We start from the raw sequence: 113030 nt of genomic DNA, 5'->3' as shown, positions 1-113030 counted from the left end.
ATATACTTCAATAAGTGCTTTGTCTCTTACATCAGGGACTGCAGTGCCACGTCCCCTCTTACTGTAAATACCATTTGAGCATGTTATTTTCTCTCTAAACTTACATGAAGGTGGCTTTCATCTTCCACAAATCTGCCAAAGATTCTGTAAGAGAAAATGGTGCACAGAGAAGCTGAGTCTGGAAACTCTGAGAGGGACAGACTCCCTTTCATGTCACGTTACTTCATGGCCAAATGGCATGAAAGCAGCCTTTTCCATGTCAGTGCAGGACTGCCTGCCACAGGGGCGAACAGTGCAACACCTGCAAAAACTTCTTCCCCTCACATAGGTAACAGCATGAAACAACTCCTCGAGGATCGAGATTGTGTCTCCCTCAGCCTCAGAGGGTTAAATACGGGCTTAAACCACTTCTGCTTCTATCATGTGAAGTTTGTAAGCAGCTTCACACCGTATCACTTCTTGTGGAAGCGTGACAAGGGTTAAAGAAGACATCACACCATGCTTTTCCCATCATATAAAAAGGAGCACGTCAGCTGGTTTTCAAGACGACTAACTGCTGGGGTACTGTCCAAACAGGCATCACATTCAGGTGAGCAGGGAAGAGCTTTAACATCATAAATGAAAAGGAAGCTATTGCATGAGGCATAAAAATCTCCAAAATGAATAGGAAGTTCTACTCAGTCATGGAGTAGGTTAAATACATGCAAAGGGCCAAGTATTCCTCAAACTTTAAAAAAAAGCTGCGACTTAAGGCTGGGAGTAGCAGCAAAATACATTAAAAGGTGTTTCATATTTCTGCTCTTCTATTTATCTTTTCAGTAACGAAATTTCTCCGAAATGTTGAAACTCAAATCTGTTCACTGCCTCTTCTGAAATGCAGAAGTATGTTTCCAATATTACATAAATCACTGTCATTTCAGACTGGGCTGTTAGGAGATTTCAAAGCAAAGCAAAAAATAAGAAGGAAACAGTCCCACAGTGCAAAAAATTTTGACAGCCCTTGATGTAACAAGCCTGCTGTGTCTGTCTTATACCCTTGTCAAAGAGGACATAAGAAATAACTAGTAGCCAAAACAATGTGCTAAAAGCAAAGATATGCCTTTCTGACCCATCGTAGTACAAAGTGGTTGGTGTTTATGTTATAAAGTACATTGCATTTATCAGATGGAATGGAGTTAGACAGTAATCCTTAGGAGTGACATCTCCTGGAAGAAATTCGTAACCCAGTGAGAATATCTATATATCTGCTCCCATTCCTTATTTACACTGGATAATTCCCATGAGTAAATGATTTAACTGCCTTAACTTATCTTAATTCACAGTGCCTATTTGCTCGTAAACCCAGTTGCCCTGAGTAACCAAAAGCAGAGGGAGTTGAGAGACAACTTCGGCATAGTCAGACAAACAGTTGAATGTTGAGTTCTTTTGAGGTTGCGTTAACTTGCTTGGCTTTGCGCTGAAATGCATTGGGGGCTTTCATACAACTGGGCAGTAAGATCTTGCTACAGGAGAATCCCAAAGGCCTGGATCCACGTAGGGAGCTTGGTAGCTCAGATGCAATCACGGATGTCGTACATAAGCTCGGTGAACTCGATTTCGTACTCATCTCCTGGCTTCAAAGCCTTGGTTTTATGCCTAACTTTAGGTGTGGTCAGCCACCGCCAAGGAACAGTAATGTCTTAACATTAATTACGCTTGGCTGGCAGTGGAGGTTGCAGTTAAGCAGACTGCGGAGCCTCCAAGGTGGTTTTGCAGGACCTCCCTCCGGTCCAGCAGCACTTCGCTGCTCCCTCCCGAGATGAGGGGCAGGGACTCCCCACGCATGGTCCTTGAGGACCTGTTTGGACATACCCCCTCCGCTCACTGCTAGATAGGAGAAGTCCGCTCTCAGTCATCAACAGTCGCTGAAATTGGCTTTGCTTTCCTCTGTTTTCCTGATTTTTATGGATTAGAAACATTTCATGTTGTCAGCATTTCTGTTGCTTCTCGGGTTATCCCTCTGTCCTTTCTTATTTTTCCAAATACTGCACCTTTATTTTGGATTAGTTGAAGCTGATTAGAAACACATTTATGCTAACCCCAAATAAGCCATCATTAAAGTGAAATAGCCTTGTTTGCAAAGAGATTTACACAAGTTTATCTTTATTGACTTAAATAAACAAGCGTAATTTGTGAGTACGCCTGGGGGACAATAGCTTTGTTTCTGAATTAATGGTAGGCCCTGGTCCAGCAAGGATTTGTGTATGTGTTTAAATCTATGCGGCGAATAAGCCAGCTGAAGGCAGTGGGATCAGCCGTAAGAACAAAATTCAGCATAAATGCAAACCTTGGTATGATTAATTTTTCTGTCATCCTTATTTCCTTTTTCTGTTTGCTTTTTCTGTTTGCTTTTTCCAGCAAGCTGAAATGAATTCATTACAGTGAAATCTGCAAAAGAAAAAAAAATATAGTTGGTGCCTCCCTAGGAAGGATCAAAATAAACCAATTTAGGCTGCGATCAGTTATTGCAATACAGTCTGTTTCTGTTTTACACTGTGTAAGATGCACTATGCTAATTAAGCATATGTTTGTATAGATTAGTCTCAATGAGATTTACCCCAGTTTTCTACACCATCTGTGCAAGATTGGTAGCCGAGTTGGAAGTGATCTCTGTATATATTGTCTCTATTAGTTGATGAAGCGTTTAGAATCCTCTGAGATAAAAGTTTTCTTTATGTTATTATTGGTCTTGCAAAGCTTTAGTTACAGATTTTGAACATTCTCTTTGTGCTTTCAAAAACTAGCGATTTATGACAATACAATTTTAAAAGTTATTGTTATTCTGATGGACAAAATAGATCAAGCAAGAATTCAAAGAACCTGAAAAATCCTTTCTTGCTTAGTTTTATTTAGAGATATAAAACACATATTACTGTTATGCAGGTGAAGCTATTGCCAAATAAAAATGTTGCCACAATAAAAAATTAGGCCTTAAATATACTGCGACTTTATCACTACAAAACTGTCATGTTGTTTATTTCAGCTCTTGGCACTTATCAAGATGAATAACTGATGCAAAAAACCTTCTATCCTTCTGACAACGCTTGAAGCCAACTGATAGCTTTTTCTGTGTAATCCAGAGGGAAGTCTGTGTTAGAGCCTCCATCCCCGGCACTCCGCATTACCAGGGAGGCAGACCAATTTCTTTGACTGGGGTGACAGAAGAAGGAGCTCTTTGCTCTGGACAGCCATGGTGTGACACTGTGACAGCCATCGTATTTACAGAGGATGTTGGGGAGAACTCAAGGAGTTATCCCTGTAAGAACTGGTTTCGTCCTCCCCCAACCTGGGATCAAGCTGGTGCAAGAAGCTGGTGCTTGGCACACGTCGTGTCTCAGCGCAGCAAAATCTACTCTCTGCAAAAGTCAGTTTTGCCCTGTTGTACTTAGGAAGCGCCTTTCTGGCAATACCAACCAGCTTCTCACCAATACATGGGAGCGTTTTGTCCTGATGCTGTGTTCTGGCTGCAGGATTTAAGGCACTGAGAAGTTAAAAATCAACATTTTACCAGAGCCTTTGAATTTGTGACTAAGACAGACCATTACAACCATCTACTCTGTTATTCATTTCAAAGGCAAAATAATTTCCCCCACGGAATCCTTTTTTGCGCCTGTAACCTTTGCAGCTCTGAGCTATTGCATATCAGCCATGGAAAAGGCAGCTCGATTCACATTACAAACCTGCAGTGGGAGGGATGCACCAACTGCCTGGTAAGTCAGTGTGGTGAAAATGAGAGCCTTTCTCTGTAAGGGATCTGTTTAGCTTCAACTTCATGCCGTTAGATCTCATTATACCTTTTTGTTGGTTTTGTTTTGCTAGATTGATGTCGTTACATGGAAATCTTTATTGCATGTAAGTATTTGGTGACTGGGAGCGAGTTGCACCTTGGTGTTTTTCTTAAATAAATGAACTAAAATGAGTTTCTTTAGTCTTTCATTGCAAGGAGGGTTTCCAAACTTCAGCACTTAGCCCAAATCCTCTTTACAACTTTGTTGTTGAAGTATGGGTACTGAAACCATGAACAGTCCTTTAATACATTTACAGTGTTATAACACTTCTCTGCCTTTATTCCGTCGCCTTCTGCTTATGGATTCAAAGGAGGGCGATCAAGCTGGTGAAGGGTCTGGAGGGTCTGACCTACGAGGAACGGCTGAGGGAGCTGGGCTTGTTTAGCCTGGAGAAGAGGAGGCTCAGAGGTGACCTTAGTGCAGTCTACAGCTACCTGAAGGGAGGTTGTAGCGGAGTGGGAGTTGGCCTCTTCTCCCAGGCAAGTAGCAATAGGACAAGAGGACACAGCCTCAAGCTTCGCCAGGGGAGGTTCAGGTTGGACATTAGGAAGCATTTCTTCTCAGAAAGGGTCATTAGACATTGGAATGGGCTGCTGAGGGAGGTGGTGGAGTCACCATCTCTGGAGGTGTTTATGAAAAGCCTGGACATGGCACTTAGTGCCATGGTCTAGTTGCCATGGTGGTGTCAGGGCAACGGTTGGACTCGATGATCTCAGAGGTCTCTTCCAACCTGGTTGATTCTGTGATTCTGTGAAAGGTCCCATTTCCTCTACTACGTAAAACCAGGAATATATGCTCACAGTGTTTTCAACAGTGACCTGTAAATCCTTTTTAAAGTCACTGCTTTCCAAAATGCAGCCCCCGCTCTTAAAGTTGAGATGTGCAGCCTTGATTCCTTGAGACAGCTGTCTTAAAACCACCAATCTGAGTGACTACATTTACTGCACTGTGCAGATCACTCTATAAAAGTAATTTGTCAATATTTATGAAACATGGCAGTAGGAAAAGACTCCCAGCTTACAGCCAAAGGCGAGGACAGCTTCTGATTTTTCAGACCTTAGCATTTACAGGTGAAGAGAGGTCAGACAATAGTGAGATCTTAAATGCTTTGGAGTAGTATTGCTAGTGAAAATGGAAATGGAGGTATGTCTTCTGAGAGACACTACCAAACAATACCTGAAACTACAGCCTAGCTGGGTTAGCTTCTTTGTGCAAGTTTGACACAAATGCAAGCAAACATATTACAGATCATATAGTTTTAAGCACCAGAGATAAGGAAAGCAGAGCACATAAGCTGCAAAAGTCAGATTCAGGACTTAATCAGCCTGTTGATACATGTCACAGCAAGGAACAGAGCAAGAAAGAGCTACAAAAGATGAAAGCCTTAGACAACGTGGAAGATGCATGCCATGCACAAATAAATAGAAGCAGCAACTGGAATAGAAGCAGTGGGCTGTAAAGAGCAAGAAACAACTGAAAGAGGCTAATGTCCAATAATAGTGTTGTATGTGCTCATTCCAAGATAAATCACTTTCCAAGTCTATACAAACAGTAATCTGCAGCAATTTGTAATCTACAGCCACTGAAAAGAAACAGTAACATCCCTCAGAAGCAGCGTATTGTTCCCCATCCACTGGCATGAAGATTAAAGCAAAAAAAAAAGTAGCTTGCACCCCAAGCTCTGAGAAAACGTGATCTTAGAGATGTTCCAAGGACGTTGTGTCTTCCTTTGCAGAATGAATGCAAGTGTCTTGCACAAGCTTAAAAGCTAAAACTGATGGTAAGGATTTAAGGCACGTTTTGGCAGCTGTTTTTGGAGTCAAAGGACACGTCGTGTGTAGCTTTGACCTTAACTGTGTTGAGTGTAACCATAGGCTTCTCCTTAGCTAACACAGGTGACAGATGTTTGTGCTTTTGCAGGACAGAGACTGATAATCTTGGCCCTGTGAAGTCCCAAGTGGTCCTGATGGGTGACTTTAGCATAACACAAAGCCTTGAAGGACTTTGAATTGAGTGCAATTATTACTGTTAAATTTTGTGTATGAAGCTCAGCTTGCTTCTGGCCCACCAGTGAGAAGAAAGCCCTGTTGAAGTTAAAGGAAACAGAAGAATCATCTGGAAAGCCCTTTCCAGGATGTGTCTGTAATTTAATCAGAGTTGAAAACCTCTTGATTGAGCTCGACAGCTCAGGGTTTGCAAGCGCTGTAACCAAAGCAACACGGAGTTCAGGGCTGGCTGCTTACCCAGGTCCTGGGTGGATTTTGCAATGCGCCAAACTTGGTGTTACAGGTGACTACACTGTCTGGGGAGGAAGAGAGTCGGGGAATGTCAGTCTGAACTCTGTCCACCCTTAAGAAACACAGCAGAAACGTGCCTCGAGTGGACATTGAGTCCTGGAGTCATTCTGCCCAAGAAAAGTGCCCAGCACAAATCCTAAGGACTGCTGATGGGCACTGGCAGCTACAACGCTCCATGTGTGAATAGTTGTCTCCTAGAAATGCTTGGAGAAATGACAGCCAGCGTGCTTGGGCTTCTTTCTGATTATCCATTCCTGGCTGCTATCTTCTCATCCTTCAGCTGATGTTCCTGTTATTTCTCCTCTAGTTGATCTGGAGGAGAAGCGTACGGAGTGTCTCACCTACCATGTGTCAGTGCCAGACAGCTGATTGTCAGCCTACCCGTGAAACTGTCTAGACGCAGTGATGTGCTGTCAAACGCACGAAGTTAACAAAATGAGAGGGGAGAATATTTTCCCTGTGAATCCTCTTTCAATCTTCATCTCGGAGGTTATTTGTGTCAGTGGCAGGTACAACATTTTCAGATGAAGACATGATTTGATTAATCAACTCTGCCTCTTTGAGATGTTCTAGGGTTTTTTCCAGAGTCCATCCCTCATATCAGTTCAGGCTTACATAAATTCCCCAGGCACATGCAATCGTGCAGTTACAAGTAGTTTGCACTTATTTAACAGGTAATGTCAGTAGATAATGGTCTCCTGCTGCTAGATAAACCCAGAAGAAAAGCCAGGACGTGTTACACTTGGCATAAATCTAAAAATGAAGGCTAGTGGCTTAGAAAAAAACATCTATTTTGAAAAAGATCATCAGTTTCTCTTCTTAGGTTGCTTCTCAGCAAAAGGGTGAGGAGTGGAGAGGAGCAAGAGAATCATCCCAGCACCATTTACAGCTCCAGACAGATAAGATTGTTGCCATGATGGGATCCTGCCATTCCCCTCTCCTGACTTTTTGCCCTTTTTTTGAGCGTGGTGACTTAACAGTGGCTGATATGACTCAAATCTGTGACATGGCCCGATTACAGTCTCAGCTGGAAACGTTGGCAAGGCCATCAGCTCACTCATAAAAGGTGTTACCTGAAAGATCTCCATGCTCTGAGCCAGGAGCTGCATCGCATGAGCGCTATCTGGGGCAAGAACAAAGCCTAGAGAATGGACATCAGGGAAACAGGGCCAACCTCTCTGGCCATGCTGGTATACTTACAGTCCCAGAAAATAATATTTGGACCGTGGTTTTGCTTATAATGTATACAAGAAAATGGATGTGTGGGATTTACAGGCTAGATCTGTAGTGTCTTTTGAGGGGTGCCTTGAGGCTACCTCCAACACCAGCCCCTTATCCCCGCAGACAGATGGTTGGATGCACTTCACCAACATTAGAAGTTAGATGTCAAAGTGAGTCACCCTAAACTTTCTACAGTCATCAGGAAAAGAGGCCTCTCTAGAGAACAGTGCATCTGGCCTATTTTAGAGCTTGTTTTAGGGTGGGATGAATAACCCCCTGGAGTTCCTATTACTCTGCACTGACTATAAAGGGAGCCTCTTAATTATTAGATACCTTAGGATGCTCTGCAAGCCTGGCCCCAGGCACCCAGCAAAGCATGTGGGGTCTAAACCTAGAACCTGGTCTAAACCTGACCATCACAGTATCGTTTTCTCTTTCATACAGCATCATGAGCACATCTGATATACCAGTGTGGAGCAGTGCACAGTGTACACACCACAGCAACTGGTGTGGAATGAGCAACGCCCAGAATACTAGACTTTCAGCTTTCAAAACAGGGCGGGCACATGAAAAAGTGCTGTTGCAAATGGTCCCTGGCCTGACCTAAATCCAAAACCATGCCCAAGACTTGTCTGGAAGAGTGCAACTGGCGCAGGGCCGAGCCTTTGCCAGGGACTGTGGCAGCTGAAGGGCATGGACAAGGGAGCTGCGTGCCTTGGGCTTTACCTGGGACTTCCCATCTATATCTATATGGTCCTGGGATCAGACTGAGCTGCCCCTGAGCTTTGGAATCCTGTCCTCCTGCTTCTGAGCAGACCTGACATCCTTCTTAGAGCAACTTGGAACTACCCTTCAGTAGGTTAATGCATACAGGCAACAGGCTGGGGCACAGAGTTCTATTTTTATCTTACAAATTGGGAAAAACCCTTGCTGTTACAAACATCCTCAGCACAATCACAGCGTCAAACCTCAGTTCTCCAAAGGCAGAGAGATACACTGGCATGATAGACTGAAGACTTATAATACAAATCTGTTGACTACCAGGATGTTTATCTGGCATATAAATCTCTGGTGTAACACCATAGTGACCAGCTGAGCTGGGAAAACTCTATGGCATGCTCAGGACAGGGTTTGGTCCAGGTGCTCTGGAATTCCCTTCCCTGCTGCTCTTGCACAACATTGCTACTAACCAGTTGTTGCTTTTGTCTCCTGCTCTTCATCCTACAAGTCCCAACTTTTTAAACTACTGTACAGTTCTATTACAGCTTGTTCAGGAAAAGAGAAGACTAAGAAACACTGGCTAAATTTTTTCACCCTATGATATTTTATTTGTTTATATTTATGCAGCTTGATATCTAGACGTCAGCTATGCGCCTATAGGACTGCGTAGGGGTCCTGCGAGGGGATTTCAGATTTGCTTCTGCTTATATCCAAGGTAAGCCCTATTTTGCTGCCATTTGTGCTAGCAGACAGCGAGCCGTATCTGCCAGCTTTGTCACTGACAGCAGCTTCATCCTGCACGAGATGGAGGAGCCGGTGTGCAGTTGCAGCTTGTGTATACCCCCCTTCACAAAGAGCCAGTAATTGTTAATAAATTATATGCTCTAGTGTCCGCATGTTAATAACTCTAATCCTACCTCCAACTACCAGGTTCAGAAATGTGATTAGGGAGGATTATACCTCACCTAATCACTTGTCTGTTCCTTGCTGGCCTTTTATTTCCACACATGCAGCATAAGGGATCTAACCAAACATCTCGCACGCACAGAAAACACCAAGTGAGTTAAAAATCAGTTGAGTGAGAGCAGGTAACAGCTAGAAACCAGACGTGACTGAGCACTGAAACATTAACCAGTGTGGTTATGTCTCTGGGCAGCACCCAACCACTCCCTTTGCATCCCAACCGTTCAAACAGATGAAAAACCAAAAGGGCTGGAGTTAAATCTCCACTGGACTGGGTTGTTTTTGTTGTTTTGTTTTTTTTTTCAGATGAAATGTGGTGTTTTTTTCCATACAATTCTTGATTTTGTTTTACTTTACATAAGAAAAGATGGATGCCTTTTCCAGCAATACTAATGGGCAGGTTGGTAGGCGCCACAGTTCAAGAGGTGCCTAAAAACTGTCCCCCACAGCTGGTCCCTGAGCACAAGACTTTGTTAACTCCTTGCTCCCTGTCTTGATGTGAGCTTCAGTCGCTAGGATGTGGCCATGAACAAGAAGTTACATCCTGCTATCCCGAAGTAGTCTATGGGTTGAACATCAGTGAGCAGAATGAGGTGACATGATGCTTTTCCCTTGGCTGTGCAAACTGAAATCACCAGCTACTGCATCTTCTTTAGTGCTCACCCAGAGATAATTCACCTCTTCCCCTAATGATGATGACGACAGACAGGCAGTACCTTGTGGGGTTCCCCAAGTACCTAATACCACCAAGGGAAATGGGTTTATATGAGAGCCAGTAGGAACAGAGTCTGGAAATCTTCTTCCAAAAAACGAAGGACCAATTCCTTCCCTACCATAAGTTGGTATAACTCTGCTGACCCTGTCAAGGCCACTCCAGTTGACCAGATGAGGCTTAGCTCCTATTTCTTGGAGCACCAGGTCCATCTGCTTCCTCCTTCCTTTGCCACATCCACACACCCAGCAACAGCTCTCAGCCAGGCAGGGTCCAGGGACCAAGAAATAGGGCACAGGGGTTAGATTTCATTTCTGGTATCAGCAGCCCAAACAAGGAGGGTCATCAAGTCTGTATACAAGTTTATTAAAGTTAAAAAAAAAAATAAAATTTAAAAATCCTCTTTTTCAAGTGGTTTCATGTTGTTGGCATCTTTTGTTTCAATAAAATTAATTATCATTTGCTTTGAAGTTTGTAATTACAGCACACTGCTGAGGTATAAAGTGTTGTGAGCCTTGGGGAACCTGGGAGGAGTTGGTGCTGTTGGTTTGTCTACAGTGTTTGCTGTCAGGAAAACAGGGGACTATGTTTAGCAGACAAGAAAGGAACAAATATTTGGCAGAGAACTGAAATGACATCCTGAACATGAGCATAGATGCAAATCAAAGCACAATAATGGATAAATACTCAAGGATTTAGCAATTCTGGATTAGAAAGAGGATTTCAGCCATGTACCTCTAATCTCGAGTGAGCAAGTAATCTAAATCCACCTAATAACAGTGAATGAAATTATAATTTAGCTAAGTAATTACTCCCTTTTTTTTTTTCCTTTGTGTCATTCAGAATAGGTTTATCTTTCATTAACTTTCATTGGAGCGTTACTTTAAATTGCAAAGATTTGAATTACTGAATTTTAAACATCTGTTCTCTTGGTTGATCAAAAACAAACTTGGTCTCTATTTTTAATTTTCAGTGTTGAAAAAAAAAACCCCACTGAGTAGCCTGGTGCTCATGTAACCCCAACTGCTTCCTTACCAGACCTTGGTTTGTGAATTTAGCATCTTGACTACTTCAGAGAGTTCCAGGTGGGGACTAAGTATGGAAGCAGAGGGACACAGATGGGTTGTGGTAGAGGATGTAACCAGCCACTTTTCTGATGGACACCCCAAAGTGTGTTCTAATACTTAGTCCAGAGATGCTGTTAAAGCAGTTCCAATGAGGCAGCAAATGGGAAATCCAGCTGAGGACTGATGCAACACAATAAAAGGTAGAAGATGCTATGCTAGCCATTAAGCATGAGGCCAAGCTTGCTTATGCTTGGGTGCAAACTTAGACTAAGTTCTCGAGTCACCAGGAGGAGAGGAATCAGAGCATGACTTAAGATGGACCCAAAGTTCCTGTGACCTGGCTGAACATGGACCATTTTTTTGGGGCCCAAGTCCAAGCTGTGTAAAGTGGCTGGACCAAAACTACGCACTTGGCTGTGAATGAACATGAAATTCCTGTTGCCAATCAACATAATTGTAACTCCAGACTTTTTTTTCCTCAGTTCCTGCAATAACTTCAGGGTTTTGTTGCAGCCCACCAGACAACACGACATGCTGTATGATATGGCCACCTTGTTGGCCATTGGTGGCAGAGGCTACAGTTCAGTCCTACAGCACAGATGGGCTCGGCCCTCACCCTCTCCCCTACATGAGCTTGAAGAGTCTTGGATGGATGCGAGCAAGTGGGAGCCTTTGTAGACCTACTCCATAGCTGAGCGGGCAGAGAGAGGCAGCGAAGGAGAAACAGGTCTAAGCTTCGCTAAGGAGCACATGAGCCTGAGTCAGCTTATACCAGAATGGGGCAAATGTAATGATTTGCCTTGTAAATTATTTCAGGCTTGGGGAAGAAGAAAAAGAAATCATAACCCCAAGGAGTGGTGACTCAAGGGGTGTGCCTGTGGCATGATGCCTCCTATGGCCAACGCCTGCTGGAGAATGTCCTCCCTACACCAAAATCTAACCCTGCTAGCCTGAAGCCTCTGTGTAAACCATAGTCTGCTGAGACAAGTTAAACAGAGTTGGGGTTTTTTTGCCCTTTTACCTGTAATGATCCATGCCTCCCCATGCCCTCCAACCTGATCCCTCCTCAGCTGCAGGCAGGGTGTAGACATGCTCCCGTACGGGAGCATCATGATGTCAAACACTGCCAAGACCTTCCTCCAGTTTCCACATCTCCCAGCTGGCTCAAAAATGTGTCACCTACATTTTTTCTAACCAACATAACCTAGTCTTGGCTGTTCTTGTAGCCAAGGAGGGGATAATTGTTGGGTTTGAAGACTAGAGGGAGTTAAATGGGAGTTAAAACACTGAAGGAAAAACTGAGGCAGGGAAGGAGAAGGGAAAGCGAACAGCATGGATGAGGTTAGCATGTTTGGGAGATACCTAGTTAAGATTTTGGTGTGCATGCCCTGACACACACTAAATTTTTGCCTCAGAGCTGCTTCACCAGGACATCAGCATGTCCTCCTGGAGGAGCCAGTGCCCAGACGTTTAACTCTTCCCATCCACAGAAGATGAGTTTCAGGGCCACGTCCAGGAAGACAAGAGAAGCTGAGGGCTAACACATTTCAGCAGCTGATGAATTACCTCTCGTGTCCCAGAAGTTTCCAGCACAAGCTAGAGACCATCTCACCGTCTGACAACCCTCAACACTGAGCAACGGAAAATGCCGCCTACTGTTTGGTCACTTCTGCTGGTGAAAATTACTCACCCAGCAGCCTCCACCTCTGGCTGGCTGGTTGTGAATGATCCACAGGTGGCTTTTTAGTTATCAGACTGTTCTTTCCCCCTCCTCTCTGCCTCTGTGACAGCTGAAAATTCAACTGCTGGATGAATGCTGACCTGCAAATTGGAGGCAGGGCTCAGTAAGGATGGCGGGGGGGGGGGCAGGCTTGTGCCTTCCTTGCTCTTCCAAGGAAGGAAAGCAAGACCTGCAAGCTTGTACAAAAAAAAATATTAGAAGACAGTGAGATCCTTTTTTCCCTCCACCATTATTTATATTTTGCCTCAGCTGTATCTTACATGTGAAGATGGGTATTAGAAGCAGGGACCTTTGAGGGCTTCAGGACGTAGTTCAAGCTTGACCAGAGCAAGGGCAACATGCACCAACAGACACAAGGACATGAGTTACTGAGCTGGCATTACAGTGGCCACCCTTAGAGCAACTAGGGCAGCTCTTGTTGAATCCCTGGCAAATCAGGAAGCTGAATGCGATTCTAAGTGTCCACATCCAAAATCCAAGCCCTGAATATTTGTTGTCAGCCACTCTTTATGTTTGTCATCATCTGTCGGACTCTGACCAAACCACCCAAGTCACTGCAGTAGCATCATTTCCCCCCTCCATGTTCAGTTATCAAGCCTGAGTTTCATCTGCCATCCTGTGGCCTGCTCACTCTACACCATGAGCCCTCTGATGCTTTTTGCATTCAGTTCCTCTGAAAAAAAACATATATATTCCCTGCAAAAGCCTCTCCACCTATTTTTCATGCTCTGAAGGGACTTCTGCATCTGTTGAATGGTACAAGGTCCATCTGAGACCTGCTGGTGACCTCCCTTCAAACTGGGAAACCTGGACAACCATTCTGCGACTGGGATTTTTTAGACCAACATTAGCTTCTGTGGAGGCAGGATTAGGCCACAGAAATTTCCTCCCCTCCCAGCTCCCCTTTTTAACCTGAGTTTGATACCCGAGTGCTCTCCTCTGCAGAGGTGGTAACTCCGGTGTCTCATGTAAAGGATCCAACCATCATTGCTCTGTCAGGGCCTCTCCAAGGCAGAAGGATTTATAGACCTATTTCTCAGTTGATTAAAATAAACGGATATTTTTTTCTCCCAAGACATAATAGTTTCCACTGAGAATGCCACTGTCCCCCACAACTATCCTTTATTTGATTAGAAGAGAGCTACAAAAGGACATTGCTGTTCAGTCTAACCATGTGTTTTACCTTCTCGCTAATTGAAAACATCCCTGTTTTTCCTTTCATAAGCTGGCATGGGCTCCCATCCCAGCTTGTCTTTGAAGTTACAGTTTCTGACTTTCACTATCTTTCCTTCCCACCCTTCTCATTTTGAAGTAAGAGATCATCCAGGGACACCAATGTGTGCACGCTCGAGAGCCCTTCAGCTCTGCTCCAGAGCACAAGCAGGCAGGACTGATAAACCAACATTTGCCCTCCATCTCCAAGGCAAAGGCTTACAAAACCATCTGATTTCCAGCCCAGGAAGCAGGGCACGTGCCATCTGCACAGCGGTGCAGGCTCTCAGGGAGGTGGGCAGGTAGTGGTGCCCACCCCAGGGGCAGAATAAGTCGCGTCAACAGATCTGTCCTCTTAGAAAAATAGATATTGCAGATAGTGGGGTTTTCCTGGGACAAAAATCCTAATATTCATCAGGAGCCTACAGCCTGGGGGAAAGTCACTTTGGGAAAGAAACTGACACTTTCTAGGACTAAAAACCTCCCAAATGTTACATGTTCTTCAGGGTGTCTTTCTAAAACCATCTCTTCCAGCTCAACTAGAAGTTATGCGTTTGACACGTAACCCCCCATCTTGGCAGATGAGAAATTAGCCATCAAAGCTCTTTGTTACAGCACCCTCTGTAGCCAGTTGTATGTTTTATTCTGTCTTAGACACTTGTCATAGGACAAGATGGGTTATTCCTTGGATATGCCTCTCACCACTGCACACAAGAGTAGGCTGGATACCAACCTTATAGGTAGCCCAGGCCACCCTACATTGGGAAATTCTATGTTTTGTGTTACAAAAGAGTTGAGCAGATGATCACAGTGATGGGAAAGTCATAAAACATCAGTCACACACAAGGGTTAAGGATCAATCTCATGGAAGGAAGCAAAATCAGTCCTTCAAACTTCAAGGTTCTGGTGAATTTACGACATAAATTATTCATTGCCCTAAACAAAGACATTCCCTTATCTACCTCATCTCTACTTGCCTGAGCAATAAATATGGCTGCAATTAATTCTGGTGCAGAAGAGCCAATAAAATGAATTATCTCCCATAAACCTTTCCTTCTCTATCCTATTTTAAGGGCAGTAACAAAAACACATTGCCGGAGGCTTATTTCAGACATACCACGATGAATTATGAAGACGCTGGAGGACAACATGCACATGCAGATCCTCTTAGGCTTTGGTCCTGCACCAGCAGAGACAACTGCAGCTCTGTCTTGTTCCCTTGACTGAGCTCAAGACTTGCATGGCTGGATTTTTGTCTCTCACATGGGCAGGGCTGGTGTTTACACATTCACGGTGCTGCAGGGACTCTGCTTCCCTCCATGCCCGTGCGTGCAAGGCAAAACTGCCCAGCTGTATCCCTTAATTTACAGGAGGTGAGCTCCAAAATGAAAGCCGCCCCAGCTGCCTGGCTCCCATGGCATCCCCTTGGGCATGCAACCCAGGGCAAGCATTTGTACCCCTTCACAGGGGTCCGGAGCTGAAGCAGAGGACAGGGTTGGGGTCAAACTAAAGTTCTTTTAGAATCACAGAATGGTTTGGGTTGAAATGGACCTTAAAGACCATCTAGTTCCAACCCCCCTGCCACGGGCAGGGACACCTTCCACTAGACCAGGCTGCTCCAAGCCCCATCCAACCTGCCCTTGAACACTGCCAGGGAGGGGGCAGCCACAGCTTCTCTGGGCAACCTGGGCCACTGTCTCACCACCCTCACAGCAAAGAATGTCTTCCTAGTATCTCATCTAAATCTCCCCTCTTTTAGTTTAAAACCGTTCCCCCTCATCCTTTCACTCCATGCCCTTGTCAAAAGTCCCTCTCCAGCTTTCCTGTAGCCCCTTCAGGTACTGGAAGGTGCTAGAAGGTCTCCCTGGAGCCTTCTCTTCTCCAGGCTGAACAGCCCCAACTCTCTCAGCCTGTCTCCACAGCAGAGGGGCTCCAGCCCTCTGAGCATCTCCATGGCCTCCTCTGGACTCACTCCAACAGCTCCATGTCCTTCTTCTGTTGGGGGCCCCAGAGCTGGATGCAGCACTGCAGGGGGGGTCTCATGAGAGCAGAGCAGAGGGGCAGAATCCCCTCCCTCGCCCTGCTGGCCACGCTGCTGGGGATGCAGCCCAGGACACGGCCAGCGCACGCTGCCAGCTCATGGTGAGCTTCTCGTCACCCATCACCCCCAAGTCCTTCTTCTCAGGGCTGCTCTCAATCCATTCTCCACCCAGCCTGTGTTTGTGCTTGGGATTGCCCTGACCCACGTGCAGGACCTTGCACTTGGCCTTTACTAAGGACTGTTTGTTTTGACATTGCACCTAGATGCACTACCTGAAATTGGGGTTAGTTTTGGTGTTCTACAGAGCATGGGATTCATCTCCCTTAGCTTTAAGTATCTTGGTAAGGAGACCTACACTTGAGTTAAAGACTCTGGGCTTCCTTTGGAGTCAGTGGAGGACTACAGGCACTTTGGGGCATGATCCATTTGTGACATCTAAAGGAAAATAAGAGGAACCATACCCTAAAAAAGCATATTTATCTGCAGTGACTACCTGGGGAGGCCACAGCAATGAACTCAGCTGGTCCAGCCCCATTGTCAATCCAACCCAACACTGCATGGCCAGATAGCAGAGTCCTTATTTGCCATAGGTGGACACAGGACAGCTCATGCTGAAAGTCTAGGCAGGGCAGAGAACTGAGCAGAGAACTACCAGAAAAAAACACCTTCTCCTTTCTGACCAGGTTTCCAAACCTGAAGCAAACCACAAAAATTCCAGTATGGGGGGCTTCACTTAGTGGTACACAAGGGCCTTGGTGGGATTTTAAATGTCTTCTGGCAATTAACAATCCTGAAGCAGGCCAAGCTTTTTCTCTTGGATGCCACAGCAGTAGAAGCAAGGGAAGAAAAATGCTAAATAGCTGATGGTGGCTTTAAACACTGAAAAGTCTTTGGTCAGTGGTGTTGGGCACCTAGGCTGGTTGCCTTCAGGGTATTATCAACCGTGTTACCCATGGCAACCGCGTTGGGAAAGAAATCAAGTTTTGTGCTTAATTATTTACTTGGAAATTTTGTCAGTAATAGGAAGAAAAGACTGGATGTCAGGTCAGTCTGGCATGTTCAGTGGTATTTGTCCCCCCGCATCAGGCCCTCATGCCTGCAAGCCCCTGACCTGCACTCATCCCATCTCACTTCATCTTCCCGTGCTAGTGCTGTACTTGCTCTGTCTGGTGGGGAGAGATGAGCAACTCCCAGAGGGGTTTCTGCTCACCCAGAATTCAACACCTGTCCAGGACGTGCCCCTGGGGCTTCTCCAGGATCTCAGGAGACAAGATGGTGTCCTGACTTAGGCATTAAACTTGGGCACGTACAGTGAAGTAGGTTGAATGTATGGGTTTGCCTACACTACTAGGTTAAATTGCAGCTCAACCCCCTTCCAAGACCAAAGCACATCCCTGTCCACATAAACTCTCTGCCCAAGGGGAGAAAGCCCCTCAAAAAAGCTTGGCAGAGAGGACTCTAGACACCATAGCTTATGCTTTATAGATGGATCTGGGACACTTTAATCCTTGTCCCATCCACCAACAGAAAAACCTGCAGCTCACTGGTGGTTGCTCTCAAAACCACACTCTGCCCCCCAGGGCAGGTAGTGAGGACCTGGGACAGCAATGTTTATTATTAAATGTAATAGAATCATAGAATGGTTTGGGTTGGAAGGGACCTTAAAGTCATCTAGTTCCACGGGCAGGGACACCTTCCACTAGACCAGGTTGTTCAAATACCTCTTAGGAGGCCTCTAAACCTGGCTTAGGTCCCCTGCTTCGCTTGAGGCCAAAACTCTAGTTTATCCAGATAAATAAACAGCTTTTCCAAGCCAAAAAGTGGCTTTTCAAACATTTTAACTAACCTTTTGCACGATGCAGGTATCCTCTGCCACCTGTATCTGGCTGAGCTACCAAGGATGCAGGAGAAATCCCATTCACCCCACAGTGAGGGCTGAAGGAGTTGCAGATCCCACCACCCCCTTCCCTGGTGATCAAGGATTAACTCAGCACAGCCTAACTCCCCTTTTCAGTGCTGTGGGCTGACCCTGTGGAACTTCAGCTGGTGGTGGCCCTCGTTAGCCCTTCATCTGGCACGTAACGAGCTGTGGGCACACCCAGAGCCTCCTGCCTCTCTGCTCTGCTGATCCATACAGGGAATTTTGCTTTTAGTACCACGCTATATCTCAGCCTGGGCATTTAAATGCATCAGACTCTTCAGTGGTGATGAGTGAAAGCGTTGAACGGAGTTTATAGCAGTGCTGGGTCTCCATGCAAAGGACCAGGTGGAGAGTGCGTGGCAGAAGGCTGATAACCAAAGGGATGGTGCATGAGAGGGGACACTCGGGACGTACGTCCTTTCCCCACAACTGAAGAGCAACAGGCACTTCAGAAGTGTGGTTTATTTGACCCATTTCAGATGTTTTGCTCAAGAGGGATTGCTCTCCCCTTGACTACAAGAGAAAAGTCAACAGCAAGCTGAGATAGATAGTGGCATCTCTGCTGTGGGTGTCTGACCTAGACAAGCTGTATCCCTTTCCTTCAGCCACCCCATTGCTGCCACCCAGGCAGGTGATGCTCCCAATGTGCAGAAACACCCATCACCTTCAGATTTCCACAGTGATACTTTTCGAAGCTTTTCCCAGAATCCCAGACTGATTGGGGTTGGAAGGATGCTCGTTGGGTGCGAGAGCCTATATGGGAAGACACAGGGCGAGCGGCTCCGTGCCCAGCGGCAGCAATGGGCCCCTGATGTGAAGCAGCTAAAAAAGGAGCTGGAAGATGTTGAGGGGGTGTTGGAAGGCACCACTGACCCTTTGCAAGGTATTTCTCTAACACTGGTTGGCAGGACATTGCCCGTACAAAATCTATTATGAAAAGAGATTTTCAAGACACCAGACTCTTCTCAGTGGTGCCCAGTGACAGGACAAGGGGCAACAGGCACAAACTGAAACATGGGAAGTTCCACCTGAATATGAGGAAAAACTTCTCTGAAGGTGCCAGAGCCCTGGCACAGGCTGCCCAGGGAGGGTGGGGAGTCTCCTTCTCTGGAGATATTCAAACCCACCTGGACACAAACCTGTGCAACGTGCTGTGGGTGACCCTGCTTTGGCAGGGGGTTGAACTGGATGATCTCCAGAGGTGCCTTCCAACCTCAACCAGTCTGTGATTCTGTGACCACATCCTGCGCTTTGGATATCCCTGCCTGATTAGGGGGGTTGGTGGCAGTGGCTGCATCGCCTCCCCACTGCTGGAGTTTACTCTGATGCTGCTTGTAGGGACATCAGGAAGGGGGTTTCCTTCCTCATCAGCATTCGGAGTCATCCCCATGTTTCATTCTCCCTTATTCTTGCCGGGTTGCTTCAGAGCATCACCAGGTGGGACATGGACATCTAGATCTGATGTTGCTCACTGTTATTTGGGTGGGGGGAGGGGTGGACCAGCCTTCCACCCTTAGAAACAAACCTTTACCATAAACGCCTACTAATGTAGAGCATGGTCCCTTGAACCAGCCATGGCCAGGCAGGTCCCTGATGTCTCCTGCCGCTCTCACTAGCTCATCTTAGCATGGTCTCCTTCAAAAATGTCCTCCATCTTAGCATGGTCTTCAAAAAAGTCCTCTCTTGGTTACTTTCCTGTTCCCTCTTGCTCCAAATTTCTTTCTCACTGGCTGGACAGTGATTTGCGCAGTGGCCTGCTGTATCAGACAGGGTTGCTGGGGACAAGGAGACAGGGCTGCATGGGGATGCTCCCTCCTACCATTAAACTTAACAGACTGATGAAGCCATTGCCAAGGTTGACCACTCCCCAGTGATTTGCACCCGTGCAAGGACCATGTGTGAAGGGTGGGCTGGCAGTGCACACTCAGACACACCTGTGTGCTGCAAGGGAAGCACGAATAAATCTCTGTGCCTCCCCGTGCCTCAGTTTCCCCCCAAAAAAGGAGAAATAATATTGTCTTCTATCTGAGATCATAGAATCATAGAATCACAGAATGGTCTGGGTTGGAAGGGAGCTTAAAGATCATCTACTTCCAACCCCCTGCCATGGGCAGGGAACCTTCCACTAGACCTAGTGAGGAAAACACATAAACACATATTTTATGTGTGTAGGTCTCCATATGTATTTATATATACATTAGGATTGTTGAATCTATCTTAAAGCAGATACATATATTATACAGCTATTTCTGTTCCAGGGAAAAAGCATCCCTGGTGCTTGGAGCTACAATAACCTTTGTCATCGGCCGAGCTGATCAAACACAAAAGAGCAAGACACCAGCCAGCTGGATGAGGAGCACATCTACGCATGGGCTGCTGCTCCAGCAGATGTTGCCCTCAGTTCCAGCATTTCAGCATGGGAGATCATCTTCCACCTCCTGTGGAGCCTCTGCTCGCTCTTCACTTTCCTTGTCCAGCTCTTGGCTTCAAATTTCGGGGTGTCACAGCCCGGTTCCTTCATCCCTGCAGCAGCGCTCGGAGCAAGTCACTGCTTACCTTTGCTGAAGATCCAAGGACCACGTCTCAGAGAGGTTGTGAATGCTGGTGGGTTGCAAAGTACCTGGGGAGAGCTTTGTATTTCCAACTGATTTTTCAGCGATTATCATCAATAATGGAGCACCTCTCCTATGAAGACAGGCTGAGAGAGTTGGGGCTGTTCAGCATGGAGAAGAGAAGGCTCCGGGGAGACCTTCTAGCAGCCTTCCAGTACCTGAAGGGGCTACAGGAAAGCTGGAGAGGGACTTTTGACAAGGGCAAGTAGTGACAGGATGAGGGGGAATGGTTTTAAACTGAAAGAGGGGAGATTTAGATGAGATATGAGGAAGAAATTCTTTGCTGTGAGGGTGGTGAGACACTGGCCCAGGGTTGCCCAGAGAAGCTGTGGCTGCCCCCTCCCTGGCAGTGTTCAAGGCCAGGCTGGATGGGGCTTGGAGCAACCTGGTCTAGTGGAAGGTGTCCCTGCCTGTGACAGGGGGGTTGGAACTAGATGATCTTTAAGGTCCCTTCCAACCCAAACCAGTCTGTGATTCTATGATCAAAACCTTCTGGCAACAGCGAAGGCCAGAAACATTTCATAAAAGCTGCTTAAATGAGAACCCAGGTTCCGAGAACTCACGGGCGAAGCCTTAAATATTTCCCAAACGATGCAAAACTCCAGCTAATGTTGCAGAAGTTGGTCCCTCCGAGAAAAGGCTGTCCTGTTTGCCATGGAAACCGAGTTAACCTTAAAGGCAGGGAGGTTTACCGCCATCGGTACGAGGATTTGCCGGAGGTTACCCAAGAGCAGAAGAGGGTTTTAGCTGACAGACGGGGTCTGTCCTTCAAAACCTCAGTCCCTGCCTGGTCTGAGCAAGCCAGGCCTTGCGTGCTTTGCATCGCCTGCCTGCAAATTGGCTGCCTGAATTTCAGATGACCCCTGAGGCTCGAGGCGCTGCGTGAACTATTCGGAAGCCTGATCAGCTTTGTGACATCTCAGTCGGTGTCTTCACCGCAGGAAGAAAGAAAGAAAGAAAATAAAACTTCCAATTAGAAAAGGGGGGTTGTAGCTTGGCGCTGCTGTTTGGCTGCTTCCTTGGTATTTGCATTTCTTTTAGCCTCAGTTCCTAAGGAAATGGGCTTTATACTATTGCAGAAGATTTTTATTTGTCCCCTCTACTCACCTGAACTGGGCAATATTATTAGTGATACCAAGAGGGGAAGAGGGAAATATCACCTGGGGCCGTGTTGGGCATCAGAGGGTCCAGTCCTGGCTCACCCTTGGGCTGCAGGGAACAACCTTCTAAAAATTAGGGTCCCCGTGAGGTTCGTCGACAGTTGTGGGTGGGATGTCCCCAACCTTACGGGCCTAATTATTTGCTTGTGGTTAATTCGGGTGCAGAAAAGTCTTACAATCACAGAGTTGTTTAGGTTGGAAAAGACCCTTAAGTCATCGAGTCATAGAATGGTTTGGGTTGGAAGGGACCTTAAAGATCATCTAGTTCCAACCCCCTGCCATGGGCAGGGACACCTTCCACTAGACCAGGTTGCTCCAAGCCCCATCCAACCTGGCCTTGAACACTGCCAGGGAGGGGGCAGCCACAGCTTCTCTGGGCAACCTGGGCCACTGTCTCACCACCCTCACAGCAAAGAATTTCTTCCTAAGATCTCATCTAAATCTCCCCTCTGTCAGTTTTAAAATGGTCCCCCTCATCCTGTCACCCCATGCCCTTGTCAAAAGTCCCTCTCCAGCTTTCCTGTAGCCCCTTCAGGTACTGGAAGATTGCTAGAAAGTCTCCCCGGAGCCTTCTCTTCTCCAGGCTGAACAACCGGAGAGTCCAGCCATTAAACTCCATCTTGATGTGGTTGAGCTTTGTATTTCCTCTGCCTGGCAGGTAGGTATGGCTGGGCACGACGGTAGGTGATCGTGCCTGTCCTGGTGCAACCGAGACCCCCCCAAAACACCTCCAGATATGGGTACCGGACCACTGATGTCCCCAGCATCATTCTGGTGGCAGAGCTGTCACCAGGCCACCACCACACGAGGGCAGTGCGAGTTTGAGCGTGCCAGGGAGCTGCAGAAAGCAGCTGAGCAGAAATGGGAAGAAAAGCCCCAAAATGTGTTTACGGTTTTTATTTCTGCAGACAAATTCCATGCTGGGGTATCAGACATCGCCAGGGGTTGCTCCTCAGCCCAAGCACCCTCACGGTGACAGCACAGATGCCACACGACCCTGAAGGGCCACCACGAGGTGGTCCATCACCCATCTCACCATCGTTTGATGCCGCAACTTGTCCAGCCCCCAGCCCCACGGCAGCGTTAAGGATACACGAGCCACTCACCGCTTCAGGTAATAGCTTTATTTTCTCCAGGGGTGTAAAATGTGCAGAGGTACGTGTATAGGACTGCCGTTTTCTCAGCCAACAGGAGTCGCAACCAAACAAGAGACCGAAACAAAGAAACCTAACAGCATCCTGCCCTACAGCAATTAGTGCAAGTCATGTAAAACATTGGTTTAACACAGGAAAACAAGGTGGGGCGGGGGGGGGAGGAGAAAAAGGCATTTCCAAGCCACAGGTATTTTCTCTCCTGCTGTCGGGGTGATGGGGATCCCGGAGGTGGGGCTGGGAGGTGGGATGGGGCTGCATTCGCTTGGGCTACGCAGGGAGAATAGGTGTATCTTCTACAAGAAGGGTTTTTTTTTCTCATTTCTTCCCTTTTTTTTTTTTTTTTGGTTTGGAAAGAAACGGGACCAAGAACCTCAGGCTGTCAGAGGTGCCAAAAGGCGACGGCAGACCCTAAAAACCCACCCGTGGGCGACCTGCTGCGAAACACAGCGTTTTCTTCAAATGAGATGGTTGGGGTCTCGCATCATTTTCTCCCTTATCTTAAAACTTTCCTCTGCAACCACTCGATCTTCCAGCTTCAGGGCACCTAGACTGTAAATAAAGCACTAATCCCTTTCAAAATGAGTGTGAAAAAGCCCAGCATGGGGGGGATATGGCAGGTCCCACAGGGCTGCGGGCAGGGCAGGAGTGGAGCAGAGATGGGGCAGCGTTTGCAGCCCCACTGGTGTCACTGGGAATCCTGCTGAGGACCACGCACTTGGGTCTAAAGCATTTTAAGGGAGTATTTTAAGAAATTGTTCACTTTTTTTCTTTTCCCCCTGGCAAATGGAAAAGCCTCTCGCTTCCCAAAGTGCAAGCTCTTTCTTCCCCTTTTTTTTTTTGAATTTTTTTTTTTGGTATTGCATTTCTCCTGCACAACTGGAAGAAGAGCCTCTTGCGCCACTCACCAAAGGGTTTCGAGCCAAGGGCAGGGAGTTGTCCATGCTAGTGATACACAGGAGATGCTCTTTTGCAAGCAAATGGTGCGTGCTCAGCATCACCCTGTTTTTTCCCCCTCATTGTGGTCTGGATGATCCAGCAGCTGTTCAGGAGCAAGAGTGCAGCCATATGTTGCTGCTAACAAGCATTTACTGAAGCTGGTTTCTTCCTGTGATTCCCATGTGTCCGATTAGCGCACAGGTCCTCCGAGCAATTTGCAGGTTTTTCACCCTCCCCTTGCAAATCTGGCGTCATGAGCAAACCAGAATATGAGCATAAAATGGGGTTAAAAGCCACAAGATTTTAAAAAAAAAAACCCCACAACCTAAAAATGTATTCAAATAGCTAAAAAGCAATTAATTTAATTTTCATTTTGTATTTTTTGTGCTCAGAAACACACTATGTGGCATACACTGGCCCTGCCGTGGTACTGCAGGCTCTGAGCACAGATGAGATGCTCAACGACCAACCGCCTGCCCTGGGAGCGGGGGATTGATCTTTCCATCTTCTCGAGTCACATTTTTGGACTGTGCCCACAGGTCCAGACCCCTGCCCGAGCACTTGGTGCTGTGGAGCGCTTCTCGGGAGCATGAGGGAAGGAAAATAACCGGTGGCTGTGACAGCCTGGGGTGATTTGCTGGGATTGCAATGACCACCCAAGTCCCTGGTCCTCGGGCTTGGGAGGATGGACTTGGACCCTTGTTTCCCACTGCATTCAAATGCTTACAAATACCTTAGGGGTGGGTGTCAAGGGGATGGGGCCAGACTCTTCTCAGTGGTGCCCGGTGACAGGACAAGGGGCAACGGGCACAAACTGAAACACGGGAAGTTCCATGTGAATATGAGGAAAAACTTCTTTACTTTGAGGGTGCCAGAGCCCTGGCACAGGCTGCCCAGGGAGGGTGGGGAGTCTCCTTCTCTGGAGATATTCAAAACCCACCTGGACACGACCCTGTGCAACGTGCTGTGGGTGACCCTGCTTTGGCAGGGGGTTGGACTAGATGATCTCCAGAGGTCCCTTCCAACCCCAACCAGTCTGGGATTCTGTGATTCCCAGTGCTTGTGGCACACAGTCAAAATAGACTGGGAAGAAGTCAAGCCAACCAAGCTGGGAATGGTCCCTTGGGCTGTGCCAGCATCCCATCCTCCTGGGAAAGCCTTTGGTAGGGACTGTCCCATCAGCTGAGCAGAGAAGAAGGAGTTGCAGTACTGGGAACATCTCTCCTTGTGGTTAACCTTATCTCGCTGTAGCTATGGGAAAGGAAAGCAGTTTAGTCCAAGCTAATTTTTCCCAACCACGCTGGTAGGTTGTAGATAGACAGGTGCCATTGAAGGTGATTCATCCCACCCTTGGGAGGTCCAGCGTAGGTGGGGTGAATCACCCTCAAGCAGTTCCTGCCTCCCTCCAGAGCCAGGATGGCTTCAGAAGAAAGCTGGAAATCACGTGGCAGGTTAGGACATCCCAAGTTGAAGTGTCAACATGCAGGTGTCTCAATCTGCACGGGGTGTCTGTTACTTCACTTCCAAATGGCTGAACAATGTGGGATGAGTCCCACCATTCATACCTAGAACCTGTTTTCCAGGGTTTTGCACCTCTTTCAAAAATAACAAGGAAATTCTGCAACTCCTTAGCGGCAACATGAATTACAAGGCTCGCGTTCGTGTCAGCTGTGTTCTTGGAATCATAGAATCACCAAATGGTTTGGGGTGGAAGGGACCTTTAGAGGTCATCTAGTCCTACCCCCCTTGCCATGGGCAGGGACATCTTTAACTAGATCAGGTTGCTCAAAGCCCCGTCCAACCTGACCTGGAATGTTTCCAGGGATGGGGCATCTACCACCTCTCTGGGCAACCTGTGCCAGTGTCTCACCACCCTCAGTGTAAAACGTTTCTTCCTTATATCTAGTCTGAATCTCCCCTCGTTTAGTTTAAAACCATCACCCCTTGTCCTATCATTACAGGCCCTGCTAAAAAATCTGTCCCCATCTTTCTTATAAGCCCCTTTCAGGTACTGGAAGGCTGCTAGAAGGTCTCCCTGGAGCCTTCTCTTCTCCAGGCTGAACAGCCCCAACTCTCTCAGCCTGTCTCCAGAGCAGAGGTGCTCCAGCCCTCTGAGCATCTTCGTGGCCTCCTCTGGACTCACTCCAACAGCTCCATGTCCTTCTTCTGTTGGGGGCCCCAGAGCTGGACGCAGCACTGCAGGGGGGGTCTCACGAGAGTGGAGCAGAGGGGCAGAATCCCCTCCCTCGCCCTGCTGGCCACGCTGCTGGGGATGCAGCCCAGTGCTCATCGGTACCCGCTACAGCCAGGCCCGAGGAGCCGTGGTGAGAAGATGGACAAGAAGCCACCGCACCATGAGCTGGGAGAGAGCCCTGTGCCCTTCCAGCCCGAGGCTTGGTGCTCATCACGCCCGTCCCAGTTGAAGAAGGGGAGCAGCGCCCCGGGAAGACACCTCCATGCTTAGCTGGGTTCCCACGTGGATACCTGTGGCCTGGAGTCACTGCACAACATCGAAATGGGAAGAAATAGGGTTTGCTCTATTCCTCCCTCCCCACCCCAAAACGTGATCGCCACCAGCACCCACCTCCATGCAACCCAACCCAGCGCAACGCGGGAAAATCAACCTTAACTCGTTAATCATCATCAGCATCACAACAACAACGGCTCCCTCGGGCCGCAGCCCCTACCAGCTAGATGCTTAATTAATGCACGATTATTTTGGTTTTCCAAAAGGTGCCTTTGGAAAGTACTGAATTTGTGTGTCCGGCAAACGTATGTAGACCTGAGGCCACGGGGATGGCCACGCCGGCCCGAGGAAGGAGGCAGCTCAGCATCTGCAGCAGCTTAGCCTTCTCAGCGTGGCCACAGGCAAGAGAACCAAGTCCTGCCAATAATTTAAGAGCATCAATTAACACAATTTAATAAATAGATAAAAGGATCTCATCTCTTTTTTTTCCATCCACCTTCTAGCGTCAATGAAAGTTAAGGGTGATTGTCCCGTGAGTAACTAAGGCAAATTTGTTTGTGTGTCTGTATTTCTCCTTTTTTGCTTCGATTTTTTTTTTCCATTGTTTTGTACATAAAGCAATCACATAAAAATAGTTATAAATAGAAAAATTGCAAAGGTTTTTTTTTCCCCCCTAGACAAATAGGAAAAAAAAAAACCCAACCAACCCAACAAACAAATTGAGACAGAAAAACCACCTTGCTTCAAGTCCTTGTAGATTATACAGTACTCAGCATCTTTGGATACTTTACAATGACTCCAAATCGTAGACAAAAAAACCCACCTGAAGTAACCGGTCATCTGCAAAACGTCGCTTGTATAAGAAGTTGATATGGATTAAAAAAAAAAAAAGTTCAGTTTTAAGAAGTTTTCTCTTTTTTTTTTCTTTTTTTTTTTTTTTTTTTTTCCCCTCCATTGACTTGCTGCACGCAGAGTCTTTGTGGATTTCTTCTTTGGAGGAGGAAGCAAGTGTTGGGCTGTTCCTTGGGATTCTTCTGCTATGGATGGTCTCAGAGCAGAAGTCTTTCATGCCCTCATGAAGGGGTTGTGAATCGTGGACCCCTTTTATCCCCTCAATACTCCAGTGGGGTGACCCTCATCCAGCCACCACTTCAGAGAGGCACCATCGATGGGCAAACCAAAAAATCAATAAACCCATTGTCCTCTCGTTCACTTTGATTCTGCTTATGTTGAAAGGTATCAGTAAAAAGAGAAAGGAAAAGCCTTAATTTATAACATTTACATTTTTGAGAGCTGGTTTTGTGTAAAACCAGCTTCCCGGGGCAGGTGCCACAAGCCATCTCAGCCAGTGGTGAAACTGGGGTCCCACCACGTCTAAGAGGAGCCGTCGGAGGCAGATGTCCACCAAAAGCCTTTATCCTCAGAGCAGCTCATGTTTTTAGGGGCTGAAGGAGGCTGACGGGGTGATTCCAGCCAATCTGCCACTTTTTTTTTGGCCTCAAAAGAAATATTAGATAGGGGTGGCCAGGCCTGGGTCTGCAGGAATGCTGGGGAGGACACCAGACCTGGTGGCCACCGTGGTCGATCTTCAGCTTGGAGCACCCCATCATATGTTACTGCCTCATCTTTTGAACCAACAAAAGGTGAAGAAATAGTATTTCTACTTGCTTGCAAGTAGACAATCTCATCTGCAAGACATCTTTGGTGGACTTCTCTTCCACAAAGATCCCTTGAGACAAGCAGGAGGGATATCTGCACACCCAATTTTTTCCCGTCGACATTGCAGATACAGGGACATTCAAGTGTTTTGTAAATTTTTGCCATCAAAATATATATAGGAATTTGGGGGAATTAAGGACAAAACCCCCAGACATTTCAGAATGGTCAGAAGTGGTGAATTCTGACTCTTTGGTTTGAAACGATTTTTTAATTTCAAAATCCCCACGTGGTTTATTTTTGCAAAGCAAGGGTTTAAAAAAACCCTCAGGATCGAAACTTTTGTGATCCTTCCAAAAATTTTCCTTCACCTTTTCAAGCAACTGAAGTTAAAAATACTCAAAATAGGCTTTGGTTCTCCTTTGGAAATTTGGAAATGGCCAAAGAACCAAAATAAAATAAGTAAAAACTCTCTTTTCCACCCTGCTTCTGGGCGATTTTCAATCTCTTTTTTTTTTATTTTTTTAGAGCCCCAACTCATCCTGCACAGCAGGGCTTTCACCAGCCCTGCAAATCTGACATACCACTAAGAAAGGCAATGGCTGGGATCCTCCCCCTCCCAATGTGGCTGTTTGACCCTCCCCTTTATCCCCTGTAGAATAATCCCATTTGTTGCCAGAAATGGGAATGAATTTTTTTAAAAAAAATGAAAAAGTCCCTTTGACCAAAAGGGCCAAGGAACGTAACATATCAAAACCAAGTCTGGACAGTTTGTTGGTGTCCAGCAGGCCCCACGGGTGGAAAAAGGGGAACATCTCCCCCAGAAGAGCCATCTCATGGTGATGGCTGTGCCCTGGGCTAAGGCAAGTGACATTTTCGGGAGTGTTAAAGAGAGCAGCAGTCCTGGCCTGGCCTTCCCAGATGGAGCCGTTGAGTGGTGGGTGGCTGGAAGGGGCAGTGAGTGCCCCACGGCCCCAAAGCCAAGTGCATCACAGAGTCTAAAGTGCCGGTGGCCATGGGGTGCAGCGCCCACCCACCCATCTGCTCGCCCTGGGAATGGCCCCATGCCCCAAGCCCCACACAGGGGGCAGGGGGACGGAGAGCTTCTTGGGAGCCAGGTGATGCAAAAGGGCAGGTGGGGACCCTAAGAGAGCCGGTTGCCCTGTTGGGAAAGGAGGTCCCCACCATGGTGAGACCAGGTGCAGGTTTAGTTACTCGCCTCTGAGATGGGAGCCACGTGGCCGAGCCCCGCCAAGCCGCTGAAGCCCGTGCTCCAAGGATCGGGAAGGGGGAAGAAGGGTTGGGCAGCGAGGTTTTCATTATGGCCCAGAGCAAAGGCGAAGATGCCCGCATTCCTCTCCATGTCCAGCTGGGCTCGCCTGAAGAGCTTCATCTGGGTTTCTTCAAACTGGCTCTCCAGCTCTTGCAGGCTGAAGGCAGTCTTGGCCCCGCTCAAGAAGTGCTTGGGGCTGGGGCCAGGAAGGCACATGGCCGCACCGCCGAGGTGGCCGCTCATCTCCTCCAATGTTGGCGGCATCATGAAGCTCTTCTCCACCGGCGGACCACCGGGAGCGAAGAGCAAGCCGGCCGCCCTCCACGCCGCCGGCTTGCGTCCTCGCCGAGGTCGCGCAATCCGGCAGCTCTGGCGCTTGATGTGGCGGTGGAGGTGGTCGGAGCGGGTGAAGCTCTTGTAGCAGAACTCGCACTGGTAGGGCCGGATGCCCGTATGGATGCGCATGTGGTTCTTCAGGTCGTAGTTGTGCACGAATTTCGCGTTGCAGTGGATGCACAGGTACGGCCGCTCCCCCGTGTGCTTCCGCATGTGGATTTTGAGCTTGTCCTGCCTGCAAAAGAAAAGGTGCTCGGTCAGGTGACATGTGCTGGAAGGGATGCTGTTGGGATTGCTCCTTGGATCAGGAGAGGGAAGGTGGGGAGCTCATCCCAGGGCTTCCAGTCACGGCACTGCCCCACCGTATGGATGCTCTTGCAGGCTGGCGTTTGCATCCGCCTCCTCCTTCCCTGAGTGACAGCGCCTAAACGTCGCACAGACCCAGCCCTCCACGTCAGAAGTTGGCAGCCCATCCCAAAAAGTCCAAACCAGCCTAAACTGGAGGAAAAAATCCCCTGGAATAAAGCCGAAACACATATAGGACTATCTAAATGAGTACAGCTATATTCCTGCCTGCAGATAAGGAAATTAGTTGAGCTTGTGGGGCGATGTTGCTTAAACAAAATCCCTCTTGGAGCTGATTTTCCCTTCCTTTTATCCTTGCACTGACCACTGGGTGTCTCAGGAGCTTTAATTTGAAGTGGGAGCATTGCACAGGGCGAGGCAGGCAGAGGTGCAGGCAGCGCCCGGCAGCTCTGCACCCGCCGTCCTTCCCAGCCATCTTCTCCAAGGCCAAAACATGCGCCAAGACATGCAAAAGACTTTTAAAGACAGCCATGGAACAGCATAATGCCCATCCCAATAGCACTGGATGAGGGGAAACGGCCTCAACTTGCGCCAGGGGAGGTTTAGATTGGATATCAGGAACAATTTCTTCACCAAAAGGGTTGTCAAGCATTGGAACAGGCTGCCCAGGGAAGTGGTGGAGTCCCCATCCCTGGAGGGATTTAAAAGCTGTGTAGATGTGGTGCTGAGAGACATGGTTTAGTGGTGGGCTTGGCAGTGCTGGGTTAAGGGTTGGACTTGGTGATCTTAAAGGTCCTTTCCAACCAGAACGATTCTGTGATTCTATGATTTACAAATATAGTTGGTCTTCTTTTTAAGGGGAACACCTAAAAGCAGCACAAATATTTTCCCAAGCTGGCAGCCCAATCACTATTTTTGTTTTCCAGTAAATAAATGTTTCCTTCTGCAGTCTACCAAAATCACAGCTAAGGCATACGATGATAAAAAGCGAAGCTGATTGTAGCTGAACTGAGCCAAGTGTGCTGCCGAGGTTGCACCAGCGCAGTTCAAGTAATTAAAGAGCAAAGTGGGAGAATTCATATTCTTTTCCAAAATGCGTTCAGTCTGATCCCTCCGAGACATTAGTAATGTGGCTAAGAATAGGGAGAATATCACAGAATCAATCAGGTTGGAAGAGCCCTCTGGGATCATCGAGTCCAACCATTGCCCTGACACCACCATGGCAACTAGACCAGGGCACTAAGTGCCATGTCCAGTCTTTTCTTAAACACCTCCAGAGATGGTGACTCCACCACCTCCCTGGGCAGCCCCTTCCAATGCCTAATGACCCTTGCTGAGAAGAAATGCTTCCTAATGTCCAATCTGACCCTCCCCTGGCGAAGCTTGAGGCTGTGCCCTCTTGTCCTATCGCTAGTTGCCTGGGAGAAGAGGCCGACTCCCACCCCACTACAACCTCCCTTCAGGTAGTTGTAGAATGCACTAAGGTCACCTCTGAGCCTCCTATTCTCCAGGCTAAACACCCCCAGCTCCCTCAGCCATTCCTCATAGGTCAGACCCGCCAGACCCTTCACCAGCTTGGTCCCCCTCCTCTGCACTCACTCCAACACCTCAACATCTTTCTTGAAGTGCGGGCCCCACAACTGGACACAGGATTCAAGGTGCGGCCTCACCAGTGCCGAGTACAGAGGGACGATCGCTCCCCTAGACCGGCTGGCTACACTATTCCTAATACAGGCCAGGATGCCAGGAATATATGGAGTTATGTCCTTATTATATATAAAATATGTAAGCATGTAAAAAATAAGCAAAAACCACACCAAAAATCTATTTATGCTGGCAGGACAAGCCCTCAAATCTTGCACAGTGCTGCCTTTGCACTGATTTCTACCACCTGCCCGTGTGTATCTCAAAATAGTTTTTGGTGACATGACTGGCAGCACCCCGGTGTTGGCCATACCCATGGCCAGATCCCAACTTCTCACTTTGAACTCCTCAAAGAGGCCATTAGGCCCAGATTTTTCACGAGGGCACGTTTCCCCTTGCAAGGATGAAGCGGCGTGGAAAATCGCATCCCGAATGGATAACGCACAGCGTAGTCGTCAGCAGGCGGACGCAGGGGCTGGTCACACGTAACGTTGGGAAATGTTAATAAAAAGCAGAACTACCAGCCCCACCTATAATATAATTTAAACGTATATATGTAATGCTTAACCGAGCGGGATCGCTTCTCCTAATAAACATGAGGCCTGCCAGGAGTGTATAATGTAAACCCAGGCAAAGCTTTTTTTGCAGGCTATTACCCATCTCTGGCAGCAGACGGGGAGAAACTCAATCCTCCCTGCGCCGACAGCATCTCCGTGGGATGGAAGAGAGGTTTTTATGGCTCTCTACCTGGAGAAGCTCAGAGGTTGTGGGGCGGACGAGATGCTCCCCAGGCTTTGCGGGATGGGAGCTCGGCTCGCGGGCTCTCCGAAGGAGAACCATGCTCCGTGTGTGTGTGTGAATAACCTTAATGTGATTGCATTAGGAGAGCGATTAGGGCTCTGCGAGCTGTCACAACACAAATAATAGGAACAAATAATGTTAACCTTTCTGGCTGGAACAGTTTCTCCTTGAGCGCTCCGGGGTTGTCCTGGTGGAAAAGCTGAAATATTTGCAGTTTTCTCCAGTGTTTTAGCAGGCTCAGACTAGAAGCTGAGCAGCCTTTGTTTAAGGTAAAAAAAAAAATTAATGAGCTATTAAATGAAGTCCTGCTTCCTGTGATTAGATGTCCCTGGGAGTCTGGGAGTGGTAGATCCAGGTGCATGTGGGGTCCTTGCTGTGGGATGCAGGACCCACTGATGTGAAGGGGAAGGGATCTGATGGAGAAGCTGGGGGGGGATCCTCACACAGGAAAATGCATTATTTTCTCTATTTCCCCCAGTAAATTTGCTCCTCCACTGTTCCTTGAGCATAAAAATAATGGAAAGGACTGATTTATCCCAAAATACCATTTGGGAACCTCTGCTCCCCTGCACCCTCATGCCCAGGGGATCCAGTCTACAACTGCCTGAAGGGAGGTTGTAGCAGAGTGGGGGTTGGCCTCTTCTCCCAGGCAACTAGCGACAGGACAAGAGGACACAGCCTCAAGCTGTGCCAGGGGAGGTTCAGGTTGGACATTAGGAAGAATTTCTTCTCAGAAAGGGTCGTTAGACATTGGAACGGGGTGCCCAGGGAGGTGGTGGAGTCACCATCCCTGGAGGTGTTCAAAAAACGTCTAGATGTGGCGCTTCAGGACTTGGTTTAGCGGGCATGGTGGCATTGGGTTGATGGTTGGACTTGATGATCTTTTAGGTCTTTCCAACCCTAACAATTCTATGATTCTATGATCTCTGCTTTTAACCTCTGAGATGCTGATTGAACCTGTCTGGATTCCCACCTGAACCCTCCTACTAACCTTCGCAGTGATTGTGAGTCAGTACCAACATCTGTCCGTGCCTCAGTTTCCCCAAACGAAGCTGTCCTTGCTCGTAAAGGACTTTGGGAGCCCTCAAATATTATCGTGGGGACGGGAGAAGAAAAGACAGGCTGAATGAAGGAGCACCCCAGGTGTCCGGCCATTGTCAGGAGCTCGCCTTTGCCTACCGTGCATATTATTTTCCTCTGGTTTGCTCGCCCCCAGCCTAATGACGTTCTGTCTCTCTCACACACAGCCAGGAGCTGAAATACCATGCTCTTGTCGGAAAGCTTTATTATTATGGTAAAGACTGTACTCATTAGATATTAATTATACCCAGCAAGAGCAGGTCCAGGAAATCTATTTGTCTCTGCTCACTGATTAAAATTGCCCAGTTTTTCAGAGAAAGGCTGCAAGCTGTAGCATTAGATTTGCGTAGCCCACTCTAATTTCTCACTGTTAAGGGCTTGGCCAGGGTGCAGAGAGGTGCAAAGGCTGGGAATAGAAGAATACTGGTACCAGGGGTGGATCTGGTCAGTCACACCTGCCGTGCAACAGCCCATGTTGGGGCTGGTCTCACCTAACTTGAGATGCTAAGCCCTGCAAGTTGTCTTTGTGATCAGGGATGACACCTTCACTCATCCCCTCTCCTCGTCTACCTCTCTGGGGGTGCTGATCTCTTTCCACTGACCATGGAGGAAGTCGAGGTGCCAGGCTCCTGGGTGGCCAACGTTCGGGGTGATGAATCACAGAATCATTTTGGTTGGAAAGGACCTTTAAGATCATCAAGTCCGACCATTAACCCAGCACTGCCAAGCCCACCACTAACCCATGTCTCTCAGCACCACATCTACATGGCTTTTAAATCCCTCCAGGGATGGGGACTCCACCACTGCCCTGGGCAGCCTGTTCCAATGCTTGACAACCCTTTTGGTGAAGAAATTGTTCCTGATATCCAATCTAAACCTCCCGTGGTGCAACTTGAGGCCGTTTCCTCTTGTCCTATCACTTGCTACCTGGGAGAAGAGACCCACCCCCACCTCGCTACTAACATGTAATAATTAGGTCCGCTCCAGTCTCAGAAAGCCCAGACACTGCCATGTCTAAACACGTGCAACTTGGTTGTGGTCTACGCTGATGCCAAAATGCGCAAACCCAAACTAATTACATCCCGCAGCTAAACGGCCCTCCCAACTCAACGCATCTCCCAGCACATCAGAGATGAAGCCTCCTTGTCTCTTTGACCATCTGTTTTCCAGCTCCCTCTGCTCCAACTGTGGTGAACTATGGCGAGGGTTGAAAATATCCTGTTACTTATTTAAGCTTTTGTCCAGCGAGGGGATGGATCCCAGTGAGTTGTGGATGTGATCCACGACCCACTAAAATCAGTAGGTTTGTTTTCTTCCTCTGCCCTCCCACCCTTTTTTTCCAAAGCGATAGAGATTATGCCCTGCTTTCTTTGCTACTTTTTTTGGGGAAAAAACAGATGTGTAGCTTAGGAATCAGCCATGGGTCATGATGTGGCCCCTTCAACCACCACCACCGCCCACCCCGCACATGGCAGAAGTAACCAACACCCACCTGGTAAAGCGGACTTCACAGATATTGCACATATACGGCTTCTCTCCCGTGTGGGTCCTCATGTGCCTGGGCAGCTTTCCGGCCCCCATGATGACTTTGTTACAGATGGGACATTGCTGGGACGCCTTGGGCTTTATCTTCCTCTCTTCCTCCAGGGGCCATGGGGGAAAAACTCCTCCAAACTGGGTAGCGCTTAGGAAATTGAGATAAGCACTATAGTCAGTCTCTGCCTTAATATGCCCTAAGGGAGCTGCTGGGGTGTTGGTAAACATGTCCTTGAAGAAGTCATTAGGAAAAGGAGGCGGAGGCAGTTCTTCCTTCTCCTCTTCCTTGATCTTCCTCTTTTTGATCACCAGATCCAAGGGGCCATTGTCTACTTGTGGCTCCTCGAGCTGGGGGAAGGAGCTAAAATCACTGTTCCACAGATGGGGGAAGAAGCTAGGGGCGAAAGGAGAGAGAGCTGGCCTCCTTTCTGGGATGTTCGCCTTAGGATACAAGTTTTCCCTTAGCAAGGACTCGATGGAGAAGTCTCGTATCACACCCAAGTGTCCAGAGGAGTTGTTGGCTGGGTAGTGATTTGGAAAGTCTTTAGGTGCTTCTGTATACACTTCTTCGGTAAGATCAGACTTAGAAGGGCTTTGGTGACAGCTTACTTCTTGGACATCGTTTAAGTTCTCCTGATTGACAAAATCTTCCACTTCTTCCTCCTCCTCCTCTTCCTCTTCCTCCTCATCTTCATCTTCGTCTTCGTCATCATCTTCATCCTCTTTGTCATCTTCCTCTTCCGCCTCTCTGTCGGGCTCCATGATTTCAAGGCATACATTGATAATGCACTGGATCTCCAGCATCTTGGCAGCGCTGAGGATGTGCTTGACGTTTGAGGTGGTGATGGTGAGGGTTGAGGTGTAGGCAAACTCGAGGATGGCAGAAAGTGCTTCAGGCTTGACAAAGTCAATCTCGTAAACATAGGGCTGGTCTGTTAAAGTGCCAGTAGTGAAGAGTTTTTTGAAGTACTTGCTGCAGGCAGCAAGGACGGACCGATGGGTCCGGTACTCCTGGTCCTGTACAATGAGGATGACATCGCAGAGGAGACCGTCATGCCGCTGCTCATTTAAACCACATAAAACTTCACTGCTGTGGTTCGGGAATGGGATCCCGATAAGATCTTCAATGCCATTGGCCATATTCTCATTTAGTGCCCTAGGACAAAACACAGACAGTAGAGCATTAGCAGGGAATTCCCAATCAAGAATGCCAAAATGACCCTGCCTTCTCTCAGTGTCCTCCTCTCCCTTGCCTCACTTGGACCTCTGTCATCACCTCCTGCTTGCACTGCCCCAGTGCATCTCCATCTCACCCTTAACTCCTGCCAGGTCCTCTGTTATTTAACCTCTGCTTCCCTCCATGTCTCTTCATCTCCCTCTTTGTCTTCATCCTTCTCTGCTCGGTTCCCACCTTGTTCACCTTTTCATAACCACCACAAGCTCCCTCTTCTCTTTCACATCCCTCCCCCAGGAACCTTGTGCAACGATTCCCTCCCCATCATGTTTCTTCCACATCCTCCCAGAGCCAACATCTTTCCAGGCACATGTTGGATTTGCCCTGCCAGGAGCTATATGGAGAAAGGGTGATGCTGTATTGCTTCACACTGCCAAGTGCCAGCACCTACACCACTTAAACAAGACGAGCCAGGGAGTGCCCATCTCATCTACGCAATTGTTTTTGGAACTGGTACAACTGGACGTCCCAGACTGGAGGGACTGCTGGTCATGGCTGTTTCCTGCAACAGGACAGTGGTCCTTATGGGACAGCAGGTCTCCAGTTCTGTGTCCTCCTGCTACTTCATGCCTGGAAGCTATCCCATGTCACCTCAGCATGTGGACAACCCACACAAGGATGTCTTCATGAGGGATCTGGGAATGGCAGAGGCAAGTGAGGAGCTGTGTGTCACAGCGTACTTAAACGCTCAGAGAAAGACAACCAGGAACCCAACCAGGGAGCAAGGGCTTGGCCAGAGGCAGATGGCTCCCTGCTATCTTCACTCATGAGCTGAGCTTGCTCCGTTCCCAAGCCTGTTTGGACTTGTTAGCATGGTATCAAATGCCCTGTGCATCTGGCAGACACCTTCCCCTGCCAGAGCAGCTCGACCTTCAAAGGGAAATTCGGAAGCAAAAAGCCCACACCCAAAAGGAAAACCTGATTTTTTTTTTCCTTTTTTTTTTTTTTTATCTGTCAGATGTTTCCTCTTTCACATGGCTCCAGCAGCCCTTCCACAGGAGAAATCCCAGGAAAGGAGAGTGACTTCCTTCAGCAGGCGACGAATACATTAATCCCATCACACAGGGAATACATCAAACTGCCAGAATAACTTTGAATACACTAACCCTTCGGGAACCCCCAGGACACAGAGCATGTGTTCATGCAGTGTCACCTCTACGAGCTCTGCCACCTCCACATCTCTCTGGGATCCATCTCCGCATCTTGGGTGTCCTTCCCTGCTCTTGTGGCCACGCTGACTCCAAACCTCCTTCCCACCAGCTGTGGGGACCTAGTCTGCCACACGGTGTGGGGCTGGCTCCCACCCTACCACCTGCCTCCAGTCCGTGGGGATGGAAAGAGCCCGGTCTGATGGAGGTTGGCCAGGGAAATCCTTCCTTCACCTTGGACAGCAAGCCAGTGACCCCTGGGGGAGGCTGGGGAGCCGCAGAGAGCATCAGACTCTGCAGCAAACATTCCCGTGGGAAGAGGAATGCCACCTCCCTTCTCCTCCCTCCGCAGGGTCAATCTCCAGCCGAGACCTTGCAGATCTCTCCCCTACACCTAATCAGTGCCACCGAACACTCACCGTGTGGGAGGCGGCGAGCAAAGGCCTTGGGAAGACGGTGCAACCTAGACGGAGCACGCCCCAGGGAAGGGTTACGGACCACCAGCCTGGTGGGAACAACTCTGGGATGGGGGATAAGCAGCCCCTGACCTAGTGAAGCCTCTCAGGGGGCTGGAGGGCACCCCCACCATGGGAAGCCCTCTCCAGCCACCTCCCCATGCCCAGAGATGGGGAGAGGCACCAGGAATTACACCCTTCCGAGCCCCCCTCAAGCTCCAGCCACTGAAATTTTCGGCCGAGGGACGATGCTCCAGTCCCTCATCTCCCGGTGCGCCCATTAGCTCCACACTAATTAGGTCCGTTGTCTGAAACAAATTGATTCATTACAGTGTGCTGCGCTTAACCATATTAACTAGCTACGCTCCTCCACCAGCCCGACCGGCTCCGTATCAAATCTTCCTGGAAAATCGCTGGTAAATGACAGTAAATCCGATGCGTTCTCCAAGTGGAGTGTGAGATAATAGATACCCCCTGAGCCGCGGAGGAAAAGACAATTTCCTTTTATAGGGCTTTGTATCTTTAATAATGAGCGTGAGCAATTAAATTTCTATTGCTGTATTTATCTCCTCCGCGTTTATTTTTGTTTGGAAGGAGCGTGAGTGTTAAAGGAGCTCTTTGCGTGAAAGAACGTGTCTTCCTATGAATCTATTTTGCGCTTTTATTGCCGAGTGCAAAAGATCAGAAAAGCAGAACACTGGACTCCCCAGATAACTGTTTTTATAGAGTTTTTTCCCAGATGCTCAACTGTGTCCTCCCCAATTTGTGGATTATACACTTGGCAGCAAGAAAGCAAGAAAAAAAATGGAATTTGGAGAAGGGCATGGAGTGATAGAGCAAGGGGGAACATTTTTAAAGTGAAAGAGGGGAGATTTAGATGAGATATTAGGAAGAAATTCTTTGCTGTGAGGGTGGTGAGACCCTGGCCCAGGCTGCCCAGAGAAGCTGTGGCTGCCCCCTCCCTGGCAGTGTTCAAGGCCAGGTTGGATGGGGTTTGGAGCAACCTGGTCTGGTGGAAGGTGTCCCTGCCCGTGGCAGGGGGGTTGGAACTAGATGGTCTTTAAGGTCCCTTCCAACCCAAACCATTCTATGATTCTGTGATCAGGGGGTATGTGATTACAAACTAAAATTTTCTTTTGGTGGAAATAAAATCCTTTTCCTTTCTCTTTTTCCCCTCCTGATCCTCTTGAGATGCAGTTCTGTTAACCGAAGCACTTAGGCAAGCCGATAACTTTACACTGGCAAAATTGAAGGTGATTCATGTCATTTAAACGAAAGGGGGGGGGGGGAGAGGAAGAGAAACAGCCCATTCATTTGCACACATTTGCATATTTTTAACTCGCAGCGTGGTTTGACAGCTCCAGAGCTCAGTGAGTCTGAGAAATGACCTTATGGTTCCCATGCCCCCCGGGGAGGTTGATGGCCACAGGCTGGAAGTGTGCTGAGGCTGACGTTTTCCTTCCTCCCCCTCCCTCCTTTCCCTCCTCCTGCGCTCTCCCCTTTCCCCTCCCCAAGCCACGGGTGGGGTCCTCAAGAATAACAAGCATAAAAATAGCATTGGATGGGGACAGATGTCACCAGCGCACGCACACACACGGGCAAATGCTGTGTGGACAACGTGGAGTTAAACAGAAAAAAATCCCATTTTATAACAGAAAATTACAGCATTGTTAAAATAAACCGGGGGTTGTGGGGGGGAAAGGGTGGAGGGCACCTAAAAATCTATGTATTCTGCAGATGGCGTCTTGAAACATCGCATTTATGGGCACGCTTAAAACTCATTCATGACTTTCTTGCCCTGAAAATCTCCATTTATACACGAATGATGTTGGGAGATGCTGTTTGGATACAGAACCGCTGCCCACGGGCACCTGCCAGCTTATTTAGGATGCAACACGACAAAAGGAGGACTGGGGGGCAGCTGAGATTTGTCCCCTTTTTGGGTGAAAATCCTTCAATTTTTGGGGAGGATGGTGCGTTGCCGGCTCGGGGTAGCGACGGCCGCAGCAGGGCGATGGAGATGTGGAGGCAGATGCAGGCAGGAGTCTCGGCTGTGATGCCGAGGTTGAACCTCACCACCTGCCTGAACGTGGGTGATGCAACCCCGACACAAGCCAGGGACCGCAGCAATATTATAAACCGCCTGCGATCAGCACTCCCTGCGTGACCCAAAGCTCGTCCAGGGCACTCTGCTGATCAAAAGCCACTTCTATTTTTCATTTTTGGGGTTTTTTTTTTGGTTGCTTTATTTGCACATCTCCTTTGAACGTCGGTATAATACAGCCTCTGAAAACCAATAATATAAAACTGAAATACCAGACAGAGAGGCGACATGCTCATGTAGTGTTGTGAGAAGTGAAAAATACGAGTATACTCACTGAATCACAGAATGGTTTGGGTTGGAAGGGACCTTAAAGACCATCTAGTTCCAACTCCCCTGCCACGGGCAGGGACACCTTCCACTAGACCAGGTTGCTCCAAGCCCCATCCAACCTGGCCTTGAACACTGCCAGGGAGGGGGCAGCCACAGCTTCTCTGGGCAACCTGGGTCAGGGTCTCACCACCCTCACAGCAAAGAATTTCTTCCCAATATCTCATCTCAATCTCCCCTCTTTCAGTTTAAAACTGTCCCCCCTCATCCTGTCACTCCATGCCCTTGTAAAAAGCCCCTCTCCAGCTTTCCTGTAGCCCCTTCAGGTACTGGAAGGTGCTAGAAAGTCTCCCCGGAGCCTTCTGTTCTCCAGGCTGAACAGCCCCAACTCTCTCAGCCTGTCTCCAGAGCAGAGGTGCTCCAGCCCTCTGAGCATCTTCATGGCCTCCTCTGGACTCGCTCCAACAGCTCCACGTCCTTCTGCTGTTGGGGGCCCCAGAGCTGGACGCAGCACTGCAGGGGAGGTCTCAGGAGAGCGGAGCAGAGGGGCAGAATCCCCTCCCTTGCCCTGCTGGCCACGCTGCTGGGGATGCAGCCCAGGACACCGTTGGCTTTCTGGGCTGCAAGCGCACGTTGCCGGCTCATGGTGAGCTTCTCGTCACCCATCACCCCCAAGTCCTTCTCCTCAGGGCTGCTCTCCATCCATTCTCCGCCCAGCCTGTATTTGTGCTTGGGATTGCCCCGACCCACGTGCAGGAATACTCAATAGATATATGTACAGAAAACAGAGAAAGTAAACGAGTATGGCCTACATTCATTTGTATGAGTGGAAATGGAGGACTGCCACAGCTTGGAGGAGCCCTGGGTGGGACAGGATCCTGCCCCTGGCTCTCAGTATTGCTCAAAGCCAAGAACAGGAGACCTGTGACCTGTGAGGGCTCTTCATCAGCACCTCTCTCTCCCATCTCCTTCCTCATCTCCAGCGACAACGCCCTGCGAAGCCGGGCCCTTGGAGGAGATAAAAGCTGCCAGGAAGAGCCCAGGCTTGTGCAACGCGCGGCTCCTGGGCCAGTGCTACGGCAGGGCTGGGGACGTCCCCTTCGCATCCACTCCAGCCATGGGGACAACACCTCACAACCTTAGCCTTAGCTGGGAGATGGCGATTTTGGCCTTTAATTGCATGTAACATCATTGCCATAACATGCAGCATTTTAATATTTTAATATTTCATTATTTTAATATTTGTATATGTGTATATTTTATATATGTTTATATATTTTATATTCATTTTTTATATTTTTATATTTTATATTTAGATTTTTATATTTTATATTTCCATATGTTTATATTTCTATATTTTTACATTTCTATATTTCAATATTTTTATATTTTGATATTTGTATAGAGATTCTTGTAGCATTTCCTCTTACATGTGCATTTCTTGGCCTTCTCTTTGCTATGATTACCCCCATGGGAAGGTGCTGGCTCCTGACTACATTTCTTTTTGGTATCCCTATATTCACTCTCCCCAGAAAGGTCACGCTGATGATATGGGGGTACCCCAGGGAAAGCTGGGGAACACAAAGCTGCTGCCCAGCCGCCCCCCCGCCATGCTCATTCTGCATTCAGTGTGACGGAGGAAGGAGCCTGAGGCTCTGGCTGATCTTGGTGTCAAAATGACATTTTTTTCCAGGCAGAACAAATGGTGTCTCCAATTCTTCCCTTCACCCAGCCGGCACACGGAGCGGGGTTTGGGGTGAAAGCCCAGGAACGAGGCTTGGGGTTGAGCATCCTCCCACAGCCGAGTCACAGAATCACAGAGTCACAGAATGGTTGGGGTTGGAAGGGACCTCTGGACATCATCTAGTCCAATCCCCTGCCAAAGCAGGGTCACCCAGAGCACGTTGCACAGGGTCATGTCCAGGTGAGTTTTGAATATCTCCAGAGAAGGAGACTCCCCCCCTCCCTGGGCAGCCTGTGCCAGGGCTCTGGCACCCTCAAAGGAAAGAAGTTTTTCCTCATATTCAGATGGAACTTCCCATGTTTCAGTTTGTGCCCGTTGCCCCTTGTCCTGTCACTGGGCACCACTGAGAAGAGTCTGGCCCCATCCCCTTGACACCCGCCCCTAAGGTATTTGTAAGCGTTGATAAGATCCCCCCTCAGTCTGCTCTTCTCCAGGCTGAACAGCCCCAGCTCCCTCAGCCTCTCCTCATAAGAGATGCTCCAGTCTTACCACCCCAATACATCATCCCTCACGCTCAGTCCCTGCAGGTACAGAACTCCAGCAGGGATTCCAGCTCTACATCTGAAGGATGAGGACATCCAGCAAAGCATCCCCAAGGTGGTTGGACCTAGATTCGGGGTGCTGATCATCTCCCTCTGCATCTACCCATGGTCCCATGCCACACGGCCACTATGTAGACCTGCCTGCTACATCCATCAGCCCATAAATATATGTGGGTTGTTTTTTTCCCCCAGGTTTATTTGTGCCTTGTCTTAATGAGGCAATTAAAATGTGCATGTGAGATTACCCTAATCTGTCAAAATATTACAGCTGCCTTCTGTGGGATACGCTGGCCAGTGATTGATAGCTCCTGCTCCTTGTTGTTATCTTGGGGGAATAGGGATGCTGGGGCTCTGTTCCCGCACCTGCCAATTGCTCCGTGATCTTCAGCAAGTCCCTTGTGCAAGTGTCCCTGAGCAAAGCCACCCACATTCACACCCCACCTGAAGGGGACAACACCATTGCCTTGCCCATGCGCTCAGCTCCCATCTGGAAGAAGCCTCTTCTTTCCTACCAAGAAGGACTTGGGATACCTAAAAGCCTGTTTGAGAGTGGTGAGGTTTTTTTTCTTCTTTCATTAAAAAATAAAAAAAAGAAGGTGTAAAACGCAAAAAAAGACAAATACTTCCTTCAGCACACCTCCCCTCTGAACATCTTGTCTCCAGAAGAACATGTTATTAAACCACCCACCCCAGTTCCTTCCCTCCGGCGGGAAGGTGGGGCAGAGAGCGCTCCTCCCCTTTCAATCCCTTCCCTGTGAGATGCCTGAAACGATGAGGAAAACGCGGTGACACCAACCGCTGCGTCCCTTGCAAGGAAATCATCGGGTCTTTAAAGGAGATGAGACACTTTGTAGACCCAAAGATGATGTTGTGGGAGGGAACTGGCTCGCTAGCAATAGCACCGGGGCAACCCACCCCAGCCTTTTATCACTGAGACCAGCCTTTCCCTTGGAACTAGTTGATGTTGACACAGATGGTGACCTTCCACTGATGCTGGGAGGAGAGGGATGGCTAAGGAGCCCCAGGGGGACAGCCCAACCCTTTTTGGCCAGCCTCCACAGAGCCAAGGATGCATGAGATAGCTCCTACCTGAAGGACAAGGCCCTGAAGTCGAGCATGGCTTGATCACATAATTAAAGTAGTTACACTTCAGGGATGGAGGTCACATGGGTGACCTTCAGCCTGGTATTCCTCCATTCCGTCCTGGACTTTTCAATATTAATACTAATCTCTGAACAAAATCCTTGGGCATACAAGGATTCACCCTTGTCAACATCTGGCTGGCAAGTTGAGCCCGTGAACCACATATATTTACACATACCATATAAAACTATTTTTTTTTGGGCTAGGACTCTTAGTTTCCTATAAGCAGGCCATCAGAAAGCCATCTTCACCTTAAGTCCCCTCAGGGAATCCAAACTAAAAGGTGTTGGAGAACCACCTCCAGAGTGCCCAACGATCCCGACGACGACATATTTAACCTCTTCTTCATTTTAGTGACAGCTACTCTTCCCAGTTTCCAAAATTCATACACAAGGTTAGCCATCCAAGCAGACCTGGGGCAGGTCAATAGTGGAGATCTGCTGTATTTCTCTGGTACAACATCACTTGGGAAGTACCACAAGGACTATTTGCTTAAGAAGATAAAGAGTGATTACAGGTGCCACTCATTCGCTCGCCAAGGTGTGGAGGCACCAGCGTCTCCTGTGCCCTTTGTGAATCCATCCTCAGGAATTTTTAAAGACTCGTTATCCATTGCAGCAAATATTTTGCATCTCCCAAAAAATCTATCCCTGCAGGTTAGCTCCAGCTCCCGTGAGCCTACACCGGGCACCTTGTTCTTCACCAGCTTTGTTTACATACAGATACAATCTGGCTAAATTGCAAATGATGAATCAAAACCTCCCCCAGTGAGCTGAATGGTCGGGTGCTACTTGTCATAATGGGAATTTGCCGCTGCTCCGTGACCACCAGGACCCGACCCCAGCCCATGGGGTATTTTAAGTTAAGGCCATTTTTCCTGGCCTCAGCTCCTCTATGGGCTTGTGGCTCAATTTGGCCCCTTCATTGGCACATGATGATGAACAAGTTGAGCTCCTCTCCTTTCTCCCTCGTTGATCATCATGGCAGGCACCAGGTATCCCAAAAAGCCTCAGCATCCCCTTAGATCTACTCCAAGGTCTCCCACCCTGGCCTGACCTGAACATCATTTTACAACGAGCTCACAGACTCTGGTATGAAGTTTGGTGGACCAACACCTTGCCTCTGGATGAGCCTGCAGGGACTTGCCACCCAGTAGCTCTGCACACTGCAGGACTAAGGCTAGGAAGATGCCATCACACCACCAGAACCAAGTCCCGTGGCGCTCTTATTTCCTTGGAACCAGTTCTTGGGCCTCAGATAAATGCAAACAGGAGCTCTGGCATGGCCAGAGTAGAGTTCAATGCCTCCTATAATTGAAGTGCCATGTTGTCACTTTGGTTTCTTCTTTCTGGCTTCTTTAAACTACCCAGCACACTTCCCAATTTCAGAGTTTTTTATAGAAATCTCCAACACCAGGAGCTTTGGGTCAATTCTGGGTGGCAGCTTGATTAAGTCCAAATGCCACATGACAAGTCCCATCTGAGGTGCTGAGCAGGTTTTGGCAAAGGGGGATCCCAGTGATAAATGGTCAAATAAACAGAAACAATTAGTGGAGCTACATGGAAGGCACAGCCTGGCTCCAGATGGTGTTTTGAGGGCTACAACTACGCACAAATTAGGGGCAAATTAATTAACCACAGTGGCTAGGCAGGTACAGTAGGAGGGGGCTTTATAGGGTGGTCACATCTAACCCACCCAAGCAGCTCCTTGGAGGTCTGGAGCTCAAGGGGATGGTGCTCTGAGCATCAGGTCCTTTCTGCTCCTCTCTGCTGTGGTTTCTGCAAGGCTGGAGATGCTCAATATCCAGTTAGTTACGGGTTTTTTTTCTTGGAAACCCTCTCTACATGGCTCTGCATTAGCCTGGAGGCTCTCCTGGCCATGCTCCAGCATTTAGGGGACTTCTAGATGCGGTGTCACTGGTACAGGAAATGATCCTGGCTGAACATCTCCCCTCCCTATGTATCTATATGCACACACGTACACATACATTATACATGTGTGTTGGTGTGTACGTAGAAATCCTGTGGGAGAGGGAGTATGTCAAGCGAAATGGAAGAGTTTCCACTCATCCTGTGCAACCACCCCACTCTCACGGAAACTCCCTCGTGCTTCAAGTGACATGTCCCACCCTTCCCACGCCGTGCTCTGCAAAAAAATGAAAACCAACCCAAAAAGAGGGGAAAAAAAGAGAGTGAGAGGAAAATCCCCACCAGAGATGCACCCACAGTGGAGCTGGCCTGGCTGAACGTCAGGTTGCTGGTCCCTCCAGCATCTCTGACATGACCTGGATGAGGGTCCATGAGGTATGTGACATTGTTGGTGGCATTCCTACCCACGTATTTGCAGCTGCTCTCCTCCAACACCACCTTCCCCTTTGTGCAAGCTGCCCAGCCCCTGCTATAGGGGTCTAATAGGATATATATATGTATATATAGGATACATCCCTACTGGTGCACAACATTACAACGCTATGAGCCCATCGGTGGTGGGCACCTCCTTCCAGCACAGCCTTAAAAATAGCACAAAAAAAGTTATTTCCTCCCATTCTGAGCTCTCCTGGGAGAACAGGCAGGCCCCTTCGCTCCCTCTCGCTCGACTTTTCTCCGGAGCTCGAAAAAGGAAAAGAAATTTAACAAAAAAAAAAAGGTTCCTGTTGAACGGCGCGCACACAGTGGGTGGGTTTGCTTCCTGACACAAAAAAAAACCCCAGCAACCACGGCGGAAAAATGTGCCCAGCTTAACCATGGAAAACTGGTTTGGCTGGCAGCCCTCCGGAGTGGACAGGATTGCGAGGGACTTGGACGTGGACCCGGGCAAGGCTGCCACCGGCCTGCGCGAAAACACAGCTCCAAAATAAAATAAAATATTAAATTTTTAGGTCCTCCAAAAAAAAAAAAAAAAAAAGAGCAGGGGGCAAAGGATGAGGATCCAGCTCCCCCTTTTCTTCTCTCCCCTCGCCCCCAGAGAGAAAGCCACCAAAGGGAGGGCTTTGGGAGTAAAAATAAAAGGGTCAGAGCGCTAGCAGGGTAAATCAGAAGCAGATGTGTGCCTGCTCGCCAGCCTGAGTCACCGCGGGAGGGTGGGGAAAGGGGGGGGTTATCGCTATTTTGGTGCTGGGTGTGGGGTACAGAAAACAATGCGAGGAGAAGGCGGTGCAGTGTTTGAGCAGGCTTAATATCAGCTTGGGAGCAGGTACAGGCAGGCTCCAGAAGCGGCAGGGTGGGAGGCTCAGCTCGGTGGTGGTGTTGGAAGAGGCCGTGCTCCACGCCCGTGCCCGGGCAGGGCTGCTCCTCTGGACCCTCCCCAGACATCCCCAGTCATGCACATCCCTGTTTGGGGGAGTTCCTTGCTGGCCCCCACCAATCTCCAAATGTCATCTCTCCAGGAGCAACCTCCATCCCCATGCATTGGCTAAGACGTGCCCACCACCAGACCCACCACGTGGCCAAGGCATCTGCAGCCTCACACCAAGGCAGTGGCAGAAGCCTTATCCTACCTCTCACAAGGACAACCTCAGGATCTAGCACGTCTCTAAAACCCAGCTTGCTTTGGGCCAAGCCCCATAACACAAGCTCAGCCTTACCTTTCGCCTCCCACCCTGCCCTCTGCAGCTCACATCGAGTTGGTGTTAGGCTCGCAGTCCCATGGGTATTTACAAGAGCAGTACCTCAGATTGGTCTGTTTTCCTCCAGCATCACCTAAAATGTTATTTTCTGCTTGGGTCTCATGGGACCCTTTGCAGCCTCATTCATTTTTAATTGCCATTTAAGTCCTGGAGCTCTAAGCACACGAACTCCCTTGCTACAGCCGGGCCAGAATAGCTCCCACGTGGACATAAAGTGGCTTTTGGAGATATATGTTCATGGAAGATGCCTCTGCAGAGCATCTTGCCCTGTGACAGCAATCCAGCCTGCAAAGACATGGTCCCTCCAGCACCACCACCCCGTCATCTGTACCATGGGCAGTAGTCCTGGGCTTGGACTGTGCTGCTGCAGGCAACCCCAACACAAGATGGAAAATCAAGTCCCTGCCTTCAGAGAGGGGACCCAATCCACCCAGTTTTTACCCCTATGAGTGTCTCCTCAGAGTCACCTACAGCCCCAGCTCCATCGCAGAGGGGCGTCAGAATGGGTGAATATTGCGTCTCTCCATCCTTTGCTGACCCGAGGAGGAGCATTGTGGATGCCCCATCCCTGGAAACATTCCAGGTCAGGTTGGACGGGGCTCTGAGCAACCTGACCTAGTTGAAGATGTCCCTGCTCATTGCAGGGAGTTGGACTAGACGACCTTTAAAGGTCCCTTCTAACCCAAACCATTCCATGATTCTGTGATCATTATTCTTCCAGCCAACACTTCTCTGAACCACATGTTCCCACCACGCTGAAACCCTAGTGAGGTGCATCACGTCTCTCACCCCTGAGCTGGGCATTTCTAGAGGAAATACCACCGGGCTTCGGCAGAGGACACTCAGGGAAGGGGGATGAGACTTTTATCCAGACTTCTTGTACATAAACCAACTAACTAATGAGCTCTCTGAAGACCACAGGTAATATATGAGCATAACCTTACAGTGTGGCCCAAGCACCGAACATCCAGAGGCAACTCCCTATCTTCAGGGGACGTTTTAATCCAGCTCTCAAGGTTACAGAGCAATTTAACTGAAGATCAGGGTCAGATTCAGATCTCATTTGTATCTCAACTCCTTCTGCGAGCAAAGCCCCTGGTTTCTCTGCCAACCTGCTATAAAGCTAAACAGCAGCTGAGTCGGCAGCTCAACCCTGATCCTGCAAGCCTCACCCGCCTGAGCAATCTGTGACATTCAGTGGGGTCCACCCATGCCCAGCTTGGTAAATATAGTCAAAGCTGGTGGAGGACCAACAGAAAAAGAACACATCTGAACTCTCCCCAAGATATAATAACCTGGAAGCAGGAAAAGAAAAAAATCTACTGCTTAGATGGTTCAGCTCAAACGCACAAAAAAAATTGGAAATTAATAGGATTAATTTTTCAGCCAATGCTTCTGCAAGCAAGGAGGGGGTTTGTGGGATCAGGCCCCTGAGCAAGGCAAGTCCTACAGCCCAGCTGACTACAGACACCCGCCAACCCCCAGTCTGATCCGATTTAAAACAGCTGAGTTGTCAATGAGGCTTATAATGGAATTGGCAAATGACCCCTCAATACAGCACCGCAACCACCAGCATTCAAAAATAACCGGGGCTTGAGCCCGGATTCGGCTCTCGGCTGGCTGGGAGCGCAGGATCAGGGGAGCATCACGCCACCGGCTACGAAAACAGCCCGAGCAAGCAGGGAGAAACCCCAGGCTCTCCCCTTTTAAGGATTTTAGAGGGGTGACCCTTCAAAAAGGAAAAAAAAATAGGGAAAAAGAGGAGAAAATGCAGCCCTGCCATGTAAAGAGAGACAGTCTCGCCTGTTTGTTTTGGCCTATCCTGAACTCCAGGCAGTTTCCATCTGGAACCCAGAAATGCTGATGGTGTTCGGAGTCTGTCTGCATCTCTCCCATGATGTGAAGAGGCATTCGGGATGATGGGCTGGGATATGTTTTTTCTTTTTTTTTTCCCTAACAACTATATTTACTGTTACATTTTGAACACCCCATGCTGTCATTACGATGTCAGATGAAATTACATGTGCGATAGCTGTAACATCAAGGCAGGCACAAGTTCACAAAGGCTTTACAAGGAAACATTTTCAAGGGAAGCTTTGAGTCCACATGTCCTGGACTCAAAGGAGATGTCCAAAGGAGTCTTTGAATTACAGGGTGCTGGCTACAGCCAGAACTTGGCTTTGCTGAAGCTGAACAGATGGATTTTACGCTTTGTTTTTGGGGCTTTGCTGTGTAAACATATTCTTATTTATTCTGGTGTAACTATGGATTGACTCCAGGGATTAAACTGATGCTATTTGGAATTTCCACCACTGCAAAGAGGATGAGGATGTTGCTGGTGCCACCATGAAGATGTTGGCATGGGATCTGCAGCTAGTTCGTGACTTACAGGAAGAGCTGCATGGGCCCAAGAGCTAGAACAGGGACAGCTATACCTTTACAAAAGCAGCTTCTATCAAGGTGCCTTATTCCCTTTCACATGAAGGATGACATATGCCCCTATACAGCACGTGTAGACTGAGGACAGATGCTCTCTCCTGGTCCAAGATGCACCAGAGGCATAAGAAATGATCCCCCAGCTTCTCATCCACTATCAGGCCAGAGGTAACTACTCCTCATAGCTCCACCTTCGAGGCTGGTTTTACGAAAATCCCTATTTCTGCTGGGAAAAAATATAGCAACCGAGCTTATTCCAGCTGCTGTGGGCAGCTGGGGGAAGGGAACTTGGCTGGTGCTCCTGCAGGACAGTTCCAGCAGCACAGTGATAGAGGCTGGAACCTCCAAGAGAGAGGCATCATCTTCCGTTGGCACAGCTGGATGCGTAAGGCAACATCTGTACAGCTCTGATTGCACCTGCTGAGGGGGAAAGGGTACAAGTATAACTGAGGGAGTCTAGTTCAAGTGCTACAACTTCCAAGCAAACCTACGGGATGTTACAGATCAAGCTGGTGGTGCAGGGTGATGTAGCCATACTGAGCGAGGATTTGGCCCTCAGCTCCTAGACAGAGTATTTTATGGAGCAGCTGCTTTGCTCTTGCTGTTTTACACAAGAAAAAAAAAAACGCAGACATCAACCACAACAGCAAGAAGGATCTGTGTGTTGGAGAAGGGCATTGCACATGCCTGGGGAGGACACGGCGGCTTCTGTGTACTCTCACCACGGTGCAGGTTTGATACACCTCGAGAGCAAAGGACTGGAGGATGCTCTGGGGGTGCGAGTTTAGGAAATGTCCTGAAGAGCACCAGCAGAAATGCAGAAATGCTCACACTATTTCAGGCCATAGTTTTTGTCCTGGGTGGGAAAACATCAGCGTTTTACCCCCCTTCCCCCATCGTTTCATAGAATCATGGAATGGTTTGGGTTGGAAGGGACCTTAAAGATCATCTGGCTCCAACTCCCCTGACATGGGTAGGGACACTTTCCTCTAGAGCAGGTTGTTCCAAGCCCCATCCAACCTGGCCTTGAACACTGCCAGGGAGGGGGCAGCCACAGCTTCTCTGGGCAACCTGGGCCAGAGTCTCACCACCCTCACAGCAAAGAATTTCTCCCTAATATCTCACCTAAATCTCCCCTCTTTCAGTTCAAAACCGTTCTCCCTCATCCTATCACTCCATGCCCTTGTAAAATGTCCCTCTCCAGCTTTCCTGTAGCCCCTTCAGGTACTGGAAGGTGCTAGAAAGTCTCCCCGGAGCCTTCTGTTCTCCAGGCTGAACAGCCCCAGCTCTCTCAGCCTGTCTCCATAGCAGAGGTGCTCCAGCCCTCTGGGCACCTTCGTGGCCTCCTCTGGACTCGCTCCAACAGTTCCATGTGCTTCTTCTGTTGGGGGCCCCAGAGCTGGACGCAGCACTGCAGGGGGGGTCTCACGAGAGCGGAGCAGAGGGGCAGAATCCCCTTCCTTGCCCTGCTGGCCACGCTGCTGGGGATGCAGCCCAGGACACGGGTGGCTTTCTGGGCTGCCAGCGCACATTGCTGCCTCATGGTGAGCTTCTCGTCACCCATCACCCCCAAGTCCTTCTCCTAAACTGAAAGAGGGGAGATTTAGATGAGGTATTAGGAAGAAATTCTTTGCTGTGAGGGTGGTGAGACAGTGGCCCAGGTTGCCCAGAGAAGCTGTGGCTGCCCCCTCCCTGGCAGTGTTCAAGGCCAAGTTGGATGGAGCTTGGAGGAACCTGGTCTAGTGGAAGGTGTCCCTGCCCGTGGCAGGGGGGTTGGAACTAGATGGTCTTTAAGGTCCCTTCCAACCCAAACCATTCTGTGATTGTATATAAATCCATTCAGCCCTTCCTAGGAATGGGCAGGAACCCAGTCACTTGCCAACGCTGCACTTCAAAGCCGCACACCACCGCTCGATGAAACACCAGCGCCGCGGTACGCCGGGGACTTTCCTTTTCCAAGTCAGTACTTCAAAATATTTATAAATGCACTTAAACCCCATTGTGACCACTGCCTCTATTTGCAAACCCTGCCCTGAGATTCACGTCAGGTCACGGGGAGTTCCGCTCACATTGTTGGCATACCTGAGGACAGGCAGAGGGACTCGCTCCCTGCACACAGAACAAAGCCCGGAGTTATTGCAGCTCTTTGCCCTCTGCCGAAGCTCAATTATGGTTAGAGAAAAACCCTTGTTTATAGCAGAGTCTTTCCAGTTGAGGGGGGGGAAAAAGAGATTTAATTATAAGGTAATGGTGCCGTGGGCGTGTGCGCGAGTGGAGAGCAGATGTGGGTGCAGGAGGCTATGAGCAGGGCTGTGCCCCTTGCCCAGGTGGATGCTGGCGGCTCCAGCCTTTGTGGATGGTGAAAATGGGGATTTGAATTCTTCTTCGGGTGCTTGTGCAGGGGATGCAAAGCACGGAGCAGAAAAAGCTGGGAGGGATGGCTTTAAGGAGGGGTTTTAAGGAGAGATGGGTGGCCAAAATACCCAAACCTTTCCCCTTTCCCTTTCCCTGAGTCACAGTCTTGGAGCCAGGCTCGCTTAGGTAGATCACAATCTAGGTTTGGTTTCCACTCCCTCTTCCAAATGGTATTGCAGAGTCAGAGCTCGATGTGAGCTGCCGGCATTTTACATGCAGAGATGGGCTACGGGACTTTGCAAGCCCAAAAGCTCAACCAGACCCTTATAAAAAGCACTTTATAGAGGAAAAGATGCTATGCAGTTAAACATCCAGAGCTCTTCGATGCTGTGTATGCCAAGGTACATGCTCATGGAGCGCGTGCATCAGAGAATATTTTTCTAGCCCTGTCTTTTCTTCCATTCATTTTAAGGAACAGAGTGCGGTTTCCTCTCCTGCATTTCTCATATTTTGCTTAAAAATAAAATTTGAACCTATCTCAAACCAAACAGCTTCTTGCCCAAGGAGGTAAAAAAAAACCAAACCAACAAACCAGCCTCTTCTACAGTGAGCCCATCAGGAAAGGGGAATGTAAGTCCCTCTGTGTCTGTATTCCCCAGCAGCATTCAGTCCCCCAAAGCCAGTGCAAAATTTGCAGTGGATCCCTTCTGCCATCACACGTGACTTCTTGGAAATGTAGAAGGCATCTCATAGAGCACTGTCTGATTTATACTTGGAGCAGGGCAACGTTAACAGGAGCAGGAGCGCGGGTGTAAATCTCCAGGCACAGAAAAAGCAGCCACATAGCCCTGGTCGTCTGAATTAGCTCTGTTCTGAATGCCACTGAATAAGAACGAAGCTTTATGGTAGAAAAGGAGGACATGTTCTTCTGTCAGAGAGGAGGGATTTCTAAGGGCGCAGCACTATAAATAATCATCATTCAAGGCACTTTGCACGTAACCCGTGATAAGCCACAGAACAGGTATCCAGCAGGCCACAGAAGATGCTCAGAGGGCTGGAGCACCTCTGCTATGGAGACAGGCTGAGAGAGCTGGGGCTGTTCAGCCTGGAGAAGAGAAGGCTCCGGGGAGACCTTCTAGCACCTTCCAGTACTTCAAGGGGGCTTAGAAGAAAGATGGGGACAGATTTTTTAGCAGGGCCTGTAGCAATAGGACAAGGGGTGATGGTTTTACACTAAAAGAGGGGAGATTCAGACTAGATATAAGGAAGAAATGTTTTACGCTGAGGGTGGTGAGACACTGGCACAGGTTGCCCAGAGAGGTGGTAGATGCCCCATCCCTGGAAACATTCCAAGTCAGGTTGGACGGGGCTCTGAGCAACCTGATCTAGTTGAAGATGTCCCTGCCCATGGCAGGGGGGTTGGACTAGATGGCCTTTAAAGGTCCCTTCCAACCCAAAGCATTCGATGATTCTATGAAGACCCAGTGGGTTGAATTAGAAGTGGAGGCTGTCGGGCACTCTCATTCATCACAGCTTTCCCAAAGGTATAAGCCTTCCCCATTCACACGCACAGCCAGAGATGGCATAGGTCCCCTTGGATATACACACACCCACCCCGTCATCAGACCCTGCACACCGAGGGACCATGCACGCGAATGCATCCTCTTCTCCATGCCCTTTGCACGGGTGAGTCGTGGGGACAGTTGCTGTATGGCAGCGGACGATGCCACAGTCACTCCTGCTCCGTGCAGATAACCTATCCCTAAGATCTCATACCCATCCCGAATCCAGACCAACACCAAACCAACCCAAATATCCTTGGAGACATGTAGGGATGGATGGCAGTGAAGCACATGGGTGCCTCCACAATCCAGCTTATTAATTTCTCATTATTGCCAACACTTGCTATCTAGACAGTGCCTGTCCTCTCCACAGAGCAGAAACTCATCTCTAGCAACCCTGCTGAAGTCCTAAATGACCTACATCTCTCTTTGACCATCATCAAGGGCAGGTTGCACCTCTGCTCTTTAGGCGTATTTGAGTTTGAAGGCATTGGAGAAAGCCCCGCGCGAGAACAAAGAGGAGGCTGCTTGTGAAAATGCTCGCTGAAATGAGAAAATGAAATGAATGGCCAGTCCTAAAAGAGAAAATTCCTGCCATAAAGCAGATTTTGATAAAAAAAAAAAAAAAGAAACGGTTGTGCACTGCCCTGCTTTGCTAAACAGGCAGATAGGACCTGTATTTCTCTTCTGAAACTTTAATGGGAAGAATACGATTCTGCTGCAAGTGTATTTTATACGCCTGGTGATTAGAGGAAGGGAAAGGCATAATTTATAGAATTGTGAAACACAGAGGATAGCTTTCTGGCTGCAACGTTTCTTTATTGTCTTGTTATTCCTTTTATTCTTCCTTTTGCTTCTAGGCTTGTGAAAGGTGATGGATGGGCAGCGGTGGAGACAGAAATGTTCCTTTTATATTCACAGGGCAGTTACTGCATCAGGAACTGCAGCGGCTACACAAGCTGCACCTCCTCTGAACAAGAACAATCCTGAGACCAAAAAAAAGTGCTTCACTGCATCTTCAGGCTTTCTACGGGTGCTTTCCTGCTCCTACAGCCGTCTCACCTCTCAGTCATTAACGGGCTTCATGCTTTCAAACCGGAAGGTTGAGCCAAGTCTTGCTGTAGCCAGCAACACACAACACGGCCAAGCTCATACCCTGTCTGATCCTCCAGACCCTGCATCTCCAGGGACAGTCTGCTCCTCACCCTTTGAGCTCTGACAAGTCCAAGGCACTTGCCAGCCATACCACCTCGGTGGGAAGCAAAAGTCATAGAATCGTAGAATCATAGAATCATGGAATGGTTTGAGTTGGAAGGGACCTTAAAGATCAGCTAGTTACAACCCCCCTGCCATGGACAGGGACACCTTTCACCAGACTAGGTCGCCCAAAGCCCCATCCAACCTTGCCTTGAACACTTCCAGGGAGAAGCACTTGTGTTTGGCTAGAAAGCCACCTTGTAGAAAAAGGCCTGCTGGTCCTGGTGGCCAGTGAGGTGCCCACAAGTCAGCAGCATGTCCTTGCAGCAAAAATGGCCAGACATATGCTGAGTTGCATTAGCAACGTGTTGCCTGGAGGTTGAAGGAATGATCCTTCCCCTCTATTTGGCACTTATGAGACCACAGCTGGAGCGCTGTGTCCAATTTGGGCTCTCCAGACAGCCATTGTCACTGTGGAGGTACACCAAGGTGGTTAGGAAGCACACAAGGTAAGAACAGAGTTTTGTCCAGCCTGGAGAAGAAGGAGTTAAGGAGGAATCTAATTCTTTCCTCTACCTACCTAATGCATAACTACAGAGAAGATGGAGTCAGACTCTTCTCAGAGCACAAGAAACTACGGACAGAAGGTGCAGCAAAGAAAGTTTAGATCAGATGTATGAAAAAATGTTTCTTAGTAAGAGGCTGGTCAACCCTTGAACCATGAAGCCAGTGAGATGTTGGGATTTGTATCCTTGGAGGTACTCAAAACTCACCCACACAAAGTCATAAGCCTGACCTAGAGTGGGAAGTTGAATCAGGAGCCTCGAAAGGTCCCTGCCAACAAGACCGTTCTCTGACTCCACGCTCTTGATTTTGCAGATAGGGAGCCGAGACACAAAGAAGATGAAATAATACAACCACAGGCACGCAGGGGACCTGCACCTGAGGCCACATCTCCAGAGAGCAACCTAAAGCCCTCCCCTCATTGCTTTTGGGTAAATTAAACACATCACCATAGTGGCACGTGTGTGCACTGGGCTTTCTGGGGTCATCTGCTCTTCTTGCTTCCCTGGTAGAAGGTAGCGCTTCTCTAGCTGCAAAATTCATCAAGTTTTGTTATTTTTTTTTTTTCATCTTCAGGGCCAATTCAGCAACTCATCTTTCTGCTAAGACTGTCAGCAGAAGTGTCAGCTGTACGGCTGGTTTCTGTGATGTGGAATCATGCCCACCAAGACTTGGACCAAGACTATGCAGCCCATTTCACATAAGCCACCAACCAGCCCACACTTGGCAAAAACTGAAGACCATATCAGCCATGCCTGCATGACTTCTGGCTTTGGGCCATTTTTCTCCAACCCTCTGAGCAGCCACGATATAAATCTTGCTCTTCTTTCACTAGTCTTTGCCATGACAACACAATCACTTGGCTCCCCATGCCACGTCGGGTGTTTGTCAGAGATGCGTCAGTGGAAAAATGAACTTGGTACCCTGGCAAGAAAGGAGAGTGGTTATTCATAAAACTAACCACTGCTGGCCTTTCTCAGCTCACACGTTTGCTGCAGGAGGAATTCAAGTCCTCGTGAAATCACTATGAATATTTACCTGCACCAGGAGCAAATTCATATTCCTCCCTCCCAGGGAATAAGCAAGAAAAACTTGCCCAGATAAATGCAGGGTAAGAGTTTTGCTTCCCCTCCAATACCAGCACTCTGATGCCCAAATATCTCCATGAAACATGCGTGTGCATGTGTACACATCATTTATTCAGAGCTAAATTTACTCTGTAGAAAGAAGACTGCTTGTCCCATTGAAGTCAGAAAGAAGGAAGAAATTCTCTATGCTGAGGATGGTGAGACACTGGCACAGGTTGCCCAGAGAGGTGGTAGATGCCCCTTCCCTGGAAACATTCCAGGTCAGGTTGGACGGGGCTCTGAGCAACCTGGTCTAGTTGAAGATGTCCCTGCCCATGGCAGGGGGGTTGGACTAGGGACCTTTAAAGGTCCCTTCCAACCCAAATCATTCTGTGATAACCCAGCTGAGTCCTCCCATTCACTCCAGCAAAGCTACGAACTCCTGTTAAACAGAGAAAACCATTCCTTGAATTGGTAAAATTGAAGATCTGTAGTAATTTTTATATACCACCTAAATGATGTTTTTCACTGGATGAAACCTCTTTTATTGAATTATTCCAAACTCTGACTTTAGAGCACTGTTAGATCCTGCTGATGGGATGCTGGGACCCCACTGCATGCTGGACGGTGTAGGAACGCATATCCCGAACGACCACCCGTGGGGAGACCATGAGGCCAACAGAGAAGACAGTGGGGCTGGATGTGATGTGGATTCAGCTCAGGAAGGTCACACGGTTATTAAACTATTAGCAAGGGAGGGTGGAGTCCTACTTCTGTCCAGCAAGAGGGAAGAGAGCCCATCCCCTGCTGAAAGCTGTGGGTGGAAGTATTGCACTTGGCCAACCAGAAGATAAAGGCAGGTTCCTTAACCTAACATTTCCCAATGGAAGGGAGGAAAAAAGCAATTGAGGGGGTGGAAAGAGCCCAGGTGAAACATCAGCTGGAGAAAACAGGGTGGGTAGAAGAGGCTTCTAGCAAAGAGAAGCTGGGAGGAAGGCTTGCGGGGGGGAGAGGAGGCTGCTGGCTGAAGGAGCCACCGAGTGCTTCAAACGTGGGGCACAGATAAGTGGAGTCGTGGAGCAGGGTGGGAGGAGATGAAGGAAGCAGGCTGAAGAGAAGATTACAGGAGTGCAAGGAACAACAAAGAGGAGGAGAGAGGAGAAGGAAAAATTATGCAGGGCCTCGAAGGTCAGAAGAGTCAACTTCAAAAGGATTCTTTAAAAGACATAAAGCCAATGCCTTCATATTCCATTATTTAGTTTTCACACAAATCTAATATATTGGGGGGGGGGGGGGGGGTTTGCCTCCCAACACTTCATTTGGCACAAAGGGATGATGAGAGAAGTCTGGGACTCTCTGCTTTCCTTATGGACCCAGACAAGGTCGGAGTCGGCGCTAACCCCCTCGCAGAGGATGCAGAGCGAAGGGGAGGAGGCTTTTCTGGTTCACAGGAGCGGGAGGGTGGGAGTGAGAAGGGCTGCTCCTTTGTGGAACTGAAAAATGTAAAAAAAATTACTTGCTTGGCCTGAAACAAAACGTTTTCCCTAAATTCTGGGCATCCGTTTAATTAAAAACACAGGAAATGTCAAAGCAAACAAATCATGCTGCCTGTGAAAGTCAAGACTTTCAGTTTGAAGATGCTTAAATAAAACGCTTCCATTCTTCACAATTCACCCATTAATCTGACGAAACCGACCCACAAGCACGGTAGGTTTTTTTTGTCATCCAAAACTTCACTTTGTCTTAAAACGTATTTGGCTGAATTATCCCTCCCAACTGTACTTAAGGAAGTACAAAGCTGAATGAGCCAGCGCCTGTATCCTGGGGCATTCAACCCATCAGCACAGTTAAAATCACAGACAAGCTATGGCAAGATAATGTCAGTAAAATGGTACCCAACAGGAGGTTTAAAGCCAGCACAGTGAGCTCTACAATAAGTTCCAGTCCATTAAACACGAGGCTTAAGTAAAATATTACAGCAGGTCACGTTTTAAAGAGGACAGAATAGGGTAGGGAATCACCGAGGACCCATGAGAATGCTCTTGAGGGAGAATGGAAATTCTGCTGTACCCTTTTTCAGCTCCCTTCCCTAAACACCATCGTTTTCCTCCCGACTGTAGGTCCTTCCTTCCACTCAATACATTTTTTTTCCATGGGCATCTCCAGCAGCAGATGGCAGCAGGCAAAGCTACGGTGATACTACTTCAAGCATCGGCAGGGCTACCATGGTGCCCACCCAAGGTGATGACCAGCCACATTGGATAAAAAAAAAACAGAAACACAGTGACTTGGTGAAGGCCGTGTAACAGGTCAGCAGTGGAGCAAAGAGCAGAAAACGTGTCCTCCAGTCTCTGCCCACCTAGATCCCAGGTGTTTAGTACTTTTCTCTTTTCAGCTTTGACCTTACGAGTTCCCTTAACCTTCTCCTGGCAGCTTCCTAATGGGCAAATAAATCTCTGGAGAGTATCTTAAATTCTTTTTTATCACAGGCTGTATCAGTGTGATAATAAGATCAGCCTTCAGACTCCCCATTAAGTCACAGAAGGTGTGGTCATCAGTCATGCTTTTCCCAGCCTTAATTGCCAGACAGACACTTTAAGTGGAAAGTCCATCTAATGAGCCCAATCATTAAAACATCCCTGGTTCCTATTTGAGATGGAAAATTATATTACTCTAATAAGGGGGTTGCATCTTCGCCCCCCTATTCAATCATGTGGCACAGGGAAAGGTGAGACTTCTCAGTGAGTTTGCCTTGGATGTGTTTCATTTGAATACAGCCCCCTACTTTAGGCAAGAAAAAGTAATAAAACCCTTTCCAGAAAGAGAACTGGGTGCTCGGAGAAGACAGCAGTGACCTAGAGGTGCGCAAAGGGGTCACCATGGACGAGGGGGTCACCACTGATACCATGGATGCTCCTGAGGGCTGGCCAGATGGAGATGGTGGAAAAGCCACCATGGTGGCCATGCTGAAGTGGAGAAGATGTGACGCCTGGTGTGCTTATGGAAAAGGACATATGGGATGTATGAAGTGGTCTCTTCAACAGGACAGCCCTTTCCTAAACAGATTGCAAGAAAAAGCTTCATTTGGAGAAAGAATCGGTTATAATTGGTCACCATCGGTATCCTGCACCATGTGGATGAAGTGGCTGGGTAGTTACCATGATCCTCATTTCACAGAGAGGTGGTAAACTGAGGCGGGACAGGACACAAATCAGGTGCCAAAGCTACAACAGCCCAGCCAAAATTCAAACAACCCTTGCACGGGCCAAGTCCAACCACAATCCCTAAAACAGGGCTCAGGCTAGAAGTCCTCTGCAAAGGGGTAATTCTCTCCTGCCCTGTCCACTCCCAGCAGAAATACTCGCCTTTCCCACCTCTCCATCTCCTACCGCTACTCATCACGGAAACCTCCATCTAGGTAAGCTCCACCTAGGAGCTCAGCCTAGGTAAGATCAGCCCAAGTCCCTGGTGGTCTCCAACCACGTCGGATGCCTTTGACTACATGCCAACGTGCCCATCGAGATGACCCAATTGACCCGTTCCCATCGCAAATAATCAGCGGTGAGAGCTCCTCCGCAGGGAATCCCAGCAGGAAGCCCGGGCAAGCCTAAGCTATGAGCTCCACATCCAACGGTGGCTTTGCCAGGTGCTCGGAGCGCTGGTTCAGAGCGAGCCCTAATAAAAACAACGAAGCACGGAAGGGTGTGTTACTTTTGGGGTAATAATACATCTGAAAACTGCACGGTGAGGCAAAGACAACGCCGCACCCTAAAGCCACCCGAAGGGCGTGGACATTATACAATGATTCGCCCACACCCAGAACCTCCGACGACAATTAACATCCAGCCCCGCGTAAGAATTGGTAAATACCATATCTCAAACCAGGAAATGTCGACATTTTCCGTGCGCATGAAAAAAACCCCAAAGATGTGTCTTAACATGAACATCACAGCACACGGTGATTATTCTCTGCCCTTCTTCTGGAAGAAGCCACGGTAAAGTCAATAGCGGATATATTTTGAGTTATATTTAAGCACGGATTTCGGAGTTTTCATCATTTCCCTCTTAAAAAAACCCCCAACAAACAGAAATGATGGAAAAATCTAAATGTATAATTACATTTTGATAACTACAAAGTCATGCGAGGTGCTTTATAGATAATAAAATGACAAGATCTCATCACGCCCAAGTTTATTTTCATAGCCGTAAATCTACCTCTGGTAAAGTCGCTAGGAAAAGATTTTACTATTGAGTAATAATGGAAACAAAATAGCACTTATTAAAGGGAAGTGGGAGCAAGAACTCATCTGATGTTGAAAGACAACAGAGAAAATCAGTTTGTTATTAGGAGGTAGCAGAAATAACTCTTTTTTGCCAGTCTGAGATACCGGCAGCGAGACCAGTTGGTTATTAACAGAGATCCCACTTATTTTTTTTCCCTAAACCGCAGCACAGATGCCACGATGCTCATGAAAACAGCAACTAAAGACGCAGCTATGGGGTTGCACCTCCAGCTGACAGCGTATTTTAGAGGAAAAACAAAAAAAAGCACCAAAACGAGAGTGTCTCCATATCTACTCCTCGTCATTTCTGAGGTCGGGAAATTCAAGTTGCTTTTCCAACATAAATTCACCTGTTTGTTAAAAAAAATATATTAACAAAGGAGGAGACAGGACTGTCAGGGAGAAATTAAATACATCTTCCCTGCTGACACAGCGGGGACAGTTTGGATAGCTCAAAAACAAGGGGGTTACGCTGGACGTTGCTATTTGCCTTCAGGGCAGTCAATTGGGGCAGATCAGGAGATGTTTGTATGGATGAGAAAGTCCTGCTGGAATTTCTGAATCCTGATTTTGGGCAGGAGAAGGGATGGATTGTAATTCTCCAGCTGTAGAGCCGAGTAGCAGGAGCAAAGCGTAGCCCTACCAGCATAAGTACAGGCAAGGAAATAAAAATACCCACTACTTTTATTTGCTGATGATAGCTCGGAGCATCTTCAAATGAGACTCAGTTTCTACTGTGCAAGGTGCAGGGTTTATTATTATTATTATTATTATTATTATTATTATTATTATTATTATTATCACTATTACTAATTGCAGTGACCATTTATACTGCACCAGTGTCTTATAGCTACAAGCGGGATGCTCATCACTTTATAGGCACTGTATAAGCAAGACCAAAGAAGGAGCAATTCATCCCTAAATGCTTGTGCTCCAAATAAATAGTGGGAGAAAAAAGAGAGATTAACCTCCTTTGTACAGATGAGGAACAGAGATACTCAGTGATGTGCCAAAGGCCATGGAAGAAGCTCACAGGAGAGCCAAAATGTGGAGTTAGCTCTTCCAAATCCCATCTCGCCACCCTATCTAGACCATCAGTTGGCTCCCACCTAAAGCTCAGGTTTATCCTAAGACTAGAAGCAGCCTAAAGCTCAGAGGGGCTCCAGATCGGGACCACCGCATGAGCTTCCTGTGCCAGGTGGTTGCCACATGCTGAACATCATGCCCACACCTCGTGGTCAGGGGCACGAGCCCGGCTGGCTCAGTCCAACACCGGCAGCGTTTTGGCACCCGGCAAAGCCAGAGTAGTTTGGTTTGTACCAGGACAGTGTAAATCATTGGGATGGCAGGATCTGGGCTGGTGGCACTGCTGGGAGCTTGACATTCCTGGGATTTTCACTGAACAAAAGCAGAAAAAAGAAAACATTGAGGTGCTGGAGCGAGTCCAGAGAAGGGCAGCGAAGGTGGTGAAGGGTCTGGAGCACAAGTGTGATGAGGAGCGGCTGAGGGACCTGGGGGTGTTTAGTGTGGAGAAAAGGAGGCTGAGGGGAGACCTTCTCGCTCTCTACAACTGCCTGAAAGGAGGGTGTAGCGAGGTGGGGGTCGGTCTCTTCTCCCAGGTAACAAGCGATAGGATGAGAGGAAATGGCCTCAAGTTGTGCCAGGGGAGGTTTAGATTGGAGATCAGGGACAATTTCTTCACCAAAAGGGTTGTCAAGCATTGGAACAGGCTGCCCAGGGCAGTGGTGGAGTCCCCATCCCTGGAGGGATTTAAAAGCCATGTAGATGTGGTGCTGAGGGACATGGTTTAGTGGTGGGCTTGGCAGTGCTGGGTTAATGGTTGGACTGAATGGTCTTAAAGGTCCTTTCCAACCAAAACGATTCTGTGATTCTATGAAAATTATTTGAGCATGAAGGGAAAGTGGGTTTGCAGGAAGGGCTGGAGGAGACCTCCCAAGGGAAAAAACAGTGAAAGTCAGGAAAGCTGAGAATGGCAGCTCGTTGCATCCAACACCCAGCCTGGCAGGGCGCTGGGGGAAGGAGAGGGCAAGGAGGGCTTTGCAGGCAAGCAGGGATGCTCAAAAAAAGGTACCATCGGCAGCAAAGAGGGGCTTTTCAAAACATAAACAGTTTGGTGAAGAAACAAGAACGGCACGCAGGCTAAAAATAAGCAGCAGCAAGTGAAAAAAAAAAAAAGGATTAAAGGAGCCCCAAAGAAATAGTGAACAGCAAATTGCAGGGAATTGTTCAGCAAACAATAAAAGGCTCCTCGCCATCTCCCTGCAACAGGCGGGTGGCACCGGGAGAAAGCAACCCACGACAAATGATAGCTGCAAAAAAAGGGGAGACGGAGGGAGGGGGAGAAAATTCAGCCCTGGCAGATTTGTTAAGTGGTTCTTTTCCTTCTGCCTTTGCGGAAGACAAAGGGGAGGTAAAGCTCCCCAAGACAGGGATTGTATTTCACTCCGCGGTCGAGAAGGCTTTCGAGTGACTGCAGATAGAGGCAAGGAATGGTCCTAAAAAGATTAGAGCTCTTAAGGTAGGGCAAAATAACTATAGCCAGACAACACACTCGAGTTTTAATGACAATGGGGAGAGAACGGAGTGAAGCATTGTCTGCTGCCTTTAGGAAACTGAAAACTTAATTTGAAACAGCGCAGACCCAGAGCTGAGCTCTTCTCACGCGAAAGGCTTTATTCCTGCCCTTTCAGCATCACTTTTTATCCTCGACATATATTTTCCATTCATCGCTTTCCCACAACCAACACAGGTTTAGGAAGGGTCTCCCGTGTTTTGAGGTTGAGTTGGGTACCTTGCCTTTGAGCATCTCCCTGGCTGTAATGTATTTCTTATCGCCACATCCCTCTGTCAGGCTATTATCCGTGTTTACGGATACCCAGCTGCAGGGTAGAGAAGCAAAGTGGCTTCCTACAGATGCATAGGGAATGTGTACTGGAAAAGACACTCACCTTGGGTTCCCCAAATCTTGATCCCCAGACCACCCCCTGTACCTCCTGCCTCTGTGATTCCCACACCAGCTTGCTAAGCTGGATGGGACAATTCCCAGTGGGTGCAAACCAGCAGAGCTTCCATACAATCTGTCTGATACTGGGAGCAAGCCCCAGCATCATGTCCAGTCTTAAATCATAGAATCATTTAGGTTGGAAAAGACCCTGGAGATCATCAAGTCCAACCTTAAACCTAACATTGCCAAGTCCACCACTAAACTATATCTTCACTGGATCAGGGATTTTGCACGCCCCCCAAAAATAAGGCTGATTGCTATGGATGCCACAGCAGCCCATGTGCCCCATGGGGGTCACCAGGACCCCCCCTGCACCACTTGGCTTGGGACAAGGACAAAACAGGGCACTGCCTTGCTGCCAGCCTCATCTGCCGGGGTTGGGGGGACATCACTCCTATGTTGCCCCCACCACTGAGGTGGCTCCGCTGTCCTCATCTCAGCTCCTGCATCACCCAACCAGGGACTTCAGGCTGCAGGGACCCCCCCGACCTTGCCCAGGGCTGTGTTACTAAGAATAAAATGCAGAGGGTTGCGCTGCTCCAGAGTGCGGTGGGATAATTTCAGGGAAGCGGCTGCTGTAGCCCAGCGACCACAGTAATTAGGTACGGGCCATCCTGCAGCCAGGTTTCCCGTGCTATTATCCCCTTATTAATAGAAACCAAATCTACCTTTGCAGAGACAGCACTGCGAGCCTGGAGATTATGCGGTGAAGAGCTGCAGGGAGGCATCTGCGGCATCTTTGCAATAGCATCAACCCTTCGCCACCCAAGGGCTGGATCCATGAGATGCTCCCTCCCAAGTCATGGCAAAATCCCAACCGTCCTGACCCAAAGTCCCCTGTGGTCATTGGAAAGGCGAATGTTAGACTCAGCCACATGGCGATCACCCTCACAGAGGCAAGCGAGCGAGATTTGGTCTATTAACTAATTCATCCCAGTAGCATCCCTGCAAGGTATGGAAGGGAGTATTAATTTCATCTCCCAAGGAGGAAAGCTGAAGGTCAAAAAGGTTTGAATTTCCCCTCACCTGCACAGATGGGGGGCCACAAGCTAAGCATCCATGGATTTAGGACTTGAAAATAATGTGGAGCATATTGTCTGGGATGCTCCTGCCTGGGTGCCATGGTATGTCGAATGTAAAAGATGAAGGTAAAATTGACAGCATCGTTTTAAGGAGAATCAACCCACAATGACAAGGCTCTCCTTGCTGGAAGCTGTGAAAGCAAAGCGCTGATTTCTGAGAAACCCAAGGACAAGGTGAAAGTCTCTGCAGGGTCTTCCAGGACAGGACTTCCAGGTCAATCCAGTAGCATGGCTTTCCACGGCCAAGACTAACACAGGTCCCTCTCCCCATCCCTGTCTTATTCCAGGCTAACTTCCCCTCTGAAACTCAGCTTGGGAGGAGTCCTGGATAAAATGTGCCCCTGATCATGACTTTTTCATTGGGTAAGCAGAGATGAAGGCACAAGGCATTGAGCCAGTACTAAAGCTGGAAGGTAGATTAGGTGCCTCCATCCGAAATGCAGTTGACAATACAGAGAATGAGATCTGCTTTGGTACATTTATTTTTCAATGCAGATAAGAAATGCAGGTTTATGAAGGTCTTCAGGACCTTCATCTGAATCTTGTCTCAAATTTGGGATTTGGTCTGAAACTTCCTCGGCGATGTTCACTTCCACCTCCCCTCCTGATTCATGGTAGGCAAAGCCAAGCAGATGGCCTCCTACAGTAAGGATTTTAACCATCACCGTTGCTAATCCACTCAAGAGTGACGGAAAGAATTATCAGCCCGTAGTATTTCCAAGCTTCCCCGTTTCTCTTCACCTCTTCTTCACCCAGCTTTTAACGCTTCCCATTTCAACGGCAATTAATACCAGCCTTTCCAAAGATGAATCCTACAGGCTCGCAACCAAGTCCTCCCAGAGCCAAATCAGCACAGATGTGCTAGCGAAGCATTGCAGATGGTTTCTCCTTCCCCTGAAACTTGAGACTTTGCGTCTGCTCGATGCTGCAGTGTTTTGCAGGCTGGGGATGTCAGGAGCATGTCCCTCCCCATATGGCAAGCGAGAAGTCATCCTGGCAAGACTGGAGAGGAGACCTGGGTACCTCCTGCATTTTTCAGCCCGCTTCTCCATCACTTTGTGAAAGCCTGGTGCCGTTAAGCAACTACGTAAGAGATGAAAAGCATCAGGGAAAATAAATAACATATAAATGTCGAAGTGTGATGCCGAGGCCACCTCTGGGATGGATCTGTACCCAGGCGTGCTCCCCTCTGGACGGCTGCCTGCTCCTGCCCCGGTGAGATGTCACTGGGAGTGAAATGGAGCTCCTGGGCAAGATGTTGTTTCAGAGTGATGCATCGAAGAACCTTGCAGGTGACAGAAACTGTAATTGCTGTGATTAAACTTCACTGGCCCATTTCATCCTTGTGAAACCCAGCTTTGCTGCTGATTTCAGCAGAAGCAGGATTGATGTCCCTACCAGGGGAGAGCTTGGGAGTGCCAGGGAGACCTCTCCCCAAAGCACAAGCAAAGCCCTGCTGCCTGAGCAGTGGGTCCTGTATCCCTGGGGCCTCATGGATTCTCTGGCTTCCATGGGGATCTGAACCATGTTCTCCATCACCCCAAAAAGTAGTCCAAACAAGGTGCAGAGAGCCAGCAGCCTGACAAAAAAAGGGGTCTCAGACCCAGTGTGAGATGCTACAGATGACTTCTTGGGGTTCAGAGCAGTGAGCCTTGCAGACACCCCAAAGGAGCTATGCTGCACCCCACCAGCTCCATCTCCACATCCTTATTTCAACAGCAGCTTGGCCACATCTGCCTCTATTTTTCTCAGCAAACCCCTGAGAGCTGCATGTCTCCGTAGCAGTAAGAGATAACGTACTGGTCACTTCAGACACATGATACAGCACAAGTGTGATGAGGAGCGGCTGAGGGACCTGGGGGTGTTTAGTCTGGAGAAAAGGAGGCTCAAGGGAGACCTTATCACTGTCTACAGCTACCTGATAGGAGGGTGTAACAAGGTGGGGGTTGGTCTCTTCTCCCATGCAACAGGTAACAAGCGATAGGACGAGGGGAAACGGCCTCAAGTTGTGCCAGGGGAGGTTTAGATTGGAGATCAGGGACAATTTCTTCACCAAAAGGGTTGTCAAGTACTGGCACAGGCTGCCCAGGGCAGTGGTGGAGTCCCCATCCCTGAGGGGATTTAAAAGACTGAGGGTTTTGAGTCCCTCAGGGTGCTGAGGGACATGGTTTCGTGGTGGGCTTGGCAGTGCTGGGTTAACGGTTGAACTTGATGATCTTAAAAGATCCTTTCCAACCAAGGATTCTATAATTCTATAAGAATGTAAAATAAAAGGTAGCCAGTGTGGCCGGATGTAGCCACGGCCATGACGGGAGCTGCCCAGTCTCATGGTATGGAGATCCAGCTGTGCCAGTAGTGCCAGCAGCCCAATGGAAGGGGTCGTCTCCCCACTTTGTCCTTTCCATGGGTTAGGAGGTGAGGCATCACACCTGGAGCAGGACAGCGATGATACAGGAGCATCCAGCCCTGATGCACAAGGACACTGTGAGGTGCCCAGGGTGCTGGGAGGTGATGGTGAGAAGTGTGGTCCTTGGGGTGGCTGCTTCCAACCTTGCTGTGATGGACGAGTCATGACACCCCCCTGCCTCACTGCCCTTGCCTGGAAAACAGACGAAATATCCCCAGCAAAGCACTTTGCAACTCACTAACCCTCCTTTCCTCTCCTGTGTCTGCTGCAGAGGGCAGCTGGAGGGGCTCAGGAGACACAGAGCACACAGGGATGCTGCAAGGACTCCTCAAATGAGATGCACCCAGACAGTCTAATGCCTCTGCAAAAAAACCCCACATCCGCTAGGATCAGAACTGGCTACAAAGGTTGAAGATGTTGCTTGAGAAATATTTTTTATAGCTGTGTACATGTATTTGCCTTATTAGTTTTCTCTAACAGGAAGAGCATAAAGCAACCAGGAGAAGAGAGGAAAAATCCTTGTTTAGCACAAAAATATAGGTAACAATTATTAGGCAATAATTGATTCATCCGCTACTTTATTAACTGGAGTTGGGGTGTGCGAGTGACAGGCTCTGCAGCGAGCCTTTCATGTGACACGTTATTAAAGGCTCTTTTTCTGGCTCCGAAAGGCAGTGGCTGGCAGATCAAAGGTCAGACATTTCAAGGAGTAAATTGGTTTAATGTGGCTGCGGATAGCCTCGCAAAAACCTAATAAATATGCAGTGAAATGTAAGGAGAGAAAATTGTGGACAAGAGAGACAATTACTTTGAAACCAGGATAAGAGCAGCGCGGGCTCAAATTAATCAGCGTATGGGCTCCTTCTCTCTGTCACAGGATTTAGTATTCAGAGCAGGAGCTTGGCTGCTAGTGGGATGTCCTGGGGTGGGGGATACTGGTACCCAACACCAAAACCTGCTGGGGGAAGATGCTCAACCCTAAACCGTAGACAGGACGGTGGTGTGAACCACAGCCCAAACCCCAGCGTTCAGTGGTCAAAAATGAACACGGTGGAGTTTAATTGTAGGAATTGATGTTTTTAGCTCATCTCCTTGTTTTTCACTCGATCTTGTGACTTTTGCAGAAGTGCACCTCACTTATTTTTGAATTCCAGGCAGTGACGTCTGGCTGCTTTGGGGTTTTTGTTTGCGTTTCTTGAAATGCATTAACTCAAATGACCTCCAAACGCTTGCAAGGCAGGATTTCTTTGCTAAAAAGTCACTGCTTCACTCCTTTTAATTTAAGGTGAGAAAACACCCACTGCAGTTCTCTAATCTGGAAAGGGACTTCCTGCACAAAAACAAAGTGCAATATTCCCAGGATGGCTGGAAACAGGAGCGGAGGAAGCAAATCTATAAAACAAAACGCCCGGTCACCCTCGGAGAAGCAGATAAGAGCACAACCTCTTTGTATTCCCTTTGCAGGTCACCTTCCCCAGCTGAGTCACCATGCTCTGGTGCAATTCAGCATGGCCCCACCAGATAGCCTGAGAAGGATCAGGCAGCACAGTCTGCCTGCGATTTAGCAAAGCCAAGCCTTGCCTGCTCACCCACGTAGGGACTTTCTGCAAGCATGAAAAAGTTGGATCCCAAGGGCTACATTGCTCCATCAGCCATGTTGTCCCATAGACAGGACCACCATGGATGAATGGTTGTGCCCAGGTGGCCAAGAAGGCCACCAGCATCCTGGCTTGTATCAGCACTAGTGTGGCCAGCAGGACTAGGGCAGGGATCGTCCCCCTGTACTCGGCACTGGTGAGGCCGCACCCCAAATCCTGTGTTCAGTTTTGGGCCCCTCACTGCAAGAAAGACACTGAGGTGCTGGAGCGAGTCCAGAGAAGGGCAACGAAGGTGGTGAAGGGTCTGGAGCACAAGTGTGATGAGGAGCGGCTGAGGGACCTGGGGGTGTTTAGTGTGGAGAAAAGGAGGCTGAGGGGAGACCTTCTCGCTCTCTACAACTACCTGAAAGGAGGGTGTAGCGAGGTGGGGGTCGGTCTCTTCTCCCAAGTAACAAGTGATGGGACGAGAGGAAACAGCCTCAAGCTGCACCAGGGGAGGTTTAGATTGGAGATCAGGGACAATTTCTTCACTGAAAGGGTTGTCAAGCATTGGAACAGGCTGCCCAGGGCAGTGGTGGAATCACCATCCCTGGAGGGCTTTAAAAGCCGTGTAGATGTGGTGCTGAGGGACATGGTATAGTGGTGGACTTGGCAGTCCTAGGCTAATGGTTGGACTTGATGATCTTAAAGGTCCTTTCCAACCAAAACGATTCTACGATTCTATGATTCTATGAATGAGATTCCTCTGTCCACTGTGTCCCCGTTGGTGACTTGCCACTGGCTGTGTCCCTCTGCCCAGGATGGAGTTGCACCCAGGGCAGCACTGTCACCTCCCTGGTGAGGAAATCTCATGAGAAGCCTTGGGGATGGGGCAGAGGGGGACAGCCAGTGCCACTCATGTCCTGCTGGTCATGGGACACTTCAAGGAGAACCCATACTTCAAGGAGAACAACGCACCTCATGGGTCACCCGCAAGGAGAACCGATGGGGCATGGACCTCCACACCGGCAACCCACACAGGCAGCTCTTGCCCCGAGTTATTTGTGTGTATATCACTCTGCCATAAATCAGGAGCCCTGACAGCGTAATTTGTATCTGGGGAACCCGAAGCCATTACAAAATCAGCCCAAACACTACTTGTTTTCACAAGATTTTGCCCTTAGTTAGCACTGTCGTTCGGCTTTAATTACACCATAATTAATTGCAACAAAAGTGTTTGGAAAGTGCATGTGCACGGTGGGAAGGCTGAAATATTGCAACCTGCCTGCTCCTCTGCAGCCACGAGCGTAAAACCTCTGATCCTCTTTCGATATAACACTCAGCGTTACCACCCTATATCCAGAGCATCTCTAAGTCCTCTCAAAACCAGACCAAGACCCATGGAAGGTGACTACCGACTTATTTTACATCCAGGGAAATTACAGCGCAGAGGAACTAATCTCTTTAATTTCCCTTGGTTGGACTCGATGATCTTAAAGGTCCTTTCCAACCAAAACAACAACAACAACAACAAGATGCCTCTTCAGACAGGACTAAGAGGGCAGAAGCTGCCAGAAGTGAACCAATCGTATCATAGAATCATAGAACGGTTTGGGTTGGAAGGGACCTTAAAGACCATCTAGTTCCAACCCCCCTGCCACAGGCAGGGACACCTTCCACTAGACCAGGTTGAGCCTGGATATAAATCACAACCTTTTTTTTCTGCACGGGGATGCTCGGATGTTCTCGTTTCCCCTTGCAGCTCCCAAAGCCACCTAGCACCTTGAAGGGGCTGGGATCTGCCCCTTGTCCATGGAGAAGGTTGACTCATCTGTACAAGCAACATTACGCAACACCTCTCTGAAGACAGAAGGCAGTGAGACTTGGACCTGATGATAAAGAAAAACAAATTTGACCAATTGCTTTTGCAATCCTTCCCCTTCTAGTATTTCCAGCGTCTAGCCGTGGCACGGAGGTATTAATCCCATCTGAGGTGGGCTTTCAGAGTCCCCTTTTGGCTGGCGTTCAGTCTCGGTGCAGGCTATAAAAGCAGCCGTAATGCAATCGCCGGGCAGCTGCTAGGAAACGAGAAGCCACCAAATGAGGCTGCCTCGAGTTTCATCCCCTGACCGATTATTTCTGTGCAAGAAAGGCAGCTGCACCACAAGTCTGCACCCCTGCGAGGATGGGGAGAAGGTCTGGAAGGGACGGGGGAGCCAGGAGACAGGGATTAGCTGATGTGACTCCTCTCGCACACCACCAGCGAGCAGCCAGGGCAATGACTTGTTGGTAGGACAGGAGGGGAAATTTCCCATTTCGAAATTGCTCAATATGGATAATAAAAATATTCTTTTTTTTTTTTCCAGCTAAATACCTTGCAGAAAAAATACACTGCCTTGCTTTTCTGTCCTCTTTGCTGTTTACTTTTTTCAGCCCCTCTCCTCTCCTCTCCTCTCCTCTCCTCTCCTCTCCTCTCCTCTCCTCTCCTCTCCTCTCCTCTCCTCTCCTCTCCTCTCCTCTCCTCTCCTCTCCTCTCCTCCCCTCCCCTCCCCTCCCCTCCCCTCCCTTTCCCTCTCCTCTCCTCTCCTCTCCTCTCCAATTTCCTCCTGGGAGGCCATCAAACCTTCTCACCTCCATTTTTCTGGTAGCAGACGGAGCAACTTGCCCCAAACCACAGGAGAACAGCAATAGAGAACACAGTGAGGAGAACACAATAGATCACTGGTTGGTCCCCCAATGATGTGCCCAGAACTCATATATTCCTGGAGGCACCACCAGCCTCCAGATCGCTCCCCAACAGCCCAAAGCCACAGCCACGTTGGAAAGAAGGACCCAAACTTTGCATCAAGGTAGCAGTCCCAGCACAGGGGGCTGTGAAGCCACCTCTCCGGCTGCCCACCTGGCACCGTGGCACAACACAGAGTAAGGAAACCCCATGGCAGAGGTGAGAATGCACCTGCTTTGAGGAGCTCATGGCAGATGATAGGAACTGGCCAAGGACCGGGTAGGCAGCGGCGGGGGGTCCAAAGGCAACAGCAAAACGATTTGGATTATCCCAGCAGCAGTAACTCCGGAAGATCCAGCTGATCTAAGAGACCTCCCAGACACACGCTTGGAGAGCCTGGGGTTTGGCAGAGGATCTGCTCCATCAGCTTCAACTCACCTTGGCAAAAGGTGCCCAGATACCATGGTGACGGGCTCGGCGGGCATAAACACCGAACATGGGTGTGGGTTGTTTGCATAGCTAGGAAGCTGGCTGGTCTCCATCCCTCCACCCTGCCTCCTCCCAGCGGTGCCAGGATCTCAGTCCAAAGTGGTCTCCTACCTCCTCCTGGGCTGGCTTATCCGCAGGTGACATGGAGGCACTTCCCAAACAGGTTCCCTGCTAGGCAGGGCAGGGTGGGGGATGGCAGCCCTGGGAGGTGGAAGTCATTTGCTGGTCCCAACATCCACGTGCCTGCCCAGACCCACACGAAAACAGTGCAGAGCCATCATGGTGTGGGACATCCCATCCTCCTCCTCTTCTTCTGCAGCTGCCAAGAACATCAAGCCCCTTGTAATACCACCATCTGGGATGCGGCAACCTTCCCCCTCCAAAAAAGCACTCACGACCACCACGAACCCACTCCTTAGAGGCAAGGAGATCTTTTTGAGGGGCAAGGAACAAGACAACAAATCTATAATTAAGGCAAGCTTCTCACATGAGCGATACTCGAAAATTACACAGACCTGTGAGCAACGTTGCCATCGGGCGCGCGGCTCCTCTCCGGCTTCCAGTAAGGAATAAAGAAAAAAGCTCTGACTAATATAAAGAGGCCTCCAAATCGTTCTTGGCAGAAGCACCTCAGCCCCGGATCCCCTCCCTCTATTCATCGCTAAAACTCTCAGCCGAAGGAAAACAAACCGTGCAGCTACCTCGCTGACCCGACCCACGGCGTGATGTAGCCGGGTGCCAGAGCGCGTGGCTGCCCCTTCCACACCATATATACTGATATAATAGTGTATATTATATATACATTATACAGTATATAAATTTATATACTATATGTACATTAATTTTATATATATATTGTATTTATACATAAATGTAGACATGCTGATGGGACCCGGCGTGATGCTGCCTTCCCATCCCCATCCTGCTGGGAGGGCAGGGGAACGGGCAGGGAACAGGCAGAGGCAGGGATAAGCCCTCCCATCATTAACCTCTTCGCTAGGATCATCCACACACACTCGATAACACCACATGTCGATACGGTCTGAGATCCTTCACCTTTCCTAATTACTTCCAAATTTATAAAACCATCCCACCAGCGACGCTTAATGGGAATAAGAGCAGGGCTACGAACCAGGGAGGGAAGACTGCAGTGTTTTGAAACTATTTTAATAGCTTGCTGTTTAATTAAGAGCAATAGCTCTGAAATTATGTCAGTGAAACTTGCCGCTTATTTATTAATTAGAGGAGGTATTTCAAAGGAGGCAAAGGGAGTTTGGTGCCGGACAGCCCCGGGCTCGCTGGAAAACCCCAGGTTTGTACAGCTAATGCTGGCTCAGTGCTCAAACACGCCAGGTCTGACTCCTCACTGCCCAGCACCTCAAGTAAACAGCGTTAAGCACAAGAGTAAAGTAGGTGTTAAATGCTGCCTGCTCCAGCGCACGGGGTTTGAAATGTCCTTTTTGTGGTGGTGGGAGTGATGGAAGGCATTGGAAGACCAGGGAAAGATGGCAAAGCATCTCATCTACCTTTCCAGGACTTATTTACTGGGCTGTCCTGGGGTGAATACAAGAGGATACATGTCAAGGAGCCTGCAAAAGGTTTGTGTGGGGTGTTGAAGATGTTGAAGGCAGCAAGGGCTGGCCGTGCCCACAGCGTCCACTCCCTGCGACCAGGGCTCAGATAGACACAGCTGCCCTTGCTGCTCCCAACCTCCAAGTCTTCCCAGGAGAAGAATCATAGAATCATGGAATGGTTTGGGTTAGAAGGGACCTTAAAGATCATCTAGTTCCAACCCCCCTGCCACAGGCAGGGACACCTTCCACTAGACTAGGGTGCTCCAAGCCCCATCCAACCTGGCCTTGAACACTGCCAGGGAGGGGGCAGCCACAGCTTCTCTGGGCAACCTGGGTCAGGGTCTCACCACCCTCACAGCAAAGAATTCCTTCCTAATATCTCATCTAAATCTCCCCCCTTTCAGTTTAAAACCATTCTCCCTCATCCTGTCACTCCATGCACTTGTCAAAAGCCCCTCTCCAGCTTTCCTGTAGCCCCTTCAGGCACTGGAAGGTGCTAGAAGGTCTCCCCGGAGCCTTCTCTTCTCCAGGCTGAACAGCCCCAACTCTCTCAGCCTGTCTCCAGAGCAGAGGGGCTCCAGCCCTCTGAGCATCTCCGTGGCCTCCTCTGGACTCGCTCCAACAGCTCCGTGTCCTTTTTCTGTTGGGGGCCCCAGAGCTGGATGCAGCACTGCAGGGGGGGTCTCACGAGAGCGGAGTAGAGAAACCTCCATCCAATCCCACTTCCACCAAGCAGAAAGGAGAGGAAAGTCCCGTTCGGTCTCATTCCCCCCAATATCATACCTGAGTGAACTGGAAGGTGGCTGCCACATCCCCTTTTCAAGGGTAGAACAAGCTGCAGGTCCCCGCACAACCGCACCAAGTGCTTTCATCCACCCGACACGCTCCGGAAAGCAATGTCGGGATGGCCGAGCACTGGTTCCTCCTTTACTGAGCACATTCCTCCCCTCCCGTTTTCATTCAGCCCAACCTTAAACAAGACCACGGCTGTTGTTTTTATTGTCGGCGCGGCTCTGGGAGTTACCTGCACAGGATCGGGGGAGCTGGAGAGGGCATTTGTGCTGCTGAAACAGCACTTAATCCCAAGAAGGAGCTGTTAAAATTATTAAAGCTTATACTGGGTATAATACACCATCCTGCTGCATCCCGTTTGCTAATAAAGAAGCAAAAAGTTCCTGAGATAGACTGAGATCTAACCCCAAACTCCACGTCCCAAACCCCATCTCCAGATAAAGCACCTCCCGTTTCCCCACGCGATCCCCGCTTGCGGCACGGGCAGCACGGAGCAGGTCGGCTTGAGCCGGGCTTAACCCTGCACCGAGCAGCAGCCTGATCCCAACCTCCCAGCCTGTCTTTAGTCGCTATTTCTCTACCATTAAATCTGCTGAGACATTTTAACTGTTTAAGAGGAGAGCGGGGGTTTTTTTCTGCAAGTTTTCTGCGAAGAAAAACCCAAACAAAAATGACTTTAAAACAAATTCGAATAAATAAGTATTAAAAATATAGAACAGAATATATAGAATATATAGAATAGAATATATAGAATAAAAATATATTCTGTTCTATATTTTTAATACATTCTATTATAAATATTAATTATCTGCCCCATCAGAGCCCTTCTGCCTGCCCAGCAGGAGATGTTAGCAGATGTGTTTTCGCACTGATTTTTCCTATCTAAAACAATAATAATTTCCTACCTAAAACAATAATAATAAAAATAACTAAGCCGGACTTACCAAAAAAAAAAACCAACCCTGCAAATCAAAAGGTTGTATTGTACAGGTGTTGATACACAGCCAAAATCTCCAGGCTTGGTAAAGCTTCAAGATACCAAGCGAGGAAATCAGAAAGAGAATCACAGGTTTGAGTTCAAACAGCAATTAAAAACGCATATAAACGGCGGTAGATTAGTACAGAGGATCGCTACGACGCGCCGGAGATTTCCACCCCGACCACGATTAGCCTCCGAGCATGAAATTCAAGCGCCTTTCCCTCCCCTTAATAAACCGCAAAAGACCTAAAAGCGGCAAAAAAATATAAAAATCACATATTTCGGAAGCTGAATACACAGGGCGAGACCCACCTTCCTGCTCCGGGTGCCGACCCTCGTCCTGCCCTCGCCTCGGCTGCCCGGGGAAGCCGGCAGCGTCGCTCCCCGGGTGTCTGCAGCCGAGCGGAGATTGTCATTGATTTGTGTGCGGGAAGTTAAGCCTTTCTAGGAGCGGTGCAGAGAATTCACTCCCACCACTCCCTCTAAACCAAAAGTATTTGGCACGGAGCCCTCCTCGTCCACCTGTACTATTAAAGTCTAAACAACTCGCGGGACACGGACTGATTTTACCGGGATCTTTTTGTGTTTTCTTTTTAAACGAGCACACGAAGTTCTTTGGAAAGGAAAAACTTGTGGGTTTGTTTTTTTTTTTATCTCATTTTTTCTTAAAGCAGATTTATCGCATCCTTTTTGTTTTCCACTCGGTGAGTCAAACCCTTCCCGGGTGTAACTGGTGACCCCTGATTTGTCCCCGCAGAGGTGATGCCGTGGGTGACTTTCCTACCGATCTGCTCCGCTGCTCCTGCAAACTGTGTGCCCTGAGACAAGGTAAACCTGGGGCAGATGAAAACCTTCTCTTTTGAAAAGAACTGGGTATAATTTAACTAAAAAAAATCAGGTTTTGTGCATAAATGACGCAAGCAAGCAAGAAGATGAAGGCAAGGTGTCTTCAAAGGGAGGTTTGCTTCCTCAAGTCCCCAGCAACTATGCTCTCCAGGTGACAAGACCCCCAATTGAGTGCCCAATCCAAGGAACAAGTCACTTTGAAACCCTTCCCAAGTGCCCAGAACGGGGCTTCAAAGCCCGCCTCCCCAGCACCTGGATTTGGAAACCATCTCCTGGCCACCTCAGTTGCACCCATGCGGCCAATGACCCCGTCCTGCACCCACCTCCTGCGGTCCCCATCCACGAGGACGTCCCCGGCCAAGGAATCACCCTGCATGCCGCCTTCGACACCGTGAGCAGCTTGACCTGGCTAAGACTGGCTTGTCAGCAGGCGTGCAACCCCAAAGGGTAGGCCATTGTGTTGTGTGATAAATACCAGGTCCCTCCTCCTCGTTGGGTGCATCAAGAATCAGCTCGTTCTTGAGATCCTGCCTCAAATTAAGCAGGCACATCTCAGAGCATTAAGTTAAACACTGCATATAATAAAATACTAGTTCCTTTCTGGCACAGGTATTATGACAACAAGGAAATATAGATTTTTTGTTAATACAGTAAATCCGATGAGAGCAGCTGGACACCAAGTTCCACGTTACATGCCTTTCTGCTTCTTTTCCTTTAAAGAAGCACATTAATAAAAACCCCAAATCACAACCAAAATTGTTTATACAAGGGAAATCTTTCTGAAGCACGAGGTAAAATCAAGTGTAAGATAGCCTGGGGCAACCTGGCACTCCCAGACATGGCTTGGAAGAGCTCCGTGCTCAGAGCACGGTTACTTTTGAAACGTTTATTACACGCTTTCTTGGTCTGTAGGAAAAAAAAAACAATACGCTGCTTCCATCCCCACACCCAAACCACTATCTGCAGCTCCTCTGACTACTGGGTTTCTAAGGAGTGTCTGGGTAAAACAGTAAATGAAGTCGGTGTGAACAATATGTCTGGCCCCAGATAAGGGTAAAGCAAAACTTGGGCAGCATCCAGCGACTGCCAAGCCGGCGTGGAGAGGAACACAAATTGCCACCTACTGCTCTTCCTGGTACTCCCATAGCCTGCATCCCCCATCTGATGGGAGCACCCATTCAACCACCCACCCGTACCTCAAGCACAAAACAAGTGACTCTTCCTTTACCACAAAACCTGCTCTTTTTTCCATCAAAATGGCTTGCTCCCATCAATCCACCAAAGCCAACCTGTTGAAGAAACAATTACTTCCATCCCGTGCTAATGAAGTTCAATGTTCATGGTGCTGTTTCGCAAGATGGTTTTATGGAAATGTCCCCAACACCACTGAGGTGCTGGAGCAAGTCCAAAGAAGAGCAACAAAGTTGGTGAAGGGTCTAGAGCACAAGTGTGATGAGAAGCAGCTGAGGGACCTGGGGGTGTTTAGCCTGGAGAAAAGGAGGCTGAGGGAAGACCTTATTGCTCTCTACAACTACCTGAAAGGAGGGTGTAGCAAGGTGGGGGTCGGTCTCTTCCCCCAGATAACAACTGATAGGACAAGAGGAAACGGCCTCAAGTTGTGCCAGGGGAGGTTTAGATTGGAGATCAGGGACAATTTCTTCACGGAAAGGGTTGTCAAGCACTGGCACAGGCTGCCCAGGGCAGTGGTGGAGTCCCCATCCCTGGAGGGATTTAAAAGCCGTGTAGATGTGGTGCTGAGGGACATGGTTTAGTGGTGGCCTTGGCAGTGCTGGGTTAATGGTTGGACTCAATGGTCTTAAAGGTCCTTTCCAACCAAAATAATTCTATGATTAAAAATGTCCCCAAATTCCCGCAAGCCAAACCCAACATTTTCACACAGAATAATACCTGCGGGAATAAGTGACAAATGAAACATCTCAGCAATGACTTTGAGTCCAAAACCACTGCTGACCAATAGGTCCCCACTGAACCCTGGAAATTATTTCCCATTTTCCATGTGAAATTGGTTCCCAGTTTTTGATCGCTGTTAACAGAGGGACGAACGGGTCTCCCAGACTATAAAGGAAGAGAGGCTAAACTACTTCTAACAGGGTGTGAAATAAGAATAACAGGAGAAAGAAGACAAGAAAGTGTTATGCCAGATCCCATCTCGGTTCACAAGCACAACAGGAAACACCTAGTGAAAAAAATACTAGAAAAGGTTGTAATGATTGCTTATCCCAAGTCAGGAAAGCTCTAATTACAGGTAGATTGAATTGAAAGCTTTCCAGATGAAAGAGTACTTAAAGGATGCCCGTCTAATCACAAAAATAAATGATCATCAAATTTAAAGATTTTCATGGGCAAAATTCATTTTGACACAGTTTTGCTTTCTACTTTTTTTTTTTTAAAGACTAAACTGGCACAAGTGTTTTGTGGATTTTTGCAATTTTTCCTTTTGAACCAGAGTTTTTCAGGCTGGTTTTAAACTTCGGCTACTCAGAACCCAACAGTCAACCTCAGTGAATCCAGCTCTCTGAGAGACAGAAGAAGATATTTCTGCAATAAGATTTGCTGCACCAGTCACATTTTTCAAAGGAAAATAATTTTGTTCCTCAAACATCCCTATTTTACTGCCAAAACATGTTGGTTAAAAAAAAAAAGGATTTTTTTTTTTTTGCAGGTTAATTTTGGTAAGAAATAAAACCCAGCAACATATCTCCCCCCTCAAATCTCACAAAAACTGCTTACAAATGGGGAACTTGGAAAAGCCCAATGAGGGTTCCTCCAAGGTGGCTATCCCACACACCCGCACGTGTTTCCGTTTGCTACGGTGCGTATCCCCCTTAACTTCAAGACCGCTCTCCAGGCAATAAAGTTAAAACTTGCCTAAGTGCTTCCAAATGTTAGCCATATTTTAAAGGTGACAGAGTAAGTGGAAGGAAGAGAAGTGAGCCCACAACGTTGATGCACACCCTCATCTGCTTTAAGGTCTCTGTGCTCATGGCTTGGGTAAGAGCTGCTGGTTTTTCGTAGAATCCTCTCGTCTTATCACTTGTTACCTGGGAGAAGAGACCGACCCCCACCTCGCTACACCCTCCTTTCAGGTAGTTGTAGAGAGCGGTAAGGTCTCCCCTCAGCCTCCTTTTCTCCAGACTAAACACCCCCAGGTCCCTCAGCTGCTCCTCATCACACTTGTGCTCTAGATCCTTCACCAGCTTCACTGCCGTTCTTTGGACTCACTCCATCATCTTTAAAAGGTAATTGTGGATATTGGGAAAGGATGAATGGGTGAGTCATGAAAGAGAGCTCCTTGCTAGCAGCCCCATGCTCTGCAGACAAGAAGTGGTTTCCAGCAAGAGGCTGAATTACAAGTTACGCCACACCACAGACCAGGTAGATTTGCTGGTCCAGGCTACGTGTACGTGCAAAGCTACTGTCACAATATCCCCAGCCCCCAAAAAACAAGCTCTAAAGCAAATCAGTGAAAACCAATGTCAATGAAGTGCTTTGCTAAAACAATCTAGCTGGAGTCCCAGTGATTTCACATTTGAAGCCTTAATAGTCATAATCCAGATTGATCCTAAGGCATCTCCAGTGCTTTGCCTAACATGGATGGTGGAACTCAACGAGCCTTCAGTGTCTTCAGTGGCAATAGGGTCATTTACGCTACCCAGACATTTCCTTGAGAAATGAATACACAGGTTGATTTCTATGGAGGAACGGGGCTGGATGCACCCAAAACGATATTGTATAGGTGTACACATGTGTATGTGTAGCTATATGATGGGATTTTGCTACATCATATAGCTTCATTGGGAAGCTCTCAGAGGAAGAGCTGCACCCCTGACCTCCCCTCTTCCCACAGTACATCTGCTCCAGCTGGTACCAGCTCTGGAAATGTAGTCATCTCTGGGTGAAGCTGGCCCCACAGCTCCCACTCCTTCTTTCTCCCCTGCAGCTTCATGGTGCCACAAGGGAATGAGAGCAATCCCACGTTAGCAAGAAGGTGGCAAAACTTCTACACAGACTTTGAATTAAACCTTTATTTTGCTTTGAAAACATTTACCTTTCCCCACTGGCTCTTATTCTCAGTCTAATGAAAGAAGATGAAGCTGGGCAGATCCTCTGCCTGTGCAATCTCTTGCTTGGTGGGAGAGAAAGATCATCTCCAAGGGCAACAGATAAGGACGTGGAAGGCTTGGTGGCATGGCATTAGAGAGGTGCTGTAAGGCTAAACGCATTAAATCCTCCTCCATCTCCTGAAATGAAGCCAGAGACAGTTCATCTGAGATAACGGCCATTCCTAGCGCTGAAGATCAGGGGCCAGGAACCTGTCTTGGCCCTGAAGCCTCCAGCGAGGAGGGAATGACACCAGCTCCTGCTCCTCAGGGCACAGACTGCAAATGGAGTGCACACACATCTTCCTCCTTGAACCCATGCCTATATAAATACTTGATGTATGGCTTGATTACTTGGTTAGATGACACATGCCTGAAGGCAGCAGCCACGTCCCTTTGCTTGGTTTTAATGCTTCAGTCCTCCTTTTGTCTTTGTTGGGAAAGATTTTCGAGTTCGCTTCAGCTTGTGTTTGTGCAGGGCTGGGACTGGGCGAGGGCAATAAAAAAGAAATGATCATAGGATGAATCCTAAACACAAACGGCGGTTAATAATAAAGGGCAAGACGTGGATTGAAGAGCCACTTTGCAGAGTTTGATGAGCTGGGGCAGAGTTTTACCGGAGGTACCTCTCCCACTCCAGAGCAGCTGAAGCTGGGTGAGATGAAGACCTCCAAGGAGGTCCAGACCACCTGGGGCTTCCGAACATCTACTCTACATGCATCACCACCCTCAATGATAAAAAGCCTTCCCAGTGCCCCAGAACAAACTTAAGATGGGTGGTAAACAACCTAAGTGACAGAAATAGGAGTCTGTGAATTTGCGAGTCCAAAGAAGGGCAACGAAGCTGGTGAAGGGTCAAGAGCGTAAGTCAGATGAGGAGCGGCTGAGGGAATTCAGGGTGTTTGGTCTGGAGAAAAGGAGGCTGAGGGGAGACCTTATCGCTGCCTACAACTGCCTGAAAGGAGGGTGTAGCGAGGTGGGGGTCAGTCTCTTCTCCCAGGTAACAAGCGATAGGACGAGAGGAAACGGCCTCAAGTTGTGCCAGGGGAGGTTTAGATTGGAGAACAGGAATGATTTCTTCACCAAAAGGGTTGTCAAGCATTGGAACAGGCTGCCCAGGGCAGTGGTGGAGTCCACATCCCTGGGGGGATTTAAAAGCCGTGTAGATGTGGTGCTGAGGGACATGGGTTAGTGGTGGCCTTGGCAGTGCTGGATTAACAGTTCGACCTGATGATCTTAAAGATCCTTTCCAACCAAAACGATTCTATGATTCTACAACTTTCACAATCCAGAAAGTTGTTATCTGGGTATAAGAAATTTAACAGAAGCTCCTTGATGTAGGTGGAAACAATCTCATTTGCTTTCAAAAGCTGCGGATCAGGCCACAGCTCCTTGCAGAATATCACATTAATAGTGAGAGGCAAATGAACCATTTTCCTTTTCCTAGCTGGAAAAAAAAAATGCTGCTGACCTGATTTACCTTCCTGATAATGTATTTAAAAAATGCTGCCAGGCTGAGGACTTCGCCAGCTGAGATTTCATACGAAATGAGACTGTTTATGTCATGACCGCAACCTTCTGAAAAATGTCCCTTTAGATGAGAAAGCTCACCAGACCCTTAGGTATAATGATCTCAGCTATATCAATAACCACATTTCGGCAGATTCATTATCTGCTCGCCAGCCTGGCCCAGCCGCACAGTGAAGTGTTGCAGCAGGATGGAGGGAGAAAGGAAAACACTGAATTCAGCCATTCTTCCTGCACGAAAATTGACATTGTGGGTCATTCTTTTTCCTTCGCAAAAGCCAAGCTTTTATTTCCTCTGCTTTCACGCTGCGCTCGGGAGGGAGGACCTGAGCTACACACAATATTGAACACAACCGATCAATCACCCTTTAGTGGGTGCATGAGTATTTTCCTTCACAGCTCGCATCTTCGCTCCCCAAACATCCTCATCCCTTGCTGTCCCAAACTTCACAGCAGAACATTCTTCCTCCTTTGCCTACTCCTTCTAATATTCACTTCATTATTCAAGATTTTAACATCCATGCATAGATTTCAGACCACACTTCCTAGGAAATTCAGGCTATAAAACAAAGGTTTATTCCATACCGGTATTTTCAAGCAACGGGGACCATTCTGATCATGTATTATGCCCCCCCTCCAGCTTAATACAAAATCAAATACTTCACACAGTAATTTGTGCAGCGAGGCCCTCGTTCCTGCCTGCCCTGCAGCATTGAGAAGCAAAGGCAATGTTGGCTGAAAGATTTCAAATCAAGGGGGTCTTGCCCTGATCCTTGGCAAGTGTTTCTAGCAGTTTATTAGTCTCAGCATTAAAAAATTTGCATATTTTTTTCTTTTTTTTTTTTTTTGCCTGGACATTTTTGCCTAGCTAGGGTCATTAGCCATTGGAATGGGCTGCCCAGGGAGGTGGTGGAGTCACCATCTCTGTTTGTGTTTAAGAAAAGACTGGACATGGCACTTAGTGCCATGGTCTAGTTGCCATGGTGGTGTCAGGGCAATGGTTGGACTCGATGATCCCAGAGGGCTCTTCCAACCTGACTGATTCTGTGATTCTGTGATTCTGGGTTGGAAGGGACCTTAAGGATCATCCAGCTTGTACAACCATGGATGACCAACCTACAATTAGCGGGGCACACAGAGGCAGAGGAGGTTAACAGATATGTTAAGATGTAGAATGTCATGACTTAAAAAAAATTTGAAGGCTTTGGGGGCAAATCTCATCCTTTGTGGAAGGGTTGGGGTGTTCGATGGTTTTAGACCTCTTGGAGGTAGCCCAACTGCTCAGCAACCCAAATGGACAGGCAACAGCGCAGCAAATCATAGAATCACAGAATGGTTTGGGTTGGAAGGGACCTTAAAGATCATCTAGTTCCAACCCCCTGCCACAGGCAGGGACACCTTCCACTACACCAGGTTGCTCCAAGCTCCATCCAACCTGGCCTTGAACACTGCCAGGGAGGGAGCAGCCACAGCTTCTCTGGGCAACCTGGGCCAGTGTCTCACCACCCTCACAGCAAAGAATTTCTTCCTAATATCTCATCTAAATCTACCCTCCTCTTTAATAAATGCAAAGCGATGCAGGGCAGGGAGAGGAATTTCTGCTCCTCGGGAACGTTCCAGGGTCCTAAACTTGTCTTACCAAGGAAAGGACCTCCCAGCAATGGAGACAGCACAGGCGAGACCTCTGCTCTGTGCACAGCCGCAAAGCTAACAAGATGTTCAGCTGCATATGGAAAGGGACGGCGAGTAATCCTGGCAATACTATAATGCCTTTGTATAAATCAGTAGCGCAGCCTTAGCTGGGGAGAAAAGTAATGATGCAGAAAAGGCAGAAGCATTCAATCAATATTTCCGCTCCGCATTCGGAAAGAAGCAGGATGAGATGCTTGTATCACACGAGGAGGATGAAGTACTTTCCAGTCCATTAGTAACCAAGGAGGTTGTTAAACAGCATCTACTAGCGATAAACAATTTTAAATCAGCAGGCCTGGCTAACTTGCTCCCAAGAGCCCTCCAACAGCTGGCTGAGAAGCTCTCCGGCCCACCGACGTTAATTTTTAATAAATCTTGGAATACCGGGGAAGATCCAGACGGTTGGAAGCATGCAAATGCTGCACTGATCTGTAAAAGGAGCAACCGGGGTGGCCCGATGAACAGGTTGGCTTGTCTGCCATCAGTCATGGGTAAAATAATGGGAACCCTCCCGAGACTCAACCAGAAGAGGAATTAAAGGACAGGAATACAGTTAATGCTCATCGAAGAGGTTCTGCAGTAAACGCATCATGTCAAACAAAGCTGATTTTGTTCTTTGAGGAGATTACAAGTTCGCTTAATAAAGATAATTGCCTAGAGATGATATACGTAGGCTTTTGTGTGGCATTTGATTTACTACGCCGTGACACGCTGATTAAAAAATGAGCGCTTTATTATAAGAATAAAGCACACGTGCAGGGGACTCGGAGCTCATCTCAACAAATAGCTGTCAGAGGGGAATCGGACTGTTTCCAGGGGGATTTCACAAGGCTCAATCCCAGCCCCAATATTCAGCGTTTTCTTATCTGGAAGCAAATATACCCTTTATCATCACCTGCTGATAAATCAGCTATGTGCTACACAAACAGGAGAGGCCAAGCCACCTGAGCAGAGTGGAGATGATGGCAGTCAAGCATCTGGCTGGGGTCATCACTCCACCTCCGAGGATGAGAAGAAGGGGACAGTCAGTGAAAAAGCAAGAAGTGGGATGCTCAGAATCGATGCAGGGACTGGAAGATGACACCGTGGCAGGTCGTGGTGGGGACCACGTCCCCGCAGACAGATGCGGACGCCTGGCCTGGCAGGAGGGTGGAGGGTTGGATGTTACACACACTCCAACACCTCTGAGGAAGAATCCTTGGAACGGGTATTGGGAGGTAAATGGGAGCCTGGGATGAGAGAGGTCTGGATCTGTGGACTCCACACTGCAGGATGTTGCAGCACCTGGGGCTGGCCATTGCCTAGGAGAAGACGCATGACCCAGACCAGTGCTTTCTGTGCTCCTCGTGGGGCTTAATTCTGATGCTGACCTTTATGACCCCTGAGGAAATCAATTAAAGCTTGATCCAGCTTTTTTGTAACAGGAATATTCCATCTGGCCTTTCATATCCCCCAAGCCTTAGCTGCCCCTTGGGAAAACTCAACACTTAATGCATGGGTGAACACCTCAGCGACACCTCGAAGGCAAGCGCAAGGGTGCCAGGTGCAAAAGTGAACGTCCCTGCGGGCAGCCCCACAGGCTTGGAGATCTAGGTCTTTGCTGCTCCAAAACCAGAAACCTAGCAGCTGAAAGAAAAGGTTTTTAGAAACTTTTAGCAAGAGAAAATGGAAATGCTTAAAAAACACTTCATGACACACTTCTCTGCATCCCAGTTACCCCAGTAACACTTAAACTATCCCTAGCATCCTATTAGCATCACCCCTTGTCCCGCAGTAGGTACCACTTTTTTTCTGAGGCACCATCCAGCTCCCCCTGAAGTCATGCACTACCACGTCTTCCATTTTATTGTGGTTTATTTCTACTATCCCATCTTAAAAAAACACAAGTTATTCAGCAAAAGCAGCGCTGCCCGAGGGACCAGGTGGCTGATGTAGTATCAAGAAGGAAGGCTGAGTGATTGGCAGCCGGTGCAAGGGTGCCCACGCAAGGTGGGTGAAGGCGGAGGGTAGGGAGCACGTGGTGTGCAGGAAGAGGTGCTCATCCTGGCCATGGCCAGCCAACGTCCATCCCTTGCTTGGGTGAACCCTAGAAGTGAGATGTGGGGCTCAACAAATTCATGGGAGACTGCTTTTCTCCTGGGTAAGAGCAGAAGAGGGCCCTGCAGGGTAGAGGAGGGTGCATGCTCATTGGCTGATGTGTGCTCCTCACTCTCAGATCCCAAGGGTAGGTCCATGTCTTTGGTCTTCAGGGCACTGCCGGGGCAAGGAACAAGTGCCTTAGTGATTTGGATACACCAAGCCAGGTCACAGGAGCAAGGTTCCCTTCCCAACCTTCATTTGTGTCTTCTTCTGTGTCTGGAAGGGCAGTTTGGTATCTGCCCTTCTTTCTGCTGCTTCTGCAGTTGCCTTGGAAGGGATCAAACCTGCTCAATCATGTGAAAGATAAAGGGAAACATCTCTGTCTCAAGAGTCAAGAAAGCCCTAAGCAATCATCTCATGACTACACCAGGCACATGAAGGTTAAGCAACCTCATGGGATGTCGAAGAGATGCCTGGGGCTGCTGCTCCCTCCCTGCTCACCCAGCCCTTGGCGTGGGGGGAAAGCGCAGGTCCCTGGGGCAGCAAGGACGGGGAGGAGGGTCTCACGCAGGACTGACTCTGTGGCATCTCCCAGGGAGGTCCCCACTGGGCCTCTGGAGAGTGACCTGGGATGTTTGCTCCCTAATCCGAGCCTGAGCCAAGCCCAAAGGCTTACTCAGCTCCAGATGCACCAAACTAGCAGAGGTGGATAATGGTCTCTGGGAAAAAGCCTGACAGAAAAACAAGAATTTTTTTGTCCTCATGTCGTTTCGTCCTCCTGAAACCTACTCAAGGAAGAATTTGGCCTCCAACCTATTTTTCCCATCTGCCGGGATTTGCAGAGGGCATGTGTCCTAAACCTTCACAGTTCACCACAGGAGCTGGAGATGAATTGGCTAAGGGCATCCCACTCCCCTGGCCTCACATTTCCATTTGACTTTGCCACTAACCAGTGATGGAGAACTTGCTGCTCACAACGTTCCTCAAGGGCTCCTCTGACTGCTCTTGCTTCAGGGACAGAAAGGGGTCAACAATTCAGATCCCAGATGTTTAACCCAAACAGGCCCCATCCATCAACACCTGAGCAGAGGACTAGAATACATTGTTATTGCTGAAGGTGAATTCAAGAGATAAGGCATTAAATCAAAGTCTTATCTAACGCGAGACGTTTCAAAATGTTTCCAACTTGGGGGAAAAAAAAAAGCCAGCTGGACTTTAAATCACTGAATCCCACCACACGCAGTTTTGGTGAGGTGATCTTCAAGGATGCTGCAGCCACCTCATCGGGCTGCCCAGATGCAAGATAAAAATTTGGTGGTGCTCATCCAAAAGAGACAATCTGGGCTTTCAGCTGGGAAGATATGACGGGTATCAGCCACAGTCCTTGAACCCAGGATCATCTTGTTGCTCTCATCACCCAAGCTGCCAGCAGATCGCAGAAGACGCCATCTCCCCAAAAAGACACCGATTTTCGTTCCTTCTTCTGTCTCACCTGGGTCTATCAGAAAGGACGCACCAAAACCAGCAGCATCCAAGTCCCTGTGGCTGCCCTTGAGCACTTCGCCGCCGTCCCCGCACAAAACGGGGAGGGGCAGGATGGCCATGGCATCGTCCCCAAGCGTGCCTTTAAATATCCCACCTCCTCTTCCTCCCTGGCTCCGCACCCGTGAGCAGCCGGGGTGAGGAGCATAACGCAACCGCAAGCACTCCATCCCTCCAAAAAAGATATTCACTCCGCTCCCCGCTTCCTCCTTGCCCCCACCCCAGCTCCCTGCTCGGGCCAGTATGTTTTTCCTCTGCTGCAATTAATGCTTGACGAGGCAGAACATCCCCCCTCTGCAGCTGAGCCCGCGATGGCGCAGCCAGAGCAAATTATTTGGAAGAGAGGGAGGCGGGGAGGGGGGGTAATTAAATAACCACAGCAGACAAAGGCTTCTTGTCTTAAAACCCTGACTCAGCCGGCACACCGGGCAGGTTGGCACCACCATCAGGTGCTGCTGCCTAAGCCGGGGTTGGTCCCGTCGCAGCACCCTCCCGAATTCAGCAACAGGGACGCCGAGTGCTCACCCGGGTGCCCAGTTTCAAGCAGATGGGTGGGACCCAAAATTTCACCTTTAGGGAGATGTGTAAGACCCTTGTGCTGCTCTGGAATCAGATCACTCACCCGAGGGGGACAGGATTTGGTCCTGTGAGGTTCCAGCTCGCTACAGCTGCACCCCAAATCCCAGCAGCCAGGGAGCACCCGTGTTCCCCCCAAGCACTACTGAAAGATTTGGCTCAGACTGCTCCAGGTTGAAATTGTAATTGCATATTTTTGCCCCTCCCTATTAAAAAAAAAGAAAAGGAGAAGGAAGAGTAGGACGGACTCATTTATCATGTGCAGCCAAACCCCGGGCTGGACTCAGTGAAATGAAAATGAGTCGGTGACACTTTGTATAATGCCATTCCAGTTTGTTCTCCTAAATAATTTGTATTTTAATGAGTCCTTTTTTTTTGCTCCAGCACAAGTTTGTAGCCCCCACATTTTCCCAAGTCCTTCTGTGCTTTAATTTGATTTTAAAAAAAAAAATTCCCGGTGTCACATTTTTTTATTAATAAAAAAAGGAAAAGAAAAGCAGGCTCGCTTCTCTCACGGCTTAGATGGGAGCAGGTAATGAATCTCTGCGTGCAGCAGACGGCTCTTATCTCCGTGGCCTTGCTGTTCCCAAACCTACTTATTTAAAAAACTCCCCTGTCACGAGATAATGGGAACAGAGAAAGTCAGCAGAGAAACAAAAAGGCAATCAGGAGCTTTAAAGAAGCAAGGGAGTACCATGATTTCCACCTGATCTTCTCCTGCCGGGCCAGGTCTTTAGGTCAAGATACTGCACATGAAAAGAAGTTGCTTTGGGGAGTGTAATCATGAGAGATGCACTCTACAGCAAAAAGCTGTTTTGCAGCGCTTGGACTTGCTAAGAGCCTCTCTGCCTGGGTCATGCTCAGCTCGCCATGGAAGAGATGGCAGCTCAGCTTGGACTGGCTAAGGGCTTCTCCACTTGGGTCATGCTCAGCACGCCATGGAAGTGATGGCAGCTCAGCCTGGACTTGCTAAGGGCTTCTCCACTTGGGTCATGCTCAGCTCGCCGTGGAAGAGGTGGCAGCTCAGCCCTTGCACCCACCACACTGGTGGTGGGGTGGCTTGGCCACGTTAGCTGGGAGTTACACCTCACTCCCACACATTGGCTGCTCCAGGGTAAGGTGGTGGTCCTGGCCATAGTGGGTCCCCGGGGAAGGGCAGCAGGGCCCCAACTCAGTTAGCAAACTTGAGTGGACCAGAGCTGTCCCCCATCAGCCACAACCACAGCTGGGCATGAGAGCACTTCCAAGCGATTTCAACACAAAGTCTGCTGGGGCAGCACCCTCCCTCATCTGCTTCCAAACCCCATCAGGTGGTGATGGCAGGGCGTATTCCCCCACCACATCAAAGACAGCACGTGCTCCTGCTCATGGTGGGGACAGCACGGTGGCTTGTCAAGTGGCCCCGCACCTCACCATGACACTCCCTCACTCTGAGCGCTGAAGCAGGCGTTGTCCTGGCTGAAGGATGCAGCAGTGATGGCTAAAACAGTCGGGAGGAGGGAAAGGAGAGACGCAGAGGGACCTGCATGACCACTCCACCACATTAGCGTAACAAGCCTCATTAATGTGGAGGACTTTGGGTGGGACGCAGATAGGTGATGGGGGAGGATGGGACTCCTGACCCCCTCCGGGGTCTTCTGCCTCCAAGAAGGCAATTAGGAAGAGCCCCAGGAGAACAACAGGCTCTGGGGGGACTTGCAACCTAAACCAGGTCAGGGTTGAGGTGACATTGATGAACTGGTGATATCTGGGATATGGTGACCCAGTTGGTCCGTCTCTGCTCTGCTGTCTAATCCCTTCAGATGCCCTCTCCCTCCCCAGCAGTCCTGGGCTATAGGAGAAAAGAGGCACCAAACAACTAACTGAGAGGTCAAAAAAACTCAGCAAACCTTGTTAACATCAGCCCAACCAGGCTCAACCGCAGCTCTCGCCTTCAGACTGGGGAAACAAATGTCACAGGTTTGTACGCCAGTTTATTTCCATCCATTTAACAACTCAACATTTCCCTCCCATCCTTCCTCCCTGGAGTAGCAGCCACTGCAGCTCAGAGTTAGCATTCCTCCTAGTTCCCAAAGCCTTGGAGATATGCTTGACCTTCGCTATTGCTCTGTTTTAATTTCCAGCCTCCCTTGGTTTACCTTCCCCTATGGATCCCTGCCAGACCTTCTCCCTCCCTTGAGACCATCCTTGTTGCTATTTCACTTGGGTTTTAATCACCTTCTACTTTGATTACTCCGCTTGCCTCTTTTACAGCCTTCCTCGGTGCTGTGCCATCTCACCAGCCTTTTTGGGAGTACCAAATGGACCAGCCAGATTACTCTTAGGAAATATATGCTCTTTTCTTGGTTTCTTCCCTACCCTGGGAAGAGCTTCAAAGCCGCTCTCCCCGCTGGCAGGATTCCCAGGAGCAAAGCTTTGTGGACAAGGCCAGCAGTGAGTTGAAGAGCTCAAGCAACCTGGCATCATGGCTTTAGATCAAATTCAAGGTCCACCAATTGCCCTGAACAGCCCAACACCAACAGCCTGACGCACCAAACCCCAGCTGTGCCTCCGGGAAGGTGTTCTCTCAACCTCAACTAGCTCAAGATTGTTTTAAACCCTGAATAAGGAGGTCTAATCGCCCTTCCAAACCTCATGTCTTCCTGCTAATTTACAGCTCTTGTTTTCTTTGCCATTCCCAAAGAGCATCCAAGCCTTATCTGAGTGTTCAGTTCCCAGTTTCAGAGGCATCCATGGCAGCGAGCTCCACAGGCGCAATCTGATGGGAGAGAATTTTCTCATGGAGATGGCTGCTTCCTTAAACAGACCTTGTGTTATGAGGATAGGGAGATCAGAACATCCAACGTACTTTCTCTGGCCACTCAGTAAGTTAGAGATGCTACTGTCCCCTTTTCTCTGCCTCTGCTTGGCTCTGTGCATCCTCCCCAGCTCGTTCCAGCCTCCCTCTCTCTTTGCGATTTTTTTCCTCTGGCTGGTAATTGTTCTCATTGCCCTTCGCTCACAGATGGTCCTCAAAGAGCTCACTGTTGACGTGGTGCCAGCTCTCCTCATTCCCAGCTGCTAAATTGCATTAGGAGACCAGCCACCACTCAGCAGAGACCACTTCTCCACTCCATCTGCCCTTTCACACCCAGGCCATTGCTGGAAGAGGGTTTGCTCACCTGACCTGTCACAGCTAGGCAACTTCTCGGCCCCATCACAGCAGCTGGGCCACCCTCCCGCCCTACTGCTCCCCACTCAAAGCCTCCCAGGTCTATCTGGATCTCCTCACCCACCCTTCCTCCTTGACGTCCCTCCTGCCGTGAAACTGAGTCACTTCCCCCTCTCCAAACCTCTCCTTCAAGGTTTCCAAACCCCTTGGGCATGTGAGAGCCTCTGTGGTCCCAGCCCAGCAACCCTTACCCATGGAGGGGTCTGCTGTGCTCATGGAGCAGGCCCTGGGCTGAAATGTTTTACGCTGAGGGCGGTGAGACACTGGCACAGGTTGCCCAGAGAGGTGGTAGATGCCCCGTCCCTGGAAACATTCCAGGTCAGGTTGGACAGGGCTCTGAGCAACCTGGTCTAGTGGAAGATGTCCCTGCTCATGGCAGGGGGGTTGAACTAGATGACCTTGAAAGGTCCCTTCCAAACCGTTCAATGATTCTATGATTCCAGCCCCCAGGCTCCAGCCCCACTCCACGGGGACAACCCGGACTGCCACCCAGGCAGGATGGATGCAACTAGAAGAAAACAGGGAGGAAAAAAGCACAGCAGACCAGACAGGAGGTGAAAGCAGCTCTTATTTTTCACCAGAACGAGTTGTTTTTGGATGCACAAACACTAGGTTCATTCATGAAGCAGCTAAGTGCTGGGTTTTCAACGGAAACAATGAATTAGCAAGGATGAGCAGTGACAGGATAAATGACCTTTTTCCTGCCTCCCAAAGTGTCCTGTTTCTTTCCTAACATGGTAGCCAACTGCTCGTTGAGCTCCACAGTGCTCAGCCCTAGCAATCTGGAGCCTCCAGGGAAGCCCAAGGGCTTGGAGAGGAGCTTCCTGCAGAGCCACCTCTTCCCTGCAGCTCTGCACCCTTCCCACCCAAATGCATGGGGAGCTGGGGGCTGGAAGGGACTCGACGTGGCACTGGGGATGTGAAGCATGAGCTCTGCCACCCAGCAAGGTGACAGCCCCATGGCCAAAACCAAGGCATCACGAAACAAAGATGCATCAAGGGAAGTTCAGATTGGACATGAGGAAAAGGTTAGAATCATAGAATCATTTAGGTTGGAAAGGACCTCTAAGATCATCAGGTCCAACCGTTAACCCAGCACTGCCAAGCCCATCACTAAACCATGTCCCTCAGCACCACATCTACACGGCTTTTAAATCCCTTCAGGGATGGGGACTCCACCACTGCCCTGGGCAGCCTGTTCCAGTGCTTGACAACCCTTTCCGTGAAGAAATTGTCCCTGATCTCCAATCTAAACCTCCCCTGGCACAACTTGAGGGCGGTTCCTCTTGTCCTATCAGTTGTTATCTGGGAGAAGAGACCGACCCCCACCTCGCTACACCCTCCTTTCAGGTAGTTGTAGAGAGCAATAAGGTCTTCCCTCAGCCTCCTTTTCTCCACACTAAACACCCCCAGGTCCCTCAGCTGCTCCTCATCACACTTGTGCTCCAGACCCTTCACCACCTTCATTGCCCTTCTCTGGACTCGCTCCAGCACCTCAAGGTCTTTCTTGCAGTGAGGGGCCCAAAACTGAACACAGGATTCGAGGTGCGGCCTCACCAGTGACGAGTACAGGGGGACGATCCCTGCCCTAGTCCTGCTGGCCACACTAGTGCTGGTACAAGCCAGGATGCTGGTGGCCTTCTTGGCCACCTGGGCACTCTGCTGGCTCATATTCACACGGCCATCGACCAACACTCCCAGGTCCTTTTCCTCCAGGCAGCTTTCCAGCCACAGGTTCTTCACTGAGAGGGTGGTCTGTCACTGGAACATGCTCCTCAGGGCAGCGGTCACGGCACCAAGCCTGTCAGAGTTCAAGGAGCATCTGGACGATGCTCTTAGTCATATGGTTTAGTTTTTAGGTAGTCCTGCGAGGAGCAGGGAGTTGGACTCGATGATCCTTATGGGTCCCTTCCAACTTGAGATATTGCACGATTCTATGATCAGTGCCCTGCACACCAGCCAAGTGAGACCCAAATAAACCCAGCCATCATTGCTCAACGTCAAGAAAAAATCCCAGTTCACAGGCGCTGCGAACCCAGTGCCTTCCACCAGCGTGCGATTTGGCTTCAGAGCGATACAAAGAGAGTGGTTTCAGTTTCAGTGTCTGCTATCTCAAAATCTGTCAGAGGGATGTGCTACCTTAACGCTAACATAATGGATTAAAGCAGAAGATGAAATGCCATTCCATTATCTATTTATTAAAAGCACCACTTGAACTGCTTTTATTCAGCATACATCTCCGACTAAAGAGGCACTCCTTGACTGGGCAAATCAGCGAGCAATTGTGTTTTAACAGCCTTTAGAATGGCATTTCCCCACAGTTTTAGATGGACTATCAGACAGAAAACCTCTTCCAAAACTCACTTATCATAACAGGCGTGAGCACAGAGCTCTTTACTGCTCCTCTACCACCGAGACAAATACAAAATGGGCTTGTAAAACCCACAAAGCATCGATCATTCCCACCTTTCACCCTGCTGCATGAATATCCTTAATAACAGGTCAAAATAAATAATTTCGTTAGCAGAGGAGAACTATTCAGCTCCCACTGATGGATGTGACTTCTGGCAGGTGATGAAATGCAGGCTGCAGTCCCCGACCCACCGATGCTACCTGTTCTGCAGTAATCAGTTCTCACAGAACCAGAAACGATGAAGCCTCTTCAAATCTACAAGTTCCCTCGGCAAAAAGGGGAAGAAATGATGCTGAATTTTCAGTAAAGTATTTCAGGTGTGAATATAAGAATATCTGTGAACTGCAAAACAAAAGGGAGGTTGTTGGGTTGTCTCTGCTCCACCAGAATACATTGGCTTTTGGTTGGTTGGGGATATTTTTCCATACCAAGGAACATTCCCCCTTTTTTTTTTCACCAGGCTCTGCTGCTTTTGGTATTCTAATTTTCTTTACAAAGTGTTTTGAGGAAGAAACCTGAAGCAACAGTGTTCACCAGCTGGTTACATTTTAAATGAACTGCTGGTGGAAGGTAAGCACAGCAAGCTTCACCTTGCACCGTGGAAGTCAACAGAGGCTCTGCCATTGACGTGAGCAAACGTCAGACCTGTTGAGAAGACAGGAGAAGGATATGCATGGGGAAGGATGCCCACAGTCTGGAAACTATCTGAGATAGATAGATGGAAGGATGGAGGGATGGATGGATCCCTAACACCCTGCTGCCATCAGAGGGACCCCAGCACATACTGTGGCAAACTCAACGCTGAGGCTGACGTCCTTCTTCCTTCTCCTGTGGCCCCTGCACTTTCTCCCTGGCTGCAGATAAACCGGAGCACCACCTTGCTGGACAAAGCATGGGGTCCAGCTGGTTCACCTGCAAGGACACCCATCCTTGGCTGGCTGGTCGCCCAATCCAATGCACCCCAGGCTCCTGGCTGCCCTGATGTGAGTTAAATTCTGATGGAGCTGACAAACCCGGAAGATCATTTCAAACCACAATCGCTTCAAATTCAGCTTGTTTCAGCCAATGACCTTCTTGGCAGGATCTCCCTTCAGCATGGCAGCCCCAAACAGGAGCTGACAGTGCTTCGAAACCTTTTGAACCAGCCCTCAGGTCCCTTGGGTACTGCGAGGAGGATTTATCTTAATGGTATGCAAGCTCCCCAGCTCTGACAGCCCTGCTCTCGGCCTGCCTGGGAGGGGACCGGCAACCTGTTCCCTCCGTTCAGCAGTGTGAAAGGTCACTGGGGAATGTGCACTTGTCACCAAGAATAAACTGTTACATGGAGGTTGTGTCACATCTTCTTTCTGGGAGGATGGAGGCAACTGAAGTCAGTGAAAAAGCTCTCCTGATGCCAATGGGGTTTGGATCTGTCCCCGAGCACTGGGCAGAAATGCAGAGCAGCAAGGAGAAAACCCCTCCTAAATGACATTGGGTTATCACCTGGCATGGAGTGAGCCCCAGGAGACAGCCAGGGCAGGTGTCCCTTCACACGGATGTGCCAACCAGTTCAGCCCGAGTGTCTCCTTAACAGAAGTCACCCCATGACCATAGAGCTTGGACAGTGCCAGCTTCCCAGTCAAGCTAAATCAATCCCTTCCTTTTCCTTCCCCTGACAGCACACCTTACCCAGAGCTATTCTGAGACAAGAGCCACCAGCAGACCTGGGGGGACTGGGCTTTAGGGCTCCAGCTCAGGAGAGGGTGAATGACGCCCTGTGCTTCTGAGATGTTTAAGTTTCCCGGAGGAACTTCATAGTTTTCCACATTTTACTACCTTTATATATCAGGGTGACATTAGAGGAGATTTTATTTCTCTCCGCAACAGGTAGCAAACCAGAAACAGGAGTACAGCAAAGGTGACACGCACAGAAGAGAAGCAAACATCATCTGATCTTCTAGGAAGAAGAAACCAGGGCCAGCCAGCAGCAATCCCTGCCTGCTTACCTGGCTCAGCAATGTCCTAGGAACCCAAGCATGGACCAGAGACCTCTTGCACAAGACATCTGGCAGAGGAAAAGATCATAGAATGACAGAACCACAGAATGGTTAGGGTTGGAAGGGACCTCTGGACATGTCCTGCCACGCTCTGCTTGAAGACCAGGAGAGAGCAGCACAACCCAGCACAGGGCTGGGAGCAAAGATCAGCCCGAACCCAACAGCCACCAGTTTTGTGTCACCTCACCACAAGAGAAGACCCAGACCAAGCTCTTCCTCCTGGCTTTACTGGCTCACACATTTCAGGGTGACTCTTTGTCCAAACTCAAGTTCAAGAGGTTGTCCAGGGGGTCACCAAGCCAGATGTAGCTGCCCTTAGCACCGCTGCATTAGCACCAGCAAGACCAACCACTCAGCTCGCAACAGTGGGGTCCAAAGGCTGACGCAGGCAGGGGTGTCACCACTCTAAAGGGCTGGTGACTCCCTGTCCTGCTCCTCTCTGTTCCTCACTCAAACGTAGGTGAAGACACAAGGTGACAGTTAGTGAGAGCGGAGCCATCTCTGCCCACCGAGGTGCTTCCAGCACTGTATCAAAAATTAAAGCGAAGCAATAAAATTTAAAAGAGAAGTAATATGGATCATAAAACCCAAGCACAAGACTAAAAAGTCCCCGGACGCTGACATATCGTTAAGGCAGGGCATGAACCTCCCTTTGCAGTGCTGCCAAATCCCTTTTTCACAGGAAATTAACCTCTTTTGTGATTGCTTTTGTCGCCTGGCTCTCCAGCAAGCGATGTTCTCCGGCATTAGGGAAAAAGGCAGTGGAAAGGCTGGGAACTGGTGCATCATCCCCCTGCTCATCTCCTAACTGGGCTTTGTGGTGGAGACCATCAGCATCTTGAGCCAGCTACTGAGCACACCCTGTTGATGGAGGGTGCAGTGAAGAAATAACTGGCCCAGCCTAACAGGGCTGCTGGGCTGAGCTCTGATGAGGGAAAACACCATTTTCTTAAAAAACTCTCCATCCCCCAGCCTTGCAGCGACCAATAACTCAAAGACATCCTTCTCCATCCCAATACCCCTCCATGCTCCCACGCCAGAAGGTCCCACTGAAACTCCCACTGAAGCACCAAGATTTTAATGGGGAAGGAGGCCAGTTTCGATTCATTTGGACGCAAAGCTGAGGTTTTAATCACCCCCAGGCCAGGGGGGATACACAGCCTCCACACTGCCCATCACAGAATCACAGAATCATTTTGGTTGGAAAGGACCTTTAAGATCATCAAGTCCAACCGTCAACACAGCACTGCCAAGCCCACCACTAACCCATGTCCCTCAGCACCACATCTACATGGCTTTTAAATCCCTCCAGGGATGGGGACTCCACCACTGCCCTGGGCAGCCTGTTCCAATGCTTGACAACCCTTTCAGTGAAGAAATTGCTCCTGATCTCCAGTCTAAACCTCCCCTGGCACAACTTGAGGCTGTTTCCTCTTGTCCTATCGCTTGTTACTTGGGAGAAGAGACCAACCCCCACCTCGCTACACCTTCCTTTCAGGTAGTTGTAGACAGCGAGAAGGTCTCCCCTCAGCCTCCTTTTCTCAACACTAAACACCCCCAGCTCCCTCAGACGCTCCTCATCACACTTGTGCTCCAGACCCTTCACCACCTTCGTTGCCCTTCTCTGGACTTGCTCCAGCACCTCAAGGTCTTTCTTGTAGTGAGGGACCCAAAACTGAACACAGGATTGGAGGTGCGGCCTCACCAGTGCCGAGTACAGGGGGACAATCCCTGCCCTAGTCCTGCTGGCCACACTAGTGCTGGTACAAGCCAGGATGCTGGTGGCCTTCTTGGCCACCTGGGCACTCTGCTGGCTCACATTCAGCCAGCTATCAATCGTCCCCATCCCTGTCCGGCCCCAGTGACCCGTTAACATCCCCTTCTTGTCAATATTGCCCGAGCACTCCTGCCTGCCCTCCTGGCCTCAATTAATCGTGGCCTGGGGGAGAAGCAGGTAAGAAAGCACTCAGATTTAACTGCTTCTCTGCAGGTGGTAAAATGGAGCTCGACGTGACAAGCATGGGCAGTGGGGATAGGCATGGGTACAGCGAGGAGGAGAGCAGAGATCTTCTTGCCCGAACACCCTCGTAGATGCCTGGCTGTCCTCATCTTCCATCACTTCATGGGATCTGGAGAAATCTTGCATGCCACAGGTTTGATTCTCAGGGGAAAACCCTGCCCTAGAGCAGGTTATCCCAGCACGCAAAACCTCCCCTCTGCTGAATCCCATGCTCCCAGAGCCATCACAGGGCAGTCCAATCCCACCAGTCCCAATGGCATGGAGCTCCCCTCAGCCACACTCAGACCTGACCACACATCTTATGATACGAGGCAGAAGCTGAGCCCATGAAAGCTCTGCAGCTCCCAAGTCATATGGGAGCCTTGTTGGCTGTGGAGACCACGGCACGAGGAACCACTGCATCTAAGAAACCAAGTGATGGCAAGAAGCATCTCAGGCTCCAAACAGTGCCTTCAGCATCTCTGGTGACACCAGCAACACAACTGGTACCTTCAGCACAGTACCAGGCTCCCAGCTCCTGCTGCAAGGAGCAACAGGTCATTAACAGAGTGGTCCCAACTCTACCCAGAGGTGGTTTTACTGCAGTAAAAGTAAAGGCCACACAAATAGATTGTTTGGGTTTTTTTTTCCTAAGACATCACTAAACTCCACAAGCGGGTAGTGCCTCAGCGTCCTGCAAGCATCCCGCAAGCAATGCTTTCAACGTCAAGGAACAAAAGGCTGCCGTGGGGAGGGGAATGGTGGGAAACCTTACAGGCCCTTGAGCTTCATTTGAGGCCTGGTGTTTGCAGCATGGCCTGTATTTCATCTTTTCATAAGTAACTCTTACCACGAAATGTGACAAAAAAGGGAGGGGATATTTCAAGGCAGAAAAGTTGGTCTCCAAATGTAATTTTTTAAATTTTTTTTAAATCTTTTGTTAGCAACTCTTCCGGGGAGCGAATCCAGCAGAGGCAAGACAGTGCAATGTGCACTCCTAAATTAGTTTCCAGGCACTTGGGATGCTTTATTATTCATTTCCTCCGAATATTAGGTAATGCCTTTCGCCCCTTTCAAAGTCCGTACGAGGGGTCTTTGATGCATTGTGGGACTTGAAAGTTGCAGGTCTAAAGCAGCGTTTCTTTTAAGTCCTCTCTTTTATCAAGCGTATTCTGTTCTGCTCGTTGTAATGCACACAATGGCATGAGAGTCTTGACCCGCTTCACGTCTGATGGGTTGAAATCTCAGACGCGCAGGATAAAACAGCCGTTCCTAGCAATGCAACTTAAATGCTCACGGCTCTATTCAGGCAAATATTACCCAGGGGTCCGCCACGCCGCTGAAAAGCTGCAGAAATTGGCTCTGTAGATGGCTGACCAATTCAGCGGTGAGAAATGGCCCCACTACATTAACTCCCCTTTTCATTTCACCCTGGGTGAGCCGGGGTCTGCAGGTAACCACAGCAGGAGGCGAGAGCCAGTTGAAGCCAGATTCATTTTCTTTATATGAAGTATTTTTGTGTGTGTGTGACCATGAATGTCACTATGTGGATCCCCAAAAGAGGGGAAGTATCACCTCAAGGGAGGGGATTCTGCCCCTTTGCTCTCCTCTCATGAGACCCCCCCTGCAGTGCTGCGTCCTGCTCTGGGGGCCCCAACAGAAGAAGGACACGGAGCTGTTGGAGCGAGTCCAGAGGAGGCCACGAAGATGATCAGAGGGCTGGAGCACCTCTGCTCTGGAGACAGGATGAGAGAGTTGGGGCTGTTCAGCCTGGAGAAGAGAAGGCTCCGGGGAGACCTTCTGGCACCTTCCAGTGCCTGAAGGGGCTACAGGAAAGCTGGAGAGGGACTTTTTACAAGGGCATGCAGTGATAGGATGAGGGGGAACGGTTTTAAACTGAAAGAGGGGAGATTTAGATGAGATACTAGGAAGAAATTCTTGGCTGTGAGGGTGGTGAGACACTGGCCCAGGTTGCCCAGAGAAGCTGTGGCTGCCCCCTCCCTGGCAGTGTTCAAGGCCAGGCTGGATGGGGCTTGGAGCAACCTGGTCTAGTGGAAGGTGTCCCTGCCCATGGCAGGGGCGTTGGAACTGGATGGTCTTTAAGGTCCCTTCCAACCCAAACCATTCTATGATTCTGTGATTCTATAATTACATTAGGGCACAGGCACAGAAATCAGGGAGGTTTTTGTCTTACGGTTACACAGGACTGCTGTCACGACTCCTGAAGAACTAAAATTTGTAGCCTTTGAGATGCTGCAAACGTCTCAGAGAACCAAGTCTCTGCCTCTGCTGAGGTTATGTGGACTTTGGTGGGTCACTTTACACCATCGGTCTCCTCCACATGTTAGTCAGAATTAACAGCTCTTGTTGCACAATAATTCACTTTTTTTTTCCGGTTTACACCATGAGCTCGCTAGTTCAGAGACGGCCCGTGCCCAATAGTATAGAGGACCCAGGACAAGGATGCAAAGTAAAACTTATCCTTGCAAAAGCAAACGCATTTCACTACAAAATTAAAAGGTTTTGTCCTTTAGACAATTACACTGACATGTTTCTACAAAACTATCAGGCTGCTATTTTAGGATATTAACCTTCTCTTATCAATCTGCTCTTGACAGGTTAGAAGGAGGAATGATTTTTTTAAAGGGTGATCTTAAAATGCAGGGGTAAAATTCAATGTAAGGCCTGAAGTGCTCCTAAATGGGTTGAAGCTGCTTGAATTTGCCTTGCATGTCTTATATTCTAGGAGCAAAAGACACCTCCAGGACGAGTCAGAAAAGGAGTGGTCAGATTAGACGGGGAGATGTTTGTGAGAGAGACAGGTCCTTTTTTTATGACTCCCCTTGCCTGTCCCAGAGCTATGCCCTGGTATGCCTGCAGTTCCAGCCTGTCAGCTCAAAACATATATCAGAGTCTTGATAATCCCAGTGTTTCACCGGGAAGACCATTTCTTAGCCTGTATAAAAAAAGGAATAAGCTGATTTTGCATGAGCAAAACTGAGATATGTCTCTCCTGACATTGGCAAAACATCCAGCAGCAGCTCCGGAGCCTGCAGAGAGGGGGATGTGTGACTGCAGCCCTTGGCTCTGGTGTGTGTAAAAGCAAATCTGATCCACTGGGATGTGATCTCCCATCCCGTCCGTGTCCTCCAGGATACTACAGAGCCAGGGAGACGAGCACAAGTCTCATTTCCAGAGATGCTGAGCATCTCTCCCCTCGCTGCTACGGCAGCGGCAGCGCCAGGTAACAAATATAATACGATGAAGTCACAGCTCTCATGTTACCCATCTGGTTAGGAGGGTTTTTAGGAGCCCTCTTAAGCATCCTTATTAAAATACCATCAAGGCAGACGGGTTTTTTTGCCCTACATGTGAGCGGTGCAGTGGCGCTCTGCTGGAGGGGAGTTGACAGGTCATCATTGTGTGTTCTACAAATTCTCTGAGCCGATAAGAAGAGTCCAACAATGTGATGGTTTATCAGTTTGTAGGTTAGAAAAGGAAATTCTTTCAATCGAGATAACAATTCTATTCCTTTCTGGCAAATGAGGGTTTTTGCTTCGCCCGGGGACTCTGGCAGAAGCCCTGGATGGGACCCATCGCTCACAAGTCAACAGAAAGATGCTGTCGCAGCCAACGGGAGTGCCTGCACAAATTGTAAGGAGCCTGAAACTGCTCCTTTGAGAGAGAGAGAGAAAGAAAAAAAGAAGCAAAACTGCAGGAGAAAACTAAATCTATTTGTAAACCCCAGGCAGAGCCGACATGAGGTGGCCAGCGCAGGAGTGCAGAGATGATAATGGAGCCTGATGGATAGTTCACAGGATTATTAGATACCCTCCAACTCAAATATGCTGAGGAGCCAATTATTTAATGCTAAGGACAGTGCAAACACATGTTTAATAAGCTGAATCACTCCAGGATTGTAGGAGCTCAAGGGACTAAACTCCCAGTGGTGTAAATCAGGAAAATCAGCATTACAAAATACGCGGTGCTTCAGACGGTTGTCGCCACCTCTGCCAGGCGTGCAGGGGCTGGGGTGCACGGCGGGGAAACGCAGCTGGATTTTGGGAGCGGATGGGTGGGAGGGTTTGGTCCAACACCCCACGGCTGGCGATCGCACACAGCTCTGCAGCTGGTGGCCTTCCAGGCTGCCTTGTTTACAGACAAGGGGGTTGCTGCTCCTGGGAAGATAGGCTGGGTTTATTTTCTAGCTGATTGCAGAGAGGCAGCAGGGAGGGAGTAGGAGGTGTGGGAGCCAGAGGGGAGTTTGGTCTCTGCTCCGGGTCCTGATTAGCACCTGGTTTTGGAGTCAGTGATGATCCCCGGGAGCAAGGCGTCGTTTCTTAGGCTCTTCTGCTCAGAGGGGTGCCAGGGGGAAGCTGGGTCTTGCCTTGCCAGGAGGTGACCCTGTAGACACATCATCCCCTCACCTGGGCTCCTCTTGCAGCCAGAGGAGAGGGACAGGCTTCTAGCCCATCCTCAGGCAGATGCCCAAACTAAATCGGATGTAACATGGGCTAAAAATGCCCTCACTCACTTCAAAGGGCCTCTATGTTGTTAAATGTCTGCAGAATAGTCCTTCCCGAAGCCCCTTTTCATCTCTGCCTGGGTCACCTTCTCCCTTCATCAAAGATCATACCTATACTATAAGAACTTGAGGTGAGTCTTAAAATCCGCATCTCCCCACAATCCACCCACCACCACTACTGCTTCTGCACATCCACATAGTCCAGACTACAGCACAGATCCAAGAATAGATATAAAGAAGAAATTCTTTACCCTGAGGGTGGTGAGACACTGGCACAGGTTGCCCAGAGAGAGGGTAGATGCTCCATCCCTGGAAACATTCCAGGTCAGGTTAGACGGGGCTCTGAGCAACCTGATCTAGTTGAAGATAGAATCATAGAATCACAGAATGGTTTGGATTGGAAGGGACCTTAAAGACCATCTAGTTCCAACCCCCCTGCCACAGGCAGGGACACCTTCCACTAGACCAGGCTGCTCCAAGCCCCATCCAGCCTGGCCTTGAACACTGCCAGGGAGGGGGCAGCCACAGCTTCTCTGGGCAACCTGGGCCAGGGTCTCACCACCCTCACAGCAAAGAATTTCTTCCTCATATCTCATCTCAATCTCCCCTCTTGCAGTTTAAAACCGTTGCCCCTCGTCCTATCACCCCATGCACTTGTCAAAAGTCCCTCTCCAGCTTTCCTGTAGCCCCTTCAGGTGCTGGAAGGTGCTAGAAGGTCTCCCCGGAGCCTCCTCTTCTCCAGGCTGAACAGCCCCAGCTCTCCCAGCCTGTCTCCAGAGCAGAGGGGCTCCAGCCCTCTGATCATCTTCATGGCCTCCTCTGGACTCGCTCCAACAGCTCCAACAGCAGATGTCCCTGCCCATGGCAGGGGGGTTGGACTAGATGGCCTTTAAAGGTCCCTTCCAACCCAAACCATTCAACGATTCTACAATAACCCAGCACTGAGGTGCTCCTCAGCATCCATAGCACGTGTGCAGTGCAGGGACCAGGGATTCAATCCCTGACAGATGCGGACCTGTGGGGACTCGCAGCATGGCTCTGCTAAGGGTTTGCTCAGTGCAAATCAGGCATTTGCTCATGAGAAGATGGTGTAAAAAGACCTGCCTCCCACCTGGTGCAATGCGAGATAACTCAGTTCAGGAACATCAACTCAGGATCTGGCTCTGGCGTGTCCAAACCAGCTTTGATGATAAAAAAAGGGATGCTCCTTTCTTCCTATTCAAGACCTCTAGGCAAACACCCAAGCCACAGCCTCCTGCGTGACAGCTGCAGAAAACAGGACTAGAGAGGACCTTGAGATGTCACCCAGATCGCAGCCTCGTGACTGGGGCTGCAGCGAGGCCAAGCACAACAAAGGCCAAAAGCACTCCAAGCATTAACAAATATTGTTGCTCAGCACACTCCCGTGCAGCTGCCAGCGTATCTGCCGCCTGCTCTTCCCAGCACTGCAGCACGGAGAGCACACACATTTATGAGAGCATCTCCTATGGATTTACAGAAGGAGGAATTAGTGGTTTGGTCATTGACAATAGCAGGGAATCACGGTGGTGGTAAAGCTGATTCGTGATGATCCATCAACACGACAAACCACCTCCTCACCCGCAGGGGTCCCCAGCAACTGAAGGGCAGGATCAGACCCCCAGGACCCCAGAAAGACATCAGCACAGCCACTTCCCACTCCTCAATTCACGTCCTGCTTACGAGGAGACACCAGCTCTCCCCACAAAGCCACCAGCTCAGCACACCCGAACGCGTACTCACCGGTACCCTTGTTTTTGTTTCAAATCTCCGGCAATGCTCCCGTTGCTCCTCTGACCATTTCCTAAGGAACAACAGAGAGAAAAAAAAAACAACAAAAACCTCCATTAGATCCAGAACAGAGCTTCTGGTTAAGAAGGGCCAGCTGCGGAGAAGCCTTCTGCCGGGATGATAAGAAACCACCAAACCAGGCCCACTCCTGCTCTCCTACGACCCATTTTGACATGGTCAGTTGAGCCGTTCCTCTGCTCTTCACCCTTCCTTCATGCCTATATCAGAAAAATCACCTGGCAACACCGTGCCATGGAGGTGCAAACCCAAACCATCCTCCTGCTGTGTCACATCTCCTCCTGCGACAGCTGGGAGATGAACAGTCTGGAAACGGATCCCGTCAAAGCAGCGTTGGCTGCTTCCCCCATAACAGCCCCCAGCTAAACATTACATCTTGGTCCCTTGGGGATTATCGATTTCCCTGTCTTCCTACACACATAGGTCGGTTGTTGGCAGTAGTTCGGTGGTACCCACAGCGGTACCCGCAACAAACCCACATCCCACAGCTGATAGTTTGGGAAAAACTTTGGAAAATGAAGCTCTGCAGAAGCTCCTGGCCATCACTTTGCACTTGCAAATGATGGAGACAGCGGGCTGGCATTTCCAAACAGGGAGCTGACACCTCCATGCAGGAGGTGTTGAGTAGAACTGTCACCAGCATGTGATAGAGGAGTTAATGAAAGACGCTGATGGCTGCTAATGCAGGCTACTGGTGGCTGGTGAGGGACGAGGTGGCCAGCAGCTGGGCTGGAGGCAGGCAGAGCTCAGAGGGCTGATGAAGGAGATCAGCATGGGCATGCTTTGGGGGTCCTGACTCCACTTTAGCACAACCTCAAGGTGTGAGACTCCCACCAGTGGGCAGCCACCATATTAACGGGGTCCAGAGACCCCCTAGTACAGCTGGGGGTGGTGGCCCAGGTCTCCTCCTGGGTAAGGATGAGGAAGAGAGGATGACCACCTTAGCCCTTACAAGATCAGGGCAGCTGGGCACACATGCTACGGGAGTGCATAGCTGGAAATTGCTCCCGTGGTTCAGCAGTCAGCTGGACAAGTGGTATTTGTGTGCAAAAGAAGGAATGAGCTCATGATCTGGGGTATTTTCTCCAAAATGGCACCACCAGCTCACATCTGTCCTTAAACCTGGGTTTCTGCCTGAGCTCTGGCTGGGATAAAGGGGTTCCAACCAACTAACAGAAGCTTCAAGGGAAAAGGGATCTCTCTGCCAAGGCTTAGTGGTATGCAGTCAACTGGGAGTCATCCAAAGCAAGGAAAAGGCCATTTATTGTGCGCAGTCTCTGAATTTGCTGCATTTGACACGGGGAGAGCCAATGCAGTGCATTCCCTTTCAGTATTTTACATGAGAAGGTTGAAATCAATGTGAGAAGACACTTATTATCACAGGTCAGCTGGAGATGGAGATGCTGAGCCCTCTTCCTGGGGTCCCCAAGCAGTTCCTGACTGAATCAATCACCTCAGCATCTCCTCCTTTCCTTCTCCAGGCAGCCCTTGGCATGGGTTTACTGGGGCAGGGTCTACCAGCACTAGTTCCCACTACCCATGACATAGGCAAGCAACTGGGAACCCTCTCCCACCCTCTCCCTCCTTTTATATGGAGGCTGTATCCACCTCAATCTTGTGTCAGCCTTTATGATTCTCTCTCAAAGTGCCAACAACATTTTTCAAGTCAGGTTGACACCTGGATGAATGTTCCCAGGGTGAGGAACCAAGGAGTTGTGACCACCCTACCCATTTTATTAAACTGGTAAGATAACTGTTGTGGGTGCACACTCAAGGAACAGAGAAAAAACACAATGGGTAACCTTTGTGGTGGCCTGTAATTTTCCTTTTTCGTGCTTCTACGACCATCAGTACGAGGACATTCAGGCAGTAAGCAATGCACGGAGCACCAGTGACTGGTAGAGTACATGGTGGCTGCAGACCAGCCCAGTGACTGCAGCAGTGCAGGCTGGACAAGCTCAGGGGCCATGATCAGCCCCAAGAAGGGGACTTCTCGGCGGCTAATGAGTCCATCTGCTTTCAAGAGCACCCAGCTGCTCTGACCTTGTGCACTTAAGCGCGACCTCCTTCCTTAGTCCCAGCCCCAGTTCAGATCATTAGCTGATGAGTAACCACCACCGCCGACAACTAATGGCTCGTTTGCTGCTCAACAGCCAAAAGTGATGAGCAAGGGGGCGAAAAGATTAATACAGGTCACCGTCAACATGCCCACGTGGGTGAGTGCCTTCATCTTTATTTTGGGCAAAATTCCCAGGGAAGGCTGCAAAAATCCTGCAACGCCCTGGCTTCATGCCGGGGCTCATCAGCTCTGCTAAGGTCGATGCACAGCCTCCTCCTGGCATCAGGGCAGAGGCTGGCACCACATTTCCCATGAGCAATGCCGGGCTTCAGCTTCAACCTCTACTTAAAGTTGTCTCCTTCTCTCTGCAGGCAGAGTCCTGCATTGCAGGTTCTCCCCATGGCAAGGGGAACTCAGGGACATGACAGCTTGCAATGCAACATCTAAAAAAATCACTGTTTGAGGTTCAGAAGAATCATAGAATTGTTTTGGTTGGAAAGGACCCTTAAGATCATCGAGTCCAACCATTAACCCAGCACTGCCAAGCCCACCACTAAACCATGTCCCTCAGCACCACATCTACATGGCTTTTAAATACCTCCAGGGATGGGGACTCCACCACTTCCCTGGGCAGCCTGTTCCAATGCTTGACAACCCTTTCCGTGAAGAAATTGTTCCTGATCTCCAATCTAAACATCCCCTGGCACAACTTGAGGCTGTTTCCTCTTGTCCTATCACTTGTTACCTGGGAGAACAGACCGACCCCCACCTCGCTACACCCTCCTATCAGGTAGTTGTAGAGAGCGAAAAGGTCTCCCCTCAGCCTCCTTCTCTCCAGACTAAACACCCCCAGTTCCCCCAGCCACTCCTCATCACACTTGTGCTCTAGATCTTTCACCACCTTCCTTGCCCTTCTTTGGACTTGCAAATCCTCATGGGATGAGGCTATAAATGGGAGTTTCTGGGCTAAGCAAAGGCTGCACCTGAATTAGTTTCATTAACCCATTGTCATGAAGAGATGACTGAAGAACCACACCTGCAATCAACCACACTCGTGGTCCACCCTCTGAGCCAGCAAACATGGAGCCGGGGAAGATGCCCTGGTGCCCTTGTAGCATTTTCCAAAACAGGATGGTCATTGCTGACAGCAGCCTGGGCTTCGTTCACCCATTTCCAAAGCACACACAGGATGAAAAGCTACAAAGCCAACAGGCTTGCCCGTGGCTTTCCTCTCAGCCACAAAGGTCCCTTTTAGCTTCTTGGGGTGGTTTCCACATGAATCGAACACACCCTCCTGGATATGACATTAAGGTTTCTAATTACCCTCCTTGAATACATCACTAACATGCCACATCAGCTCACTTGTGGGTCCGTTCCTCCCACCATGCGTCTCTAGAAGGAGAGTTTCTGCCTCCCTTTAGCACGCTGACCTCTCCATCCCTGGCTGGGGTGAGCTGCGGAGCTGGGAAGGACCATTCCCAAGCAGCCTGGTGATGAGGCATGTTTGTCCTGCTCTTGAGGTCAACCCCACATGAAGAAACAGCCCTTCTCTGAGGTGTCTACACTTGGGACAACCTTACCCTCAACAGAACAAGCACTCACATACTCCCAATGGACCATCCTCCAAAGAGTCTATCCATGCTCTAGCCCTGACCAGTCAGCAGCCAGAATTTAGCTGACCTGAAGGACAGTGTAGCCCTGACCTGACATCCTGATAAATCTGCACCAGTCCTTGCCATGCTGGGTAGGATTCAGCTCCAGATTAAGGCATCTCATTTGGGGTGCCCACATGTAAATTCTGGATTTACTTGCCTAAACTTGGGTTCCCATCGCCACGTTAGGCTCTCTAAGCTATCCAAGACCTGTACGTGGCTTTGCCAGATATGATCCTGGACCTGCATCCCTCTTGACTGACAGCTGGAGACTAAGCAATATGTCTTAGGGTAAAACTAGATACTTATGTCTAGCAGCTGAATCATGACATCCATGGCTGCTGGGTTTCCTAGCTCTTATTGCAGTCCATGGGGATGCAGTCAGCACAATCTGGGGTGTCCGCAGGAGCTATTCAGTTACTCAAACATCAGTATCTACTTCAGGGTGGGAAACACCCTCCAGACTCCACTGATCAAACATCTACCAGCTATAACAGAAGCTTAAGCACCAAGTTCATATTTTTATCTTCCACTCCAGTCCACCTCCATCTCCTGGTCCAAGTTTCAATCGCTCCAAAATAAAACCCATTTGCATTACAAGAGGATGCCCCCCAGCTCTGCACTCTCAGGCCCCTGCTGTGAGTGGCGCAACCATGGCACATAAACACTTCCAGGATGGCTCCAGTGTTTGTGTGCCTCCTGCACAATACCATTGAAGAGAATAAATTTGACAAAGAAAGGAGAAGGAACAACTGATATGAAAACCCGTGTCACGAATCATTCACCAAATGGAATTTGCTCTCTAGTTTTCAAATAATCTTGGAGGTTGCTTCCGAAGTGCTGTTTGCAAGCCCTCCGTTAATCTGGAACGCAGATGCTGCTACAGGCTGTATTACAGCATCTTCAATAAATACCCATCAAATATTACTTTCAAATGCCCAGGACTTTTGCAATCACTTTTTTTTTCATCTTCTTGGCATATCTGAAAACCAAACATCATAAAACACCTTTCCTGGGATTCACCTTTAACGAACGAACCTAAGCCTGGGGAAGAGCTCATCTCACATCTCCCCTCGCGCCTGGGTGACCCCAGGCTCCTCCCAGAGGACTCTGCCCATTTCCTTCATATCTCTCAAGAGTTTTTGACCTTACCAGACACACTAGTGAACCAGGTGCCAGAACCGTTTTCTAGTAGGCTTAATAATTGCAAGCAAAATATGGAGCTGCAGGCAAACACTGCCATGTTGTCAGAGAGAAATGAGGGTGAACCCTGGTTTCAGCGAAGATCAGGAGAAAACTATGAAGGGCTGCCTTCCCTGAGCATCTGAGGTGTCCTGATAGCGATGAAAAGACAGACTGGCCCCTTCATCATCTAAAAAATAAAGCTATAGCTTCCTTTAGCAATGCTGACAGGTCAGGTGGACAGACTGGGGTGGCCCCATCCCTTCTGGAGTTGTGCGGAAGTAGATAAGAAGATGTCTGACCATGGTGTGTCAGGACCTGCAGGGCAACCACAGAGCTCGGCCATGGTGTAACACCGTAGCACACGACATCAGGTGTGCAAAACCCATGCCACACTGCCTTTTAGGGATAATTCTCCTTCCAGCCATTCAGTTTTATGTTGAGATACTGAAAGGCATGGTGGGAAGGAGACACCCAAGGTCATAGACCCCTCATGTACCTGCAGAAAAATGCTAGTTAGCTAGAGTCCATCAGTAAAGGAGAGAAGCTATAGCAAGATCCAGCTTATCTCAGATAGATATCTACTTTAGGAGAAGATAAACTACACCACTGAAATTGTGCTTACTGATCTCCATTGATGGTGAACGCAGCCCAGGCAACTAGGGAAGAGGCAGCTATCATCCAGGTATCTAAATGCAGACAGATGAATCCCACCTCGCCAGAAAATATTTTGCTCAGCTAAAAACCTCGTTTTTGTCAAGTAATAGAGCAACTTCAGAGCCTGAGCCTCGCTGAAAGTCTGTGTTGCCTTGAACAGGGCAATGTCCTGGAGAAGCCCACTGGAGTCAAGGGAACCAAGTCACTCACGTCCCTGCAGAAAATCCCACCTGGCAAACGTACTTCGAAAAGGCACATCTATCATGCACTGCCACACACGGATGTTTCGTTGCCTAGGAGAGCATTTGTGATGGTTACTGCCGTTCTTAATGGCAACTCTTTTCTTGTTTGTGGATAAGGGGTGCTTTGGCTCATAGGATCATGATGCCACCATCTACCCAGCATGAGTAGATGGTGGCAGCACTTACAGTAGAGACCAGGGCACCATATGGGAAGAGCGATGGTACAGGGTTCTCCTTGCTGAACCAGGGCTTGCCAGGGACTGTGTCCTCCAGCCAAAAATCATAGAATCATAGAATCGTTTTGGTTGGAAAGGATCTTTAAGACCATTGAGTCCAACCGCTAACCTAACACGACCAAGCCCACCACTAAACCATGTCCCTCAGCACCACATCTACTCATATTTTAAATCCCTCCAGGGATGGGGACTCCACCACTGCCCTGGGCAGCCTGTGCCAGTGCTTGACAACCCTTTCCGTGAAGAAATTGTTCCTGATCTCCAATCTAAACCTCCCCTGGCACAACTTGAGGCCATCTCCTCTCGTCCTATTACTTGTTACCTGGGAGAAGAGACCGACCCCCACCTCGCTACACCCTCCTTTCAGGCAGCTGTAGAGAGCCATAAGATCTCTCCTCAGCCTCCTTTTCTCCAGACTAAACACCCCCAGGTCCCTCAGCTGCTCCTCATATGCACTGAGACAGCTCATCCCTCCCAACCCGGGAAGAAATGAATGTGTGGATCATGCTCAGGAGGAGAAATGGCCTGGCTGTGTCTTTGGGTGGACATCTTTTCCCATCTCCAGCCCTTAGATTTCCCCCTCCTGTGTGAAAATGGAAACGATGATGTTGGCCGTGGTTGGAAAGGGCTTTGAAATCTCCAGGTGAAATGTGGTAGATAAGATGGTGCTGTATTATTCTAGTAATGGAGGGAGAGGGAAAGCCAGGGAAGGGGGAAAAAACCCACGTAATAAATAATAGTCTACAAAGTACATAAATCGAATGCATGAAAAAAACAATCCTCCAAGAAGCAGCTGCTTCATTCTTTACTGTTGATAGCATCAATATAAGAGGGGAAATTACCGCCTCGTGTTCTGCAACACATCACACTGACTTGCCTTTAGAAACTCTAATGTCCCCTGATTGCAAAGTCAATTTAAAATTTACCATAAAACACAGAATCTCATAAACTTTACAACCCCAATCACACTCACTCAGTGCTTTCGCCCAGATCAAATGCATAGGCACCCACTCCACTCTCCGACGCAGATATACGACGACATGCTGCAGATGGCAGCTGGGAGAGCACACCAGGGCATCACAGTGGAGATCTGCCTGTCCTGGCCAGCCTGGTTGAAAAGAAGTCAGGTTGGAAAACAAGCTGGCAAACGGCTCTGTTGGAAGTACCCTCAGATCTCCAGGAGACAGCTCATCCCATGTACCAGTAGGATGAAGGGTAGCCAGAACCATGATTTGTGATGAGAGTGGTGAAACACTGGCCCAGGTTGCCCAGAGAGGTGGTAGATGTCCCATCCCTGGAAACATTCCAGGTCAGGTTGGACAGGGCTCTGACTCAGCAACCTGATCTAGTGGAAGATATAGTGGTGAGACCCTGGCCCAGGCTGCCCAGAGAAGCTGTGGCTGCCCCCTCCCTGGCAGTGTTCAAGGCCAGGTTGGATGGGGCTCTGAGCAACCCGGTCTAGTGGAAGGTGTCCCTGCCCATGGCAGGGGTATTGGAACTAGATGATCTTTAAGGTCCCTTCCAACCCAAACCATTCTATGATTCCAAGATGTCCCTGCTCATGGCAGGGGGGCTGGACTAGATGGCCTTTAAAGGTCCCTTCCAACTCAAACCATTCAATGGTTCTATAACCAAATACGATGTGATCTTGAGCACAGCTGGGGAGCTGTAGCTCTGGTGCCCTCGAGGTGAGACCAGCATCCCATGATGCTGAGCCAACTTCTCTTCTTGCACTGGGACACTTAAAATTCAGCTGGTTTTTGAGCCCTTTTGCAAGCTCTGATCACAGAATCACAGAATCAATCAGGTTGGAAGAGACCTCAGGGATCATTGAGTCCAACCGTTGCCCTTACACCACCCTGTCAACTAGACCATGGCACTAAGTGTCATGTCCAGGCTTTTCTTAAACACATCCAGAGATGGTGACTCCACCACCTCCCTGGGCAGCCCATTCCAATGGCTAATAACCCTTTCTGAAAAGAAATTCTTCCTGATGTCCAACCTGAACCTCCCCTGGCGAAGCTTGAGGCTGTGTCCTCTTGTCCTATCACTAGTTGCCCGGGAGAAGAGGCCAACTCCCACTTCATTACAACCTCCCTTCAGGTAGTTGTAGACTGCAAACCCTAAGTCATTTCCCTGAGCCTGGGTTTCCTCCAGAAATTTAAGCCCCTGTAGATCCTTCAGTGAAGATGGGGTGAGTTTTTAATGAAGGGAAGGAGCATGCAGCTACGCCTGTGCTGGGAGTTGATTGTTCGCTCTTTCAGGCATGGGTTCCACTCATGGGTTGACAAGGGAAAATTAATTAGGCTCCTAGTTTTGCTTCCTACATAAAACTAACTCCTTTTACTTCTGATTAAAGTGTTGTCACTGTGACAGAAAGCCCGTCTCTCTGAAAGGGTACAAAGGATTTCAGTTGCAGCACAGAAAAAGCTGCATATTTCAAGATGCACTTCCCCAGCATCCATAAAGCACCTCTCTCTGAACGCCTGCGGTACTCACACACCCCATAACCTCTGGCTTTAAATTCTCCCCAGATTCACCCTCAGCTCAGAATTGCAGGATACATTCAGGGAAGAGTGTCACTTTTGCAACCAGCCGCTGGCATTTGCGACTGACTTCAATGGCAATGAGATGGATGCTTGAAGAAGAAGCAAGGGTTAAACCCCAGAACAAGGCAGAGGTCAGGCAGGACTCGGGGATGAAGCAGTTGATCAAAGGGTAGCTCAGAAGTTATTTAAAAATAAACCAGAAAAGTAGAACTTCCAGGCAGTTGCCGCTGTAATTACAATGCAGACAACGGAGCCATGGTGCTGTTAAGGTTACTGGATTTTCCTAGCAGCTGTGTTTAATTTACTTAAAACATGCAAAGCCATCAGGTCAGATCCCATTAGCAGAATCACTCCAGAGCACTGCAAGAGCCCGGCCAGCCCAGTGCTGCAGAAATGCTGCGGGCAAAACACAAGCATAAAATGCCCCTGAAGAACTGAGAGAGATTCATGCGATGGCCAACATCAACGTGCGTTGCCTTCCCCCTCAGCCACAGCAGATGCCGGGTGGTCAGTCCCCACCAGAAGCCACCTACTGACATGGTCTCCTAAGACCACCAGAGCCAGAAATCAGTGCAAATAACTCTATACTGGCTGTGATGGAGAAGGTACCTGAGAAATCTGGGATCGAGCACTTAGGAAAGTCCTTTGAATGTGCTTTTCTATAACCCAGGTTCTCTGTGTGTCCTACAACCTGCTTATGAACACATACAAGGTCCCACCTGGATCCCTCTATGCTCTAAGCATCCCCCTGACTTTCATGTTGCCTTAGAGAGGAGATCCACTTGTCCCAAACCGTGCTCAGAGTCTGCCTGGGAGATAGGAGCTTGGTGGGTTTGTGGGGTCAGGCCTCTGGAGCTTTGTTCACACATACTGAATTGGGGCCACATGATTCATCAGGAGCCTTTCCAAAATACAGGACCACAAAGTAAAACCTCAAAAACCTTCTAGAGATCTTATTCTATTTGGTTTCGGGTTTTTTTTCCCCCATTCATTTAGCGTT

At 49.0% G+C, this 113030-nt stretch overlaps 1 protein-coding gene across 1 annotated transcript; it reads right to left on the bottom strand.

Moving 5' to 3' along the window:
• Window positions 1-28459: 28459 nt before the first annotated feature.
• Window positions 28460-103443, bottom strand: ZBTB7C (zinc finger and BTB domain containing 7C). Its single transcript, XM_068423534.1, has 3 exons — window positions 103388-103443; window positions 34640-35839; window positions 28460-29551 (listed from the first exon to the last, which is right to left on the bottom strand). The coding sequence occupies exons 2-3, from the start codon at window positions 35821-35823 to the stop codon at window positions 28915-28917; spliced, it is 1821 nt and encodes a 606-aa protein (XP_068279635.1). The 5' UTR covers window positions 35824-35839; window positions 103388-103443; the 3' UTR covers window positions 28460-28914.
• Window positions 103444-113030: the final 9587 nt, after the last annotated feature.

Source organism: Nyctibius grandis, chromosome Z (assembly GCF_013368605.1).
Source record: "Nyctibius grandis isolate bNycGra1 chromosome Z, bNycGra1.pri, whole genome shotgun sequence".
NCBI lineage: Eukaryota > Metazoa > Chordata > Aves > Nyctibiiformes > Nyctibiidae > Nyctibius > Nyctibius grandis.
The sequence above is the reverse complement of the archived record's forward strand: the minus strand, read 5'-3'. Positions and strand labels throughout refer to the sequence as shown.

What these genes read in the sequence shown, in the direction of transcription:
- ZBTB7C (XM_068423534.1), bottom strand. Translation starts at nt 35,823, where the DNA reads ATGGCCAATGGCATTGAAGATCTTATCGGGATCCCATTCCCGAACCAC. An exon ending in TGTGAAGTCCGCTTTACCAG is followed by an intron (nt 29,552 to 34,639) that starts GTGGGTGTTGGT and finishes TTTCTTTTGCAG; the next exon opens with GCAGGACAAGCTCAAAATCC.